At 43.2% G+C, this 144179-nt stretch overlaps 1 protein-coding gene across 1 annotated transcript; it reads right to left on the bottom strand.

Annotated features, from left to right (window-relative positions):
- Positions 1 to 59619: 59619 nt before the first annotated feature.
- LOC310770972 (uncharacterized protein) lies at positions 59620 to 137879 on the bottom strand (the record flags this gene model as incomplete). The annotated part of the gene is made up of 15 exons (XM_083663661.1): positions 137765 to 137879; positions 137482 to 137588; positions 134460 to 134562; positions 133290 to 133366; positions 133013 to 133119; positions 132430 to 132506; positions 132075 to 132222; positions 129078 to 129295; positions 127222 to 127424; positions 122613 to 122853; positions 122412 to 122455; positions 117301 to 117456; positions 116956 to 117098; positions 113590 to 113693; positions 59620 to 59780 (listed from the first exon to the last, which is right to left on the bottom strand). The coding sequence occupies exons 7-15, from the start codon at positions 132113 to 132115 to the stop codon at positions 59620 to 59622; spliced, it is 1311 nt and encodes a 436-aa protein (XP_083519787.1). The 5' UTR covers positions 132116 to 132222; positions 132430 to 132506; positions 133013 to 133119; positions 133290 to 133366; positions 134460 to 134562; positions 137482 to 137588; positions 137765 to 137879.
- Positions 137880 to 144179: the final 6300 nt, after the last annotated feature.

The following is a 144179-nucleotide window of genomic DNA, read 5'->3' as shown; positions in this document are numbered from 1 at the left end:
TCGTTGCAGCGTTATGTCTCGCCTCCTGCAGTGTTTCCCCTAGAAAGATTTTCAGGCCTGGAGGGATTTCGAAATGTACCTCGACCGCAACGGTGGGGCCCCTCGCTGGTGACGCTAAACTTTTAGCTAACCTGTTCGCATCTATGTTCGCAATGGCATCCCAAGTATCATCATACTATTATGGGATGCGATGCGAACATTTGTATTATGGGATGAGCGTTTCGCAGGCAACGACACGTTTACATGTTTTGGAACAGCGCCGCACTAAGCTTAAGTAGGGACACTCTGGAGTTAACGTGACGCCACTTACTGTACTTACTGACTGCTGTAGGCTACAGTAAGTACAGTGGCGTCATGTTATGGGGCTAGAGTTAACGTTACTCCTGCTGTTTTACTGGGGGTCGGAGCTCGCTCTCTTAACGCCAAACTCAATGCCAAAACCTGTCCGTTTACTGTTGTCTTGCTTGTCACTAAGACAAGTGCTATACGAGGGATCAGCCGAGCAGTATTTTGGTAAACAAACCGCGTCACTGGGTGGCAACGGCAATGGAACCTAGTTCCATTAGCGCCAAGTGGCGCGAGGCGTGAGTGTCTGACTCTAGCCCTGGTGTGACAGCCTAAGTTTATTTATTTGTTGGACAGGCACAGTGGAGATTAAAAGATGGTAAAAAAGCAAAGAAGGGTAGTTTTCATCCGCCGGAGACTTCAGTGTTTCATTGTGGAGTTGTTGAATATGCGGACAGAAGTGCACAACAGCTGCTGCAGGTAAACAACAATCACACGCACAGTAAACAACAATCACACGCACGCATATTGTATGGAGACAGGATAGTGGAGCGACCAGTTAGGCTGTCACACCGGCTAACTTTGTTTACTAGTAGGGAAATATGCATATTTGTAAATTGAAACAGAATCTGATAGATTCCTTTGCTATCGATTTAGCAGTTACTCTCCCTTCAGGTCTCATCCTGTATTATCCACAGATTTTTCACCTGCCTGTTGATCTTTTGTCGTTTATCATCCTCATTTCTATAATTGATCATTTGGTCGAAATCTGTGATGTCTGTGGTAGTCTGCGTCATGTCCGTTGTTGTAGAACTCATTAGCAAAACAACTGTACATCAACTTGTGAATTTCTTCCTATTGAAATGTTGCAATTGCAAGTGTGAGACACTGTGTGTGTGTGTGTGTGTGTGTGTGTGTCTGGGGGGGGGTTACACATTTTGTCGACATTTGTCGACTACAATACTTGGTGACAGATGTGCCAGGGACCTACGGTTTTAAGATATCAGTATGTTTTAATGAGAAAATTCATACGTACTCATCTCTCCTTATCCAGATTCATCTGCAGCCTGCCAGCTCGTCTGACAGCGAGGGCAGTAACGCTGGCGGAGGCAGCGAGGAGGAGGAGGAGCAAGAAGCTGTGGTGCCTCAGAAAGCTGACTCGGCGGAGCAGTGAAGCGGAAGCTGCCCCCTGCTAAGGTAACTGTAGTCTTTTAATTTCAGACAGTGTTTAACAGCCATCCACTGACAAGGATATCTCTTAACTCATTGAGTGCCAAGGACGAGTATGTTCGTCAATTCAAATACTAACGTAGAGTGCCAAGGACGAGTATGTTCGTCAATTGCGTTTTTTGACGGTGGGACGTGGATCAAAGCCTCTTACATCTCCTATAAAAATATGGGAGCTATTGAATGTGTATAACCTATTTTATAGAGCACTGGGGAACAGGAGCGATACATGGCTTCCTGATCAGACTAGCAGACCAACATGGCAGAGAGGGGGGGGGGGGGGCCTGCGCACCTGAAATGCCACGGATATAATCTCTAAGCCACTCCCACTTCCTGTTTGATCCTCTGATGCAAAGACGTAAATTGACATATTATAATTAAACAAGGGGGTCCCTGACAATCACATGTCAATCACATATCACTCTGTAACAATATATATATACTGTATATATAATGATAATAATAATCATAATTTCAGCCAGTAAGTACAGTTTGAACCAATACCTTTTAACTTGAAGAGCGCGGTGTTATTATTATTTTATTTTTGGGGGGGGGGCGGGGGTAATGAATTTACATTTTGGGCTCATGATCATTATGAACCCCCCCCCCCTATATATATTATAATAAGATACAGGCCCCCAGGGCAGAAATACAGTATGGAGAAAAGGGTAGGATTCTAAATGGGTGTTAAACACCTGTGACATCACTTGTTGCTGGACATTCTGCTGGGGCTGACATCACAGGTGTACAGGTTCCATTTCAGGAACAGTTTTTACACAAACAAGTCTTGATGCAGCTATGTGTAATTAAAGGAAGGCTTTGCCGATTTTCAACCCACTTTGCATCAGTTTACAATCTCCGTAATATAAGCAGATGGACAGTGTTTACCTTCTCTATATATTCTCTATATATTTTCTGCATTGAGAAATCCTCCCCCGCCTGCTGGCATGGGTCATTAACGCTTGTTAAGGTTTTCAATTCGATTCTCCCTGGATGTGTGCATATAGAAAAAATAAACAATCTGTAGTTGGAACAGCCGCCCTCAAGCACAACATCTGTTAATTTTGCTGAAATATTCTGGACTTACTCATTACTGCTTTGCAACAAACTTATAAATCAGTGGAGATGTTTAAAAAAACATTCCATGTCCTCATTAAGTTGATGTAAAATCGTGCATGAATTGTAAACCCACTCCAGTTTTAAGATATTCCTACTTCACCAGCTGATCTGAATCATTTTCTACTTCCTACCAGGTGTATTCTATTGAAGATGGCCTGAAAACCTTTGACTTCCTGTCACATGACTGTATGACACTAGTTGTCGGGCAATTTGGTGGAGATGTTGCCATTGTGGATAGGCGCACCCCAGGGTAACATACTGCCATCTTCTTCAACTGTTGTATTAATGATTTAAAAAATGCAGCACTTCTCTATTCTTTACCATCTCTCTTCATCATGTTGAATGTCAGTAAGCATGAAGAGTGCTAACCGCCTGCTCTCTTTTTTTATTAATCATAAACAACATTGTCAGAAACATGCATAATGTTTTCCAGACTGGTACAAAGCTGCTTCTAATCTCTTAATGTTTTTAATTTCTCTGCAGCAACTCCCATGAGTCCCTCCACACCCTCTACACCCTCAACCCCAAGAGCCTTCACTGTGTTAGCGTCCATCCACTAAACAAGCAGTACTTTGCAGTGGCCGAGAGCAGGTATGACTCATATCTTTGATTAATTTATATTTTCTCCAGAGCAGTAATCACTTTGATCATTTGTTTTCTAAAGTTGTTAAATTGGATTGCCTGCTTGTAGTCAGTTCAGCTGTAGTCTGTCCAGTCTATAAATAGTCCAAACTAATTTTCCTTCTTCTCTGCAGGCTTGTGAGTATTTACGATAGCCGCTGTCTGAAGAAGACCGAGAGCCAGGCGGTCTGCCAGCTGCACGGCCACTCTTTAAGCATAACCAGTGCTTATTTCTCCCCTAGTACAGGGAACAGAGTGCTCAGCTCCTGTATGGACAACACGATTAGGTGGGGCTGACACAGCTTAAAGCACTTGCAACTGCACTACTTGTTTTGGAATTACATCTCTAAATTGAATGTGCATTTTCTTTTCTTTTTCCATAGGATATATGACACCTCAGCAATGACCACCACAGCTCCTTTGCTGACTTCCATCGGGTACATCCACTCACTTGAACATAGCCTCTCAGTGTGGGAAAGTCATTATGTGACAGATGTCCCGGCACACACGGTTTAAGAAAAAATATCTTATTATACAAGCAAGGTGATGAACGTTTCGCCTAGAAGGCTTCTAGGCGAAACGTTCATCACCTTGCTTGCCCACAATAAATAAGATATTTTTTCTTAAACCGCGTGTGCCGGGACATCTGTCACCTACTAGTATCCTCCGACCCAGGCACCCGTATACTTTTTATATATCTTTATGGGAGTCGTGCTTGCTAACTGTTTTTCCAAAGTCATTATGTTACCTGATCAGGGGAGGGGAAATCAGGAAAGCTGTCTCAATCTATAGCCCCTTTAACACAGACTGTGAAAGCCGCGTTCGTTGCAGCGTTATGTCTCGCCTCCTGCAGTGTTTCCCCTAGAAAGATTTTCAGGCCTGGAGGGATTTCGAAATGTACCTCGACCGCAACGGTGGGGCCCCTCGCTGGTGACGCTAAACTTTTAGCTAACCTGTTCGCATCTATGTTCGCAATGGCATCCCAAGTATCATCATACTATTATGGGATGCGATGCGAACATTTGTATTATGGGATGAGCGTTTCGCAGGCAACGACACGTTTACATGTTTTGGAACAGCGCCGCACGCTGGCACAATGCTCCTAAAAGCAAAATGCTGATTGTTTTGAATGATTTGGCATCTTCTATTACTGTCAACACCATTATTGCTATATTGTAATTGTAATAATATGCCATAAAGGTATATTTAAATTTTGGGGAGAGCAGAAAAACAAAAAAACAAATTGCAATTCTTTTACTGGCCTGGCGGGGGCGCCGCCTGTAGAATGATGCCTCCTGTATAAAAGTCGCAAGAACGGAATGGCGTGTCATTTTGTTACGCCTTTCGTTCCCCCGGTAGAGGTAGTATCAGCGCAGAATTGACGTCTGTCTAAAAGGCTAAGCCGCGGGAAGACGGGAATCTCGGCTCATTCATAAAGAAATGACAGGAGGACTGAGGGAAAACAACCTCCAGATTGAAGTTCTCCGATCAGAAATAAGTTAACCGAAGCATATCTGCAGGCTGTCTCGCCTGTTGTGCGTTCCCTTACGAAAAACAACTAATGTTAGCATTCAGACTGTGCTCCTACTATAGCCCGAGTCACTTGAGCAGGTGTGTGCCTTGCGTTGCCCACTGTGCCTGAGATTCGCTCTGTTCTTCTGAAAGTGACATAACCAGAAGTAGAAACCAAGTGGTCTATAATGACCCCGTCGATAACGTTATTAAAATCAGACTGCAGCTGTTTCACACTTTTTTTCTTCCAGTCAACACGCTTTCAGAACGGACTTAATTAGGCTACTTCACAACATGGGTATATGCTTTATAAAAAAACTGGAACCAAAGGTAAGAAAGCCTTCCGTTACGTGTAGCTTGTAATACATGATGCTGCCTCTGTGATCCATAAAGTCGATCAGACGAATATTGAAAGTTGCTCGTTAAATTCAGGTCGCACTGATTTACCTGTTTATATAAAGGCAAAATAAAATTAAATAAATAGACTCCTCGGACATAATAAGCTTAACGCCCATGGTTCATGCCTAATTTCAATCCGGGAGGGGTGGATGCTATCTAAAGCACACTCCTGTATGGCAGGGCTGCTTGGTTCTGTGTGAAAGTGCAGAGAGGGCCTAATGGCGGATCTTCATCAGTGCCACAGTGATTGATACATTTGAGTTTTGGGTAGTAGAAGGTTTATCTCAGGTCATCATAATACTTATCACTGTTTCTATTTTTATTACAGTTTTATTATAAGCCAGTATCACAGCGACAACAAGCCTTTCCAACTCGGCACTTAAATTACGGTACATAAAAAAAATGTCAAACCAAAATTAACAATCGTGTGTCTTTGGTAGAAATATGCAGAAGAGTAGAGTGCACGCACATCCAAGATTATTTCAACAGGTGCTGGAAAAAATACGCGTATAGAAAAAGAAAAGGAAATCCGCACACTGTTTTTTAAGCTCCCACGGTTAGTTTTTTAATTACAAAAAAGCAACATTTTGACCCTCACGGGTCTTCATCAGGCAGTACAGAGAACAAGCTCTCTGTGCATGGGCATATATATAACCTCACATGGGGTGGTGGTGCCCCAATCAGGTGATGACAGACACCTGTGATCATTACAAAATACATAATTGTTGAAAGAGTAGGTCTTTCCACAAGAATACAACTTTTTTAAAGATAAAATGTCCTTGTGGATTAGCTTATGTGGGGAAAATGTCTAGAGCCCTCCGCACTAGGATTAGCGAGCATTGCAGCAACATCAGATGCGGTGATGAATGTAACCCTGTTGCAGTCCACTTCAAACAAGCAGGACACAGCATCTCCTCACTCCGGTACATGGGGATAGAGAAGGTTGAAAAGCCCCCTAGAGGAGGTGACCACGAACAATGACTTTTACAACGTGTGGCTTTTCACATATATACACTCAACACGTTGGCACCGTATGGCCTCAATGAAGAACTAGACGTCAAGCCATTGCTGTGATGTTTTAACTTTATTATATTCTGTTGTTATATGTATACACCTTGGCCATTGTAGACATGTGCCTGGCTCTTCGGTCATGTGGGTAGCACGTACGACTCTCACCTGGGAGTCCTGGGTTCAAACCCTGCCTGAACCTACCTTGGCCTACCGTACTATACTTTTACATTTCTTTGGTTTCTTATTGGTATAGATAGGGATAATAATATTCACCTGCATGTTTTACTTCTTGTATTTCTTTTGTATCGGGTATTTTAGAATTTGTTTACCTCTGTTATTATATGATCTTTAAAAAAAGTTGTATTCTTGTGGACTCTTTCAACAATTATGTATTTTGTAATGATCACAGGTGTCTGTCGTCACCTGATTGGGGCACCACCACCCCATGTGAGGTTATATATATGCCCATGCACAGAGAGCTTGTTCTCTGTACTGCCTGATGAAGACCCGTTGCTTTTTTGTAATTAAAAAACTCACGTGGGAGCTTAAAAAACAGTGCGGATTTCCTTTTCTTTTTCTTTGGTAGAAAAAACCACATGAAAAGGCAATGCAATTGTTTACATGCCATTACTCCTGCTACAGTGAGTCCAGTCAGATTTTTACTAGAAGTGGGTAACACATTCTTCATCAGACTATACTGTATGCTAAGTTGTCTGAAATTTATTTTCAGACATAACCTGAACACAGGCCGATGGCTGACGAAGCTATCAGCAGTGTGGGACCCTAAACAAGAGGACTGCTTTGTGGTGGGAAGCATGGAGCGGCCTCGCCAGGTGCAGGTCTTCCACGAAAGCGGCCAGCTGCAGCACTCCTTCAGAGACGACCACCACCTCAGCACGGTGCTGTCCATCACAGCCTTCCATCCTACAAGGAATGCTTTGCTGGGCGGCAACAACTCAGGACGCCTGCATGTCTTCACCAACTGAGACCAGGACCAAAACGTGCACGAACAACGCCACCATTTATAAATGCCTACATATGTCTATTATGAAGTCCCACAAATTGGATTTGTTTCAGGATAATGTAGACTAGGCTACTAAATCATTGTTTTTAGGGGGCATCCTGTTTCAAATTTGACCAGCAGATGTCCCCAGGTTCACAATTGGTTCAAAGCTTCAGAAAACCTAGTTTCTCCCTTTACTATTTGTCTCACTTTCAGGACTATTTCCAACATCCTGATACTCCAACTGCTCTTTCAAAAATAGACAGCTGTCAATAGCTGCTTGTTTTAGACGTTTTAGCTATCTGCCAGGCTGTTTGCCTTGGGCAACATCGCCATCTTCTGGCTGTTTTGCGTAATGCACCGTATGGCGAAGAATTTAGACTGTTCATTCTTGGAGTCACAATTGATTGAGTTTTATACTGTTCTCTTAATGGCAGGCCAAACCTTGGAATATTGTCTATATGTTTTTTTTCTTGTTTCTTTTGACTGCTGTTTGCATTTAATACATTAAGCCTTTACTGTACGTCCATCAATTACTGCGACGTGGCCTTTGTAGAAAGCCACCTTACCCAGCGATCTGGCTTGCTTGATTTTCGGCCACAGCTGTTCCCTTGCCTGTCGATCCTCCCAGGTGAAGTCCTGCACGAATGCACAAAAAATAATAAAAAAAAAATCCCTGGAGTCATACGCCTTCAACGTGAAGGGCAAGATTAGCGAGGAGGACGAGAGGAAGGTGCGGAGAGGTGCCACCAGGCCATCGCCTGGCTGGATAACAACCAGCTGGCTGATAAAGAACAGTACCAGCACCCGTAGAAAGAGCTGGAGATTGTGTGTTGTACCAGAGAGCAACACCTGCACAGGGCTGCAGAGAGCAGGCGGGAGCCGGCTCACAGTCCCACCGTTGAGGAAGTCGACTAGAGACTTCAGACTATGATAACTACAGTGGCTTCAAACAACTTTACCTCATGACTCCTGTTTGTCACTTTGTGTCCTGACTGTTTATGATGTTTAAGTCTGAATATTTAGACATCTGACATTTGTAAAAAAAAAAAAATGTTGATGCATCGCTGGGCGTTTAAATAGAATTGACTATACAATATATTTTTGTGTGGTCTTTTACAGTTCATCTTTGTGGTTTCATTATATTTGATAGAATTTGGAGTTGGAAAAATGTACACCCAATGGGTCAGGGAAGATAAAACAGAAAAGCTGGGGAACACCATGGGGAACCAAAGCGAGACTCACCAGTCATTCTTCATCTCGGATGCAAGTATAGTTTAATCAGCAGCATTTTGCAGTATTAAAATTCTGCTACCGGTACATGCAATGAAAACTACCTTAACCATGAGAAAAACAACAACTAGGGCAACAGTCTAGCATCGGTCACCCGAATGAGGTTGGGTTCAAATGAATAACATGTTGTGGTAAACCTGTGTGGGGGGGGGGTTATGTGCCAGGACTGATTGGGGACTGATTGGGGTGATTGCCTCCAGCCGTGGGGTGGGGGTGAGGCTCTGGGTTAAAGAGCAGAGCCTGCCAGTGATTCGGGGTTGCTGGAGAGTTTCGTGCTTGTGTGTCCCGTGCCCATGAGAGGAGGACAGCTGCCTCCCTCTCAGCAGATATAGGGCCGGGGAGTCCGTACAGTCCACTTCGGTCACCACCCGCTCTCCAGCCAAGACCAGCGTCCGGCCCGCCGTCGTACGCTGCCAGCACCACCGACCAGCCGTTTATCCCCAGTCGGACGGTGCCTAGCTCAGACCCCGGGGGGGGGTCTCGCCGACGGGCGAGTTAAGTTTTAAGTCTTATCTTGTTTATGTTTGTTTGTTTATTTGGTTTATTTGTTTATTCTTCTTGTAGCCACAGATGATCCGGGGGGTCCTAGTAGGCGGCCAATTGTTCCAAGGGGGTCAGTGTCATATTTGTTTGCTCTTTGCTTGCTGTGCATAACCCGGGCGGTTTGGGGTAGCCCTGTGTGGAATGTTTGCTCTTTGCTTGCTGTGCATAACCCGGGCGGTTTGGGGTAGCCCTGTGTGGAAATGTAGCCTAATTGCTGTGTAGCTACTGCATCTATTGCACGCTAACCGTGCCTTTGGAGTTTCTCACGTGTGCTGTGTGTGCATAATCATTGGCCTGTTGTGGCCCAGTTTGCAGTGATTTCATCTTCATGTGTGTAGTGGTGTTGTCTTATGATAGACCCCAGGGACCGTTGGGAAGCGTATTTGATACTCACCTGTGATCACCTCTGTGTTTTACTCTGTTGCCAATAGCCTGTAATAATAAAGCTATCTATTTTTATATACTCCTGAGATTTGTGTTGCTTGCCTCCGTCAGAGCCCTTTCCGGGCTGGTTTATTACACTGGTGGCAGTGGTGGGATTTAATTTGAACCAGTCCCACTATGACGGAGGGCGACGCACAAATCCCAGCGAGCTCATCAGCTGAGCTGAACCACACACCTGCGTTAAATCAGCACCCTTCCTCCACTATGAATACCGCACGCCCTGTGTTTATGCCCGAGACTTTTACTGGCATTGGGCGAGAGTGGTCGGATTGGGTAGGTCAATTTGAAATAGCTGCGGAGGTGAATCACTGGAATGAGGATTTGAGGCTCAAATTTATGTCTCTGTTATTGGCCGGCCGGGCTCGAGATATCTATAATGGTCTCTCTCCAGAGTCCCGCGCGGATTATGCACAGCTGAAAGACGCATTGGGGAGATGCTTAGAGCCCTGTGACAGTGCTGATTGGAACAGGGCGAGTTTTCTCGCCCGGCGGCGCTTGCACAATGAGAGCGCACGAGAATTTGGTAATGCATTACGCAGATTGATAATTAAATCATACCCCAATGCAGACACCGATACTCGCGATCTTTTTGCTAGAGACCACTTCATTGAGCATGTTGGCAGTGGGGAGTTGCGTGTGAACCTTCGTAGCGCCAAGCCCCTCACTTTAGAGACTGCAATTAATCTCGCATCAGAACTTGAGCTTATAAGGAGCCTGGAACACACCCGCCTTGACCCTGATGCAAAAGTACGCGGGGTTATAGAAAAATCCCCAAGTGACAAACAGATGGAGCTGCTTTTGGGAGTAGTTGAGGGACTGCGCCAAGAAGTTAAAACATTACAGAGCACTGTGCAGTCCATTAAAACACCTGTTGATAGGGCCACAGTCACTACTTCTGTACGTCCTGGCGCGTCAGCTCCCCGTACACAGAGCAGCTGGGGGCCCAATCGGGGGGAGGTGTGTTGGGAGTGCGGCTGTAATAGACATCTGCGGCAAGACTGTCCCTATCTGCCGGGAAACTAGAGGGGGCGTGCACAGCAGGCCAAATGCCCGCCCCCTTTCCTTCTGCTGTCAAGATGGCCTTGTCGAACCAGAATGAGTCTGCCATGTATCTCCGTGCTAAAATAGGTGGGTTAGATTCTTATGTGTTAGTAGACACGGGGGCTAACGCCTCCATTATCCCCAAATCAATATGGTTGAAACTGACTAATGGGGGGGAGTTAATGGAGTATGCTGGTGATGCATCTGCCGCCAATGGGGGTCCCATGTGTGTAGTGGGGCGGTGGCAGACTATTTGCCAATTTGAGTCCTTGGCCCTGGTCACAGAGTTTTTGGTGGCTGATGTTCCAACACCAGACATATTACTGGGTTTCGATTTTTTGTCCAAATTTGGGGCTGTTGTTGATATGGGTAAACAATGCTGCCATCTGCTGGGGAAAAAGTTTCCACTAGTCTCTGCCCCTGATGTAGTTACACCACAGGTGGTGACTGTTCACACAGACACCATTGTGCCCGCCCGTAGTGAATTTATAATTTCAGGGGCTGTTGAAGGGCTCCCCGGGGCATGTACTACTGGTATGATGGAGCCTTTGGCCTCTATATCTAAACACTGTGATATCTTCGTAGCCAGAGTCATTTGTAGTGTGAAGCAGGGTTTAGTGCCTGTCAGAGTAATTAATGTCATAGACGACCCCCTCACCTTAAAACAGGGCATGAAAATTGGCAAATTGTTCTCTGATATAACCATTATGGATGGTGCAGTCGACAGTGGGCAAGGGGTTTCCACCACATGCCCTTGGTCAGGTGATTCCTTGCTCAGGGAGTTTGGTTTGGACGAGAAGGGCCTCACTCCTGTCCAAGTGCAGTCTGTTCGTGACCTCCTGCACAGGCATGTTTCGGTCTTCAGCACTGGCGACACTGACCTAGGGAGAACTCATCTTACAACACACCAAATTGACACTGGCGATGCAAGACCTATTAAGATGGGGCCCCGAAGAGTTCCCCTGCATATCCAACAGGAGGTTTCAGACCATATAAAACAGATGCAGGGAAATGGGATCATACGGCCCTCATGTAGCCCCTGGGCCGCACCAATTGTGCCAGTGCGAAAGAAGGGAGGTGCCCTTAGATTCTGTGTGGATTATAGGAAACTCAATGATGTCACTGCAAAAGATGCTTACCCCCTCCCCAGAATTGACGATGCTCTGGATAGCCTAGCCAATGCCACCCTGTTTTCCACCCTCGACCTTGCCAGTGGTTACTGGCAGGTCGAGGTTGATCCTAAGGACAGGCCCAAAACAGCCTTTGCCACTAGACAGGGACTGTTTGAGTTTAATGTCCTGAGCTTTGGCTTGTGTAACGCGCCTAGCACGTTTCAAAGGCTTATGGACTTGGTATTAGCAGATCTACAATGGACCACATGTTTAGTCTATTTAGATGACATTATCGTTTTTGGCCGCACTTTTACAGAGCATCTCACTCGTTTGGATGAGGTTCTGTCAAAGCTGTGTGCCGCTAATTTAAAAGTCAAGCCGTCCAAATGCAACCTTTTCTCCACCCAAGTAAAGTATCTAGGTCATATAATCTCTGCACAGGGGATCAGGGCAGACCCTGCTAAAGTGGAGAGTGTGCGGGAGTGGCCAGTACCAAGAACTCAGACGGAGGTAAAAAGCTTTGTGGGGTTAGCGTCTTATTACCGGCGGTTTGTAAAGGGGTTTGCAGACATAGCCCGCCCCTTGCACCGGCTGACGGAAATGGGAAAGCGATTTAGGTGGGGGGATGACTGCCAGCAGGCCTTCATACAGTTAAAGTCCAGCTTGAGTACAGCCCCAGTGCTGGCATACCCCGACCCCCAAAAGAGCTTTATCCTAGATACAGACGCTAGCGATGCTGGGATAGGGGCAGTACTGTCACAGGAGGAGGGTGGCGTAGAACGCGTAGTGGCGTATGCCAGCAGGGCATTAACTAAGGAAGAGCGCCGCTATGCCACCACTAAGAAGGAGCTTTTAGCCATGGTAGCGTTTACAAAGTATTTTAAACATTACTTACTGGGGAAGGAGTTTGTTTTGCGCACCGACCATGGCTCCTTACGGTGGTTGCATAATTTCCAGGGTTTAGAGGGGCAGCTAGCTCGGTGGGTGGAGCAGCTGGCTAATTTTAATTATAAAATTGTCCATCGCCCTGGAAAACAACATATTAATGCAGACGCTTTGTCTCGGCTGCCAGCCTTCCTGGAGGGGGCTCGTGCCCTGCCGGTAGCTGCTGAGTTTCCACCCATACAGCAGGTGCCAACCACGTCAGTACGTGCAGTCAGAGCGAGGGAGCGAGGGTCCCCTGAGTTAGATTTAGGGGATGAATTGGCTCAAGCTCAGCAGGAGGATGAAGACATTAGGCAAATCCTTCAACTTAAAGGGGGTGTTGGAGCGGGGCAGGTAGACCTGCAGGGCAAGCCAGGTCTGAGGAAATACGCCCCTGTATGGGACCAACTTCACATACCGCCGGTTGGTTCGTGTCCCACCCCCCAATTCTGATGCAGCCTCTAGGGTTCAAGTTGTGTTGCCTAGGTCAATGGTGTCAGCTGTTTTGGCCATGTTACATAATGCCATCACCGGGGGGCATTTGGGGATTCAGAAATTGCAGGCGAAAGTAAAGGATCGCTTTTATTGGGTCGGTTGGTTTGGGGATGTGAAGAAGTGGTGCAGGGAGTGTGTCGACTGTGCATCCCGTAAAGATCAGGGGCGGCCCCCTTGTGCTCCTCTGGTTCCTTCATCAGTCCCATCCCGGCCTTATGAGCGTATTGCACTGGATGTGCTGGGTCCCCTACCAGAAACCCCAAAAGGGAGCAAGTATGTTCTGGTTATTGGTGATTATTTTTCTAAGTGGACGGAAGCTTTCCCCATGCCCAACCAGGAGGCTCGCACCATTGCCCGTATTTTGGCAGAGGAATGGGTGTGTCGGTTCGGTGCCCCTCGTAGTATTCACTCCGACCAGGGAAGAAATTTTGAGTCCAATTTGTTTAAGGAGCTGTGTGGGTTATTGGATATTAACAAAACCCGCACATCCCCTTACCATGCTCAGTCTGACGGTATGGTCGAGAGATTTAATCGCACCTTGTTGTCCATGTTGTCCCTGTTCGTAAATGATAATCAATTGAATTGGGATGCTTTGCTGCCGTATGTCATGATGGCTTATCGGAGTAGTGTTCACACTAGCACCGGCTTCACACCCTATAAGGTTCTGTTTGGTCGAGAGATCATCTTGCCTGTTGATGTGATGCTAGGAGTGGCCGCTCAAGACAAGTTCACTTCGGTTAGTGATTATGTAAACAGAACTGCAGATACCCTCTCTACTGTGGTGGAGGCAGTGAAACGACATCAGGCTAAGGCCTCAAAACACCCGCTCTCCAGCCAAGACCAGCGTCCGGCCCGCCGCCGTACGCTGCCAGCACCACCGACCAGCCGTTTATCCCCAGTCGGACGGTGCCTAGCTCAGACCCCGGGGGGGGGGGGGGGGGGGGGGTCTCGCCGACGGGCGAGTTAAGTTTTAAGTCTTATCTTGTTTATGTTTGTTTGTTTATTTGGTTTGTTTATTTGGTTTATTTGTTTATTCTTCTTGTAGCCACAGATGATCCGGGGGGTCCTAGTAGGCGGCCAATTGTTCCAAGGGGGTCAGTGTCATATTTGTTTGCTCTTTGCTTGCTGTGCATAACCCGGGCGGTTTGGGGTAGCCCTGTGTGGAATGTTTGCTCTTTGCTTGCTGTGCATAACCCGGGCGGTTTGGGGTAGCCCTGTGTGGAAATGTAGCCTAATTGCTGTGTAGCTACTGCATCTATTGCACGCTAACCGTGCCTTTGGAGTTTCTCACGTGTGCTGTGTGTGCATAATCATTGGCCTGTTGTGGCCCAGTTTGCAGTGATTTCATCTTCATGTGTGTAGTGGTGTTGCCTTATGATAGACCCCAGGGACCGTTGGGAAGCGTATTTGATACTCACCTGTGATCACCTCTGTGTTTTACTCTGTTGCCAATAGCCTGTAATAATAAAGCTATCTATTTTTATATACTCCTGAGATTTGTGTTGCTTGCCTCCGTCAGAGCCCTTTCCGGGCTGGTTTATTACAATGTAATAGGCCTATATGCTACAGAAAATGTGTTAATAGGTGGTGATTGGAACATGGTTTTGGATGAATGGGGTGACGGAGCCCGCAGTAAATTTACAGACCCTCATCCTAACACTGTAGCCTAATGGTTAACTTTTGTAACACCATGTGCCTTCATGACGTCATGAATTAAGATGATTCCTTAATATCATATACTCAGAAGCGGGAATTTTTTAAATATAAAATCCGCCAATATTCAATCTCCTTCAGTAAACGTATCAAGAATATAATTATATTCTTGATACGTTTACTGAAGGAGATTGAATATTGGCGGATTTTATATTTAAAAAATTCCCGCTTCTGAATTATGATATTAAGGAATCATCTTGTAGGACTTCTTGAATAAGGTCTTTAGTGCCGTTACAGTAATCGTCATATTTCAAGAGACTGGCATTGAACTTCCAGTATCCTTTATTCTTGGTTGACTGCATTAGAGGTGTTACTGACAGATCAATACTGCAGTGATCAGTTAGTGGAGCAGGGGAGATTTCAACACTTGATATCTGGCTAAGCATTGTATCTGCCACTAGCCAGTAATCTATTCTAGATTTAATTGAGGCATCTGGTTTGAACCAGGAGAACTGTCTATGATTTGGGTATTTTTCTCTCCAGGGTAGCCTCTCTGGTCTCAACACTCTGTCTGATTTTTTTTTTTTTTTTTTTTTTTTCCAAAATCAGACTTGACACCAGAGAGGCTGAATACCGCACTGAGTCAATGCGGTCTTAGCCTCTCTGGTGTCAACACTCTGTCTGATTTTGGATTTTTTTTTTTTTTCCAAAATCAGACTTGACACCAGAGAGGCTGAATACCGCACTGAGTCAATGCGGTCCTAGCCTCTCTGGTGTCAACACTCTGTCTGATTTTGGATTTTTTTTTTTTTTTTTTTTTCCAAAATCAGACTTGACACCAGAGAGGCTGAATACCGCACTGAGTCAATGCGGTCTTAGCCTCTCTGGTCTCAACACTCTGTCTGATTTTGGATTTTTTTTTTTTTTTTTTCCAAAATCAGACTTGACACCAGAGAGGCTGAATACCGCACTGAGTCAATGCGGTCTTAGCCTCTCTGGTCTCAACACTCTGTCTGATTTTGGATTTTTTTTTTTTTTTTTTTCAAAAATCAGACTTGACACCAGAGAGGCTGAATACCGCACTGAGTCAATGCGGTCTTAGCCTCTCTGGTCTCAACACTCTGTCTGATTTTGGATTTTTTTTTTTTTCAAAATGAGACTTGACACCAGAGAGGCTGAATACCGCACTGAGTCAATGCGGTCTTAGCCTCTCTGGTCTCAACACTCTGTCTGATTTTGGATTTTTTTTTTTTTTTTCCAAAATCAGACTTGACACCAGAGAGGCTGAATACCGCACTGAGTCAATGCGGTCCTAGCCTCTCTGGTGTCAACACTCTGTCTGATTTTGGATTTTTTTTTTTTTTTTTTTTTTCCAAAATCAGACTTGACACCAGAGAGGCTGAATACCGCACTGAGTCAATGCGGTCTTAGCCTCTCTGGTCTCAACACTCTGTCTGATTTTGGATTTTTTTTTTTTTTTTTTTTTCCAAAATCAGACTTGACACCAGAGAGGCTGAATACCGCACTGAGTCAATGCGGTCTTAGCCTCTCTGGTCTCAACACTCTGTCTGATTTTGGATTTTTTTTTTTTTTTTTCCAAAATCAGACTTGACACCAGAGAGGCTGAATACGCACTGAGTCAATGCGGTCTTAGCCTCTCTGGTCTCAACACTCTGTCTGATTTTGGATTTTTTTTTTTTTTTTTTTCCAAAATCAGACTTGACACCAGAGAGGCTGAATACTGCACTGAGTCAATGCGGTCTTAGCCTCTCTGGTCTCAACACTCTGTCTGATTTTGGATTTTTTTTTTTTTTTTTTTTCCAAAATCAGACTTGACACCAGAGAGGCTGAATACCACACTGAGTCAATGCGGTCTTAGCCTCTCTGGTCTCAACACTCTGTCTGATTTTGGATTTTTTTTTTTTTTTCCAAAATCAGACTTGACACCAGAGAGGCTGAATACTGCACTGAGTCAATGCGGTCTTAGCCTCTCTGGTCTCAACACTCTGTCTGATTTTGGATTTTTTTTTTTTTTTTCCAAAATCAGACTTGACACCAGAGAGGCTGAATACCACACTGAGTCAATGCGGTCTTAGCCTCTCTGGTCTCAACACTCTGTCTGATTTTGGATTTTTTTTTTTTTTTCCAAAATCAGACTTGACACCAGAGAGGCTGAAAACCGCACTGAGTCAATGCGGTCTTAGCCTCTCTGGTCTCAACACTCTGTCTGATTTTGGATTTTTTTTTTTTTTTTTCCAAAATCAGACTTGACACCAGAGAGGCTGAATACCGCACTGAGTCAATGCGGTCTTAGCCTCTCTGGTCTCAACACTCTGTCTGATTTTGGATTTTTTTTTTTTTTTTCCAAAATCAGACTTGACACCAGAGAGGCTGAATACTGCACTGAGTCAATGCGGTCTTAGCCTCTCTGGTGTCAACACTCTGTCTGATTTTGGATTTTTTTTTTTTTTTTTTTTTCAAAAATCAGACTTGACACCAGAGAGGCTGAATACCGCACTGAGTCAATGCGGTCTTAGCCTCTCTGGTGTCAACGCTCTGTCTGATTTTGGATTTTTTTTTTTTTTTTTCCAAAATCAGACTTGACACCAGAGAGGCTGAATACCGCACTGAGTCAATGCGGTCTATGCCTCTCTGGTGTCAACACTCTGTCTGATTTTGGATTTTTTTTTTCCAAAATCAGACTTGACACCAGAGAGGCTGAATACTGCACTGAGTCAATGCGGTCTTAGCCTCTCTGGTCTCAACACTCTGTCTGATTTTGGGTTTTTTTTTTTTTTTTTTCAAAATCAGACTTGACACCAGAGAGGCTGAATACCGCACTGAGTCAATGCGGTCTTAGCCTCTCTGGTCTCAACACTCTGTCTGATTTTGGATTTTTTTTTTTTTTTCCAAAATCACACTTGACACCAGAGAGGCTGAATACCGCACTGAGTCAATGCGGTCTTAGCCTCTCTGGTCTCAACACTCTGTCTGATTTTGGATTTCTTTTTTTTTTTTTTTTCCAAAATCAGACTTGACACCAGAGAGGCTGAAAACCGCACTGAGTCAATGCGGTCTTAGCCTCTCTGGTCTCAACACTCTGTCTGATTTTGGATTTTTTTTTTTTTTTTCCAAAATCAGACTTGACACCAGAGAGGCTGAATACCGCACTGAGTCAATGCGGTCTTAGCCTCTCTGGTCTCAACACTCTGTCTGATTTTGGATTTCTTTTTTTTTTTTTTTTTTCCAAAATCAGACTTGACACCAGAGAGGCTGAATACCACACTGAGTCATGCGGTCTTAGCCTCTCTGGTCTCAACACTCTGTCTGATTTTGGATTTTTTTTTTTTTTTTTTTTTTTTTCCAAAATCAGACTTGACACCAGAGAGGCTGAATACCGCACTGAGTCAATGCGGTCTTAGCCTCTCTGGTGTCAACACTCTGTCTGATTTTGGATTTTTTTTCTCCAAAATCAGACTTGACACCAGAGAGGCTGAATACTGCACTGAGTCAATGCGGTCTTAGCCTCTCTGGTCTCAACACTCTGTCTGATTTTGGATTTTTTTTTTTTTTTTTTTTCAAAATCAGACTTGACACCAGAGAGGCTGAATACCACACTGAGTCAATGCGGTCTTAGCCTCTCTGGTGTCAACACTCTGTCTGATTTTGGATTTTTTTTTTTTTTCAAAAATCAGACTTGACACCAGAGAGGCTGAATACCGCACTGAGTCAATGCGGTCTTAGCCTCTCTGGTCTCAACACTCTGTCTGATTTTGGATTTTTTTTTTTTTTTCCAAAATCAGACTTGACACCAGAGAGGCTGAATACCGCACTGAGTCAATGCGGTCTTAGCCTCTCTGGTCTCAACACTCTGTCTGATTTTGGATTTTTTTTTTTTTTTTCCAAAATCAGACTTGACACCAGAGAGGCTGAATACCGCACTGAGTCAATGCGGTCTTAGCCTCTCTGGTGTCAACACTCTGTCTGATTTTGGATTTTTTTTTTTTTTTTTCCAAAATCAGACTTGACACCAGAGAGGCTGAATACCGCACTGAGTCAATGCGGTCTTAGCCTCTCTGGTGTCAACACTCTGTCTGATTTTGGATTTTTTTTCTCCAAAATCAGACTTGACACCAGAGAGGCTGAATACTGCACTGAGTCAATGCGGTCTTAGCCTCTCTGGTCTCAACACTCTGTCTGATTTTGGATTTTTTTTTTTTTTTTTTTTCAAAATCAGACTTGACACCAGAGAGGCTGAATACCACACTGAGTCAATGCGGTCTTAGCCTCTCTGGTCTCAACACTCTGTCTGATTTTGGATTTTTTTTTTTTTTTTTTTCCAAAATCAGACTTGACACCAGAGAGGCTGAATACCGCACTGAGTCAATGCGGTCTTAGCCTCTCTGGTCTCAACACTCTGTCTGATTTTGGATTTTTTTTTTCTTTTTTTTTTCCAAAATCAGACTTGACACCAGAGAGGCTGAATACCGCACTGAGTCAATGCGGTCTTAGCCTCTCTGGTCTCAACACTCTGTCTGATTTTGGATTTTTTTTTTTTTTTTTCAAAATCAGACTTGACACCAGAGAGGCTGAATACTGCACTGTGTCAATGCGGTCTTAGCCTCTCTGGTCTCAACACTCTGTCTGATTTTTGATTTTTTTTTTTTCTTTTCAAAATCAGACTTGACACCAGAGAGGCTGAACACTGCACTGTGTCAATGCGGTCTTAGCCTCTCTGGTCTCAACACTCTGTCTGATTTTGGATTTTTTTTTTTTCTTTTCAAAATCAGACTTGACACCAGAGAGGCTGAATACTGCACTGAGTCAATGCGGTCTTAGCCTCTCTGGTGTCAACACTCTGTCTGATTTTGGATTTTTTTTTTTTTCAAAAATCAGACTTGACACCAGAGAGGCTGAATACCGCACTGAGTCAATGCGGTCTTAGCCTCTCTGGTCTCAACACTCTGTCTGATTTTGGATTTTTTTTTTTTTTTCCAAAATCAGACTTGACACCAGAGAGGCTGAATACCGCACTGAGTCAATGCGGTCTTAGCCTCTCTGGTCTCAACACTCTGTCTGATTTTGGATTTTTTTTTTTCTTTTTTTTTTTCCAAAATCAGACTTGACACCAGAGAGGCTGAATACCGCACTGAGTCAATGCGGTCTTAGCCTCTCTGGTCTCAACACTCTGTCTGATTTTGGATTTTTTTTTTTTTTTTTTTTTTCCAAAATCAGACTTGACACCAGAGAGGCTGAATATCGCACTGAGTCAATGCGGTCTTAGCCTCTCTGGTCTCAACACTCTGTCTGATTTTGGATTTTTTTTTTCCAAAATCAGACTTGACACCAGAGAGGCTGAATACCGCACTGAGTCAATGCGGTCTTAGCCTCTCTGGTCTCAACACTCTGTCTGATTTTGGATTTCTTTTTTTTTTTTTTTCCAAAATCAGACTTGACACCAGAGAGGCTGAATACCACACTGAGTCATGCGGTCTTAGCCTCTCTGGTCTCAACACTCTGTCTGATTTTGGATTTTTTTTTTTTTTTTTTTTTTTTTTTTCCAAAATCAGACTTGACACCAGAGAGGCTGAATACTGCACTGAGTCAATGCGGTCTTAGCCTCTCTGGTCTCAACACTCTGTCTGATTTTGGATTTTTTTTTTTTTTTTTTTCAAAATCAGACTTGACACCAGAGAGGCTGAATACCACACTGAGTCAATGCGGTCTTAGCCTCTCTGGTCTCAACACTCTGTCTGATTTTGGATTTTTTTTTTTTTTTCAGACTTGACACCAGAGAGGCTGAATACCGCACTGAGTCAATGCGGTCTTAGCCTCTCTGGTCTCAACACTCTGTCTGATTTTGGATTTTTTCTTTCTTTTTTTTTTTCCAAAATCAGACTTGACACCAGAGAGGCTGAATACCACACTGAGTCAATGCGGTCTTAGCCTCTCTGGTCTCAACACTCTGTCTGATTTTGGATTTTTTTTTTTTTTTTTTTTTTTCCAAAATCAGACTTGACACCAGAGAGGCTGAATACCGCACTGAGTCAATGCGGTCTTAGCCTCTCTGGTCTCAACACTCTGTCTGATTTTGGATTTTTTTTTTCCAAAATCAGACTTGACACCAGAGAGGCTGAATACCGCACTGAGTCAATGCGGTCTTAGCCTCTCTGGTCTCAACACTCTGTCTGATTTTGGATTTTTTTTTTTTTCAAAATGAGACTTGACACCAGAGAGGCTGAATACCGCACTGAGTCAATGCGGTCTTAGCCTCTCTGGTCTCAACACTCTGTCTGATTTTGGATTTTTTTTTTTTTTTTTCAAAATCAGACTTGACACCAGAGAGGCTGAATACTGCACTGTGTCAATGCGGTCTTAGCCTCTCTGGTCTCAACACTCTGTCTGATTTTGGATTTTTTTTTTTTCTTTTCAAAATCAGACTTGACACCAGAGAGGCTGAATACTGCACTGAGTCAATGCGGTCTTAGCCTCTCTGGTGTCAACACTCTGTCTGATTTTGGATTTTTTTTTTTTTTTTTTTTCAAAAATCAGACTTGACACCAGAGAGGCTGAATACCGCACTGAGTCAATGCGGTCTTAGCCTCTCTGGTGTCAACGCTCTGTCTGATTTTGGATTTTTTTTTTTTTTTTCCAAAATCAGACTTGACACCAGAGAGGCTGAATACCGCACTGAGTCAATGCGGTCTATGCCTCTCTGGTGTCAACACTCTGTCTGATTTTGGATTTTTTTTTTCCAAAATCAGACTTGACACCAGAGAGGCTGAATACTGCACTGAGTCAATGCGGTCTTAGCCTCTCTGGTCTCAACACTCTGTCTGATTTTGGGTTTTTTTTTTTTTTTTTTTTCAAAATCAGACTTGACACCAGAGAGGCTGAATACCGCACTGAGTCAATGCGGTCTTAGCCTCTCTGGTCTCAACACTCTGTCTGATTTTGGATTTTTTTTTTTTTTTTTCAAAATCAGACTTGACACCAGAGAGGCTGAATACTGCACTGTGTCAATGCGGTCTTAGCCTCTCTGGTCTCAACACTCTGTCTGATTTTTGATTTTTTTTTTTTCTTTTCAAAATCAGACTTGACACCAGAGAGGCTGAACACTGCACTGTGTCAATGCGGTCTTAGCCTCTCTGGTCTCAACACTCTGTCTGATTTTGGATTTTTTTTTTTTCTTTTCAAAATCAGACTTGACACCAGAGAGGCTGAATACTGCACTGAGTCAATGCGGTCTTAGCGTCTCTGGTGTCAACACTCTGTCTGATTTTGGATTTTTTTTTTTTTCAAAAATCAGACTTGACACCAGAGAGGCTGAATACCGCACTGAGTCAATGCGGTCTTAGCCTCTCTGGTCTCAACACTCTGTCTGATTTTGGATTTTTTTTTTTTTTTCCAAAATCAGACTTGACACCAGAGAGGCTGAATACCGCACTGAGTCAATGCGGTCTTAGCCTCTCTGGTCTCAACACTCTGTCTGATTTTGGATTTTTTTTTTCTTTTTTTTTTTCCAAAATCAGACTTGACACCAGAGAGGCTGAATACCGCACTGAGTCAATGCGGTCTTAGCCTCTCTGGTCTCAACACTCTGTCTGATTTTGGATTTTTTTTTTTTTTTTTTTTTTCCAAAATCAGACTTGACACCAGAGAGGCTGAATATCGCACTGAGTCAATGCGGTCTTAGCCTCTCTGGTCTCAACACTCTGTCTGATTTTGGATTTTTTTTTTCCAAAATCAGACTTGACACCAGAGAGGCTGAATACCGCACTGAGTCAATGCGGTCTTAGCCTCTCTGGTCTCAACACTCTGTCTGATTTTGGATTTCTTTTTTTTTTTTTTTCCAAAATCAGACTTGACACCAGAGAGGCTGAATACCACACTGAGTCATGCGGTCTTAGCCTCTCTGGTCTCAACACTCTGTCTGATTTTGGATTTTTTTTTTTTTTTTTTTTTTTTTTTTTCCAAAATCAGACTTGACACCAGAGAGGCTGAATACTGCACTGAGTCAATGCGGTCTTAGCCTCTCTGGTCTCAACACTCTGTCTGATTTTGGATTTTTTTTTTTTTTTTTTTCAAAATCAGACTTGACACCAGAGAGGCTGAATACCACACTGAGTCAATGCGGTCTTAGCCTCTCTGGTCTCAACACTCTGTCTGATTTTGGATTTTTTTTTTTTTTTCAGACTTGACACCAGAGAGGCTGAATACCGCACTGAGTCAATGCGGTCTTAGCCTCTCTGGTCTCAACACTCTGTCTGATTTTGGATTTTTTCTTTCTTTTTTTTTTTCCAAAATCAGACTTGACACCAGAGAGGCTGAATACCACACTGAGTCAATGCGGTCTTAGCCTCTCTGGTCTCAACACTCTGTCTGATTTTGGATTTTTTTTTTTTTTTTTTTTTTCCAAAATCAGACTTGACACCAGAGAGGCTGAATACCGCACTGAGTCAATGCGGTCTTAGCCTCTCTGGTCTCAACACTCTGTCTGATTTTGGATTTTTTTTTTCCAAAATCAGACTTGACACCAGAGAGGCTGAATACCGCACTGAGTCAATGCGGTCTTAGCCTCTCTGGTCTCAACACTCTGTCTGATTTTGGATTTTTTTTTTTTTCAAAATGAGACTTGACACCAGAGAGGCTGAATACCGCACTGAGTCAATGCGGTCTTAGCCTCTCTGGTCTCAACACTCTGTCTGATTTTGGATTTTTTTTTTTTTTTTTCAAAATCAGACTTGACACCAGAGAGGCTGAATACTGCACTGTGTCAATGCGGTCTTAGCCTCTCTGGTCTCAACACTCTGTCTGATTTTGGATTTTTTTTTTTTCTTTTCAAAATCAGACTTGACACCAGAGAGGCTGAATACTGCACTGAGTCAATGCGGTCTTAGCCTCTCTGGTGTCAACACTCTGTCTGATTTTGGATTTTTTTTTTTTTTTTTTTTCAAAAATCAGACTTGACACCAGAGAGGCTGAATACCGCACTGAGTCAATGCGGTCTTAGCCTCTCTGGTGTCAACGCTCTGTCTGATTTTGGATTTTTTTTTTTTTTTTCCAAAATCAGACTTGACACCAGAGAGGCTGAATACCGCACTGAGTCAATGCGGTCTATGCCTCTCTGGTGTCAACACTCTGTCTGATTTTGGATTTTTTTTTTCCAAAATCAGACTTGACACCAGAGAGGCTGAATACTGCACTGAGTCAATGCGGTCTTAGCCTCTCTGGTCTCAACACTCTGTCTGATTTTGGGTTTTTTTTTTTTTTTTTTTTCAAAATCAGACTTGACACCAGAGAGGCTGAATACCGCACTGAGTCAATGCGGTCTTAGCCTCTCTGGTCTCAACACTCTGTCTGATTTTGGATTTTTTTTTTTTTTTTTCAAAATCAGACTTGACACCAGAGAGGCTGAATACTGCACTGTGTCAATGCGGTCTTAGCCTCTCTGGTCTCAACACTCTGTCTGATTTTTGATTTTTTTTTTTTCTTTTCAAAATCAGACTTGACACCAGAGAGGCTGAACACTGCACTGTGTCAATGCGGTCTTAGCCTCTCTGGTCTCAACACTCTGTCTGATTTTGGATTTTTTTTTTTTCTTTTCAAAATCAGACTTGACACCAGAGAGGCTGAATACTGCACTGAGTCAATGCGGTCTTAGCCTCTCTGGTGTCAACACTCTGTCTGATTTTGGATTTTTTTTTTTTTCAAAAATCAGACTTGACACCAGAGAGGCTGAATACCGCACTGAGTCAATGCGGTCTTAGCCTCTCTGGTCTCAACACTCTGTCTGATTTTGGATTTTTTTTTTTTTTTCCAAAATCAGACTTGACACCAGAGAGGCTGAATACCGCACTGAGTCAATGCGGTCTTAGCCTCTCTGGTCTCAACACTCTGTCTGATTTTGGATTTCTTTTTTTTTTTTTCCAAAATCAGACTTGACACCAGAGAGGCTGAATACCACACTGAGTCATGCGGTCTTAGCCTCTCTGGTCTCAACACTCTGTCTGATTTTGGATTTTTTTTTTTTTTTTTTTTTTTTTCCAAAATCAGACTTGACACCAGAGAGGCTGAATACTGCACTGAGTCAATGCGGTCTTAGCCTCTCTGGTCTCAACACTCTGTCTGATTTTGGATTTTTTTTTTTTTTTTTTTTTTCCAAAATCAGACTTGACACCAGAGAGGCTGAATACCGCACTGAGTCAATACGGTCTTAGCCTCTCTGGTCTCAACACTCTGTCTGATTTTGGATTTTTTTTTTTTTCAAAATGAGACTTGACACCAGAGAGGCTGAATACCGCACTGAGTCAATGCGGTCTTAGCCTCTCTGGTGTCAACACTCTGTTTTTGTTTTTTTTTTCCAAAATCAGACTTGACACCAGAGAGGCTGAATACCGCACTGAGTCAATGCGGTCTTAGCCTCTCTGGTCTCAACACTCTGTCTGATTTTGGATTTTTTTTTTTATTTTTTTTTTTCCAAAATCAGACTTGACACCAGAGAGGCTGAATACCGCACTGAGTCAATGCGGTCTTAGCCTCTCTGGTCTCAACACTCTGTCTGATTTTGGATTTTTTTTTTTTTTTTTTTTTTCCAAAATCAGACTTGACACCAGAGAGGCTGAATATCGCACTGAGTCAATGCGGTCTTAGCCTCTCTGGTCTCAACACTCTGTCTGATTTTGGATTTTTTTTTTCCAAAATCAGACTTGACACCAGAGAGGCTGAATACCGCACTGAGTCAATGCGGTCTTAGCCTCTCTGGTCTCAACACTCTGTCTGATTTTGGATTTCTTTTTTTTTTTTTCCAAAATCAGACTTGACACCAGAGAGGCTGAATACCACACTGAGTCATGCGGTCTTAGCCTCTCTGGTCTCAACACTCTGTCTGATTTTGGATTTTTTTTTTTTTTTTTTTTTTTTTTCCCAAAATCAGACTTGACACCAGAGAGGCTGAATACTGCACTGAGTCAATGCGGTCTTAGCCTCTCTGGTCTCAACACTCTGTCTGATTTTGGATTTTTTTTTTTTTTTTTTTTCAAAATCAGACTTGACACCAGAGAGGCTGAATACCACACTGAGTCAATGCGGTCTTAGCCTCTCTGGTCTCAACACTCTGTCTGATTTTGGATTTTTTTTTTTTTTTCAGACTTGACACCAGAGAGGCTGAATACCGCACTGAGTCAATGCGGTCTTAGCCTCTCTGGTCTCAACACTCTGTCTGATTTTGGATTTTTTCTTTCTTTTTTTTTTTCCAAAATCAGACTTGACACCAGAGAGGCTGAATACCACACTGAGTCAATGCGGTCTTAGCCTCTCTGGTCTCAACACTCTGTCTGATTTTGGATTTTTTTTTTTTTTTTTTTTTTTTCCAAAAATCAGACTTGACACCAGAGAGGCTGAATACCGCACTGAGTCAATGCGGTCTTAGCCTCTCTGGTCTCAACACTCTGTCTGATTTTGGATTTTTTTTTTCCAAAATCAGACTTGACACCAGAGAGGCTGAATACCGCACTGAGTCAATGCGGTCTTAGCCTCTCTGGTCTCAACACTCTGTCTGATTTTGGATTTTTTTTTTTTTCAAAATGAGACTTGACACCAGAGAGGCTGAATACCGCACTGAGTCAATGCGGTCTTAGCCTCTCTGGTCTCAACACTCTGTCTGATTTTGGATTTTTTTTTTTTTTTTTCAAAATCAGACTTGACACCAGAGAGGCTGAATACTGCACTGTGTCAATGCGGTCTTAGCCTCTCTGGTCTCAACACTCTGTCTGATTTTGGATTTTTTTTTTTTCTTTTCAAAATCAGACTTGACACCAGAGAGGCTGAATACTGCACTGAGTCAATGCGGTCTTAGCCTCTCTGGTGTCAACACTCTGTCTGATTTTGGATTTTTTTTTTTTTTTTTTTTCAAAAATCAGACTTGACACCAGAGAGGCTGAATACCGCACTGAGTCAATGCGGTCTTAGCCTCTCTGGTGTCAACGCTCTGTCTGATTTTGGATTTTTTTTTTTTTTTTCCAAAATCAGACTTGACACCAGAGAGGCTGAATACCGCACTGAGTCAATGCGGTCTATGCCTCTCTGGTGTCAACACTCTGTCTGATTTTGGATTTTTTTTTTCCAAAATCAGACTTGACACCAGAGAGGCTGAATACTGCACTGAGTCAATGCGGTCTTAGCCTCTCTGGTCTCAACACTCTGTCTGATTTTGGGTTTTTTTTTTTTTTTTTTTCAAAATCAGACTTGACACCAGAGAGGCTGAATACCGCACTGAGTCAATGCGGTCTTAGCCTCTCTGGTCTCAACACTCTGTCTGATTTTGGATTTTTTTTTTTTTTTTCCAAAATCACACTTGACACCAGAGAGGCTGAATACCGCACTGAGTCAATGCGGTCTTAGCCTCTCTGGTCTCAACACTCTGTCTGATTTTGGATTTCTTTTTTTTTTTTTTTTCCAAAATCAGACTTGACACCAGAGAGGCTGAATACCACACTGAGTCATGCGGTCTTAGCCTCTCTGGTCTCAACACTCTGTCTGATTTTGGATTTTTTTTTTTTTTTTTTTTTTTTCCAAAATCAGACTTGACACCAGAGAGGCTGAATACCGCACTGAGTCAATGCGGTCTTAGCCTCTCTGGTGTCAACACTCTGTCTGATTTTGGATTTTTTTTCTCCAAAATCAGACTTGACACCAGAGAGGCTGAATACTGCACTGAGTCAATGCGGTCTTAGCCTCTCTGGTCTCAACACTCTGTCTGATTTTGGATTTTTTTTTTTTTTTTTTTTCAAAATCAGACTTGACACCAGAGAGGCTGAATACCACACTGAGTCAATGCGGTCTTAGCCTCTCTGGTCTCAACACTCTGTCTGATTTTGGATTTTTTTTTTTTTTTTTTTCCAAAATCAGACTTGACACCAGAGAGGCTGAATACCGCACTGAGTCAATGCGGTCTTAGCCTCTCTGGTCTCAACACTCTGTCTGATTTTGGATTTTTTTTTTCTTTTTTTTTTCCAAAATCAGACTTGACACCAGAGAGGCTGAATACCGCACTGAGTCAATGCGGTCTTAGCCTCTCTGGTCTCAACACTCTGTCTGATTTTGGATTTTTTCTTTCTTTTTTTTTTTCCAAAATCAGACTTGACACCAGAGAGGCTGAATACCACACTGAGTCAATGCGGTCTTAGCCTCTCTGGTCTCAACACTCTGTCTGATTTTTGATTTTTTTTTTTTTCTTTTCAAAATCAGACTTGACACCAGAGAGGCTGAACACTGCACTGTGTCAATGCGGTCTTAGCCTCTCTGGTCTCAACACTCTGTCTGATTTTGGATTTTTTTTTTTTCTTTTCAAAATCAGACTTGACACCAGAGAGGCTGAATACTGCACTGAGTCAATGCGGTCTTAGCCTCTCTGGTGTCAACACTCTGTCTGATTTTGGATTTTTTTTTTTTTCAAAAATCAGACTTGACACCAGAGAGGCTGAATACCGCACTGAGTCAATGCGGTCTTAGCCTCTCTGGTCTCAACACTCTGTCTGATTTTGGATTTTTTTTTTTTTTTCCAAAATCAGACTTGACACCAGAGAGGCTGAATACTGCACTGAGTCAATGCGGTCTTAGCCTCTCTGGTGTCAACACTCTGTCTGATTTTGGATTTTTTTTTTTTTCAAAAATCAGACTTGACACCAGAGAGGCTGAATACCGCACTGAGTCAATGCGGTCTTAGCCTCTCTGGTCTCAACACTCTGTCTGATTTTGGATTTTTTTTTTCTTTTTTTTTTTTCAAAATCAGACTTGACACCAGAGAGGCTGAATACCGCACTGAGTCAATGCGGTCTTAGCCTCTCTGGTCTCAACACTCTGTCTGATTTTGGATTTTTTTTTTTTTTTTTCCAAAATCACACTTGACACCAGAGAGGCTGAATACCGCACTGAGTCAATGCGGTCTTAGCCTCTCTGGTCTCAACACTCTGTCTGATTTTGGATTTCTTTTTTTTTTTTTTTTCCAAAATCAGACTTGACACCAGAGAGGCTGAATACCACACTGAGTCATGCGGTCTTAGCCTCTCTGGTCTCAACACTCTGTCTGATTTTGGATTTTTTTTTTTTTTTTTTTTTTCCAAAATCAGACTGGACACCAGAGAGGCTGAATACCGCACTGAGTCAATGCGGTCTTAGCCTCTCTGGTGTCAACACTCTGTCTGATTTTGGATTTTTTTTCTCCAAAATCAGACTTGACACCAGAGAGGCTGAATACTGCACTGAGTCAATGCGGTCTTAGCCTCTCTGGTCTCAACACTCTGTCTGATTTTGGATTTTTTTTTTTTTTTTTTTTCAAAATCAGACTTGACACCAGAGAGGCTGAATACCACACTGAGTCAATGCGGTCTTAGCCTCTCTGGTCTCAACACTCTGTCTGATTTTGGATTTTTTTTTTTTTTTTTTTTTTCCAAAATCAGACTTGACACCAGAGAGGCTGAATACCGCACTGAGTCAATGCGGTCTTAGCCTCTCTGGTCTCAACACTCTGTCTGATTTTGGATTTTTTTTTTCTTTTTTTTTTCCAAAATCAGACTTGACACCAGAGAGGCTGAATACCGCACTGAGTCAATGCGGTCTTAGCCTCTCTGGTGTCAACACTCTGTTTTTTTTTTTTTTTCCCAAAATCAGACTTGACACCAGAGAGGCTGAATACCGCACTGAGTCAATGCGGTCTTAGCCTCTCTGGTCTCAACACTCTGTCTGATTTTGGATTTTTTTTTTCTTTTTTTTTTTCCAAAATCAGACTTGACACCAGAGAGGCTGAATACCGCACTGAGTCAATGCGGTCTTAGCCTCTCTGGTCTCAACACTCTGTCTGATTTTGGATTTTTTTTTTTTTTTTTCAAAATCAGACTTGACACCAGAGAGGCTGAATACTGCACTGTGTCAATGCGGTCTTAGCCTCTCTGGTCTCAACACTCTGTCTGATTTTGGATTTTTTTTTTTTCTTTTCAAAATCAGACTTGACACCAGAGAGGCTGAATACTGCACTGAGTCAATGCGGTCTTAGCCTCTCTGGTGTCAACACTCTGTCTGATTTTGGATTTTTTTTTTTTTTTTTTTTCAAAAATCAGACTTGACACCAGAGAGGCTGAATACCGCACTGAGTCAATGCGGTCTTAGCCTCTCTGGTGTCAACGCTCTGTCTGATTTTGGATTTTTTTTTTTTTTTTCCAAAATCAGACTTGACACCAGAGAGGCTGAATACCGCACTGAGTCAATGCGGTCTATGCCTCTCTGGTGTCAACACTCTGTCTGATTTTGGATTTTTTTTTTCCAAAATCAGACTTGACACCAGAGAGGCTGAATACTGCACTGAGTCAATGCGGTCTTAGCCTCTCTGGTCTCAACACTCTGTCTGATTTTGGGTTTTTTTTTTTTTTTTTTTCAAAATCAGACTTGACACCAGAGAGGCTGAATACCGCACTGAGTCAATGCGGTCTTAGCCTCTCTGGTCTCAACACTCTGTCTGATTTTGGATTTTTTTTTTTTTTTTCCAAAATCACACTTGACACCAGAGAGGCTGAATACCGCACTGAGTCAATGCGGTCTTAGCCTCTCTGGTCTCAACACTCTGTCTGATTTTGGATTTCTTTTTTTTTTTTTTTTCCAAAATCAGACTTGACACCAGAGAGGCTGAATACCACACTGAGTCATGCGGTCTTAGCCTCTCTGGTCTCAACACTCTGTCTGATTTTGGATTTTTTTTTTTTTTTTTTTTTTTTCAAAAATCAGACTTGACACCAGAGAGGCTGAATACCGCACTGAGTCAATGCGGTCTTAGCCTCTCTGGTGTCAACGCTCTGTCTGATTTTGGATTTTTTTTTTTTTTTTCCAAAATCAGACTTGACACCAGAGAGGCTGAATACCGCACTGAGTCAATGCGGTCTATGCCTCTCTGGTGTCAACACTCTGTCTGATTTTGGATTTTTTTTTTCCAAAATCAGACTTGACACCAGAGAGGCTGAATACTGCACTGAGTCAATGCGGTCTTAGCCTCTCTGGTCTCAACACTCTGTCTGATTTTGGGTTTTTTTTTTTTTTTTTTTCAAAATCAGACTTGACACCAGAGAGGCTGAATACCGCACTGAGTCAATGCGGTCTTAGCCTCTCTGGTCTCAACACTCTGTCTGATTTTGGATTTTTTTTTTTTTTTTCCAAAATCACACTTGACACCAGAGAGGCTGAATACCGCACTGAGTCAATGCGGTCTTAGCCTCTCTGGTCTCAACACTCTGTCTGATTTTGGATTTCTTTTTTTTTTTTTTTTCCAAAATCAGACTTGACACCAGAGAGGCTGAATACCACACTGAGTCATGCGGTCTTAGCCTCTCTGGTCTCAACACTCTGTCTGATTTTGGATTTTTTTTTTTTTTTTTTTTTTTTCCAAAATCAGACTTGACACCAGAGAGGCTGAATACCGCACTGAGTCAATGCGGTCTTAGCCTCTCTGGTGTCAACACTCTGTCTGATTTTGGATTTTTTTTCTCCAAAATCAGACTTGACACCAGAGAGGCTGAATACTGCACTGAGTCAATGCGGTCTTAGCCTCTCTGGTCTCAACACTCTGTCTGATTTTGGATTTTTTTTTTTTTTTTTTTTCAAAATCAGACTTGACACCAGAGAGGCTGAATACCACACTGAGTCAATGCGGTCTTAGCCTCTCTGGTCTCAACACTCTGTCTGATTTTGGATTTTTTTTTTTTTTTTTTTTCCAAAATCAGACTTGACACCAGAGAGGCTGAATACCGCACTGAGTCAATGCGGTCTTAGCCTCTCTGGTCTCAACACTCTGTCTGATTTTGGATTTTTTTTTTCTTTTTTTTTTCCAAAATCAGACTTGACACCAGAGAGGCTGAATACCGCACTGAGTCAATGCGGTCTTAGCCTCTCTGGTCTCAACACTCTGTCTGATTTTGGATTTTTTTTTTTTTTTTTCAAAATCAGACTTGACACCAGAGAGGCTGAATACTGCACTGTGTCAATGCGGTCTTAGCCTCTCTGGTCTCAACACTCTGTCTGATTTTGGATTTTTTTTTTTTCTTTTCAAAATCAGACTTGACACCAGAGAGGCTGAACACTGCACTGTGTCAATGCGGTCTTAGCCTCTCTGGTCTCAACACTCTGTCTGATTTTGGATTTTTTTTTTTTCTTTTCAAAATCAGACTTGACACCAGAGAGGCTGAATACTGCACTGAGTCAATGCGGTCTTAGCCTCTCTGGTGTCAACACTCTGTCTGATTTTGGATTTTTTTTTTTTTTCAAAAATCAGACTTGACACCAGAGAGGCTGAATACCGCACTGAGTCAATGCGGTCTTAGCCTCTCTGGTCTCAACACTCTGTCTGATTTTGGATTTCTTTTTTTTTCTTTTCCAAAATCAGACTTGACACCAGAGAGGCTGAATACTGCACTGAGTCAATGCGGTCTTAGCCTCTCTGGTGTCAACACTCTGTCTGATTTTGGATTTTTTTTTTTTTCAAAAATCAGACTTGACACCAGAGAGGCTGAATACCGCACTGAGTCAATGCGGTCTTAGCCTCTCTGGTCTCAACACTCTGTCTGATTTTGGATTTTTTTTTTCTTTTTTTTTTTTCAAAATCAGACTTGACACCAGAGAGGCTGAATACCGCACTGAGTCAATGCGGTCTTAGCCTCTCTGGTCTCAACACTCTGTCTGATTTTGGATTTTTTTTTTTTTTTTCCAAAATCACACTTGACACCAGAGAGGCTGAATACCGCACTGAGTCAATGCGGTCTTAGCCTCTCTGGTCTCAACACTCTGTCTGATTTTGGATTTCTTTTTTTTTTTTTTTTCCAAAATCAGACTTGACACCAGAGAGGCTGAATACCACACTGAGTCATGCGGTCTTAGCCTCTCTGGTCTCAACACTCTGTCTGATTTTGGATTTTTTTTTTTTTTTTTTTTTTCCAAAATCAGACTTGACACCAGAGAGGCTGAATACCGCACTGAGTCAATGCGGTCTTAGCCTCTCTGGTGTCAACACTCTGTCTGATTTTGGATTTTTTTTCTCCAAAATCAGACTTGACACCAGAGAGGCTGAATACTGCACTGAGTCAATGCGGTCTTAGCCTCTCTGGTCTCAACACTCTGTCTGATTTTGGATTTTTTTTTTTTTTTTTTTTCAAAATCAGACTTGACACCAGAGAGGCTGAATACCACACTGAGTCAATGCGGTCTTAGCCTCTCTGGTCTCAACACTCTGTCTGATTTTGGATTTTTTTTTTTTTTTTTTTTCCAAAATCAGACTTGACACCAGAGAGGCTGAATACCGCACTGAGTCAATGCGGTCTTAGCCTCTCTGGTGTCAACACTCTGTTTTTTTTTTTTTTTCCCAAAATCAGACTTGACACCAGAGAGGCTGAATACCGCACTGAGTCAATGCGGTCTTAGCCTCTCTGGTCTCAACACTCTGTCTGATTTTGGATTTTTTTTTTCTTTTTTTTTTTCCAAAATCAGACTTGACACCAGAGAGGCTGAATACCGCACTGAGTCAATGCGGTCTTAGCCTCTCTGGTCTCAACACTCTGTCTGATTTTGGATTTTTTTTTTTTTTTTTCAAAATCAGACTTGACACCAGAGAGGCTGAATACTGCACTGTGTCAATGCGGTCTTAGCCTCTCTGGTCTCAACACTCTGTCTGATTTTGGATTTTTTTTTTTTCTTTTCAAAATCAGACTTGACACCAGAGAGGCTGAATACTGCACTGAGTCAATGCGGTCTTAGCCTCTCTGGTGTCAACACTCTGTCTGATTTTGGATTTTTTTTTTTTTTTTTTTTCAAAAATCAGACTTGACACCAGAGAGGCTGAATACCGCACTGAGTCAATGCGGTCTTAGCCTCTCTGGTGTCAACGCTCTGTCTGATTTTGGATTTTTTTTTTTTTTTTCCAAAATCAGACTTGACACCAGAGAGGCTGAATACCGCACTGAGTCAATGCGGTCTATGCCTCTCTGGTGTCAACACTCTGTCTGATTTTGGATTTTTTTTTTCCAAAATCAGACTTGACACCAGAGAGGCTGAATACTGCACTGAGTCAATGCGGTCTTAGCCTCTCTGGTCTCAACACTCTGTCTGATTTTGGGTTTTTTTTTTTTTTTTTTTCAAAATCAGACTTGACACCAGAGAGGCTGAATACCGCACTGAGTCAATGCGGTCTTAGCCTCTCTGGTCTCAACACTCTGTCTGATTTTGGATTTTTTTTTTTTTTTTCCAAAATCACACTTGACACCAGAGAGGCTGAATACCGCACTGAGTCAATGCGGTCTTAGCCTCTCTGGTCTCAACACTCTGTCTGATTTTGGATTTCTTTTTTTTTTTTTTTTCCAAAATCAGACTTGACACCAGAGAGGCTGAATACCACACTGAGTCATGCGGTCTTAGCCTCTCTGGTCTCAACACTCTGTCTGATTTTGGATTTTTTTTTTTTTTTTTTTTTTTTCCAAAATCAGACTTGACACCAGAGAGGCTGAATACCGCACTGAGTCAATGCGGTCTTAGCCTCTCTGGTGTCAACACTCTGTCTGATTTTGGATTTTTTTTCTCCAAAATCAGACTTGACACCAGAGAGGCTGAATACTGCACTGAGTCAATGCGGTCTTAGCCTCTCTGGTCTCAACACTCTGTCTGATTTTGGATTTTTTTTTTTTTTTTTTTTCAAAATCAGACTTGACACCAGAGAGGCTGAATACCACACTGAGTCAATGCGGTCTTAGCCTCTCTGGTCTCAACACTCTGTCTGATTTTGGATTTTTTTTTTTTTTTTTTTTCCAAAATCAGACTTGACACCAGAGAGGCTGAATACCGCACTGAGTCAATGCGGTCTTAGCCTCTCTGGTCTCAACACTCTGTCTGATTTTGGATTTTTTTTTTCTTTTTTTTTTCCAAAATCAGACTTGACACCAGAGAGGCTGAATACCGCACTGAGTCAATGCGGTCTTAGCCTCTCTGGTCTCAACACTCTGTCTGATTTTGGATTTTTTTTTTTTTTTTTTCAAAATCAGACTTGACACCAGAGAGGCTGAATACTGCACTGTGTCAATGCGGTCTTAGCCTCTCTGGTCTCAACACTCTGTCTGATTTTGGATTTTTTTTTTTTCTTTTCAAAATCAGACTTGACACCAGAGAGGCTGAACACTGCACTGTGTCAATGCGGTCTTAGCCTCTCTGGTCTCAACACTCTGTCTGATTTTGGATTTTTTTTTTTTCTTTTCAAAATCAGACTTGACACCAGAGAGGCTGAATACTGCACTGAGTCAATGCGGTCTTAGCCTCTCTGGTGTCAACACTCTGTCTGATTTTGGATTTTTTTTTTTTTTCAAAAATCAGACTTGACACCAGAGAGGCTGAATACCGCACTGAGTCAATGCGGTCTTAGCCTCTCTGGTCTCAACACTCTGTCTGATTTTGGATTTCTTTTTTTTTCTTTTCCAAAATCAGACTTGACACCAGAGAGGCTGAATACCACACTGAGTCATGCGGTCTTAGCCTCTCTGGTCTCAACACTCTGTCTGATTTTGGATTTTTTTTTTTTTTTTTTTTTTTTTTTTTTCCAAAATCAGACTTGACACCAGAGAGGCTGAATACTGCACTGAGTCAATGCGGTCTTAGCCTCTCTGGTCTCAACACTCTGTCTGATTTTGGATTTTTTTTTTTTTTTTTTCAAAATCAGACTTGACACCAGAGAGGCTGAATACCACACTGAGTCAATGCGGTCTTAGCCTCTCTGGTCTCAACACTCTGTCTGATTTTGGATTTTTTTTTTTTTTTCAGACTTGACACCAGAGAGGCTGAATACCGCACTGAGTCAATGCGGTCTTAGCCTCTCTGGTGTCAACACTCTGTCTGATTTTGGATTTTTTTTTTTTTTTTCCAAAATCAGACTTGACACCAGAGAGGCTGAATACCGCACTGAGTCAATGCGGTCTTAGCCTCTCTGGTGTCAACACTCTGTCTGATTTTGGATTTTTTTTTTCCAAAATCAGACTTGACACCAGAGAGGCTGAATACCGCACTGAGTCAATGCGGTCTTAGCCTCTCTGGTCTCAACACTCTGTCTGATTTTGGATTTTTTTTTTTTTTTTTCCAAAATCAGACTTGACACCAGAGAGGCTGAATACCACACTGAGTCAATGCGGTCTTAGCCTCTCTGGTCTCAACACTCTGTCTGATTTTGGATTTTTTTTTTTTTTTTTTCCAAAATCAGACTTGACACCAGAGAGGCTGAATACCGCACTGAGTCAATGCGGTCTTAGCCTCTCTGGTCTCAACACTCTGTCTGATTTTGGATTTCTTTTTTTTTTTTTCCAAAATCAGACTTGACACCAGAGAGGCTGAATACCACACTGAGTCATGCGGTCTTAGCCTCTCTGGTCTCAACACTCTGTCTGATTTTGGATTTTTTTTTTTTTTTTTTTTTTTTTCCAAAATCAGACTTGACACCAGAGAGGCTGAATACTGCACTGAGTCAATGCGGTCTTAGCCTCTCTGGTCTCAACACTCTGTCTGATTTTGGATTTTTTTTTTTTTTTTTTTCAAAATCAGACTTGACACCAGAGAGGCTGAATACCACACTGAGTCAATGCGGTCTTAGCCTCTCTGGTCTCAACACTCTGTCTGATTTTGGATTTTTTTTTTTTTTTCAGACTTGACACCAGAGAGGCTGAATACCGCACTGAGTCAATGCGGTCTTAGCCTCTCTGGTCTCAACACTCTGTCTGATTTTGGATTTTTTCTTTCTTTTTTTTTTTCCAAAATCAGACTTGACACCAGAGAGGCTGAATACCACACTGAGTCAATGCGGTCTTAGCCTCTCTGGTCTCAACACTCTGTCTGATTTTGGATTTTTTTTTTTTTTTTTTTTTTCCAAAATCAGACTTGACACCAGAGAGGCTGAATACCGCACTGAGTCAATGCGGTCTTAGCCTCTCTGGTCTCAACACTCTGTCTGATTTTTGATTTTTTTTTTCCAAAATCAGACTTGACACCAGAGAGGCTGAATACCGCACTGAGTCAATGCGGTCTTAGCCTCTCTGGTCTCAACACTCTGTCTGATTTTGGATTTTTTTTTTTTTCAAAATGAGACTTGACACCAGAGAGGCTGAATACCGCACTGAGTCAATGCGGTCTTAGCCTCTCTGGTGTCAACACTCTGTTTTTTTTTTTTTTTTTCCAAAATCAGACTTGACACCAGAGAGGCTGAATACCGCACTGAGTCAATGCGGTCTTAGCCTCTCTGGTCTCAACACTCTGTCTGATTTTGGATTTTTTTTTTTTTTTTCCAAAATCAGACTTGACACCAGAGAGGCTGAATACCGCACTGAGTCAATGCGGTCCTAGCCTCTCTGGTGTCAACACTCTGTCTGATTTTGGATTTTTTTTTTTTTTTTTTTCAAAATCAGACTTGACACCAGAGAGGCTGAATACCACACTGAGTCAATGCGGTCTTAGCCTCTCTGGTCTCAATACTCTGTCTGATTTTGGATTTTTTTTTTTTTTTCAGACTTGACACCAGAGAGGCTGAATACCGCACTGAGTCAATGCGGTCTTAGCCTCTCTGGTCTCAACACTCTGTCTGATTTTGGATTTTTTCTTTCTTTTTTTTTTTCCAAAATCAGACTTGACACCAGAGAGGCTGAATACCACACTGAGTCAATGCGGTCTTAGCCTCTCTGGTCTCAACACTCTGTCTGATTTTGGATTTTTTTTTTTTTTTTTTTTTTCCAAAATCAGACTTGACACCAGAGAGGCTGAATACCGCACTGAGTCAATGCGGTCTTAGCCTCTCTGGTCTCAACACTCTGTCTGATTTTTGATTTTTTTTTTCCAAAATCAGACTTGACACCAGAGAGGCTGAATACCGCACTGAGTCAATGCGGTCTTAGCCTCTCTGGTCTCAACACTCTGTCTGATTTTGGATTTTTTTTTTTTTCAAAATGAGACTTGACACCAGAGAGGCTGAATACCGCACTGAGTCAATGCGGTCTTAGCCTCTCTGGTGTCAACACTCTGTTTTTTTTTTTTTTTTTTCCAAAATCAGACTTGACACCAGAGAGGCTGAATACCGCACTGAGTCAATGCGGTCTTAGCCTCTCTGGTCTCAACACTCTGTCTGATTTTGGATTTTTTTTTTTTTTTTTTTTCAAAAATCAGACTTGACACCAGAGAGGCTGAATACCGCACTGAGTCAATGCGGTCTTAGCCTCTCTGGTCTCAACACTCTGTCTGATTTTGGATTTTTTTTTTTTTTTTTTTCAAAAATCAGACTTGACACCAGAGAGGCTGAATACCGCACTGAGTCAATGCGGTCTTAGCCTCTCTGGTCTCAACACTCTGTCTGATTTTGGATTTTTTTTTTTTTTTTTTCCAAAATCAGACTTGACACCAGAGAGGCTGAATACCGCACTGAGTCAATGCGGTCTTAGCCTCTCTGGTCTCAACACTCTGTCTGATTTTGGATTTCTTTTTTTTTTTTTCCAAAATCAGACTTGACACCAGAGAGGCTGAATACCACACTGAGTCATGCGGTCTTAGCCTCTCTGGTCTCAACACTCTGTCTGATTTTGGATTTTTTTTTTTTTTTTTTTTTTTTTCCAAAATCAGACTTGACACCAGAGAGGCTGAATACTGCACTGAGTCAATGCGGTCTTAGCCTCTCTGGTCTCAACACTCTGTCTGATTTTGGATTTTTTTTTTTTTTTTTTTCAAAATCAGACTTGACACCAGAGAGGCTGAATACCACACTGAGTCAATGCGGTCTTAGCCTCTCTGGTCTCAATACTCTGTCTGATTTTGGATTTTTTTTTTTTTTTCAGACTTGACACCAGAGAGGCTGAATACCGCACTGAGTCAATGCGGTCTTAGCCTCTCTGGTCTCAACACTCTGTCTGATTTTGGATTTTTTCTTTCTTTTTTTTTTTCCAAAATCAGACTTGACACCAGAGAGGCTGAATACCACACTGAGTCAATGCGGTCTTAGCCTCTCTGGTCTCAACACTCTGTCTGATTTTGGATTTTTTTTTTTTTTTTTTTTTTTCCAAAATCAGACTTGACACCAGAGAGGCTGAATACCGCACTGAGTCAATGCGGTCTTAGCCTCTCTGGTCTCAACACTCTGTCTGATTTTTGATTTTTTTTTTCCAAAATCAGACTTGACACCAGAGAGGCTGAATACCGCACTGAGTCAATGCGGTCTTAGCCTCTCTGGTCTCAACACTCTGTCTGATTTTGGATTTTTTTTTTTTTCAAAATGAGACTTGACACCAGAGAGGCTGAATACCGCACTGAGTCAATGCGGTCTTAGCCTCTCTGGTGTCAACACTCTGTTTTTTTTTTTTTTTTTCCAAAATCAGACTTGACACCAGAGAGGCTGAATACCGCACTGAGTCAATGCGGTCTTAGCCTCTCTGGTCTCAACACTCTGTCTGATTTTGGATTTTTTTTTTTTTTTTCCAAAATCAGACTTGACACCAGAGAGGCTGAATACCACACTGAGTCATGCGGTCTTAGCCTCTCTGGTCTCAACACTCTGTCTGATTTTGGATTTTTTTTTTTTTTTTTTTTTTTTTCCAAAATCAGACTTGACACCAGAGAGGCTGAATACTGCACTGAGTCAATGCGGTCTTAGCCTCTCTGGTCTCAACACTCTGTCTGATTTTGGATTTTTTTTTTTTTCAAAATGAGACTTGACACCAGAGAGGCTGAATACCGCACTGAGTCAATGCGGTCTTAGCCTCTCTGGTGTCAACACTCTGTTTTTTTTTTTTTTTTTCCAAAATCAGACTTGACACCAGAGAGGCTGAATACCGCACTGAGTCAATGCGGTCTTAGCCTCTCTGGTCTCAACACTCTGTCTGATTTTGGATTTTTTTTTTTTTTTTCCAAAATCAGACTTGACACCAGAGAGGCTGAATACCGCACTGAGTCAATGCGGTCCTAGCCTCTCTGGTGTCAACACTCTGTCTGATTTTGGATTTTTTTTTTTTTTTTTTTTTCCAAAATCAGACTTGACACCAGAGAGGCTGAATACCGCACTGAGTCAATGCGGTCTTAGCCTCTCTGGTCTCAACACTCTGTCTGATTTTGGATTTCTTTTTTTTTTTTTCCAAAATCAGACTTGACACCAGAGAGGCTGAATACCACACTGAGTCATGCGGTCTTAGCCTCTCTGGTCTCAACACTCTGTCTGATTTTGGATTTTTTTTTTTTTTTTTTTTTTTTTCCAAAATCAGACTTGACACCAGAGAGGCTGAATACTGCACTGAGTCAATGCGGTCTTAGCCTCTCTGGTCTCAACACTCTGTCTGATTTTGGATTTTTTTTTTTTTTTTTCTCAAAATCAGACTTGACACCAGAGAGGCTGAATACCACACTGAGTCAATGCGGTCTTAGCCTCTCTGGTCTCAACACTCTGTCTGATTTTGGATTTTTTTTTTTTTTTCAGACTTGACACCAGAGAGGCTGAATACCGCACTGAGTCAATGCGGTCTTAGCCTCTCTGGTTATCACACTCTGTCTGATTTTGGATTTTTTTTTTCTTTTTTTTTTTCCAAAATCAGACTTGACACCAGAGAGGCTGAATACCACACTGAGTGAATGCGGTCTTAGCCTCTCTGGTCTCAACACTCTGTCTGATTTTGGATTTTTTTTTTTTTTTTTTTTTTCCAAAATCAGACTTGACACCAGAGAGGCTGAATACCGCACTGAGTCAATGCGGTCTTAGCCTCTCTGGTCTCAACACTCTGTCTGATTTTGGATTTTTTTTTTCCAAAATCAGACTTGACACCAGAGAGGCTGAATACCGCACTGAGTCAATGCGGTCTTAGCCTCTCTGGTCTCAACACTCTGTCTGATTTTGGATTTTTTTTTTTTCAAAATGAGACGACACCAGAGAGGCTGAATACCGCACTGAGTCAATGCGGTCTTAGCCTCTCTGGTGTCAACACTCTGTTTTTTTTTTTTTTTTTTTCCAAAATCAGCCTTGACACCAGAGAGGCTGAATACCGCACTGAGTCAATGCGGTCTTAGCCTCTCTGGTCTCAACACTCTGTCGGATTTTGGATTTTTTTTTTTTTTTTTCCAAAATCAGACTTGACACCAGAGAGGCTGAATACCGCACTGAGTCAATGCGGTCTTAGCCTCTCTGGTGTCAACACTCTGTTTTTTTTTTTTTTTTTCCAAAATCAGCCTTGACACCAGAGAGGCTGAATACCGCACTGAGTCAATGCGGTCCTAGCCTCTCTGGTGTCAACACTCTGTCTGATTTTGGATTTTTTTTTTTTTTTTTTTTTTTTCCAAAATCAGACTTGACACCAGAGAGGCTGAATACCGCACTGAGTCAATGCCGTCTTAGCCTCTCTGGTCTCAACACTCTGTCTGATTTTGGATTTTTTTTTTTTTTTTTTTTTCAAAAATCAGACTTGACACCAGAGAGGCTGAATACCGCACTGAGTCAATGCGGTCTTAGCCTCTCTGGTCTCAACACTCTGTCTGATTTTGGATTTTTTTTTTTTTTTTTTTTTTCCAAAATCAGACTTGACACCAGAGAGGCTGAATACCGCACTGAGTCAATGCGGTCTTAGCCTCTCTGGTCTCAACACTCTGTCTGATTTTGGATTTTTTTTTTCCAAAATCAGACTTGACACCAGAGAGGCTGAATACCGCACTGAGTCAATGCGGTCTTAGCCTCTCTGGTCTCAACACTCTGTCTGATTTTGGATTTTTTTTTTTTTTTTTCCAAAATCAGACTTGACACCAGAGAGGCTGAATACCACACTGAGTCAATGCGGTCTTAGCCTCTCTGGTCTCAACACTCTGTCTGATTTTGGATTTTTTTTTTTTTTTTTTTTTTTTTTCCAAAATCAGACTTGACACCAGAGCGGCTGAATACCGCACTGAGTCAATGCGGTCTTAGCCTCTCTGGTCTCAACACTCTGTCTGATTTTGGATTTTTTTTTTTTTCAAAATGAGACTTGACACCAGAGAGGCTGAATACCGCACTGAGTCAATGCGGTCTTAGCCTCTCTGGTCTCAACACTCTGTCTGATTTTGGATTTTTTTTTTCCAAAATCAGACTTGACACCAGAGAGGCTGAATACCGCACTGAGTCAATGCGGTCTTAGCCTCTCTGGTCTCAACACTCTGTCTGATTTTGGATTTTTTTTTTTTTCAAAATGAGACTTGACACCAGAGAGGCTGAATACCGCACTGAGTCAATGCGGTCTTAGCCTCTCTGGTGTCAACACTCTGTTTTTTTTTTTTTTTTCCAAAATCAGACTTGACACCAGAGAGGCTAAGACCGCATTGACTCAGTGCGGTATTCAGCCTCTCTGGTGTCAAGTCTGATTTTGAAAAAAAAAAAAAAAAAAAAAAAAAATCAGACAGAGTGTTGAGACCAGAGAGGCTAAGACCGCATTGACTCAGTGCAGTATTCAGCCTCTCTGGTGTCAAGTCTGATTTTGGAAAAAAAAAAAAAATACAAAATCAGACAGAGTGTTGAGACCAGAGAGGCTAAGACCGCATTGACTCAGTGCGGTATTCAGCCTCTCTGGTGTCAAGTCTGATTTTGGAAAAAAAAAAAAAAAATCCAAAATCAGACAGAGTGTTGACACCAGAGAGGCTAAGACCGCATTGACTCAGTGCGGTATTCAGCCTCTCTGGTGTCAAGTCTGATTTTGGAAAAAAAAAAAAATCCAAAATCAGACAGAGTGTTGACACCAGAGAGGCTAAGACCGCATTGACTCAGTGCGGTATTCAGCCTCTCTGGTGTGAAGTCTGATTTTGGAAAAAAAAAAAAAAAAAAAAAATCCAAAATCAGACAGAGTGTTGAGACCAGAGAGGCTAAGACCGCATTGACTCAGTGTGGTATTCAGCCTCTCTGGTGTCAAATCTGATTTTGGAAAAAAAAAAAAAAAATCCAAAATCAGACAGAGTGTTGAGACCAGAGAGGCTAAGACCGCATTGACTCAGTGCGGTATTCAGCCTCTCTGGTGTCAAGTCTGATTTTGGAAAAAAAAAAAAAATCCAAAATCAGACAGAGTGTTGAGACCAGAGAGGCTAAGACCGCATTGACTCAGTGCGGTATTCAGCCTCTCTGGTGTCAAGTCTGATTTTGGAAAAAAAAAAAAAAAAAAATCCAAAATCAGACAGAGTGTTGACACCAGAGAGGCTAAGACCGCATTGACTCAGTGCGGTATTCAGCCTCTCTGGTGTCGTCTGATTTTGGAAAAAAAAAAAAAAAAAAATCCAAAATCAGACAGAGTGTTGAGACCAGAGAGGCTAAGACCGCATTGACTCAGTGCGGTATTCAGCCTCTCTGGTGTCGTCTGATTTTGGAAAAAAAATCAGACAGAGTGTTGAGACCAGAGAGGCTAAGACCGCATTGACTCAGTGCGGTATTCAGCCTCTCTGGTGTCAAGTCTGATTTTGGAAAAAAAAAAAAAAATCCAAAATCAGACAGAGTGTTGAGACCAGAGAGGCTAAGACCGCATTGACTCAGTGCGGTATTCAGCCTCTCTGGTGTCAAGTCTGATTTTGGAAAAAAAAAAAAAAAAAAATCCAAAATCAGACAGAGTGTTGAGACCAGAGAGGCTAAGACCGCATTGACTCAGTGCAGTATTCAGCTTCTCTGGTGTCAAGTCTGATTTAAAAAGAAAAAAAAAATCCAAAATCAGACAGAGTGTTGACACCAGAGAGGCTAAGACCGCAATCTAAGACCGCATTGACTCAGTGATGTCAAGTGGTGTCAAGTCAGTGGTGTCAAGTCTGATTTTGGAAAAAAAAAAAAAAATCCAAAATCAGACAGAGTGTTGACACCAGAGAGGCTAAGACCGCATTGACTCAGTGATGTCAAGTGATGTCAAGTGATGTCAAGTCAGTGGTGTCAAGTCTGATTTTGGAAAAAAAAAAAAAATCCAAAATCAGACAGAGTGTTGAGACCAGAGAGGCTAAGACCGCATTGACTCAGTGTGGTATTCAGCCTCTCTGGTGTCAAGTCTGATTTTGGAAAAAAAAAAAATCCAAAATCAGACAGAGTGTTGAGACCAGAGAGGCTAAGACCGCATTGACTCAGTGCGGTATTCAGCTTCTCTGGTGTCAAGTCTGATTTAAAAAGAAAAAAAAAATCCAAAATCAGACAGAGTGTTGAGACCAGAGAGGCTAAGACCGCATTGACTCAGTGATGTCAAGTGATGTCAAGTGATGTCAAGTCAGTGGTGTCAAGTCTGATTTTGGAAAAAAAAAAAAATCCAAAATCAGACAGAGTGTTGACACCAGAGAGGCTAAGACCGCATTGACTCAGTGCGGTATTCAGCCTCTCTGGTGTCAACACTCTGTCTGATTTTGGATTTTTTTTTTTTTTTTTTTTTCCAAAATCAGACTTGACACCAGAGAGGCTGAATACCGCACTGAGTCAATGCGGTCTTAGCCTCTCTGGTGTCAAGTCTGATTTTGGAAAAAAAAAAAAAAAATCCAAAATCAGACAGAGTGTTGAGACCAGAGAGGCTAAGACCGCATTGACTCAGTGCGGTATTCAGCCTCTCTGGTGTCAAGTCTGATTTTGGAAAAAAAAAATTTTTTTAAATCAGACAGAGTGTTGAGACCAGAGAGGCTAAGACCGCATTGACTCAGTGCGGTATTCAGCCTCTCTGGTGTCAAGTCTGATTTTGGAAAAAAAAAAAAAATCCAAAATCAGACAGAGTGTTGAGACCAGAGAGGCTAAGACCGCATTGACTCAGTGCGGTATTCAGCCTCTCTGGTGTCAAGTCTGATTTTGGGGGAAAAAAAAAAAAAAAAATCCAAAATCAGACAGAGTGTTGACACCAGAGAGGCTAAGACCGCATTGACTCAGTGCGGTATTCAGCCTCTCTGGTGTCAAGTCTGATTTTGGAAAAAAAAAAAAAAAAAAAATCCAAAATCAGACAGAGTGTTGAGACCAGAGAGGCTAAGACCGCATTGACTCAGTGCGGTATTCAGCCTCTCTGGTGTCGTCTGATTTTGGAAAAAAAATCAGACAGAGTGTTGAGACCAGAGAGGCTAAGACCGCATTGACTCAGTGCGGTATTCAGCCTCTCTGGTGTCAAGTCTGATTTTGGAAAAAAAAAAAAAAATCCAAAATCAGACAGAGTGTTGAGACCAGAGAGGCTAAGACCGCATTGACTCAGTGCGGTATTCAGCCTCTCTGGTGTCAAGTCTGATTTTGGAAAAAAAAAAAAAAAAAAATCCAAAATCAGACAGAGTGTTGAGACCAGAGAGGCTAAGACCGCATTGACTCAGTGCAGTATTCAGCTTCTCTGGTGTCAAGTCTGATTTAAAAAGAAAAAAAAAAATCCAAAATCAGACAGAGTGTTGACACCAGAGAGGCTAAGACCGCAATCTAAGACCGCATTGACTCAGTGATGTCAAGTGGTGTCAAGTCAGTGGTGTCAAGTCTGATTTTGGAAAAAAAAAAAAAATCCAAAATCAGACAGAGTGTTGACACCAGAGAGGCTAAGACCGCATTGACTCAGTGATGTCAAGTGATGTCAAGTGATGTCAAGTCAGTGGTGTCAAGTCTGATTTTGGAAAAAAAAAAAAAATCCAAAATCAGACAGAGTGTTGAGACCAGAGAGGCTAAGACCGCATTGACTCAGTGCGGTATTCAGCTTCTCTGGTGTCAAGTCTGATTTAAAAAGAAAAAAAAAAATCCAAAATCAGACAGAGTGTTGACACCAGAGAGGCTAAGACCGCATTGACTCAGTGCGGTATTCAGCCTCTCTGGTGTCAAGTCTGATTTTGGAAAAAAAAAAAAAAAATCCAAAATCAGACAGAGTGTTGAGACCAGAGAGGCTAAGACCGCATTGACTCAGTGATGTCAAGTGATGTCAAGTCAGTGGTGTCAAGTCTGATTTTGGAAAAAAAAAAAAATCCAAAATCAGACAGAGTGTTGACACCAGAGAGGCTAAGACCGCATTGACTCAGTGCGGTATTCAGCCTCTCTGGTGTCAACACTCTGTCTGATTTTGGATTTTTTTTTTTTTTTTTTTTTCCAAAATCAGACTTGACACCAGAGAGGCTGAATACCGCACTGAGTCAATGCGGTCTTAGCCTCTCTGGTGTCAAGTCTGATTTTGGAAAAAAAAAAAAAATCCAAAATCAGACAGAGTGTTGAGACCAGAGAGGCTAAGACCGCATTGACTCAGTGCGGTATTCAGCCTCTCTGGTGTCAAGTCTGATTTTGGAAAAAAAAAAAATTTTTAAATCAGACAGAGTGTTGAGACCAGAGAGGCTAAGACCGCATTGACTCAGTGCGGTATTCAGCCTCTCTGGTGTCAAGTCTGATTTTGGAAAAAAAAAAAAAATCCAAAATCAGACAGAGTGTTGAGACCAGAGAGGCTAAGACCGCATTGACTCAGTGCGGTATTCAGCCTCTCTGGTGTCAAGTCTGATTTTGGAAAAAAAAAAAAAAAAAAATCCAAAATCAGACAGAGTGTTGACACCAGAGAGGCTAAGACCGCATTGACTCAGTGCGGTATTCAGCCTCTCTGGTGTCAAGTCTGATTTTGGAAAAAAAAAAAAAAAAAAATCCAAAATCAGACAGAGTGTTGAGACCAGAGAGGCTAAGACCGCATTGACTCAGTGCGGTATTCAGCCTCTCTGGTGTCAAGTCTGATTTTGGAAAAAAAAAAAAAAATCCAAAATCAGACAGAGTGTTGAGACCAGAGAGGCTAAGACCGCATTGACTCAGTGCGGTATTCAGCCTCTCTGGTGTCAAGTCTGATTTAAAAAGAAAAAAAAAATCCAAAATCAGACAGAGTGTTGACACCAGAGAGGCTAAGACCGCATTGACTCAGTGCGGTATTCAGCCTCTCTGGTGTCAAGTCTGATTTTGGAAAAAAAAAAAAAAAAAATCCAAAATCAGACAGAGTGTTGAGACCAGAGAGGCTAAGACCGCATTGACTCAGTGTGGTATTCAGCCTCTCTGGTGTCAAGTCTGATTTTGGAAAAAAAAAAAAAAAAAATCCAAAATCAGACAGAGTGTTGAGACCAGAGAGGCTAAGACCGCATTGACTCAGTGCGGTATTCAGCCTCTCTGGTGTCAAGTCTGATTTTGGAAAAAAAAATCCAAAATCCAAAATCAGACAGAGTGTTGAGACCAGAGAGGCTAAGACCGCATTGACTCAGTGCGGTATTCAGCCTCTCTGGTGTCAAGTCTGATTTTGGAAAAAAAAAATCCAAAATCAGGCAGAGTGTTGACACCAGAGAGGCTAAGACCGCATTGACTCAGTGCGGTATTCAGCCTCTCTGGTGTCAAGTCTGATTTTTGAAAAAAAAAAAAAAAAAAAAATCCAAAATCAGACAGAGTGTTGACACCAGAGAGGCTAAGACCGCATTGACTCAGTGCAGTATTCAGCCTCTCTGGTGTCAAGTCTGATTTTGAAAAGAAAAAAAAAAATCCAAAATCAGACAGAGTGTTGAGACCAGAGAGGCTAAGACCGCATTGACACAGTGCAGTATTCAGCCTCTCTGGTGTCAAGTCTGATTTTGAAAAAAAAAAAAAAAAAATCCAAAATCAGACAGAGTGTTGAGACCAGAGAGGCTAAGACCGCATTGACTCAGTGCGGTATTCAGCCTCTCTGGTGTCAAGTCTGATTTTGGAAAAAAAAAAAAAAAAAATCCAAAATCAGGCAGAGTGTTGAGACCAGAGAGGCTAAGACCGCATTGACTCAGTGCAGTATTCAGCTTCTCTGGTGTCAAGTCTGATTTAAAAAGAAAAAAAAAAAATCCAAAATCAGACAGAGTGTTGACACCAGAGAGGCTAAGACCGCAATCTAAGACCGCATTGACTCAGTGATGTCAAGTGGTGTCAAGTCAGTGGTGTCAAGTCTGATTTTGGAAAAAAAAAAAAAAATCCAAAATCAGACAGAGTGTTGACACCAGAGAGGCTAAGACCGCATTGACTCAGTGATGTCAAGTGATGTCAAGTGATGTCAAGTCAGTGGTGTCAAGTCTGATTTTGGAAAAAAAAAAAAATCCAAAATCAGACAGAGTGTTGAGACCAGAGAGGCTAAGACCGCATTGACTCAGTGTGGTATTCAGCCTCTCTGGTGTCAAGTCTGATTTTGGAAAAAAAAAAAAATCCAAAATCAGACAGAGTGTTGAGACCAGAGAGGCTAAGACCGCATTGACTCAGTGTGGTATTCAGCCTCTCTGGTGTCAAGTCTGATTTTGGAAAAAAAAAAAAAAAAAATCCAAAATCAGACAGAGTGTTGAGACCAGAGAGGCTAAGACCGCATTGACTCAGTGCGGTATTCAGCCTCTCTGGTGTCAAGTCTGATTTTGGAAAAAAAAATCCAAAATCCAAAATCAGACAGAGTGTTGAGACCAGAGAGGCTAAGACCGCATTGACTCAGTGCGGTATTCAGCCTCTCTGGTGTCAAGTCTGATTTTGGAAAAAAAAAATCCAAAATCAGGCAGAGTGTTGACACCAGAGAGGCTAAGACCGCATTGACTCAGTGCGGTATTCAGCCTCTCTGGTGTCAAGTCTGATTTTTGAAAAAAAAAAAAAAAAAAAAATCCAAAATCAGACAGAGTGTTGACACCAGAGAGGCTAAGACCGCATTGACTCAGTGCAGTATTCAGCCTCTCTGGTGTCAAGTCTGATTTTGAAAAGAAAAAAAAAAATCCAAAATCAGACAGAGTGTTGAGACCAGAGAGGCTAAGACCGCATTGACACAGTGCAGTATTCAGCCTCTCTGGTGTCAAGTCTGATTTTGAAAAAAAAAAAAAAAAAATCCAAAATCAGACAGAGTGTTGAGACCAGAGAGGCTAAGACCGCATTGACTCAGTGCGGTATTCAGCCTCTCTGGTGTCAAGTCTGATTTTGGAAAAAAAAAAAAAAAAAATCCAAAATCAGGCAGAGTGTTGAGACCAGAGAGGCTAAGACCGCATTGACTCAGTGCAGTATTCAGCTTCTCTGGTGTCAAGTCTGATTTAAAAAGAAAAAAAAAAAATCCAAAATCAGACAGAGTGTTGACACCAGAGAGGCTAAGACCGCAATCTAAGACCGCATTGACTCAGTGATGTCAAGTGGTGTCAAGTCAGTGGTGTCAAGTCTGATTTTGGAAAAAAAAAAAAAATCCAAAATCAGACAGAGTGTTGACACCAGAGAGGCTAAGACCGCATTGACTCAGTGATGTCAAGTGATGTCAAGTGATGTCAAGTCAGTGGTGTCAAGTCTGATTTTGGAAAAAAAAAAAAATCCAAAATCAGACAGAGTGTTGAGACCAGAGAGGCTAAGACCGCATTGACTCAGTGTGGTATTCAGCCTCTCTGGTGTCAAGTCTGATTTTGGAAAAAAAAAAAATCCAAAATCAGACAGAGTGTTGAGACCAGAGAGGCTAAGACCGCATTGACTCAGTGCGGTATTCAGCTTCTCTGGTGTCAAGTCTGATTTAAAAAGAAAAAAAAAATCCAAAATCAGACAGAGTGTTGAGACCAGAGAGGCTAAGACCGCATTGACTCAGTGATGTCAAGTGATGTCAAGTGATGTCAAGTCAGTGGTGTCAAGTCTGATTTTGGAAAAAAAAAAAAATCCAAAATCAGACAGAGTGTTGACACCAGAGAGGCTAAGACCGCATTGACTCAGTGCGGTATTCAGCCTCTCTGGTGTCAACACTCTGTCTGATTTTGGATTTTTTTTTTTTTTTTTTTTTCCAAAATCAGACTTGACACCAGAGAGGCTGAATACCGCACTGAGTCAATGCGGTCTTAGCCTCTCTGGTGTCAAGTCTGATTTTGGAAAAAAAAAAAAAAAATCCAAAATCAGACAGAGTGTTGAGACCAGAGAGGCTAAGACCGCATTGACTCAGTGCGGTATTCAGCCTCTCTGGTGTCAAGTCTGATTTTGGAAAAAAAAAATTTTTTTAAATCAGACAGAGTGTTGAGACCAGAGAGGCTAAGACCGCATTGACTCAGTGCGGTATTCAGCCTCTCTGGTGTCAAGTCTGATTTTGGAAAAAAAAAAAAAATCCAAAATCAGACAGAGTGTTGAGACCAGAGAGGCTAAGACCGCATTGACTCAGTGCGGTATTCAGCCTCTCTGGTGTCAAGTCTGATTTTGGGGAAAAAAAAAAAAAAAAAATCCAAAATCAGACAGAGTGTTGACACCAGAGAGGCTAAGACCGCATTGACTCAGTGCGGTATTCAGCCTCTCTGGTGTCAAGTCTGATTTTGGAAAAAAAAAAAAAAAAAAATCCAAAATCAGACAGAGTGTTGAGACCAGAGAGGCTAAGACCGCATTGACTCAGTGCGGTATTCAGCCTCTCTGGTGTCGTCTGATTTTGGAAAAAAAATCAGACAGAGTGTTGAGACCAGAGAGGCTAAGACCGCATTGACTCAGTGCGGTATTCAGCCTCTCTGGTGTCAAGTCTGATTTTGGAAAAAAAAAAAAAAATCCAAAATCAGACAGAGTGTTGAGACCAGAGAGGCTAAGACCGCATTGACTCAGTGCGGTATTCAGCCTCTCTGGTGTCAAGTCTGATTTTGGAAAAAAAAAAAAAAAAAAATCCGAAATCAGACAGAGTGTTGAGACCAGAGAGGCTAAGACCGCATTGACTCAGTGCAGTATTCAGCTTCTCTGGTGTCAAGTCTGATTTAAAAAGAAAAAAAAAAATCCAAAATCAGACAGAGTGTTGACACCAGAGAGGCTAAGACCGCAATCTAAGACCGCATTGACTCAGTGATGTCAAGTGGTGTCAAGTCAGTGGTGTCAAGTCTGATTTTGGAAAAAAAAAAAAAATCCAAAATCAGACAGAGTGTTGACACCAGAGAGGCTAAGACCGCATTGACTCAGTGATGTCAAGTGATGTCAAGTGATGTCAAGTCAGTGGTGTCAAGTCTGATTTTGGAAAAAAAAAAAAAAATCCAAAATCAGACAGAGTGTTGAGACCAGAGAGGCTAAGACCGCATTGACTCAGTGCGGTATTCAGCTTCTCTGGTGTCAAGTCTGATTTAAAAAGAAAAAAAAAAATCCAAAATCAGACAGAGTGTTGACACCAGAGAGGCTAAGACCGCATTGACTCAGTGCGGTATTCAGCCTCTCTGGTGTCAAGTCTGATTTTGGAAAAAAAAAAAAAAAATCCAAAATCAGACAGAGTGTTGAGACCAGAGAGGCTAAGACCGCATTGACTCAGTGCGGTATTCAGCTTCTCTGGTGTCAAGTCTGATTTTGGAAAAAAAAAAAAAAAATCCAAAATCAGACAGAGTGTTGAGACCAGAGAGGCTAAGACCGCATTGACTCAGTGCGGTATTCAGCCTCTCTGGTGTCAAGTCTGATTTTGGAAAAAAAAAAAAAAAAAAATCCAAAATCAGACAGAGTGTTGAGACCAGAGAGGCTAAGACCGCATTGACTCAGTGCGGTATTCAGCCTCTCTGGTGTCAAGTCTGATTTTGGAAAAAAAAAAAAAAAATCCAAAATCAGACAGAGTGTTGAGACCAGAGAGGCTAAGACCGCATTGACTCAGTGCGGTTTTCAGCCTCTCTGGTGTCAAGTCTGATTTTGGAAAAAAAAAAAAAAATCCAAAATCAGACAGAGTGTTGAGACCAGAGAGGCTAAGACCGCATTGACTCAGTGTGGTATTCAGCCTCTCTGGTGTCAAGTCTGATTTTGGAAAAAAAAAAAAAAAAAATCCAAAATCAGACAGAGTGTTGAGACCAGAGAGGCTAAGACCGCATTGACTCAGTGCAGAATTCAGCCTCTCTGGTGTCAAGTCTGATTTTGGAAAAAAAAAAAAAATCCAAAATCAGACAGAGTGTTGAGACCAGAGAGGCTAAGACCGCATTGACTCAGTGTGGTATTCAGCCTCTCTGGTGTCAAGTCTGATTTTGGAAAAAAAAAAAAAAATCCAAAATCAGACAGAGTGTTGAGACCAGAGAGGCTAAGACCGCATTGACTCAGTGCGGTATTCAGCCTCTCTGGTGTCAAGTCTGATTTTGGAAAAAAAAAAAAAAAAAAATCCAAAATCAGACAGAGTGTTGAGACCAGAGAGGCTAAGACCGCATTGACTCAGTGCGTATTCAGCCTCTCTGGTGTCAAGTCTGATTTTGGAAAAAAAAAAAAAAAAATCCAAAATCAGACAGAGTGTTGAGACCAGAGAGGCTAAGACCGCATTGACTCAGTGCGGTTTTCAGCCTCTCTGGTGTCAAGTCTGATTTTTGAAAAAAAAAAAAAAAATCCAAAATCAGACAGAGTGTTGAGACCAGAGAGGCTAAGACCGCATTGACTCAGTGCGGTATTCAGCCTCTCTGGTGTCAAGTCTGATTTTTGAAAAAAAAAAAAAAAAAAAATCCAAAATCAGACAGAGTGTTGAGACCAGAGAGGCTAAGACCGCATTGACTCAGTGCGGTATTCAGCCTCTCTGGTGTCAAGTCTGATTTTGGAAAAAAAAAAAAAAAAAATCCAAAATCAGACAGAGTGTTGAGACCAGAGAGGCTAAGACCGCATTGACTCAGTGCGGTTTTCAGCCTCTCTGGTGTCAAGTCTGATTTTGGAAAAAAAAAAAAAAATCCAAAATCAGACAGAGTGTTGAGACCAGAGAGGCTAAGACCGCATTGACTCAGTGCGGTATTCAGCCTCTCTGGTGTCAAGTCTGATTTTTGAAAAAAAAAAAAAAAAAAAAATCCAAAATCAGACAGAGTGTTGAGACCAGAGAGGCTAAGACCGCATTGACTCAGTGCGGTATTCAGCCTCTCTGGTGTCAAGTCTGATTTTGGAAAAAAAAAAAAAAAAAAAAAAATCCAAAATCAGACAGAGTGTTGACACCAGAGAGGCTAGGACCGCATTGACTCAGTGCGGTATTCAGCCTCTCTGGTGTCAAGTCTGATTTTGGAAAAAAAAAAAAAAAATCCAAAATCAGACAGAGTGTTGAGACCAGAGAGGCTAAGACCGCATTGACTCAGTGCGGTATTCAGCCTCTCTGGTGTCAAGTCTCATTTTGAAAAAAAAAAAAATCCAAAATCAGACAGAGTGTTGAGACCAGAGAGGCTAAGACCGCATTGACTCAGTGCGGTATTCAGCCTCTCTGGTGTCAAGTCTGATTTTTGAAAAAAAAAAAAAAAAAAAATCCAAAATCAGACAGAGTGTTGAGACCAGAGAGGCTAAGACCGCATTGACTCAGTGCGGTATTCAGCCTCTCTGGTGTCAAGTCTGTTTTTTGAAAAAAAAAAAAAAAAAAATCCAAAATCAGACAGAGTGTTGAGACCAGAGAGGCTAAGACCGCATTGACTCAGTGCGGTATTCAGCCTCTCTGGTGTCAAGTCTGATTTTGGAAAAAAAAAAAAAAAAAAAAATCCAAAATCAGACAGAGTGTTGACACCAGAGAGGCTAGGACCGCATTGACTCAGTGCGGTATTCAGCCTCTCTGGTGTCAAGTCTGATTTTGGAAAAAAAAAAAAAATCCAAAATCAGACAGAGTGTTGACACCAGAGAGGCTAAGACCGCATTGACTCAGTGCGGTATTCAGCCTCTCTGGTGTCAAGTCTGATTTTGGAAAAAAAAAAAAAAAAAAAAAAAATCAGACAGAGTGTTGAGACCAGAGAGGCTACCCTGGAGAGAAAAATACCCAAATCATAGACAGTTCTCCTGGTTCAAACCAGATGCCTCAATTAAATCTAGAATAGATTACTGGCTAGTGGCAGATACAATGCTTAGCCAGATATCAAGTGTTGAAATCTCCCCTGCTCCACTAACTGATCACTGCAGTATTGATCTGTCAGTAACACCTCTAATGCAGTCAACCAAGAATAAAGGATACTGGAAGTTCAATGCCAGTCTCTTGAAATATGACGATTACTGTAACGGCACTAAAGACCTTATTCAAGAAGTCCTACAAGATGATTCCTTAATATCATAATTCAGAAGCGGGAATTTTTTAAATATAAAATCCGCCAATATTCAATCTCCTTCAGTAAACGTATCAAGAATATAATTATATTCTTGATACGTTTACTGAAGGAGATTGAATATTGGCGGATTTTATATTTAAAAAATTCCCGCTTCTGAGTATATGATATTAAGGAATCATCTTAATTCATGACGTCATGAAGGCACATGGTGTTACAAAAGTTAACCATTAGGCTACAGTGTTAGGATGAGGGTCTGTAAATTTACTGCGGGCTCCGTCACCCCATTCATCCAAAACCATGTTCCAATCACCACCTATTAACACATTTTCTGTAGCATATAGGCCTATTACATTGTAATAAACCAGCCCGGAAAGGGCTCTGACGGAGGCAAGCAACACAAATCTCAGGAGTATATAAAAATAGATAGCTTTATTATTACAGGCTATTGGCAACAGAGTAAAACACAGAGGTGATCACAGGTGAGTATCAAATACGCTTCCCAACGGTCCCTGGGGTCTATCATAAGGCAACACCACTACACACATGAAGATGAAATCACTGCAAACTGGGCCACAACAGGCCAATGATTATGCACACACAGCACACGTGAGAAACTCCAAAGGCACGGTTAGCGTGCAATAGATGCAGTAGCTACACAGCAATTAGGCTACATTTCCACACAGGGCTACCCCAAACCGCCCGGGTTATGCACAGCAAGCAAAGAGCAAACATTCCACACAGGGCTACCCCAAACCGCCCGGGTTATGCACAGCAAGCAAAGAGCAAACAAATATGACACTGACCCCCTTGGAACAATTGGCCGCCTACTAGGACCCCCCGGATCATCTGTGGCTACAAGAAGAATAAACAAATAAACCAAATAAACAAACCAAATAAACAAACAAACATAAACAAGATAAGACTTAAAACTTAACTCGCCCGTCGGCGAGACCCCCCCCCCCCCCCCCCCCCCGGGGTCTGAGCTAGGCACCGTCCGACTGGGGATAAACGGCTGGTCGGTGGTGCTGGCAGCGTACGGCGGCGGGCCGGACGCTGGTCTTGGCTGGAGAGCGGGTGTTTTGAGGCCTTAGCCTGATGTCGTTTCACTGCCTCCACCACAGTAGAGAGGGTATCTGCAGTTCTGTTTACATAATCACTAACCGAAGTGAACTTGTCTTGAGCGGCCACTCCTAGCATCACATCAACAGGCAAGATGATCTCTCGACCAAACAGAACCTTATAGGGTGTGAAGCCGGTGCTAGTGTGAACACTACTCCGATAAGCCATCATGACATACGGCAGCAAAGCATCCCAATTCAATTGATTATCATTTACGAACAGGGACAACATGGACAACAAGGTGCGATTAAATCTCTCGACCATACCGTCAGACTGAGCATGGTAAGGGGATGTGCGGGTTTTGTTAATATCCAATAACCCACACAGCTCCTTAAACAAATTGGACTCAAAATTTCTTCCCTGGTCGGAGTGAATACTACGAGGGGCACCGAACCGACACACCCATTCCTCTGCCAAAATACAGGCAATGGTGCGAGCCTCCTGGTTGGGCATGGGGAAAGCTTCCGTCCACTTAGAAAAATAATCACCAATAACCAGAACATACTTGCTCCCTTTTGGGGTTTCTGGTAGGGGACCCAGCACATCCAGTGCAATACGCTCATAAGGCCGGGATGGGACTGATGAAGGAACCAGAGGAGCACAAGGGGGCCGCCCCTGATCTTTACGGGATGCACAGTCGACACACTCCCTGCACCACTTCTTCACATCCCCAAACCAACCGACCCAATAAAAGCGATCCTTTACTTTCGCCTGCAATTTCTGAATCCCCAAATGCCCCCCGGTGATGGCATTATGTAACATGGCCAAAACAGCTGACACCATTGACCTAGGCAACACAACTTGAACCCTAGAGGCTGCATCAGAATTGGGGGGTGGGACACGAACCAACCGGCGGTATGTGAAGTTGGTCCCATACAGGGGCGTATTTCCTCAGACCTGGCTTGCCCTGCAGGTCTACCTGCCCCGCTCCAACACCCCCTTTAAGTTGAAGGATTTGCCTAATGTCTTCATCCTCCTGCTGAGCTTGAGCCAATTCATCCCCTAAATCTAACTCAGGGGACCCTCGCTCCCTCGCTCTGACTGCACGTACTGACGTGGTTGGCACCTGCTGTATGGGTGGAAACTCAGCAGCTACCGGCAGGGCACGAGCCCCCTCCAGGAAGGCTGGCAGCCGAGACAAAGCGTCTGCATTAATATGTTGTTTTCCAGGGCGATGGACAATTTTATAATTAAAATTAGCCAGCTGCTCCACCCACCGAGCTAGCTGCCCCTCTAAACCCTGGAAATTATGCAACCACCGTAAGGAGCCATGGTCGGTGCGCAAAACAAACTCCTTCCCCAGTAAGTAATGTTTAAAATACTTTGTAAACGCTACCATGGCTAAAAGCTCCTTCTTAGTGGTGGCATAGCGGCGCTCTTCCTTAGTTAATGCCCTGCTGGCATACGCCACTACGCGTTCTACGCCACCCTCCTCCTGTGACAGTACTGCCCCTATCCCAGCATCGCTAGCGTCTGTATCTAGGATAAAGCTCTTTTGGGGGTCGGGGTATGCCAGCACTGGGGCTGTACTCAAGCTGGACTTTAACTGTATGAAGGCCTGCTGGCAGTCATCCCCCCACCTAAATCGCTTTCCCATTTCCGTCAGCCGGTGCAAGGGGCGGGCTATGTCTGCAAACCCCTTTACAAACCGCCGGTAATAAGACGCTAACCCCACAAAGCTTTTTACCTCCGTCTGAGTTCTTGGTACTGGCCACTCCCGCACACTCTCCACTTTAGCAGGGTCTGCCCTGATCCCCTGTGCAGAGATTATATGACCTAGATACTTTACTTGGGTGGAGAAAAGGTTGCATTTGGACGGCTTGACTTTTAAATTAGCGGCACACAGCTTTGACAGAACCTCATCCAAACGAGTGAGATGCGCTGTAAAAGTGCGGCCAAAAACGATAATGTCATCTAAATAGACTAAACATGTGGTCCATTGTAGATCTGCTAATACCAAGTCCATAAGCCTTTGAAACGTGCTAGGCGCGTTACACAAGCCAAAGCTCAGGACATTAAACTCAAACAGTCCCTGTCTAGTGGCAAAGGCTGTTTTGGGCCTGTCCTTAGGATCAACCTCGACCTGCCAGTAACCACTGGCAAGGTCGAGGGTGGAAAACAGGGTGGCATTGGCTAGGCTATCCAGAGCATCGTCAATTCTGGGGAGGGGGTAAGCATCTTTTGCAGTGACATCATTGAGTTTCCTATAATCCACACAGAATCTAAGGGCACCTCCCTTCTTTCGCACTGGCACAATTGGTGCGGCCCAGGGGCTACATGAGGGCCGTATGATCCCATTTCCCTGCATCTGTTTTATATGGTCTGAAACCTCCTGTTGGATATGCAGGGGAACTCTTCGGGGCCCCATCTTAATAGGTCTTGCATCGCCAGTGTCAATTTGGTGTGTTGTAAGATGAGTTCTCCCTAGGTCAGTGTCGCCAGTGCTGAAGACCGAAACATGCCTGTGCAGGAGGTCACGAACAGACTGCACTTGGACAGGAGTGAGGCCCTTCTCGTCCAAACCAAACTCCCTGAGCAAGGAATCACCTGACCAAGGGCATGTGGTGGAAACCCCTTGCCCACTGTCGACTGCACCATCCATAATGGTTATATCAGAGAACAATTTGCCAATTTTCATGCCCTGTTTTAAGGTGAGGGGGTCGTCTGTGACATTAATTACTCTGACAGGCACTAAACCCTGCTTCACACTACAAATGACTCTGGCTACGAAGATATCACAGTGTTTAGATATAGAGGCCAAAGGCTCCATCATACCAGTAGTACATGCCCCGGGGAGCCCTTCAACAGCCCCTGAAATTATAAATTCACTACGGGCGGGCACAATGGTGTCTGTGTGAACAGTCACCACCTGTGGTGTAACTACATCAGGGGCAGAGACTAGTGGAAACTTTTTCCCCAGCAGATGGCAGCATTGTTTACCCATATCAACAACAGCCCCAAATTTGGACAAAAAATCGAAACCCAGTAATATGTCTGGTGTTGGAACATCAGCCACCAAAAACTCTGTGACCAGGGCCAAGGACTCAAATTGGCAAATAGTCTGCCACCGCCCCACTACACACATGGGACCCCCATTGGCGGCAGATGCATCACCAGCATACTCCATTAACTCCCCCCCATTAGTCAGTTTCAACCATATTGATTTGGGGATAATGGAGGCGTTAGCCCCCGTGTCTACTAACACATAAGAATCTAACCCACCTATTTTAGCACGGAGATACATGGCAGACTCATTCTGGTTCGACAAGGCCATCTTGACAGCAGAAGGAAAGGGGGCGGGCATTTGGCCTGCTGTGCACGCCCCCTCTAGTTTCCCGGCAGATAGGGACAGTCTTGCCGCAGATGTCTATTACAGCCGCACTCCCAACACACCTCCCCCCGATTGGGCCCCCAGCTGCTCTGTGTACGGGGAGCTGACGCGCCAGGACGTACAGAAGTAGTGACTGTGGCCCTATCAACAGGTGTTTTAATGGACTGCACAGTGCTCTGTAATGTTTTAACTTCTTGGCGCAGTCCCTCAACTACTCCCAAAAGCAGCTCCATCTGTTTGTCACTTGGGGATTTTTCTATAACCCCGCGTACTTTTGCATCAGGGTCAAGGCGGGTGTGTTCCAGGCTCCTTATAAGCTCAAGTTCTGATGCGAGATTAATTGCAGTCTCTAAAGTGAGGGGCTTGGCGCTACGAAGGTTCACACGCAACTCCCCACTGCCAACATGCTCAATGAAGTGGTCTCTAGCAAAAAGATCGCGAGTATCGGTGTCTGCATTGGGGTATGATTTAATTATCAATCTGCGTAATGCATTACCAAATTCTCGTGCGCTCTCATTGTGCAAGCGCCGCCGGGCGAGAAAACTCGCCCTGTTCCAATCAGCACTGTCACAGGGCTCTAAGCATCTCCCCAATGCGTCTTTCAGCTGTGCATAATCCGCGCGGGACTCTGGAGAGAGACCATTATAGATATCTCGAGCCCGGCCGGCCAATAACAGAGACATAAATTTGAGCCTCAAATCCTCATTCCAGTGATTCACCTCCGCAGCTATTTCAAATTGACCTACCCAATCCGACCACTCTCGCCCAATGCCAGTAAAAGTCTCGGGCATAAACACAGGGCGTGCGGTATTCATAGTGGAGGAAGGGTGCTGATTTAACGCAGGTGTGTGGTTCAGCTCAGCTGATGAGCTCGCTGGGATTTGTGCGTCGCCCTCCGTCATAGTGGGACTGGTTCAAATTAAATCCCACCACTGCCACCAGTGTAATAAACCAGCCCGGAAAGGGCTCTGACGGAGGCAAGCAACACAAATCTCAGGAGTATATAAAAATAGATAGCTTTATTATTACAGGCTATTGGCAACAGAGTAAAACACAGAGGTGATCACAGGTGAGTATCAAATACGCTTCCCAACGGTCCCTGGGGTCTATCATAAGGCAACACCACTACACACATGAAGATGAAATCACTGCAAACTGGGCCACAACAGGCCAATGATTATGCACACACAGCACACGTGAGAAACTCCAAAGGCACGGTTAGCGTGCAATAGATGCAGTAGCTACACAGCAATTAGGCTACATTTCCACACAGGGCTACCCCAAACCGCCCGGGTTATGCACAGCAAGCAAAGAGCAAACATTCCACACAGGGCTACCCCAAACCGCCCGGGTTATGCACAGCAAGCAAAGAGCAAACAAATATGACACTGACCCCCTTGGAACAATTGGCCGCCTACTAGGACCCCCCGGATCATCTGTGGCTACAAGAAGAATAAACAAATAAACCAAATAAACAAACAAACATAAACAAGATAAGACTTAAAACTTAACTCGCCCGTCGGCGAGACCCCCCCCCGGGGTCTGAGCTAGGCACCGTCCGACTGGGGATAAACGGCTGGTCGGTGGTGCTGGCAGCGTACGACGGCGGGCCGGACGCTGGTCTTGGCTGGAGAGCGGGTGGTGACCGAAGTGGACTGTACGGACTCCCCGGCCCTATATCTGCTGAGAGGGAGGCAGCTGTCCTCCTCTCATGGGCACGGGACACACAAGCACGAAACTCTCCAGCAACCCCGAATCACTGGCAGGCTCTGCTCTTTAACCCAGAGCCTCACCCCCACCCCACGGCTGGAGGCAATCACCCCAATCAGTCCCCAATCAGTCCTGGCACATAACCCCCCCCCCACACAGGTTTACCACAACATGTTATTCATTTGAACCCAACCTCATTCGGGTGACCGATGCTAGACTGTTGCCCTAGTTGTTGTTTTTCTCATGGTTAAGGTAGTTTTCATTGCATGTACCGGTAGCAGAATTTTAATACTGCAAAATGCTGCTGATTAAACTATACTTGCATCCGAGATGAAGAATGACTGGTGAGTCTCGCTTTGGTTCCCCATGGTGTTCCCCAGCTTTTCTGTTTTATCTTCCCTGACCCATTGGGTGTACATTTTTCCAACTCCAAATTCTATCAAATATAATGAAACCACAAAGATGAACTGTAAAAGACCACACAAAAATATATTGTATAGTCAATTCTATTTAAACGCCCAGCGATGCATCAACATTTTTTTTTTTTTACAAATGTCAGATGTCTAAATATTCAGACTTAAACATCATAAACAGTCAGGACACAAAGTGACAAACAGGAGTCATGAGGTAAAGTTGTTTGAAGCCACTGTAGTTATCATAGTCTGAAGTCTCTAGTCGACTTCCTCAACGGTGGGACTGTGAGCCGGCTCCCGCCTGCTCTCTGCAGCCCTGTGCAGGTGTTGCTCTCTGGTACAACACACAATCTCCAGCTCTTTCTACGGGTGCTGGTACTGTTCTTTATCAGCCAGCTGGTTGTTATCCAGCCAGGCGATGGCCTGGTGGCACCTCTCCGCACCTTCCTCTCGTCCTCCTCGCTAATCTTGCCCTTCACGTTGAAGGCGTATGACTCCAGGGATTTTTTTTTATTATTTTTTGTGCATTCGTGCAGGACTTCACCTGGGAGGATCGACAGGCAAGGGAACAGCTGTGGCCGAAAATCAAGCAAGCCAGATCGCTGGGTAAGGTGGCTTTCTACAAAGGCCACGTCGCAGTAATTGATGGACGTACAGTAAATGCTTAATGTATTAAATGCAAACAGCAGTCAAAAGAAACAAGAAAAAAAACATATAGACAATATTCCAAGGTTTGGCCTGCCATTAAGAGAACAGTATAAAACTCAATCAATTGTGACTCCAAGAATGAACAGTCTAAATTCTTCGCCATACGGTGCATTACGCAAAACAGCCAGAAGATGGCGATGTTGCCCAAGGCAAACAGCCTGGCAGATAGCTAAAACGTCTAAAACAAGCAGCTATTGACAGCTGTCTATTTTTGAAAGAGCAGTTGGAGTATCAGGATGTTGGAAATAGTCCTGAAAGTGAGACAAATAGTAAAGGGAGAAACTAGGTTTTCTGAAGCTTTGAACCAATTGTGAACCTGGGGACATCTGCTGGTCAAATTTGAAACAGGATGCCCCCTAAAAACAATGATTTAGTAGCCTAGTCTACATTATCCTGAAACAAATCCAATTTGTGGGACTTCATAATAGACATATGTAGGCATTTATAAATGGTGGCGTTGTTCGTGCACGTTTTGGTCCTGGTCTCAGTTGGTGAAGACATGCAGGCGTCCTGAGTTGTTGCCGCCCAGCAAAGCATTCCTTGTAGGATGGAAGGCTGTGATGGACAGCACCGTGCTGAGGTGGTGGTCGTCTCTGAAGGAGTGCTGCAGCTGGCCGCTTTCGTGGAAGACCTGCACCTGGCGAGGCCGCTCCATGCTTCCCACCACAAAGCAGTCCTCTTGTTTAGGGTCCCACACTGCTGATAGCTTCGTCAGCCATCGGCCTGTGTTCAGGTTATGTCTGAAAATAAATTTCAGACAACTTAGCATACAGTATAGTCTGATGAAGAATGTGTTACCCACTTCTAGTAAAAATCTGACTGGACTCACTGTAGCAGGAGTAATGGCATGTAAACAATTGCATTGCCTTTTCATGTGGTTTTTTCTACCAAAGAAAAAGAAAAGGAAATCCGCACTGTTTTTTAAGCTCCCACGTGAGTTTTTTAATTACAAAAAAGCAACGGGTCTTCATCAGGCAGTACAGAGAACAAGCTCTCTGTGCATGGGCATATATATAACCTCACATGGGGTGGTGGTGCCCCAATCAGGTGACGACAGACACCTGTGATCATTACAAAATACATAATTGTTGAAAGAGTCCACAAGAATACAACTTTTTTTAAAGATCATATAATAACAGAGGTAAACAAATTCTAAAATACCCGATACAAAAGAAATACAAGAAGTAAAACATGCAGGTGAATATTATTATCCCTATCTATACCAATAAGAAACCAAAGAAATGTAAAAGTATAGTACGGTAGGCCAAGGTAGGTTCAGGCAGGGTTTGAACCCAGGACTCCCAGGTGAGAGTCGTACGTGCTACCCACATGACCGAAGAGCCAGGCACATGTCTACAATGGCCAAGGTGTATACATATAACAACAGAATATAATAAAGTTAAAACATCACAGCAATGGCTTGACGTCTAGTTCTTCATTGAGGCCATACGGTGCCAACGTGTTGAGTGTATATATGTGAAAAGCCACACGTTGTAAAAGTCATTGTTCGTGGTCACCTCCTCTAGGGGGCTTTTCAACCTTCTCTATCCCCATGTACCGGAGTGAGGAGATGCTGTGTCCTGCTTGTTTGAAGTGGACTGCAACAGGGTTACATTCATCACCGCATCTGATGTTGCTGCAATGCTCGCTAATCCTAGTGCGGAGGGCTCTAGACATTTTCCCCACATAAGCTAATCCACAAGGACATTTTATCTTTAAAAAAGTTGTATTCTTGTGGAAAGACCTACTCTTTCAACAATTATGTATTTTGTAATGATCACAGGTGTCTGTCATCACCTGATTGGGGCACCACCACCCCATGTGAGGTTATATATATGCCCATGCACAGAGAGCTTGTTCTCTGTACTGCCTGATGAAGACCCGTGAGGGTCAAAATGTTGCTTTTTTGTAATTAAAAAACTAACCGTGGGAGCTTAAAAAACAGTGTGCGGATTTCCTTTTCTTTTTCTATACGCGTATTTTTTCCAGCACCTGTTGAAATAATCTTGGATGTGCGTGCACTCTACTCTTCTGCATATTTCTACCAAAGACACACGATTGTTAATTTTGGTTTGACATTTTTTTTATGTACCGTAATTTAAGTGCCGAGTTGGAAAGGCTTGTTGTCGCTGTGATACTGGCTTATAATAAAACTGTAATAAAAATAGAAACAGTGATAAGTATTATGATGACCTGAGATAAACCTTCTACTACCCAAAACTCAAATGTATCAATCACTGTGGCACTGATGAAGATCCGCCATTAGGCCCTCTCTGCACTTTCACACAGAACCAAGCAGCCCTGCCATACAGGAGTGTGCTTTAGATAGCATCCACCCCTCCCGGATTGAAATTAGGCATGAACCATGGGCGTTAAGCTTATTATGTCCGAGGAGTCTATTTATTTAATTTTATTTTGCCTTTATATAAACAGGTAAATCAGTGCGACCTGAATTTAACGAGCAACTTTCAATATTCGTCTGATCGACTTTATGGATCACAGAGGCAGCATCATGTATTACAAGCTACACGTAACGGAAGGCTTTCTTACCTTTGGTTCCAGTTTTTTTATAAAGCATATACCCATGTTGTGAAGTAGCCTAATTAAGTCCGTTCTGAAAGCGTGTTGACTGGAAGAAAAAAAGTGTGAAACAGCTGCAGTCTGATTTTAATAACGTTATCGACGGGGTCATTATAGACCACTTGGTTTCTACTTCTGGTTATGTCACTTTCAGAAGAACAGAGCGAATCTCAGGCACAGTGGGCAACGCAAGGCACACACCTGCTCAAGTGACTCGGGCTATAGTAGGAGCACAGTCTGAATGCTAACATTAGTTGTTTTTCGTAAGGGAACGCACAACAGGCGAGACAGCCTGCAGATATGCTTCGGTTAACTTATTTCTGATCGGAGAACTTCAATCTGGAGGTTGTTTTCCCTCAGTCCTCCTGTCATTTCTTTATGAATGAGCCGAGATTCCCGTCTTCCCGCGGCTTAGCCTTTTAGACAGACGTCAATTCTGCGCTGATACTACCTCTACCGGGGGAACGAAAGGCGTAACAAAATGACACGCCATTCCGTTCTTGCGACTTTTATACAGGAGGCATCATTCTACAGGCGGCGCCCCCGCCAGGCCAGTAAAAGAATTGCAATTTGTTTTTTTGTTTTTCTGCTCTCCCCAAAATTTAAATATACCTTTATGGCATATTATTACAATTACAATATAGCAATAATGGTGTTGACAGTAATAGAAGATGCCAAATCATTCAAAACAATCAGCATTTTGCTTTTAGGAGCATTGTGCCAGCGTGCGGCGCTGTTCCAAAACATGTAAACGTGTCGTTGCCTGCGAAACGCTCATCCCATAATACAAATGTTCGCATCGCATCCCATAATAGTATGATGATACTTGGGATGCCATTGCGAACATAGATGCGAACAGGTTAGCTAAAAGTTTAGCGTCACCAGCGAGGGGCCCCACCGTTGCGGTCGAGGTACATTTCGAAATCCCTCCAGGCCTGAAAATCTTTCTAGGGGAAACACTGCAGGAGGCGAGACATAACGCTGCAACGAACGCGGCTTTCACAGTCTGTGTTAAAGGGGCTATAGATTGAGACAGCTTTCCTGATTTCCCCTCCCCTGATCAGGTAACATAATGACTTTGGAAAAACAGTTAGCAAGCACGACTCCCATAAAGATATATAAAAAGTATACGGGTGCCTGGGTCGGAGGATACTAGTAGGTGACAGATGTCCCGGCACACGCGGTTTAAGAAAAAATATCTTATTTATTGTGGGCAAGCAAGGTGATGAACGTTTCGCCTAGAAGCCTTCTAGGCGAAACGTTCATCACCTTGCTTGTATAATAAGATATTTTTTCTTAAACCGTGTGTGCCGGGACATCTGTCACATAATGACTTTCCCACACTGAGAGGCTATGTTCAAGTGAGTGGATGTACCCGATGGAAGTCAGCAAAGGAGCTGTGGTGGTCATTGCTGAGGTGTCATATATCCTATGGAAAAAGAAAAGAAAATGCACATTCAATTTAGAGATGTAATTCCAAAACAAGTAGTGCAGTGCAAGTGCTTTAAGCTGTGTCAGCCCCACCTAATCGTGTTGTCCATACAGGAGCTGAGCACTCTGTTCCCTGTACTAGGGGAGAAATAAGCACTGGTTATGCTTAAAGAGTGGCCGTGCAGCTGGCAGACCGCCTGGCTCTCGGTCTTCTTCAGACAGCGGCTATCGTAAATACTCACAAGCCTGCAGAGAAGAAGGAAAATTAGTTTGGACTATTTATAGACTGGACAGACTACAGCTGAACTGACTACAAGCAGGCAATCCAATTTAACAACTTTAGAAAACAAATGATCAAAGTGATTACTGCTCTGGAGAAAATATAAATTAATCAAAGATATGAGTCATACCTGCTCTCGGCCACTGCAAAGTACTGCTTGTTTAGTGGATGGACGCTAACACAGTGAAGGCTCTTGGGGTTGAGGGTGTAGAGGGTGTGGAGGGACTCATGGGAGTTGCTGCAGAGAAATTAAAAACATTAAGAGATTAGAAGCAGCTTTGTACCAGTCTGGAAAACATTATGCATGTTTCTGACAATGTTGTTTATGATTAATAAAAAAAGAGAGCAGGCGGTTAGCACTCTTCATGCTTACTGACATTCAACATGATGAAGAGAGATGGTAAAGAATAGAGAAGTGCTGCATTTTTTAAATCATTAATACAACAGTTGAAGAAGATGGCAGTATGTTACCCTGGGGTGCGCCTATCCACAATGGCAACATCTCCACCAAATTGCCCGACAACTAGTGTCATACAGTCATGTGACAGGAAGTCAAAGGTTTTCAGGCCATCTTCAATAGAATACACCTGGTAGGAAGTAGAAAATGATTCAGATCAGCTGGTGAAGTAGGAATATCTTAAAACTGGAGTGGGTTTACAATTCATGCACGATTTTACATCAACTTAATGAGGACATGGAATGTTTTTTTAAACATCTCCACTGATTTATAAGTTTGTTGCAAAGCAGTAATGAGTAAGTCCAGAATATTTCAGCAAAATTAACAGATGTTGTGCTTGAGGGCGGCTGTTCCAACTACAGATTGTTTATTTTTTCTATATGCACACATCCAGGGAGAATCGAATTGAAAACCTTAACAAGCGTTAATGACCCATGCCAGCAGGCGGGGGAGGATTTCTCAATGCAGAAAATATATAGAGAATATATAGAGAAGGTAAACACTGTCCATCTGCTTATATTACGGAGATTGTAAACTGATGCAAAGTGGGTTGAAAATCGGCAAAGCCTTCCTTTAATTACACATAGCTGCATCAAGACTTGTTTGTGTAAAAACTGTTCCTGAAATGGAACCTGTACACCTGTGATGTCAGCCCCAGCAGAATGTCCAGCAACAAGTGATGTCACAGGTGTTTAACACCCATTTAGAATCCTACCCTTTTCTCCATACTGTATTTCTGCCCTGGGGGCCTGTATCTTATTATAATATATATAGGGGGGGGGGGTTCATAATGATCATGAGCCCAAAATGTAAATTCATTACCCCCGCCCCCCCCCCCAAAAATAAAATAATAATAACACCGCGCTCTTCAAGTTAAAAGGTATTGGTTCAAACTGTACTTACTGGCTGAAATTATGATTATTATTATCATTATATATACAGTATATATATATTGTTACAGAGTGATATGTGATTGACATGTGATTGTCAGGGACCCCCTTGTTTAATTATAATATGTCAATTTACGTCTTTGCATCAGAGGATCAAACAGGAAGTGGGAGTGGCTTAGAGATTATATCCGTGGCATTTCAGGTGCGCAGGCCCCCCCCCCCCCCTCTCTGCCATGTTGGTCTGCTAGTCTGATCAGGAAGCCATGTATCGCTCCTGTTCCCCAGTGCTCTATAAAATAGGTTATACACATTCAATAGCTCCCATATTTTTATAGGAGATGTAAGAGGCTTTGATCCACGTCCCACCGTCAAAAAACGCAATTGACGAACATACTCGTCCTTGGCACTCTACGTTAGTATTTGAATTGACGAACATACTCGTCCTTGGCACTCAATGAGTTAAGAGATATCCTTGTCAGTGGATGGCTGTTAAACACTGTCTGAAATTAAAAGACTACAGTTACCTTAGCAGGGGGCAGCTTCCGCTTCACTGCTCCGCCGAGTCAGCTTTCTGAGGCACCACAGCTTCTTGCTCCTCCTCCTCCTCGCTGCCTCCGCCAGCGTTACTGCCCTCGCTGTCAGACGAGCTGGCAGGCTGCAGATGAATCTGGATAAGGAGAGATGAGTACGTATGAATTTTCTCATTAAAACATACTGATATCTTAAAACCGTAGGTCCCTGGCACATCTGTCACCAAGTATTGTAGTCGACAAATGTCGACAAAATGTGTAACCCCCCCCCAGACACACACACACACACACACACACACACAGTGTCTCACACTTGCAATTGCAACATTTCAATAGGAAGAAATTCACAAGTTGATGTACAGTTGTTTTGCTAATGAGTTCTACAACAACGGACATGACGCAGACTACCACAGACATCACAGATTTCGACCAAATGATCAATTATAGAAATGAGGATGATAAACGACAAAAGATCAACAGGCAGGTGAAAAATCTGTGGATAATACAGGATGAGACCTGAAGGGAGAGTAACTGCTAAATCGATAGCAAAGGAATCTATCAGATTCTGTTTCAATTTACAAATATGCATATTTCCCTACTAGTAAACAAAGTTAGCCGGTGTGACAGCCTAACTGGTCGCTCCACTATCCTGTCTCCATACAATATGCGTGCGTGTGATTGTTGTTTACTGTGCGTGTGATTGTTGTTTACTTCCTGCAGCAGCTGTTGTGCACTTCTGTCCGCATATTCAACAACTCCACAATGAAACACTGAAGTCTCCGGCGGATGAAAACTACCCTTCTTTGCTTTTTTACCATCTTTTAATCTCCACTGTGCCTGTCCAACAAATAAATAAACTTAGGCTGTCACACCAGGGCTAGAGTCAGACACTCACGCCTCGCGCCACTTGGCGCTAATGGAACTAGGTTCCATTGCCGTTGCCACCCAGTGACGCGGTTTGTTTACCAAAATACTGCTCGGCTGATCCCTCGTATAGCACTTGTCTTAGTGACAAGCAAGACAACAGTAAACGGACAGGTTTTGGCATTGAGTTTGGCGTTAAGAGAGCGAGCTCCGACCCCCAGTAAAACAGCAGGAGTAACGTTAACTCTAGCCCCATAACATGACGCCACTGTACTTACTGTAGCCTACAGCAGTCAGTAAGTACAGTAAGTGGCGTCACGTTAACTCCAGAGTGTCCCTACTTAAGCTTAAGCTTAGTTTTCATTACATGTAGCAGCATTTAAATACAGTACTGCGAAACGCTCATCCCATAATACAAATGTTCGCATCGCATCCCATAATAGTATGATGATACTTGGGATGCCATTGCGAACATAGATGCGAACAGGTTAGCTAAAAGTTTAGCGTCACCAGCGAGGGGCCCCACCGTTGCGGTCGAGGTACATTTCGAAATCCCTCCAGGCCTGAAAATCTTTCTAGGGGAAACACTGCAGGAGGCGAGACATAACGCTGCAACGAACGCGGCTTTCACAGTCTGTGTTAAAGGGGCTATAGATTGAGACAGCTTTCCTGATTTCCCCTCCCCTGATCAGGTAACATAATGACTTTGGAAAAACAGTTAGCAAGCACGACTCCCATAAAGATATATAAAAAGTATACGGGTGCCTGGGTCGGAGGATACTAGTAGGTGACAGATGTCCCGGCACACGCGGTTTAAGAAAAAATATCTTATTTATTGTGGGCAAGCAAGGTGATGAACGTTTCGCCTAGAAGCCTTCTAGGCGAAACGTTCATCACCTTGCTTGTATAATAAGATATTTTTTCTTAAACCGTGTGTGCCGGGACATCTGTCACATAATGACTTTCCCACACTGAGAGGCTATGTTCAAGTGAGTGGATGTACCCGATGGAAGTCAGCAAAGGAGCTGTGGTGGTCATTGCTGAGGTGTCATATATCCTATGGAAAAAGAAAAGAAAATGCACATTCAATTTAGAGATGTAATTCCAAAACAAGTAGTGCAGTGCAAGTGCTTTAAGCTGTGTCAGCCCCACCTAATCGTGTTGTCCATACAGGAGCTGAGCACTCTGTTCCCTGTACTAGGGGAGAAATAAGCACTGGTTATGCTTAAAGAGTGGCCGTGCAGCTGGCAGACCGCCTGGCTCTCGGTCTTCTTCAGACAGCGGCTATCGTAAATACTCACAAGCCTGCAGAGAAGAAGGAAAATTAGTTTGGACTATTTATAGACTGGACAGACTACAGCTGAACTGACTACAAGCAGGCAATCCAATTTAACAACTTTAGAAAACAAATGATCAAAGTGATTACTGCTCTGGAGAAAATATAAATTAATCAAAGATATGAGTCATACCTGCTCTCGGCCACTGCAAAGTACTGCTTGTTTAGTGGATGGACGCTAACACAGTGAAGGCTCTTGGGGTTGAGGGTGTAGAGGGTGTGGAGGGACTCATGGGAGTTGCTGCAGAGAAATTAAAAACATTAAGAGATTAGAAGCAGCTTTGTACCAGTCTGGAAAACATTATGCATGTTTCTGACAATGTTGTTTATGATTAATAAAAAAAGAGAGCAGGCGGTTAGCACTCTTCATGCTTACTGACATTCAACATGATGAAGAGAGATGGTAAAGAATAGAGAAGTGCTGCATTTTTTAAATCATTAATACAACAGTTGAAGAAGATGGCAGTATGTTACCCTGGGGTGCGCCTATCCACAATGGCAACATCTCCACCAAATTGCCCGACAACTAGTGTCATACAGTCATGTGACAGGAAGTCAAAGGTTTTCAGGCCATCTTCAATAGAATACACCTGGTAGGAAGTAGAAAATGATTCAGATCAGCTGGTGAAGTAGGAATATCTTAAAACTGGAGTGGGTTTACAATTCATGCACGATTTTACATCAACTTAATGAGGACATGGAATGTTTTTTTAAACATCTCCACTGATTTATAAGTTTGTTGCAAAGCAGTAATGAGTAAGTCCAGAATATTTCAGCAAAATTAACAGATGTTGTGCTTGAGGGCGGCTGTTCCAACTACAGATTGTTTATTTTTTCTATATGCACACATCCAGGGAGAATCGAATTGAAAACCTTAACAAGCGTTAATGACCCATGCCAGCAGGCGGGGGAGGATTTCTCAATGCAGAAAATATATAGAGAATATATAGAGAAGGTAAACACTGTCCATCTGCTTATATTACGGAGATTGTAAACTGATGCAAAGTGGGTTGAAAATCGGCAAAGCCTTCCTTTAATTACACATAGCTGCATCAAGACTTGTTTGTGTAAAAACTGTTCCTGAAATGGAACCTGTACACCTGTGATGTCAGCCCCAGCAGAATGTCCAGCAACAAGTGATGTCACAGGTGTTTAACACCCATTTAGAATCCTACCCTTTTCTCCATACTGTATTTCTGCCCTGGGGGCCTGTATCTTATTATAATATATATAGGGGGGGGGGGTTCATAATGATCATGAGCCCAAAATGTAAATTCATTACCCCCGCCCCCCCCCCCAAAAATAAAATAATAATAACACCGCGCTCTTCAAGTTAAAAGGTATTGGTTCAAACTGTACTTACTGGCTGAAATTATGATTATTATTATCATTATATATACAGTATATATATATTGTTACAGAGTGATATGTGATTGACATGTGATTGTCAGGGACCCCCTTGTTTAATTATAATATGTCAATTTACGTCTTTGCATCAGAGGATCAAACAGGAAGTGGGAGTGGCTTAGAGATTATATCCGTGGCATTTCAGGTGCGCAGGCCCCCCCCCCCCCCTCTCTGCCATGTTGGTCTGCTAGTCTGATCAGGAAGCCATGTATCGCTCCTGTTCCCCAGTGCTCTATAAAATAGGTTATACACATTCAATAGCTCCCATATTTTTATAGGAGATGTAAGAGGCTTTGATCCACGTCCCACCGTCAAAAAACGCAATTGACGAACATACTCGTCCTTGGCACTCTACGTTAGTATTTGAATTGACGAACATACTCGTCCTTGGCACTCAATGAGTTAAGAGATATCCTTGTCAGTGGATGGCTGTTAAACACTGTCTGAAATTAAAAGACTACAGTTACCTTAGCAGGGGGCAGCTTCCGCTTCACTGCTCCGCCGAGTCAGCTTTCTGAGGCACCACAGCTTCTTGCTCCTCCTCCTCCTCGCTGCCTCCGCCAGCGTTACTGCCCTCGCTGTCAGACGAGCTGGCAGGCTGCAGATGAATCTGGATAAGGAGAGATGAGTACGTATGAATTTTCTCATTAAAACATACTGATATCTTAAAACCGTAGGTCCCTGGCACATCTGTCACCAAGTATTGTAGTCGACAAATGTCGACAAAATGTGTAACCCCCCCCCAGACACACACACACACACACACACACACACAGTGTCTCACACTTGCAATTGCAACATTTCAATAGGAAGAAATTCACAAGTTGATGTACAGTTGTTTTGCTAATGAGTTCTACAACAACGGACATGACGCAGACTACCACAGACATCACAGATTTCGACCAAATGATCAATTATAGAAATGAGGATGATAAACGACAAAAGATCAACAGGCAGGTGAAAAATCTGTGGATAATACAGGATGAGACCTGAAGGGAGAGTAACTGCTAAATCGATAGCAAAGGAATCTATCAGATTCTGTTTCAATTTACAAATATGCATATTTCCCTACTAGTAAACAAAGTTAGCCGGTGTGACAGCCTAACTGGTCGCTCCACTATCCTGTCTCCATACAATATGCGTGCGTGTGATTGTTGTTTACTGTGCGTGTGATTGTTGTTTACTTCCTGCAGCAGCTGTTGTGCACTTCTGTCCGCATATTCAACAACTCCACAATGAAACACTGAAGTCTCCGGCGGATGAAAACTACCCTTCTTTGCTTTTTTACCATCTTTTAATCTCCACTGTGCCTGTCCAACAAATAAATAAACTTAGGCTGTCACACCAGGGCTAGAGTCAGACACTCACGCCTCGCGCCACTTGGCGCTAATGGAACTAGGTTCCATTGCCGTTGCCACCCAGTGACGCGGTTTGTTTACCAAAATACTGCTCGGCTGATCCCTCGTATAGCACTTGTCTTAGTGACAAGCAAGACAACAGTAAACGGACAGGTTTTGGCATTGAGTTTGGCGTTAAGAGAGCGAGCTCCGACCCCCAGTAAAACAGCAGGAGTAACGTTAACTCTAGCCCCATAACATGACGCCACTGTACTTACTGTAGCCTACAGCAGTCAGTAAGTACAGTAAGTGGCGTCACGTTAACTCCAGAGTGTCCCTACTTAAGCTTAAGCTTAGTTTTCATTACATGTAGCAGCATTTAAATACAGTACTGCGAAACGCTCATCCCATAATACAAATGTTCGCATCGCATCCCATAATAGTATGATGATACTTGGGATGCCATTGCGAACATAGATGCGAACAGGTTAGCTAAAAGTTTAGCGTCACCAGCGAGGGGCCCCACCGTTGCGGTCGAGGTACATTTCGAAATCCCTCCAGGCCTGAAAATCTTTCTAGGGGAAACACTGCAGGAGGCGAGACATAACGCTGCAACGAACGCGGCTTTCACAGTCTGTGTTAAAGGGGCTATAGATTGAGACAGCTTTCCTGATTTCCCCTCCCCTGATCAGGTAACATAATGACTTTGGAAAAACAGTTAGCAAGCACGACTCCCATAAAGATATATAAAAAGTATACGGGTGCCTGGGTCGGAGGATACTAGTAGGTGACAGATGTCCCGGCACACGCGGTTTAAGAAAAAATATCTTATTTATTGTGGGCAAGCAAGGTGATGAACGTTTCGCCTAGAAGCCTTCTAGGCGAAACGTTCATCACCTTGCTTGTATAATAAGATATTTTTTCTTAAACCGTGTGTGCCGGGACATCTGTCACATAATGACTTTCCCACACTGAGAGGCTATGTTCAAGTGAGTGGATGTACCCGATGGAAGTCAGCAAAGGAGCTGTGGTGGTCATTGCTGAGGTGTCATATATCCTATGGAAAAAGAAAAGAAAATGCACATTCAATTTAGAGATGTAATTCCAAAACAAGTAGTGCAGTGCAAGTGCTTTAAGCTGTGTCAGCCCCACCTAATCGTGTTGTCCATACAGGAGCTGAGCACTCTGTTCCCTGTACTAGGGGAGAAATAAGCACTGGTTATGCTTAAAGAGTGGCCGTGCAGCTGGCAGACCGCCTGGCTCTCGGTCTTCTTCAGACAGCGGCTATCGTAAATACTCACAAGCCTGCAGAGAAGAAGGAAAATTAGTTTGGACTATTTATAGACTGGACAGACTACAGCTGAACTGACTACAAGCAGGCAATCCAATTTAACAACTTTAGAAAACAAATGATCAAAGTGATTACTGCTCTGGAGAAAATATAAATTAATCAAAGATATGAGTCATACCTGCTCTCGGCCACTGCAAAGTACTGCTTGTTTAGTGGATGGACGCTAACACAGTGAAGGCTCTTGGGGTTGAGGGTGTAGAGGGTGTGAGGGACTCATGGGAGTTGCTGCAGAGAAATTAAAAACATTAAGAGATTAGAAGCAGCTTTGTACCAGTCTGGAAAACATTATGCATGTTTCTGACAATGTTGTTTATGATTAATAAAAAAAGAGAGCAGGCGGTTAGCACTCTTCATGCTTACTGACATTCAACATGATGAAGAGAGATGGTAAAGAATAGAGAAGTGCTGCATTTTTTAAATCATTAATACAACAGTTGAAGAAGATGGCAGTATGTTACCCTGGGGTGCGCCTATCCACAATGGCAACATCTCCACCAAATTGCCCGACAACTAGTGTCATACAGTCATGTGACAGGAAGTCAAAGGTTTTCAGGCCATCTTCAATAGAATACACCTGGTAGGAAGTAGAAAATGATTCAGATCAGCTGGTGAAGTAGGAATATCTTAAAACTGGAGTGGGTTTACAATTCATGCACGATTTTACATCAACTTAATGAGGACATGGAATGTTTTTTTAAACATCTCCACTGATTTATAAGTTTGTTGCAAAGCAGTAATGAGTAAGTCCAGAATATTTCAGCAAAATTAACAGATGTTGTGCTTGAGGGCGGCTGTTCCAACTACAGATTGTTTATTTTTTCTATATGCACACATCCAGGGAGAATCGAATTGAAAACCTTAACAAGCGTTAATGACCCATGCCAGCAGGCGGGGGAGGATTTCTCAATGCAGAAAATATATAGAGAATATATAGAGAAGGTAAACACTGTCCATCTGCTTATATTACGGAGATTGTAAACTGATGCAAAGTGGGTTGAAAATCGGCAAAGCCTTCCTTTAATTACACATAGCTGCATCAAGACTTGTTTGTGTAAAAACTGTTCCTGAAATGGAACCTGTACACCTGTGATGTCAGCCCCAGCAGAATGTCCAGCAACAAGTGATGTCACAGGTGTTTAACACCCATTTAGAAGAATCCTACCCTTTTCTCCATACTGTATTTCTGCCCTGGGGGCCTGTATCTTATTATAATATATATAGGGGGGGGGGGTTCATAATGATCATGAGCCCAAAATGTAAATTCATTACCCCCGCCCCCCCCCCCAAAAATAAAATAATAATAACACCGCGCTCTTCAAGTTAAAAGGTATTGGTTCAAACTGTACTTACTGGCTGAAATTATGATTATTATTATCATTATATATACAGTATATATATATTGTTACAGAGTGATATGTGATTGACATGTGATTGTCAGGGACCCCCTTGTTTAATTATAATATGTCAATTTACGTCTTTGCATCAGAGGATCAAACAGGAAGTGGGAGTGGCTTAGAGATTATATCCGTGGCATTTCAGGTGCGCAGGCCCCCCCCCCCCCCTCTCTGCCATGTTGGTCTGCTAGTCTGATCAGGAAGCCATGTATCGCTCCTGTTCCCCAGTGCTCTATAAAATAGGTTATACACATTCAATAGCTCCCATATTTTTATAGGAGATGTAAGAGGCTTTGATCCACGTCCCACCGTCAAAAAACGCAATTGACGAACATACTCGTCCTTGGCACTCTACGTTAGTATTTGAATTGACGAACATACTCGTCCTTGGCACTCAATGAGTTAAGAGATATCCTTGTCAGTGGATGGCTGTTAAACACTGTCTGAAATTAAAAGACTACAGTTACCTTAGCAGGGGGCAGCTTCCGCTTCACTGCTCCGCCGAGTCAGCTTTCTGAGGCACCACAGCTTCTTGCTCCTCCTCCTCCTCGCTGCCTCCGCCAGCGTTACTGCCCTCGCTGTCAGACGAGCTGGCAGGCTGCAGATGAATCTGGATAAGGAGAGATGAGTACGTATGAATTTTCTCATTAAAACATACTGATATCTTAAAACCGTAGGTCCCTGGCACATCTGTCACCAAGTATTGTAGTCGACAAATGTCGACAAAATGTGTAACCCCCCCCCAGACACACACACACACACACACACACACACAGTGTCTCACACTTGCAATTGCAACATTTCAATAGGAAGAAATTCACAAGTTGATGTACAGTTGTTTTGCTAATGAGTTCTACAACAACGGACATGACGCAGACTACCACAGACATCACAGATTTCGACCAAATGATCAATTATAGAAATGAGGATGATAAACGACAAAAGATCAACAGGCAGGTGAAAAATCTGTGGATAATACAGGATGAGACCTGAAGGGAGAGTAACTGCTAAATCGATAGCAAAGGAATCTATCAGATTCTGTTTCAATTTACAAATATGCATATTTCCCTACTAGTAAACAAAGTTAGCCGGTGTGACAGCCTAACTGGTCGCTCCACTATCCTGTCTCCATACAATATGCGTGCGTGTGATTGTTGTTTACTGTGCGTGTGATTGTTGTTTACTTCCTGCAGCAGCTGTTGTGCACTTCTGTCCGCATATTCAACAACTCCACAATGAAACACTGAAGTCTCCGGCGGATGAAAACTACCCTTCTTTGCTTTTTTACCATCTTTTAATCTCCACTGTGCCTGTCCAACAAATAAATAAACTTAGGCTGTCACACCAGGGCTAGAGTCAGACACTCACGCCTCGCGCCACTTGGCGCTAATGGAACTAGGTTCCATTGCCGTTGCCACCCAGTGACGCGGTTTGTTTACCAAAATACTGCTCGGCTGATCCCTCGTATAGCACTTGTCTTAGTGACAAGCAAGACAACAGTAAACGGACAGGTTTTGGCATTGAGTTTGGCGTTAAGAGAGCGAGCTCCGACCCCCAGTAAAACAGCAGGAGTAACGTTAACTCTAGCCCCATAACATGACGCCACTGTACTTACTGTAGCCTACAGCAGTCAGTAAGTACAGTAAGTGGCGTCACGTTAACTCCAGAGTGTCCCTACTTAAGCTTAAGCTTAGTTTTCATTACATGTAGCAGCATTTAAATACAGTACTGCGAAACGCTCATCCCATAATACAAATGTTCGCATCGCATCCCATAATAGTATGATGATACTTGGGATGCCATTGCGAACATAGATGCGAACAGGTTAGCTAAAAGTTTAGCGTCACCAGCGAGGGGCCCCACCGTTGCGGTCGAGGTACATTTCGAAATCCCTCCAGGCCTGAAAATCTTTCTAGGGGAAACACTGCAGGAGGCGAGACATAACGCTGCAACGAACGCGGCTTTCACAGTCTGTGTTAAAGGGGCTATAGATTGAGACAGCTTTCCTGATTTCCCCTCCCCTGATCAGGTAACATAATGACTTTGGAAAAACAGTTAGCAAGCACGACTCCCATAAAGATATATAAAAAGTATACGGGTGCCTGGGTCGGAGGATACTAGTAGGTGACAGATGTCCCGGCACACGCGGTTTAAGAAAAAATATCTTATTTATTGTGGGCAAGCAAGGTGATGAACGTTTCGCCTAGAAGCCTTCTAGGCGAAACGTTCATCACCTTGCTTGTATAATAAGATATTTTTTCTTAAACCGTGTGTGCCGGGACATCTGTCACATAATGACTTTCCCACACTGAGAGGCTATGTTCAAGTGAGTGGATGTACCCGATGGAAGTCAGCAAAGGAGCTGTGGTGGTCATTGCTGAGGTGTCATATATCCTATGGAAAAAGAAAAGAAAATGCACATTCAATTTAGAGATGTAATTCCAAAACAAGTAGTGCAGTGCAAGTGCTTTAAGCTGTGTCAGCCCCACCTAATCGTGTTGTCCATACAGGAGCTGAGCACTCTGTTCCCTGTACTAGGGGAGAAATAAGCACTGGTTATGCTTAAAGAGTGGCCGTGCAGCTGGCAGACCGCCTGGCTCTCGGTCTTCTTCAGACAGCGGCTATCGTAAATACTCACAAGCCTGCAGAGAAGAAGGAAAATTAGTTTGGACTATTTATAGACTGGACAGACTACAGCTGAACTGACTACAAGCAGGCAATCCAATTTAACAACTTTAGAAAACAAATGATCAAAGTGATTACTGCTCTGGAGAAAATATAAATTAATCAAAGATATGAGTCATACCTGCTCTCGGCCACTGCAAAGTACTGCTTGTTTAGTGGATGGACGCTAACACAGTGAAGGCTCTTGGGGTTGAGGGTGTAGAGGGTGTGGAGGGACTCATGGGAGTTGCTGCAGAGAAATTAAAAACATTAAGAGATTAGAAGCAGCTTTGTACCAGTCTGGAAAACATTATGCATGTTTCTGACAATGTTGTTTATGATTAATAAAAAAAGAGAGCAGGCGGTTAGCACTCTTCATGCTTACTGACATTCAACATGATGAAGAGAGATGGTAAAGAATAGAGAAGTGCTGCATTTTTTAAATCATTAATACAACAGTTGAAGAAGATGGCAGTATGTTACCCTGGGGTGCGCCTATCCACAATGGCAACATCTCCACCAAATTGCCCGACAACTAGTGTCATACAGTCATGTGACAGGAAGTCAAAGGTTTTCAGGCCATCTTCAATAGAATACACCTGGTAGGAAGTAGAAAATGATTCAGATCAGCTGGTGAAGTAGGAATATCTTAAAACTGGAGTGGGTTTACAATTCATGCACGATTTTACATCAACTTAATGAGGACATGGAATGTTTTTTTAAACATCTCCACTGATTTATAAGTTTGTTGCAAAGCAGTAATGAGTAAGTCCAGAATATTTCAGCAAAATTAACAGATGTTGTGCTTGAGGGCGGCTGTTCCAACTACAGATTGTTTATTTTTTCTATATGCACACATCCAGGGAGAATCGAATTGAAAACCTTAACAAGCGTTAATGACCCATGCCAGCAGGCGGGGGAGGATTTCTCAATGCAGAAAATATATAGAGAATATATAGAGAAGGTAAACACTGTCCATCTGCTTATATTACGGAGATTGTAAACTGATGCAAAGTGGGTTGAAAATCGGCAAAGCCTTCCTTTAATTACACATAGCTGCATCAAGACTTGTTTGTGTAAAAACTGTTCCTGAAATGGAACCTGTACACCTGTGATGTCAGCCCCAGCAGAATGTCCAGCAACAAGTGATGTCACAGGTGTTTAACACCCATTTAGAATCCTACCCTTTTCTCCATACTGTATTTCTGCCCTGGGGGCCTGTATCTTATTATAATATATATAGGGGGGGGGGGTTCATAATGATCATGAGCCCAAAATGTAAATTCATTACCCCCGCCCCCCCCCCCCAAAAATAAAATAATAATAACACCGCGCTCTTCAAGTTAAAAGGTATTGGTTCAAACTGTACTTACTGGCTGAAATTATGATTATTATTATCATTATATATACAGTATATATATATTGTTACAGAGTGATATGTGATTGACATGTGATTGTCAGGGACCCCCTTGTTTAATTATAATATGTCAATTTACGTCTTTGCATCAGAGGATCAAACAGGAAGTGGGAGTGGCTTAGAGATTATATCCGTGGCATTTCAGGTGCGCAGGCCCCCCCCCCCCCCTCTCTGCCATGTTGGTCTGCTAGTCTGATCAGGAAGCCATGTATCGCTCCTGTTCCCCAGTGCTCTATAAAATAGGTTATACACATTCAATAGCTCCCATATTTTTATAGGAGATGTAAGAGGCTTTGATCCACGTCCCACCGTCAAAAAACGCAATTGACGAACATACTCGTCCTTGGCACTCTACGTTAGTATTTGAATTGACGAACATACTCGTCCTTGGCACTCAATGAGTTAAGAGATATCCTTGTCAGTGGATGGCTGTTAAACACTGTCTGAAATTAAAAGACTACAGTTACCTTAGCAGGGGGCAGCTTCCGCTTCACTGCTCCGCCGAGTCAGCTTTCTGAGGCACCACAGCTTCTTGCTCCTCCTCCTCCTCGCTGCCTCCGCCAGCGTTACTGCCCTCGCTGTCAGACGAGCTGGCAGGCTGCAGATGAATCTGGATAAGGAGAGATGAGTACGTATGAATTTTCTCATTAAAACATACTGATATCTTAAAACCGTAGGTCCCTGGCACATCTGTCACCAAGTATTGTAGTCGACAAATGTCGACAAAATGTGTAACCCCCCCCCAGACACACACACACACACACACACACACACAGTGTCTCACACTTGCAATTGCAACATTTCAATAGGAAGAAATTCACAAGTTGATGTACAGTTGTTTTGCTAATGAGTTCTACAACAACGGACATGACGCAGACTACCACAGACATCACAGATTTCGACCAAATGATCAATTATAGAAATGAGGATGATAAACGACAAAAGATCAACAGGCAGGTGAAAAATCTGTGGATAATACAGGATGAGACCTGAAGGGAGAGTAACTGCTAAATCGATAGCAAAGGAATCTATCAGATTCTGTTTCAATTTACAAATATGCATATTTCCCTACTAGTAAACAAAGTTAGCCGGTGTGACAGCCTAACTGGTCGCTCCACTATCCTGTCTCCATACAATATGCGTGCGTGTGATTGTTGTTTACTGTGCGTGTGATTGTTGTTTACTTCCTGCAGCAGCTGTTGTGCACTTCTGTCCGCATATTCAACAACTCCACAATGAAACACTGAAGTCTCCGGCGGATGAAAACTACCCTTCTTTGCTTTTTTACCATCTTTTAATCTCCACTGTGCCTGTCCAACAAATAAATAAACTTAGGCTGTCACACCAGGGCTAGAGTCAGACACTCACGCCTCGCGCCACTTGGCGCTAATGGAACTAGGTTCCATTGCCGTTGCCACCCAGTGACGCGGTGTGTTTACCAAAATACTGCTCGGCTGATCCCTCGTATAGCACTTGTCTTAGTGACAAGCAAGACAACAGTAAACGGACAGGTTTTGGCATTGAGTTTGGCGTTAAGAGAGCGAGCTCCGACCCCCAGTAAAACAGCAGGAGTAACGTTAACTCTAGCCCCATAACATGACGCCACTGTACTTACTGTAGCCTACAGCAGTCAGTAAGTACAGTAAGTGGCGTCACGTTAACTCCAGAGTGTCCCTACTTAAGCTTAAGCTTAGTTTTCATTACATGTAGCAGCATTTAAATACAGTACTGCGAAACGCTCATCCCATAATACAAATGTTCGCATCGCATCCCATAATAGTATGATGATACTTGGGATGCCATTGCGAACATAGATGCGAACAGGTTAGCTAAAAGTTTAGCGTCACCAGCGAGGGGCCCCACCGTTGCGGTCGAGGTACATTTCGAAATCCCTCCAGGCCTGAAAATCTTTCTAGGGGAAACACTGCAGGAGGCGAGACATAACGCTGCAACGAACGCGGCTTTCACAGTCTGTGTTAAAGGGGCTATAGATTGAGACAGCTTTCCTGATTTCCCCTCCCCTGATCAGGTAACATAATGACTTTGGAAAAACAGTTAGCAAGCACGACTCCCATAAAGATATATAAAAAGTATACGGGTGCCTGGGTCGGAGGATACTAGTAGGTGACAGATGTCCCGGCACACGCGGTTTAAGAAAAAATATCTTATTTATTGTGGGCAAGCAAGGTGATGAACGTTTCGCCTAGAAGCCTTCTAGGCGAAACGTTCATCACCTTGCTTGTATAATAAGATATTTTTTCTTAAACCGTGTGTGCCGGGACATCTGTCACATAATGACTTTCCCACACTGAGAGGCTATGTTCAAGTGAGTGGATGTACCCGATGGAAGTCAGCAAAGGAGCTGTGGTGGTCATTGCTGAGGTGTCATATATCCTATGGAAAAAGAAAAGAAAATGCACATTCAATTTAGAGATGTAATTCCAAAACAAGTAGTGCAGTGCAAGTGCTTTAAGCTGTGTCAGCCCCACCTAATCGTGTTGTCCATACAGGAGCTGAGCACTCTGTTCCCTGTACTAGGGGAGAAATAAGCACTGGTTATGCTTAAAGAGTGGCCGTGCAGCTGGCAGACCGCCTGGCTCTCGGTCTTCTTCAGACAGCGGCTATCGTAAATACTCACAAGCCTGCAGAGAAGAAGGAAAATTAGTTTGGACTATTTATAGACTGGACAGACTACAGCTGAACTGACTACAAGCAGGCAATCCAATTTAACAACTTTAGAAAACAAATGATCAAAGTGATTACTGCTCTGGAGAAAATATAAATTAATCAAAGATATGAGTCATACCTGCTCTCGGCCACTGCAAAGTACTGCTTGTTTAGTGGATGGACGCTAACACAGTGAAGGCTCTTGGGGTTGAGGGTGTAGAGGGTGTGGAGGGACTCATGGGAGTTGCTGCAGAGAAATTAAAAACATTAAGAGATTAGAAGCAGCTTTGTACCAGTCTGGAAAACATTATGCATGTTTCTGACAATGTTGTTTATGATTAATAAAAAAAGAGAGCAGGCGGTTAGCACTCTTCATGCTTACTGACATTCAACATGATGAAGAGAGATGGTAAAGAATAGAGAAGTGCTGCATTTTTTAAATCATTAATACAACAGTTGAAGAAGATGGCAGTATGTTACCCTGGGGTGCGCCTATCCACAATGGCAACATCTCCACCAAATTGCCCGACAACTAGTGTCATACAGTCATGTGACAGGAAGTCAAAGGTTTTCAGGCCATCTTCAATAGAATACACCTGGTAGGAAGTAGAAAATGATTCAGATCAGCTGGTGAAGTAGGAATATCTTAAAACTGGAGTGGGTTTACAATTCATGCACGATTTTACATCAACTTAATGAGGACATGGAATGTTTTTTTAAACATCTCCACTGATTTATAAGTTTGTTGCAAAGCAGTAATGAGTAAGTCCAGAATATTTCAGCAAAATTAACAGATGTTGTGCTTGAGGGCGGCTGTTCCAACTACAGATTGTTTATTTTTTCTATATGCACACATCCAGGGAGAATCGAATTGAAAACCTTAACAAGCGTTAATGACCCATGCCAGCAGGCGGGGGAGGATTTCTCAATGCAGAAAATATATAGAGAATATATAGAGAAGGTAAACACTGTCCATCTGCTTATATTACGGAGATTGTAAACTGATGCAAAGTGGGTTGAAAATCGGCAAAGCCTTCCTTTAATTACACATAGCTGCATCAAGACTTGTTTGTGTAAAAACTGTTCCTGAAATGGAACCTGTACACCTGTGATGTCAGCCCCAGCAGAATGTCCAGCAACAAGTGATGTCACAGGTGTTTAACACCCATTTAGAATCCTACCCTTTTCTCCATACTGTATTTCTGCCCTGGGGGCCTGTATCTTATTATAATATATATAGGGGGGGGGGGTTCATAATGATCATGAGCCCAAAATGTAAATTCATTACCCCCGCCCCCCCCCCAAAAAATAAAATAATAATAACACCGCGCTCTTCAAGTTAAAAGGTATTGGTTCAAACTGTACTTACTGGCTGAAATTATGATTATTATTATCATTATATATACAGTATATATATATTGTTACAGAGTGATATGTGATTGACATGTGATTGTCAGGGACCCCCTTGTTTAATTATAATATGTCAATTTACGTCTTTGCATCAGAGGATCAAACAGGAAGTGGGAGTGGCTTAGAGATTATATCCGTGGCATTTCAGGTGCGCAGGCCCCCCCCCCCCCCCTCTCTGCCATGTTGGTCTGCTAGTCTGATCAGGAAGCCATGTATCGCTCCTGTTCCCCAGTGCTCTATAAAATAGGTTATACACATTCAATAGCTCCCATATTTTTATAGGAGATGTAAGAGGCTTTGATCCACGTCCCACCGTCAAAAAACGCAATTGACGAACATACTCGTCCTTGGCACTCTACGTTAGTATTTGAATTGACGAACATACTCGTCCTTGGCACTCAATGAGTTAAGAGATATCCTTGTCAGTGGATGGCTGTTAAACACTGTCTGAAATTAAAAGACTACAGTTACCTTAGCAGGGGGCAGCTTCCGCTTCACTGCTCCGCCGAGTCAGCTTTCTGAGGCACCACAGCTTCTTGCTCCTCCTCCTCCTCGCTGCCTCCGCCAGCGTTACTGCCCTCGCTGTCAGACGAGCTGGCAGGCTGCAGATGAATCTGGATAAGGAGAGATGAGTACGTATGAATTTTCTCATTAAAACATACTGATATCTTAAAACCGTAGGTCCCTGGCACATCTGTCACCAAGTATTGTAGTCGACAAATGTCGACAAAATGTGTAACCCCCCCCCAGACACACACACACACACACACACACACACAGTGTCTCACACTTGCAATTGCAACATTTCAATAGGAAGAAATTCACAAGTTGATGTACAGTTGTTTTGCTAATGAGTTCTACAACAACGGACATGACGCAGACTACCACAGACATCACAGATTTCGACCAAATGATCAATTATAGAAATGAGGATGATAAACGACAAAAGATCAACAGGCAGGTGAAAAATCTGTGGATAATACAGGATGAGACCTGAAGGGAGAGTAACTGCTAAATCGATAGCAAAGGAATCTATCAGATTCTGTTTCAATTTACAAATATGCATATTTCCCTACTAGTAAACAAAGTTAGCCGGTGTGACAGCCTAACTGGTCGCTCCACTATCCTGTCTCCATACAATATGCGTGCGTGTGATTGTTGTTTACTGTGCGTGTGATTGTTGTTTACTTCCTGCAGCAGCTGTTGTGCACTTCTGTCCGCATATTCAACAACTCCACAATGAAACACTGAAGTCTCCGGCGGATGAAAACTACCCTTCTTTGCTTTTTTACCATCTTTTAATCTCCACTGTGCCTGTCCAACAAATAAATAAACTTAGGCTGTCACACCAGGGCTAGAGTCAGACACTCACGCCTCGCGCCACTTGGCGCTAATGGAACTAGGTTCCATTGCCGTTGCCACCCAGTGACGCGGTGTGTTTACCAAAATACTGCTCGGCTGATCCCTCGTATAGCACTTGTCTTAGTGACAAGCAAGACAACAGTAAACGGACAGGTTTTGGCATTGAGTTTGGCGTTAAGAGAGCGAGCTCCGACCCCCAGTAAAACAGCAGGAGTAACGTTAACTCTAGCCCCATAACATGACGCCACTGTACTTACTGTAGCCTACAGCAGTCAGTAAGTACAGTAAGTGGCGTCACGTTAACTCCAGAGTGTCCCTACTTAAGCTTAAGCTTAGTTTTCATTACATGTAGCAGCATTTAAATACAGTACTGCGAAACGCTCATCCCATAATACAAATGTTCGCATCGCATCCCATAATAGTATGATGATACTTGGGATGCCATTGCGAACATAGATGCGAACAGGTTAGCTAAAAGTTTAGCGTCACCAGCGAGGGGCCCCACCGTTGCGGTCGAGGTACATTTCGAAATCCCTCCAGGCCTGAAAATCTTTCTAGGGGAAACACTGCAGGAGGCGAGACATAACGCTGCAACGAACGCGGCTTTCACAGTCTGTGTTAAAGGGGCTATAGATTGAGACAGCTTTCCTGATTTCCCCTCCCCTGATCAGGTAACATAATGACTTTGGAAAAACAGTTAGCAAGCACGACTCCCATAAAGATATATAAAAAGTATACGGGTGCCTGGGTCGGAGGATACTAGTAGGTGACAGATGTCCCGGCACACGCGGTTTAAGAAAAAATATCTTATTTATTGTGGGCAAGCAAGGTGATGAACGTTTCGCCTAGAAGCCTTCTAGGCGAAACGTTCATCACCTTGCTTGTATAATAAGATATTTTTTCTTAAACCGTGTGTGCCGGGACATCTGTCACATAATGACTTTCCCACACTGAGAGGCTATGTTCAAGTGAGTGGATGTACCCGATGGAAGTCAGCAAAGGAGCTGTGGTGGTCATTGCTGAGGTGTCATATATCCTATGGAAAAAGAAAAGAAAATGCACATTCAATTTAGAGATGTAATTCCAAAACAAGTAGTGCAGTGCAAGTGCTTTAAGCTGTGTCAGCCCCACCTAATCGTGTTGTCCATACAGGAGCTGAGCACTCTGTTCCCTGTACTAGGGGAGAAATAAGCACTGGTTATGCTTAAAGAGTGGCCGTGCAGCTGGCAGACCGCCTGGCTCTCGGTCTTCTTCAGACAGCGGCTATCGTAAATACTCACAAGCCTGCAGAGAAGAAGGAAAATTAGTTTGGACTATTTATAGACTGGACAGACTACAGCTGAACTGACTACAAGCAGGCAATCCAATTTAACAACTTTAGAAAACAAATGATCAAAGTGATTACTGCTCTGGAGAAAATATAAATTAATCAAAGATATGAGTCATACCTGCTCTCGGCCACTGCAAAGTACTGCTTGTTTAGTGGATGGACGCTAACACAGTGAAGGCTCTTGGGGTTGAGGGTGTAGAGGGTGTGGAGGGACTCATGGGAGTTGCTGCAGAGAAATTAAAAACATTAAGAGATTAGAAGCAGCTTTGTACCAGTCTGGAAAACATTATGCATGTTTCTGACAATGTTGTTTATGATTAATAAAAAAAGAGAGCAGGCGGTTAGCACTCTTCATGCTTACTGACATTCAACATGATGAAGAGAGATGGTAAAGAATAGAGAAGTGCTGCATTTTTTAAATCATTAATACAACAGTTGAAGAAGATGGCAGTATGTTACCCTGGGGTGCGCCTATCCACAATGGCAACATCTCCACCAAATTGCCCGACAACTAGTGTCATACAGTCATGTGACAGGAAGTCAAAGGTTTTCAGGCCATCTTCAATAGAATACACCTGGTAGGAAGTAGAAAATGATTCAGATCAGCTGGTGAAGTAGGAATATCTTAAAACTGGAGTGGGTTTACAATTCATGCACGATTTTACATCAACTTAATGAGGACATGGAATGTTTTTTTAAACATCTCCACTGATTTATAAGTTTGTTGCAAAGCAGTAATGAGTAAGTCCAGAATATTTCAGCAAAATTAACAGATGTTGTGCTTGAGGGCGGCTGTTCCAACTACAGATTGTTTATTTTTTCTATATGCACACATCCAGGGAGAATCGAATTGAAAACCTTAACAAGCGTTAATGACCCATGCCAGCAGGCGGGGGAGGATTTCTCAATGCAGAAAATATATAGAGAATATATAGAGAAGGTAAACACTGTCCATCTGCTTATATTACGGAGATTGTAAACTGATGCAAAGTGGGTTGAAAATCGGCAAAGCCTTCCTTTAATTACACATAGCTGCATCAAGACTTGTTTGTGTAAAAACTGTTCCTGAAATGGAACCTGTACACCTGTGATGTCAGCCCCAGCAGAATGTCCAGCAACAAGTGATGTCACAGGTGTTTAACACCCATTTAGAATCCTACCCTTTTCTCCATACTGTATTTCTGCCCTGGGGGCCTGTATCTTATTATAATATATATAGGGGGGGGGGGTTCATAATGATCATGAGCCCAAAATGTAAATTCATTACCCCCGCCCCCCCCCCCAAAAATAAAATAATAATAACACCGCGCTCTTCAAGTTAAAAGGTATTGGTTCAAACTGTACTTACTGGCTGAAATTATGATTATTATTATCATTATATATACAGTATATATATATTGTTACAGAGTGATATGTGATTGACATGTGATTGTCAGGGACCCCCTTGTTTAATTATAATATGTCAATTTACGTCTTTGCATCAGAGGATCAAACAGGAAGTGGGAGTGGCTTAGAGATTATATCCGTGGCATTTCAGGTGCGCAGGCCCCCCCCCCCCCCCTCTCTGCCATGTTGGTCTGCTAGTCTGATCAGGAAGCCATGTATCGCTCCTGTTCCCCAGTGCTCTATAAAATAGGTTATACACATTCAATAGCTCCCATATTTTTATAGGAGATGTAAGAGGCTTTGATCCACGTCCCACCGTCAAAAAACGCAATTGACGAACATACTCGTCCTTGGCACTCTACGTTAGTATTTGAATTGACGAACATACTCGTCCTTGGCACTCAATGAGTTAAGAGATATCCTTGTCAGTGGATGGCTGTTAAACACTGTCTGAAATTAAAAGACTACAGTTACCTTAGCAGGGGGCAGCTTCCGCTTCACTGCTCCGCCGAGTCAGCTTTCTGAGGCACCACAGCTTCTTGCTCCTCCTCCTCCTCGCTGCCTCCGCCAGCGTTACTGCCCTCGCTGTCAGACGAGCTGGCAGGCTGCAGATGAATCTGGATAAGGAGAGATGAGTACGTATGAATTTTCTCATTAAAACATACTGATATCTTAAAACCGTAGGTCCCTGGCACATCTGTCACCAAGTATTGTAGTCGACAAATGTCGACAAAATGTGTAACCCCCCCCCAGACACACACACACACACACACACACACACAGTGTCTCACACTTGCAATTGCAACATTTCAATAGGAAGAAATTCACAAGTTGATGTACAGTTGTTTTGCTAATGAGTTCTACAACAACGGACATGACGCAGACTACCACAGACATCACAGATTTCGACCAAATGATCAATTATAGAAATGAGGATGATAAACGACAAAAGATCAACAGGCAGGTGAAAAATCTGTGGATAATACAGGATGAGACCTGAAGGGAGAGTAACTGCTAAATCGATAGCAAAGGAATCTATCAGATTCTGTTTCAATTTACAAATATGCATATTTCCCTACTAGTAAACAAAGTTAGCCGGTGTGACAGCCTAACTGGTCGCTCCACTATCCTGTCTCCATACAATATGCGTGCGTGTGATTGTTGTTTACTGTGCGTGTGATTGTTGTTTACTTCCTGCAGCAGCTGTTGTGCACTTCTGTCCGCATATTCAACAACTCCACAATGAAACACTGAAGTCTCCGGCGGATGAAAACTACCCTTCTTTGCTTTTTTACCATCTTTTAATCTCCACTGTGCCTGTCCAACAAATAAATAAACTTAGGCTGTCACACCAGGGCTAGAGTCAGACACTCACGCCTCGCGCCACTTGGCGCTAATGGAACTAGGTTCCATTGCCGTTGCCACCCAGTGACGCGGTTTGTTTACCAAAATACTGCTCGGCTGATCCCTCGTATAGCACTTGTCTTAGTGACAAGCAAGACAACAGTAAACGGACAGGTTTTGGCATTGAGTTTGGCGTTAAGAGAGCGAGCTCCGACCCCCAGTAAAACAGCAGGAGTAACGTTAACTCTAGCCCCATAACATGACGCCACTGTACTTACTGTAGCCTACAGCAGTCAGTAAGTACAGTAAGTGGCGTCACGTTAACTCCAGAGTGTCCCTACTTAAGCTTAAGCTTAGTTTTCATTACATGTAGCAGCATTTAAATACAGTACTGCGAAACGCTCATCCCATAATACAAATGTTCGCATCGCATCCCATAATAGTATGATGATACTTGGGATGCCATTGCGAACATAGATGCGAACAGGTTAGCTAAAAGTTTAGCGTCACCAGCGAGGGGCCCCACCGTTGCGGTCGAGGTACATTTCGAAATCCCTCCAGGCCTGAAAATCTTTCTAGGGGAAACACTGCAGGAGGCGAGACATAACGCTGCAACGAACGCGGCTTTCACAGTCTGTGTTAAAGGGGCTATAGATTGAGACAGCTTTCCTGATTTCCCCTCCCCTGATCAGGTAACATAATGACTTTGGAAAAACAGTTAGCAAGCACGACTCCCATAAAGATATATAAAAAGTATACGGGTGCCTGGGTCGGAGGATACTAGTAGGTGACAGATGTCCCGGCACACGCGGTTTAAGAAAAAATATCTTATTTATTGTGGGCAAGCAAGGTGATGAACGTTTCGCCTAGAAGCCTTCTAGGCGAAACGTTCATCACCTTGCTTGTATAATAAGATATTTTTTCTTAAACCGTGTGTGCCGGGACATCTGTCACATAATGACTTTCCCACACTGAGAGGCTATGTTCAAGTGAGTGGATGTACCCGATGGAAGTCAGCAAAGGAGCTGTGGTGGTCATTGCTGAGGTGTCATATATCCTATGGAAAAAGAAAAGAAAATGCACATTCAATTTAGAGATGTAATTCCAAAACAAGTAGTGCAGTGCAAGTGCTTTAAGCTGTGTCAGCCCCACCTAATCGTGTTGTCCATACAGGAGCTGAGCACTCTGTTCCCTGTACTAGGGGAGAAATAAGCACTGGTTATGCTTAAAGAGTGGCCGTGCAGCTGGCAGACCGCCTGGCTCTCGGTCTTCTTCAGACAGCGGCTATCGTAAATACTCACAAGCCTGCAGAGAAGAAGGAAAATTAGTTTGGACTATTTATAGACTGGACAGACTACAGCTGAACTGACTACAAGCAGGCAATCCAATTTAACAACTTTAGAAAACAAATGATCAAAGTGATTACTGCTCTGGAGAAAATATAAATTAATCAAAGATATGAGTCATACCTGCTCTCGGCCACTGCAAAGTACTGCTTGTTTAGTGGATGGACGCTAACACAGTGAAGGCTCTTGGGGTTGAGGGTGTAGAGGGTGTGGAGGGACTCATGGGAGTTGCTGCAGAGAAATTAAAAACATTAAGAGATTAGAAGCAGCTTTGTACCAGTCTGGAAAACATTATGCATGTTTCTGACAATGTTGTTTATGATTAATAAAAAAAGAGAGCAGGCGGTTAGCACTCTTCATGCTTACTGACATTCAACATGATGAAGAGAGATGGTAAAGAATAGAGAAGTGCTGCATTTTTTAAATCATTAATACAACAGTTGAAGAAGATGGCAGTATGTTACCCTGGGGTGCGCCTATCCACAATGGCAACATCTCCACCAAATTGCCCGACAACTAGTGTCATACAGTCATGTGACAGGAAGTCAAAGGTTTTCAGGCCATCTTCAATAGAATACACCTGGTAGGAAGTAGAAAATGATTCAGATCAGCTGGTGAAGTAGGAATATCTTAAAACTGGAGTGGGTTTACAATTCATGCACGATTTTACATCAACTTAATGAGGACATGGAATGTTTTTTTAAACATCTCCACTGATTTATAAGTTTGTTGCAAAGCAGTAATGAGTAAGTCCAGAATATTTCAGCAAAATTAACAGATGTTGTGCTTGAGGGCGGCTGTTCCAACTACAGATTGTTTATTTTTTCTATATGCACACATCCAGGGAGAATCGAATTGAAAACCTTAACAAGCGTTAATGACCCATGCCAGCAGGCGGGGGAGGATTTCTCAATGCAGAAAATATATAGAGAATATATAGAGAAGGTAAACACTGTCCATCTGCTTATATTACGGAGATTGTAAACTGATGCAAAGTGGGTTGAAAATCGGCAAAGCCTTCCTTTAATTACACATAGCTGCATCAAGACTTGTTTGTGTAAAAACTGTTCCTGAAATGGAACCTGTACACCTGTGATGTCAGCCCCAGCAGAATGTCCAGCAACAAGTGATGTCACAGGTGTTTAACACCCATTTAGAATCCTACCCTTTTCTCCATACTGTATTTCTGCCCTGGGGGCCTGTATCTTATTATAATATATATAGGGGGGGGGGGTTCATAATGATCATGAGCCCAAAATGTAAATTCATTACCCCCGCCCCCCCCCCAAAAATAAAATAATAATAACACCGCGCTCTTCAAGTTAAAAGGTATTGGTTCAAACTGTACTTACTGGCTGAAATTATGATTATTATTATCATTATATATACAGTATATATATATTGTTACAGAGTGATATGTGATTGACATGTGATTGTCAGGGACCCCCTTGTTTAATTATAATATGTCAATTTACGTCTTTGCATCAGAGGATCAAACAGGAAGTGGGAGTGGCTTAGAGATTATATCCGTGGCATTTCAGGTGCGCAGGCCCCCCCCCCCCCTCTCTGCCATGTTGGTCTGCTAGTCTGATCAGGAAGCCATGTATCGCTCCTGTTCCCCACCAGTGCTCTATAAAATAGGTTATACACATTCAATAGCTCCCATATTTTTATAGGAGATGTAAGAGGCTTTGATCCACGTCCCACCGTCAAAAAACGCAATTGACGAACATACTCGTCCTTGGCACTCTACGTTAGTATTTGAATTGACGAACATACTCGTCCTTGGCACTCAATGAGTTAAGAGATATCCTTGTCAGTGGATGGCTGTTAAACACTGTCTGAAATTAAAAGACTACAGTTACCTTAGCAGGGGGCAGCTTCCGCTTCACTGCTCCGCCGAGTCAGCTTTCTGAGGCACCACAGCTTCTTGCTCCTCCTCCTCCTCGCTGCCTCCGCCAGCGTTACTGCCCTCGCTGTCAGACGAGCTGGCAGGCTGCAGATGAATCTGGATAAGGAGAGATGAGTACGTATGAATTTTCTCATTAAAACATACTGATATCTTAAAACCGTAGGTCCCTGGCACATCTGTCACCAAGTATTGTAGTCGACAAATGTCGACAAAATGTGTAACCCCCCCCCAGACACACACACACACACACACACACACACAGTGTCTCACACTTGCAATTGCAACATTTCAATAGGAAGAAATTCACAAGTTGATGTACAGTTGTTTTGCTAATGAGTTCTACAACAACGGACATGACGCAGACTACCACAGACATCACAGATTTCGACCAAATGATCAATTATAGAAATGAGGATGATAAACGACAAAAGATCAACAGGCAGGTGAAAAATCTGTGGATAATACAGGATGAGACCTGAAGGGAGAGTAACTGCTAAATCGATAGCAAAGGAATCTATCAGATTCTGTTTCAATTTACAAATATGCATATTTCCCTACTAGTAAACAAAGTTAGCCGGTGTGACAGCCTAACTGGTCGCTCCACTATCCTGTCTCCATACAATATGCGTGCGTGTGATTGTTGTTTACTGTGCGTGTGATTGTTGTTTACTTCCTGCAGCAGCTGTTGTGCACTTCTGTCCGCATATTCAACAACTCCACAATGAAACACTGAAGTCTCCGGCGGATGAAAACTACCCTTCTTTGCTTTTTTACCATCTTTTAATCTCCACTGTGCCTGTCCAACAAATAAATAAACTTAGGCTGTCACACCAGGGCTAGAGTCAGACACTCACGCCTCGCGCCACTTGGCGCTAATGGAACTAGGTTCCATTGCCGTTGCCACCCAGTGACGCGGTTTGTTTACCAAAATACTGCTCGGCTGATCCCTCGTATAGCACTTGTCTTAGTGACAAGCAAGACAACAGTAAACGGACAGGTTTTGGCATTGAGTTTGGCGTTAAGAGAGCGAGCTCCGACCCCCAGTAAAACAGCAGGAGTAACGTTAACTCTAGCCCCATAACATGACGCCACTGTACTTACTGTAGCCTACAGCAGTCAGTAAGTACAGTAAGTGGCGTCACGTTAACTCCAGAGTGTCCCTACTTAAGCTTAAGCTTAGTTTTCATTACATGTAGCAGCATTTAAATACAGTACTGCGAAACGCTCATCCCATAATACAAATGTTCGCATCGCATCCCATAATAGTATGATGATACTTGGGATGCCATTGCGAACATAGATGCGAACAGGTTAGCTAAAAGTTTAGCGTCACCAGCGAGGGGCCCCACCGTTGCGGTCGAGGTACATTTCGAAATCCCTCCAGGCCTGAAAATCTTTCTAGGGGAAACACTGCAGGAGGCGAGACATAACGCTGCAACGAACGCGGCTTTCACAGTCTGTGTTAAAGGGGCTATAGATTGAGACAGCTTTCCTGATTTCCCCTCCCCTGATCAGGTAACATAATGACTTTGGAAAAACAGTTAGCAAGCACGACTCCCATAAAGATATATAAAAAGTATACGGGTGCCTGGGTCGGAGGATACTAGTAGGTGACAGATGTCCCGGCACACGCGGTTTAAGAAAAAATATCTTATTTATTGTGGGCAAGCAAGGTGATGAACGTTTCGCCTAGAAGCCTTCTAGGCGAAACGTTCATCACCTTGCTTGTATAATAAGATATTTTTTCTTAAACCGTGTGTGCCGGGACATCTGTCACATAATGACTTTCCCACACTGAGAGGCTATGTTCAAGTGAGTGGATGTACCCGATGGAAGTCAGCAAAGGAGCTGTGGTGGTCATTGCTGAGGTGTCATATATCCTATGGAAAAAGAAAAGAAAATGCACATTCAATTTAGAGATGTAATTCCAAAACAAGTAGTGCAGTGCAAGTGCTTTAAGCTGTGTCAGCCCCACCTAATCGTGTTGTCCATACAGGAGCTGAGCACTCTGTTCCCTGTACTAGGGGAGAAATAAGCACTGGTTATGCTTAAAGAGTGGCCGTGCAGCTGGCAGACCGCCTGGCTCTCGGTCTTCTTCAGACAGCGGCTATCGTAAATACTCACAAGCCTGCAGAGAAGAAGGAAAATTAGTTTGGACTATTTATAGACTGGACAGACTACAGCTGAACTGACTACAAGCAGGCAATCCAATTTAACAACTTTAGAAAACAAATGATCAAAGTGATTACTGCTCTGGAGAAAATATAAATTAATCAAAGATATGAGTCATACCTGCTCTCGGCCACTGCAAAGTACTGCTTGTTTAGTGGATGGACGCTAACACAGTGAAGGCTCTTGGGGTTGAGGGTGTAGAGGGTGTGGAGGGACTCATGGGAGTTGCTGCAGAGAAATTAAAAACATTAAGAGATTAGAAGCAGCTTTGTACCAGTCTGGAAAACATTATGCATGTTTCTGACAATGTTGTTTATGATTAATAAAAAAAGAGAGCAGGCGGTTAGCACTCTTCATGCTTACTGACATTCAACATGATGAAGAGAGATGGTAAAGAATAGAGAAGTGCTGCATTTTTTAAATCATTAATACAACAGTTGAAGAAGATGGCAGTATGTTACCCTGGGGTGCGCCTATCCACAATGGCAACATCTCCACCAAATTGCCCGACAACTAGTGTCATACAGTCATGTGACAGGAAGTCAAAGGTTTTCAGGCCATCTTCAATAGAATACACCTGGTAGGAAGTAGAAAATGATTCAGATCAGCTGGTGAAGTAGGAATATCTTAAAACTGGAGTGGGTTTACAATTCATGCACGATTTTACATCAACTTAATGAGGACATGGAATGTTTTTTTAAACATCTCCACTGATTTATAAGTTTGTTGCAAAGCAGTAATGAGTAAGTCCAGAATATTTCAGCAAAATTAACAGATGTTGTGCTTGAGGGCGGCTGTTCCAACTACAGATTGTTTATTTTTTCTATATGCACACATCCAGGGAGAATCGAATTGAAAACCTTAACAAGCGTTAATGACCCATGCCAGCAGGCGGGGGAGGATTTCTCAATGCAGAAAATATATAGAGAATATATAGAGAAGGTAAACACTGTCCATCTGCTTATATTACGGAGATTGTAAACTGATGCAAAGTGGGTTGAAAATCGGCAAAGCCTTCCTTTAATTACACATAGCTGCATCAAGACTTGTTTGTGTAAAAACTGTTCCTGAAATGGAACCTGTACACCTGTGATGTCAGCCCCAGCAGAATGTCCAGCAACAAGTGATGTCACAGGTGTTTAACACCCATTTAGAATCCTACCCTTTTCTCCATACTGTATTTCTGCCCTGGGGGCCTGTATCTTATTATAATATATATAGGGGGGGGGGGTTCATAATGATCATGAGCCCAAAATGTAAATTCATTACCCCCGCCCCCCCCCCCAAAAATAAAATAATAATAACACCGCGCTCTTCAAGTTAAAAGGTATTGGTTCAAACTGTACTTACTGGCTGAAATTATGATTATTATTATCATTATATATACAGTATATATATATTGTTACAGAGTGATATGTGATTGACATGTGATTGTCAGGGACCCCCTTGTTTAATTATAATATGTCAATTTACGTCTTTGCATCAGAGGATCAAACAGGAAGTGGGAGTGGCTTAGAGATTATATCCGTGGCATTTCAGGTGCGCAGGCCCCCCCCCCCCCCTCTCTGCCATGTTGGTCTGCTAGTCTGATCAGGAAGCCATGTATCGCTCCTGTTCCCCAGTGCTCTATAAAATAGGTTATACACATTCAATAGCTCCCATATTTTTATAGGAGATGTAAGAGGCTTTGATCCACGTCCCACCGTCAAAAAACGCAATTGACGAACATACTCGTCCTTGGCACTCTACGTTAGTATTTGAATTGACGAACATACTCGTCCTTGGCACTCAATGAGTTAAGAGATATCCTTGTCAGTGGATGGCTGTTAAACACTGTCTGAAATTAAAAGACTACAGTTACCTTAGCAGGGGGCAGCTTCCGCTTCACTGCTCCGCCGAGTCAGCTTTCTGAGGCACCACAGCTTCTTGCTCCTCCTCCTCCTCGCTGCCTCCGCCAGCGTTACTGCCCTCGCTGTCAGACGAGCTGGCAGGCTGCAGATGAATCTGGATAAGGAGAGATGAGTACGTATGAATTTTCTCATTAAAACATACTGATATCTTAAAACCGTAGGTCCCTGGCACATCTGTCACCAAGTATTGTAGTCGACAAATGTCGACAAAATGTGTAACCCCCCCCCAGACACACACACACACACACACACACACACAGTGTCTCACACTTGCAATTGCAACATTTCAATAGGAAGAAATTCACAAGTTGATGTACAGTTGTTTTGCTAATGAGTTCTACAACAACGGACATGACGCAGACTACCACAGACATCACAGATTTCGACCAAATGATCAATTATAGAAATGAGGATGATAAACGACAAAAGATCAACAGGCAGGTGAAAAATCTGTGGATAATACAGGATGAGACCTGAAGGGAGAGTAACTGCTAAATCGATAGCAAAGGAATCTATCAGATTCTGTTTCAATTTACAAATATGCATATTTCCCTACTAGTAAACAAAGTTAGCCGGTGTGACAGCCTAACTGGTCGCTCCACTATCCTGTCTCCATACAATATGCGTGCGTGTGATTGTTGTTTACTGTGCGTGTGATTGTTGTTTATCCTGCAGCAGCTGTTGTGCACTTCTGTCCGCATATTCAACAACTCCACAATGAAACACTGAAGTCTCCGGCGGATGAAAACTACCCTTCTTTGCTTTTTTACCATCTTTTAATCTCCACTGTGCCTGTCCAACAAATAAATAAACTTAGGCTGTCACACCAGGGCTAGAGTCAGACACTCACGCCTCGCGCCACTTGGCGCTAATGGAACTAGGTTCCATTGCCGTTGCCACCCAGTGACGCGGTTTGTTTACCAAAATACTGCTCGGCTGATCCCTCGTATAGCACTTGTCTTAGTGACAAGCAAGACAACAGTAAACGGACAGGTTTTGGCATTGAGTTTGGCGTTAAGAGAGCGAGCTCCGACCCCCAGTAAAACAGCAGGAGTAACGTTAACTCTAGCCCCATAACATGACGCCACTGTACTTACTGTAGCCTACAGCAGTCAGTAAGTACAGTAAGTGGCGTCACGTTAACTCCAGAGTGTCCCTACTTAAGCTTAAGCTTAGTTTTCATTACATGTAGCAGCATTTAAATACAGTACTGCAAAATGCTGCTGATTAAACTGGTAGCTTGTTGGCTACCCCGCTAGCCGGGCGCTTCAGTATGAGTGAGAAACGCTCAGACTCGATAACCTTACCTTTAGTAATTGTATCTTCACTATGGCTCGTTTCATAACTTCTGTCGCCATTTCAGGACAATGCTTTGCCCCTTTCGGAACTGCTAACATAGCTTACGCTACTACGCAGTCCCTTATTAGTACACCGCCGATGTAGCCTAAACAGGTCGCTCCGTCTGCAAAATTGTTCTAACTACTCGATAAAGTTTCGCAAATGAAATTTCAAATGTACTTACGGGTACTTAAGGGTTGTGTGAACCTCCGCGGATGATGTAGAAACACTAGCGCCACTAATAAACATGTTTAATCCCTCACTGAACCCCAGGTCTAATTTCTTCAAAATGAATCAGCTAGAAACACTCGTCTTCTTCTGCGCTGCTGTCATGGGTGGTGCGCAAAGCAACCATAGCGCTCGCTATCACTTCCGGCCCCTGGCGGCCGGAAGTGGCACTTTTGTAGTCTTTTGTAGTTTTTTGTAAGGTATCGGACTAGTGCCATGGCACCGGAAAATAGGGGAAGCTATTAACAGAATTACTGTAATAATCACATGGCTGGCTGTATGTTACTTTTTTTTTATAGCTAAATTATCGCTGGAAGATAAACAATGGAAAATAGGGGAAGCTATTAACAAAATTACTGTAATAATCACATGGCTGGCTGTATGTTCCTTTTTTTTTAATAGCTGAATTGGAGACATGTACTACCGGCCCCACAATATTTTTAAAATACATTAATAGAAACACATGACATTAAAAACATTGGCAAAGTCATGACAGATTGTAGAGTTTAGTTACTTTACAACAATATTATTCAAGTAGTACTTCAAAGTAATCATCAGTAGGGAAATAGTAGTAAAAATCAGGCTTATTACCTTGTCCATTAAATTTCCAAAAAGACCAAAGCAGGCACTTTTCCCATATCCAGTTGGCAGGACAGCAAATACATTTTTGCGGTATACCAATGCTTTTAAAATTGCCTTTTGTTCCACTTTTAATGGAAAAGGTGACACCTCTTCAATTAACCTGTCGACATCCATTCTCACGTGGTGAGGGCTTCTGACTTCATGTGTAATGTGATTGATATAGCGGTTCCGACCGCCAGGGGCCGGAAGTGATAGCGACCGCTATGTTTTTTTTTTTTTTTTTTTTTTTTTAACCATTGACTTTTAATTTACAACTGTAAGGCAATCATCACAAGTGTATACAACTTCGACAAGCATGAACAGACACAAGGCAGCACATTCACACATAATACAGGACAGACGGGGGGAAACACGAAAAAAAATAAAAACAATTTAAAATAAATAAAACATAAGATGGCTAGAGACTTGTTAAAGATAAATAGAGGTCTTTGGTAAAATTCGATTTAATAAATTTCAGGGACTTCATGTAGAGTTGGGTTTCATTAAAGTAGCAGGTAAAGATGGGTGGAGTTTTGATATATTTGCCCTTATGAATAAAGAATTTAGCTAAGATTAGTAACACATTGATCATTAGGTCCAATTTTTTGTCTTCTAATATTACACCAAAAACAATACTATTATAATCAAGAACAGGCATTACTGTGTTTTTTCCATGTAACCAATCGATGAATTATTTCCAGAACAGTTGGGTGTGAGAACATGAAACAAAAAGATGCTCAGTTGTTTCAATATCACCTTTACAGAATATACACTCATTGCTCTCAAATCCAAATCTTAATCTTCAAAATTCACTGGAAGGGTAGAAGTCATTCATTATTTTGTAGTGAATTTCTTTTGTTTTGGGTGGAACTGGATATTTGAAGAATTTTGTTCTCAATCTACATACTGCTGGTTTGTCAAAAATATTCAAAATATTATTTCTACAAGAACGGGCAGTGTATAAATCATTTGTTAGAATAGACCTTGTGAATTGGTTTGAGCACCTTTTATCAAGAAAATGTATTCCATTGATAAAAAGAGTGCTGAGATGAGAACACAACAGAATCTAGCTGTGGCCGGACTGGATAATGATTTAAGCGATGTTCTGTTGAATCCTTTCGTTTTTATTTTAATTTGTTCTTTGCAATTGCTGCATGTATGCTCCGACATCGCGAACACGAAGCCTGCCTGCGCTTCCAAAACTCTTCTGCGCGCATCTTACAAAAAACTACAAAAGACTACAAAAGTGCCACTTCCGGCCGCCAGGGGCCGGAAGTGATAGCGAGCGCTATGGTTGCTTTGCGCACCACCCATGACAGCAGCGCAGAAGAAGACGAGTGTTTCTAGCTGATTCATTTTGAAGAAATTAGACCTGGGGTTCAGTGAGGGATTAAACATGTTTATTAGTGGCGCTAGTGTTTCTACATCATCCGCGGAGGTTCACACAACCCTTAAGTACCCGTAAGTACATTTGAAATTTCATTTGCGAAACTTTATCGAGTAGTTAGAACAATTTTGCAGACGGAGCGACCTGTTTAGGCTACATCGGCGGTGTACTAATAAGGGACTGCGTAGTAGCGTAAGCTATGTTAGCAGTTCCGAAAGGGGCAAGACAATGCTAAGTTACCAACGAAAATACATAAATAAAGTAAAAAGTTGCCAACGCCTGCAGCCTGTCCACGCCAAGCAAACACTAGCAGTGCACTCCCACAACAAGAAACCTCGCGCCAAGCGCCACACGGCTTGTTTTGTAACTAGCTACTCCCCTCTGCGTTGTAACAAAATTCTAACAGCTCATTGGTTGATATTTCCATGTGACACACTTTAGGTCATGCGGAAGCAGTTGCGGAAACCATAGATATGGCGGAAACCAGTTCGAGGCATGGCCGCTCTGTCCTGCGTAGCGTACCTGATCTCTCCTTTGACAGAGGAGAGCCCATGCGGAGCCCATGGGGGAGATGCGTTACTGAGGCAGGAAGTCAGAAGAAGACCCGCCCCCGTCTTCCGGTGGCCTGTGCTGCAGTGTTTTCGTTCCCCCACAGAAATGCAACAGTAGGCAGTCGCTACGATTTAGAGAAAAAATAAGAAGCATGGCCATACCAAACGAAGTTTTTTTTTTTTAGCTAACGTTACCCAGCAAACATCGTCTTGACCGCGACGTCACCAGACGATATAATTGTGGTTTGGCATCTTACTCGCGTCGCCCATGTTTTCTAAACGGAACACAAAATTGAGCGGAATATTTTTCCTGGAGCACAGCACGGTCTTCCGCCCATAGCCGGAAAACTCGGAGTCGGAGCAAGGTTTTTCCATCCAGGCTACGTGAAACAGAAAGCAGTGGGTAACCGTGCATTCCTTTGCACTTGGAATTTTGAAACAAGACCTACGACAGGGAGAAGTGCAATTCAAGACGGAATTCCGAGTGGGAAACTTGGGCAGCAACACTCTGACGTCACAATCAACATGGCGGCGCACAAAGAGACACACACGGTGATAAGTAAGCAGTTACTTTTTCACAAATGTTTCACTTTGTGTTATGAAACAACTTAGTTGCCATTTCGATTCCCATATAGTTGATTTGTGCTTGATCGAAGCATGCACAGCGGTAGCCTTCTAGCGTCCATGTTTGTAGGCATCCACGCAGTTGGAACGCAGAGCGGAACATGGATATTCCGACTCCCGACTTTGAATGGAAGGCAGCAGCATGTGACCATGACGTCCTGTGCCAATACAGGAAGTAGCCGAGCAGCTGCTAGCCCGCTACCGCTACTAGTCATAACAATAATGATTATGATGAGTAACATTAAGTTAATCAACGAGGTGAATTAAACGATTTTGCGTGTCATAAACGTGGATTATTGTTGATGCTGCGCGAATCGGTAAAAAAACGAATGTTACCATTATGGCAAAAGCTGTCATGATCATCATTTTATCAGTCATTTTCTTGTCATCGAAGGTAAGTTGAAAGAGGAATAACGTCAAGTCAAACTCGGTCGACAGGCCTAACGCCTGAGAGTACTAATAGCTAGCTACTGTTAGCTGGTTAACTAGACTTTAAATCCAAATGTTCTGCCTGTTGTCATTTTTGTTTATGTTGTATGCATGGTTTTTTGAGTACGGTTAGTGAAACGTTAGGGTTTCCTGGAAACCTGAAAAAAATCATGGCATTTCAAAATCTTTGTTTTCCAGGCACTTTAAAAGTCATGGAATTAGTCAAATCCTTGAACCCGTAGGGAAAGTAATGGGATTTTGTTGCGACTGCACATGAGTGCTTCTTGTATTTTATGCTATTTTTTTAATGGAAAAATTCACGTTTTGTTTGAATAGCGTCCAGGTGAGGCAGTGACTCTAAGCACTAAAATCCAATATTAAGAGACCGGGGTGAAATTGGTTTTATATTCGATATTCGCCTGTTTTACCCGTTTCTAACTGTAATAGCTTCATGAAAACGGCACCAATTAATTCCAGATTAGTCTTATTTTGTACAGATACGCGAGGCCGACATTTCACAGCTTTGATCAACTCCCCAACCGCAGCGGTTATCGCGCAATTGCCGAGGAACGACTCTGAATATCCTTCTGAGTGCGTGCGGCAAGCTGAATATCTAGGGACCGTCGTCAAAGAGCAATATCCGTAGTTTCACCTTTGTAACAACGGTTGTATTTCCTAAAAAAATAAAAGAGTAGAAATACAAATAAAAGAGTAGAAATACAACTGTTATGGCCATTCTGTTTCTCCACAGTCTAGTCACAGCGCCACCTACTGGCAACACAAAAAGCAGTTTATTCTGAAGACCGTTTGCCCGATTGACCTCAAATTTGGCGTGTGTGCTGCTATGAACCAGATGTAGTCTGGCACTGAATTTCGGACATGTGGATGGTCATAGCGAATATGGTTCTGTGACATATTGATTGTCTAGCAAAGTCCCAAATGTTTTTTTCTGCTAAACAAAGGCTGTGGAACCTTAGCAGTGCGCTTAGCAAAAGATGAGAGGTGGTTTGGTGTCGATCGCTTGACTAACGGCAGAGCTATTTCAAAATAAAAGCCGCGAATATGGTTCTGTGACATATTGATTGTCTAGCAAAGTCCCAAATGTTTTTTTCTGCTAAACAAAGGCTGTGGAACTTTAGCAGTGGGCTTAGCAAAAGATGAGAGGTGGCTCCACGAAAATATTGTATGCTTTAAATCTAAAATGGTTCATGGATTACATTCTAATCTAACAAACCTATCAATTTAAAAGTCAAGCACGTTACCGTGGAAACAATTAAGCTTAGCCCAAAATCACAAATCAGAATGAGGTATATTTTCTATCTTGTAAGGGCTCCTTGGCTGAAAAACATTTGAGAACCTCTGTGTTAAACGTACACAATGATAAAATGTCAAAATTGTCATCTTCAAGAGTAGCATTCATACATTATCATCAACTATCAACTCATTATCATAAACTATTTAAATAACAACACAGAGACATTTTATTAGCTAATGACTTTATTGGGAAACATTGTGCAAAACGTGTGTTTTCTCACCTCTTCTCAGTTCTCAGTGTCCTGGTCTGGACTGAGGAGGCGAAACGGAGGCAGATGGGTCCAACCCATGGTCCAACCTCACTTGTAGACGGGGAGCAGTGGAACATGCCAAGTGTGGTTGAGTAGGGGGGGGGGGGTTAATTGATTACAGTTTTTCACAATTGCTTAAACACATTTCCTGATAGACTACCTCACTACCCATCTCAAAACTCACACACAAAATGCAAAATCCTACACTTCTCTTGCAAAAGCACACTTTGCCCTCAAAACGGTGTTAACTGTTCACATGACAAACACATACATCATATGAGTAGACATTTCTAAGCACCCATTGAACACTGGTGTGCAGAATGGAAAACACTATGAATAGACTACCTCACTACCCATCTCAAAACTCACACACAAAATGCTAAATCCTACACTTCTCTTGCAAAAGCACACTTTGCCCTCAAAACGGTGTTAACTGTTCACTAAATGGTATTTTCTTTTCAAATGACAAACACATACATCATATGAGTAGACATTTCTAAGCACCCATTGAACACTGGTGTGCAGAATGGAAAACACTATGAATAGACTACCTCACTACCCATCTCAAAACTCACACACAAAATGCAAAATCCTACACTTCTCTTGCAAAAGCACACTTTGCCCTCAAAACGGTGTTAACTGTTCACTAAATGGTATTTTCTTTTCAAATGACAAACACATACATCATATGAGTAGACATTTCTAAGCACCCATTGAACACTGGTGTGCAGAATGGAAAACACTATATGAATGCTTTATCAGTAGAATTATGCCTTTGCATGTTCAGTTTCAGGTTGTGCACATTGTGTCTAATGTGTTTAAACAATTGTGAAAATCTGTAAAACCAATTTTTGAGGGGTTAAACTACTTGGAGTCATTATAAATGATTAGGTTTGATGTATGGGAAAGTCAATGTACCGGTAATAATAGTTGTGTTGAAGGGGACTCTTGTTGTATTGTGTGGTTAATTGAAAACTAATTATGTTTGTCTCTGCATAGGAGGGGCTGCATCCTTCAATGGGGGATTCATGTCCCTGCTTCTGACAGGGGAAGGCACCAGGACTGCTGCCTACATACTGTAACTGGACCCATTTGCAGGGGCTTAGCCTACTGGTTTAGTTCAGTTTTGTCTTGTCAAGTTTTGAATAGTGATCTGTTGAATTTATAAAGTACAATAAAACCTTTGTGGGGAAAGCCATAACAAAACTGCCTAGAGATCCATTGTAAGTTACCCAGGCTGTAGGGGTTAAGGCGGAGGACCTCTCCTCTGCAGGCGCAATCCCTGCAGCGATGGTAGAGTGAACAGGGTGAGAGGAAGGAGGCGGGGAGATAGATGGCAGAGGAGGGAGAGGAGGTAGGGAGGCTAGAGAGAGGACAGAGGCAGGAGGGAGGCTAGAGAGAGGAGGCAGGAGAGAGGACAGGAGGGAGGAGAGGACAGACAGGAGGTAGGGAGGCTAGAGAGAGGAGGCAGGAGAGGACAGGAGGGAGGAGAGGACAGACAGGAGGTAGGGAGCTAGAGAGAGGAGGCAGGAGAGGACAGGAGGAGAGAGAGAGAGGACAGACAGGAGGTAGGGAGGCTAGAGAGAGGACATGAGGGAGGAGAGGACAGAGAGGACAAAGACAATGCAGGAGGTTGCACCTGCGTAGAGAATAGCAAGAGAGGCACCTCCCCCCCCAACCTCCTCCCTTCACTCCCACCTGTCTCCCTCCCCTTCAATCCCTCCTGTCTCCCTCACCCCTCCAACCTGTCCACCACCATTTCCCCCCCCCCCATCTCCTCCTCCCGTCTCCAACAAAATCCCCTCCTCTGCCATCTATCTATGTATCTCCCGGCTTCCTTCCTCTCACCCTGTTCGCACTCAACCACTCTACCATCTCCGCAGGGACTGAGCCTGCAGAGAGAGGGGAGCAGGCACAGTCCCTGCAGAGATGGTAGAGTGGTTGAGTGAGAACACGGTGAAGGAAGGAGGCCGGGAGATGGCAGAGGAGGGAGGGAGGGGGGGGGGGGGGAGAGAGGGATGGGGAGGAGGGAGTAGGGGATGGGGAGGAGGGGTGGGGGATGGGGGGGGGAGGATGGGGAGGAGGAGGGAGGGGTGGGGAGAGGAGGAGGGAGGGAGGGGTGGGGAGACGACTTCAAATCCCCTGCAGGAATCAAACCTGCACTTCTCCGCATACAATGCGGCTGTTAAGGTGATCGCCTTAACCCCTAGACCATCAGCTAGGTAACTTACAATGGATCTCTAGGCAGTTTTGTTATGGCTTTCCCAATGAAAGACTTGAAAAGGTTTTAGTGTCCGTACCGGGATTCAAACCACAAACCTTTGGGTTGGAAGGCATGGTCTTTCACCACTGGACTACAGCCCAGCTCAAACACACAGCACATGCAGCAAGTCAAATAGATGTGGTTAAGATCAGGGTTTTCTTAACCACGACCATACCCTAACCCAATTGATATGGTGGTCGTGGTTAAGAAAACCCTGATCTTAACCACATCTATTTGACTTGCTGCATGTGCTGTGTGTTTGAGCTGGGCTGTAGTCCAGTGGTGAAAGACCATGCCTTCCAACCCAAAGGTTTGTGGTTTGAATCCCGGTACGGACACTAAAACCTTTCAAGTCTTTTTTGAATATTTTGTTTTCAATTATTAATATTATTTTCACATTTACTAATCATTAACCACTCTATTCAGGAATTGACCGACTAATCAGCAACTATCTAATGATTAACTAATATATTCACGAACTGACATGTATTAAAACAGTTAACTACTCTGAGTCTGCACTGAGTGCTCATAAGTGTCAAAATAGAAAACCAGATTCAAACATAGGCAGAATGGTTCCAGGTCCATGTTTATCATACCAGAATGTTAGCACAACAATACAAAACTCACAGCAACAAGTAGACCAGTGGTTTATTGATAGTATTCTGTGACATCACCACACAGACATCTTGGTCTGCTTGTAATCAATTAACAGGTGATTAACCACACAGCCAATGAGCTGTGTGTAGTGTAAAGTGCCATATTGGTCGGAAATGCATGTGACATCATGGGAATACTATGAATAGACAAGTCCAAGTGAATCAGTTGTTATTAAGCTTTATGAAGGCTACTTAAACAAGATAATTTAGGATAGATATAAATGTACCAAATGTTATAGCTATGTTATAGCAGACGTTTTGTCATTTCTAAAAAAATAGATTTTTCAGGTTCGCACAACATAGTATTGCATAAGGAGTTGCTCATAATAACTCTTTTTAAATCTTTAAAGTATTTTAGTTGCTGTTCTGGGTATGGCATTGCATCCCTGAGAAGGCTACATCGGTACAGCTGGGTTTCATTCAGGTTCATGTGTAAGGATACTCATTCTACAGCGGGTGTTTATATGATATACTGTGCAAATCTATATTTTTTAATCTCTTAAATTACATAATATTCCTTTGGTTTCTTCAGTGCGGTTTGCTGATATGTCAAAGAGATAGTTACACAAATAAATGACAAAACTCATAAGCAAACAGAAATGGTGAAGTGCTGCTCATTTCAGAGAGATACCGTATTGCACAGACAGATGAGATCATCTTCACGGTGGAAGAGGTTTCTCCTGCTGGAGCAGGAGTGAGCTCATCTGCCAGGGTTAAACAAGGTCGTGAGCCAGGGGTGAGTGAGGTCGTCTGCCAGGGGTGAGCGAGGTCGTCTGCCAGGGGTGAGTGAGGTCGTCTGCCAGGGGTGAGCGAGGTCATCTGCCAGGGGTGAGCGAGGTCGTCTGCCAGGGGTGAGCGAGGTCATCTGCCAGGGGTGAGTGAGGTCATCTGCCAGGGGTGAGTGAGGTCATGAGCCAGGGGTGAGCGAGGTCGTCTGCCAGGGGTGAGTGGGGGTGAGCGAGGTCATCTGCCAGGGGTGAGTGGGGGTGAGCGAGGTCATCTGCCAGGGGTGAGTGAGGTCATCTGCCAGGGGTGAGCGAGGTCATGAGCCAGGGGTGAGCGAGGTCATGAGCCAGGGGTGAGCGAGGTCATCTGCCAGGGGTGAGCGAGGTCATCTGCCAGGGGTGAGTGAGGTCATGAGCCAGGGGTGAGCGAGGTCATCTGCCAGGGGTGAGCGAGGTCATCTGCCAGGGGTGAGTGAGGTCATCTGCCAGGGGTGAGCGAGGTCGTCTGCCAGGGGTGAGCGAGGTCATCTGCCAGGGGTGAGTGAGGTCGTCTGCCAGGGGTGAGTGAGGTCATGAGCCAGGGTGGATGGGGGCAGATCAGGGCATGGTGGGGCAGGGCAGCAGCATCAGCATGAGACACAGAGGACTGGGGCTCAGTGCCAGCCCCGATGAGTCTCTCCCTACACACACACACACACACACACACACACACACACACACACACACACACACAGGGGTCAAACCAATAGAACTGGAAAATAGAATGCCCATTCTGCCCTACAAAGGAGAAAGGCAGTAACTCATTTTTTGTCAAAAATGAGTTATTATCATTTTTGTGACATTAAAGACATCCTTTGTCATGTGGAAAAATATCTTGTCTCAAATGTGTTGTGTTTTGGAGAAAATAGGGGGTCGTATTTGCAGTAACTCAAAAAAGCCTTAGTGAAACCAAGGCCAATCACTGTAACTTGAGTTACTGTACTCCTCTTTTGTTTAGCTGTGCTGAAATTGAGTTACTGTCCCATGCCCTTTGTTTTGCATCACTCTATTTTTCGCACCTCAAAGTTACTGTGATTGTCATTGGTGGCAAAGGTGACAAATATTTCAAATGAGTAACATTTGAAATGTATTTGTCTTTTACTCATATCATATCAATCAATCGTATCAATGTCACTTATCTGAATGTAACTGTTTAACTATATTGAAGCATTAAAATTAAGCAATCAGTGTGATATTATTTTATTAGAATATAATTATTAGTTGCTTCAAATGTTCAAAAATATCGAAAAACAATTGAAATAATTTGATTTAAAAAGATACTTGGAATATCACAAACATACTTGCATACAAATATGATAACAAATGTTATTATATAATAATATTAATGTAATGAATAAGAGTAAAAAGTGCAATTTCATCTTATATCATCATCAGACTAAGGATGTTATTATATTTGTCATTATACTGCTTTTTAAAACTAAAAAGATTAGATCAAATTTGACTTACTGCCCTTCACTTTGGTATAACCCCATGCTTTTTTGGAAGGCATGCAAAGGAGGAATACAGTAACTCCCAAATGAAGGTCAAAGGTCAAGAGTTAGCTAAATATTTTTATATGGATAAATAACTTGACTAAAAAAACAAAGAATTGCCACATATTTAATGATCTGCGTGCAACTATTTTGTCTGGACGACAAGAAAACTTTAAAGTCATTTTTCTCAGCTCTGCACTCTGGTGAGTTACTGGCTTTCTCCTTTGTAGGGCAGCATTGGTCACACTGTATTTGGGCGTGTCACAAACAAAAGGCAAAGTAAACAGAGTTCCAGTTTAGATGATGCCGTCACACTTAGTTTCTGTTGCTCCATTAAGACTGAATGGGAGGAGCTGCTTTGTAAGTGTGGCAACACCTGATTCCAGCAATTCTGGGTACATGTTGTGTTTCAGAGCTGTTAGCTACATGTTGTGTTTCAGAGCTGTTAGCTACATGTTGTGTTTCAGAGCTGTTAGGTACATGTTGTGTTTCAGAGCTGTTAGCTACATGTTGTGTTTCAGAGCTGTTAGCTACATGTTGTGTTTCAGACCTGGCTACACGTTGTGTTTCAGAGCTGTTAGCTACATGTTGTGTTTCAGAGCTGTTAGCTACATGTTGTGTTTCAGAGCTGTTAGCTACATGTTGTGTTTCAGAGCTGTTAGCTACATGTTGTGTTTCAGAGCTGTTAGCTACATGTTGTGTTTCAGAGCTGTTAGCTACATGTTGTGTTTCAGAGCTGTTAGCTACATGTTGTGTTTCAGAGCTGTTAGCTACATGTTGTGTTTCAGAGCTGTTAGCTACATGTTTGTTAGCTACATGTTGTGTTTCAGAGCTGTTAGCTACATGTGTTCAGAGCTGTTAGCTACATGTTGTGTTTCAGGCCTCTTTTGGTATGGTATGGTGTTTATTCTTAATCCCCGAGGGGAAACATGGTTTGCCACCAGAGCGAGAACAGATACAAACAAGAAACAGTAACATACAGCACAATAACAATAATACAGTGGAGAGAGAGAGAGCCTCACAAAGCAAGGCTAGCAGTGTTCATTAAAGAATTTTACAGAAGCAGGAACAAAAGATCTTCTAAATCGCTCAGTAGAGCACCGAGGCATCAAAAGCCTATTACTAAACGAACTGCGCAGGGCATTAAATACATTAAACAAAGGATGGCCTTCATAAGAAAGAATAGAATTCAATTTTCTCCTTGTTCTCTTGGCTATAATCATCTCCAAAGAATCAGGGGGAAGGCCAATCACTGAGCCTGCCTTTTTAATCATTTTGTTTATCCTATTTTTGTCCATGACAGTGAGGCTGCCCCCCCAGCAGAGCACAGCATAGAAAAGGACACTAGCTAGGATACCTTGGTAGAACACATGAAGAAGTGACCTGCTGATGTCAAATGATCTAAGCTTCCTCAAGTGGAAAAGTCCAGACTGGGCCTTCTTGAACACAGAATCTGTGTTCTTCTTCCAGTCCAGCTTACTGTCCAGGTGGACACCGAGATACTTATAAGACTGGACTATTTCTACCTCCAGCCCTTTAATAATGACAGGGGAGACTTCTGCCTTCTTCCTCCCAAAATCAATAACTAGCTCTTTGGTCTTTTCAACATTGAGCAGTAAAAAATTGTCATCGCACCAGGAAACAAATAAATCAATCTCCTTTTTATAGGCCCGATCGTCACCTTTGTTGATGAGACCAATAAGAGCAGTGTCATCAGAGAATTTCTGCATATGACACATGGCCTCACTATGTCTGCAGTCCGCAGTATAAAGAATAAAGAAAAAAGGAGCTAAAACTGTTCCTTGAGGGGCTCCAGTTTTTGTCCAGATGATATCTGATACAGTGTCGTCCAGCCTAACAAACTGAGGTTGAGGCACAAGATATCTCATGCACCAGGCGATGGTTGAATTATGCAATTTATATTGAATCAGTTTATTTGCTAGAATGTGTGGCTGGATAGTGTTGTTCAGGCTCCATCTGGGCCCTTCTTGATCTAACTTCGTTCTCTCTCTTTCTTAAAAAAAAAAAAAAACTAACCAACCTTGTACCACTAACCTAAACTTGTACCACTGTTCCTTCAGAAGTTGTAGTTGTCATAGACTGTGCTCCATAGTTGATTGCTCTATTGCTGACAAAAAATGTGTTATTGTAAGTCGCTTTGGATAAAAGCGTCTGCCAAATGACGTAATGTAATGTAATGTAATGAAGGCGCTCGAAAAATCAAAGAACATTTCCCTAACAGAGTTTAAATAAACGTCTTACAAATAAAGAAAAGCCACTGTCAAATCATGCGATTTAAGTGAATGTTTTGAGCTTTGAGAGGTTTGTTCATGTTTACCCATTTTGGTGGATTGTCCCAAGATCATACAAATGATGTGATTTTTGTGAACTTAAAGGCCCAATCCGTCAAAACTCACTATTACTGACGCCGGTGGCCGTTAGTGTAACTGCAGGCAGCGTGTGAACGAGCTGACGCGCGGGCACCATACTCGCACGCGCACAAGCAGTTGCCTGGCAACAGCAGAGCTGTTCGTTGCTTTGTAACGTTAACTCATAAAAGTCACTTGAAAACGGCAACCTGGGCAATTTATCGGTCAGATCAGCCTCGAGATGCCCAGGAAGGATTCTGGATGAATTAGGGGACGTTATTGTGGCATGTTTGGTCGTGTTTTGGCTTGCGTTGACTGCGGGCAAGTCGATACTCATGTTAGCAAAAGCCAGGAAATAGCCTTCTCCCCCTGTATGTATGGTAATGCCTGGAGTTGACCAAACTGAACAATCAAACAATGTTTCATAAGCATAACAGTAACGTTAGGCATATTTAGGACTGTTAAATTCATTATCCACACAAGACGGTAATGTTATTAGTGGGGCTGGTGGTAATTTCTATAAATGTAAATGAATATTAGTTAGCCGCGATTAGCATCAAGCTAATGCTACTAGTATGTGCAGTCCCACTGCAGTCAGAGCCTGCTGGCTGCGGGAAGTGGATACTCATGTTTGCACAAGCCAGGAAATAGCCTGCTCCCCCTGTGTGTACGGTACCGTCAAACAATGTACCGTAAGCATAACAGACAGTAGGCTAACGTTAGGCATATTTCCGACTGTTAGATTCATTCATTATCAACACAAGACAGTAACGTTATTAGTGGGGCTGGTGGTAATTTCTATAAATATAGCTAAATCTATTAGTTAGCATCAAGGGGAGCGTGCCTATGTTCCCACAGCCCTATGTTCCCACAGCCCTTTCTTGACTATTTTATAGAGCAGCAACGCGTTGAAAATAGAACAGTGGCGTAACATAGAGCAGCGCGTGTGCTGCGCGTTGCATGCTGACAAGCCACGGCCGGTGTGAGACTTTACATTAAATATAATTGAATCTAAAAGGCGCGGCGCGTTTTTTTGCGCGACATACATGTTCGGTGTATTTTGGCCTTAAGGAGCTAAGTTTAGCAAAGGACGTGTCAAAATTATGCCAGAGAACAGCACATGTCCACAAGCCAGGGCTACTAGCAAACAATCAAAATAAGATTAATTTTTTATTTATTTAAATAAATAAAAATATTGCACTATTTATGCAGTTAACTCAACCTTTATTGCACTATTTATGCAGTTCACTCAACATTTTTGTGCCAGGAACAGGCAATCTGCAAGTGCTGTCCTTTGAAGACTATTTCAAGATTTATATTTCTGGCGCCAGCAACGCCAATGGATCTTTTCTCCTCTCGTTTCATGACGGTGGAAACAGAAATTCTGAACAACTAAAACCTTTCCTCCACGGTTTCCAGGGATCAAGCTTCCATGAATAGCAGCCATCTGAGCAAACACTGTGGACCACTCAGCACCAATGGGGCATGGCCGCGAATTACGATCAAAATATAAGGGGGTCGTCGGAACTACACCTCTCCACCAAATATCGTGAAAATCCGTGCTGTAGTATTTACGAAATAGTGCATTTGGTTTTTCAAACTGTCGCAATAGAAACAACTATGGACGGATCGTGATCAACAAAAAAGTGTTCCACGCAACACGCCTTCACCAAATTTGGTGCAAATTGGAACATTCTGCATCGAAACGTTTAGATCACATTGTGTTTTGTTATTTTTTGTGGTTTTTTGTCTCTTTGACCTTACTCAGTCATTCGTAGTGATGCATTGTGTAAGTTGGATTGTGAATGCCTTTTTGATTCTTCATTAATACAATAAAATAAAATTAAAAATTAAAATGCACACAGACAAAGAGTAAGTAAATCTTAGTAAACGTGGGAACATTATGAGAACTAGTGCAAACCACTTCTTGTAGTTTAGGGGGCTGGGGCCAAATCTGATATGGATGAATTGCTAACTAGTGCTAGTCATATTGTGTATTTTTTCATGATCATGTGTATTCTTGCATGATCAAAGGCACACAAAACTTTGAGACTGGTGTGGTTGTGCAACAAGACTATTGTTGGGAAATGTGGGAACACAGGGCCTTATTTTGGAAGAAAAAAAAATCTAAGAAATGTGGGAACATAGGGCTGTGGGAACATAGGGCTGAAATCTTAGAAATGTGGGAACATAGGGCTGTGGGAACATTGGGCTGTGGGAACATAGGGGTGACCCCCGCATGAAGCTAACGACTCACCACCGCAGCTAAATGCAGTCAAACAATAATGTTCCATGACCATAAGCATAACGGTACTAACGTTAGGGTTGCATTACTTCACACAAGACGGTAATGTTAGCAGAGTTTCTGACCAGGTGGTCAGATACTTGTACTACGGAGTGACAGTAAAAATCTTGAAAATCCATTAGCAAGCAGCTAACGTTATCTGGTCAAAACCACATTACAGTAGCTACAAGCAGCAAGTTCCCTTCATGAACCGAAAACACAGTCCTGACTCTAGTTTCCCCCCCGATGTCGGTCACATTGCTGCTGTCTGGCCAGACGGGCTTCATTAGATAAATATTTATTTATTTAGTCTGGACTTTTTCTGGAGTCTGTGTTTGTTGTTTCCTTTAGCTAGCAGCTAGCGACGAGCGTAACGTTAAAAGCTACTTCAGCCATTTCCTGTTAGCGTCTAGACAAGAGACAAGCTCGACGTGAACGCGCGAGACGTCACATCCTCTAGCTGTGGCGGGAGATGCTATCCACTTCGAAACTGCGGTTTTCCATGTATCTTCTGAACGGCTGGTCGGAGAGAAACGCCCCTGGTCGCCATTTTTAAGTGACGTCAAGGCACATTCACTCAGTGCCAATAATAAACACTTTGTGCACATTTATTTCTCGCCAGAACCAACGGAATGGGCCTTTAAGTACATGTTTCTAATTTATCAATGGGCTTTTTAATTTATTTTTTTAATGATCCAAGTTGCAGTGGTTTACCTCTGAAGTCGGCAGGCCTGTCCTCCCAGGGTGACAGCACAATACCCAGGGCTTTCCACTGGTTACCTGACAGGGCTGCTTCCTGTTCAGCTGTTACTGCCACAGCCTGCTCATAGGAGAACATGCTGATCTGGTTCGGGTTAAACACCACCTGCAGAAGGTGACATGAGCCAAATGAGGGGAGGCACGAATTGTCAAGATGAACACACCAACATAGATAACAAGACATTTCGGGTCCCAGAACAAAAGCTGAATAGAACTCCATAGACTTGTTTTGTGGAAGTCAGGTCAGTGTACAGTAAACTAGTAATAATAGTCATTTAAGACTTACACTAAACTGCTCAGGTGGTATCATTGAGATAGCCAGAGGTGTGATTCCTTCAATTTGGTCCCTCACCAAAGCTGACATGGACATATCTGGAAGACCAGCTGCACAACGAGAAAGTGAAGTAGCATCAATGCTCCCAGAGCTAAACAGCCACCAACATAACTGAGTGAAAAATCACATTTAGCAGATGATCACAGAGAGGATTGTTCATATCAGGGTGCTCAACATGAGGAGAGTGGATGTGTCTTACCTGCCAGAACTCCAATCTCAATGAAGACATCAGTCTTCCAGTTACCTGTGGGTCCAAATGCAAGACTGTGTTGCAGAAGGTCGACGAGAGCCAGCAACTGGTCTGGTGAGCAGGACAGCCTCAGCTGACCCAGCCACAGCACAGCCTTACTGCAGCCACCAGGGGGAGACAGCAGGTCACACAGTAAGTAAAGGGGACATAAGTACCACAGGAATGAGTCCGGACCTGGATGTTAACACTTCCGCCTCTTATGTGTAAAAGTCAATGGGATTTATGTGTGAGGATTTTGGTTGAATGCTTGAAATAAGGTCTGTGGTTAACAAAAGTTTATGACTTTTATGATTTTCAGTACAGAAGCGTAGGCTACAGTGTAAATGAAGCTACAGTGTAAATGAAGCATACAGTGTAAATGCGTTTTTTTATGAGATTTTCAGAAAATGCTTCAACAGTCATAAAAGCGGTCCTCATATATCTACACACACACACACACATACAGTACATATAGTGTGTGTGTGTGTATATATATATATATATATATATATACACACACACATACAGTATATACATATATACACACTATATATAGATCTTTTTGTGAATGTACAGCCCATTTTTAAACCAGCAGTATTTATATATAATACTAGTATAATAATATTATACTAGTAAATAGATAATAATATTATAGTATAATAATATACAATATAATAGTATAATAATAATAGATATATATACACATACACTAGGGTATTCACGACTACTGAATTTTAGTAGTCATCGACTACTTCCAAATAATAGTTGACTAGTCGATTAATACCGCTGAAGATATATTTTTTTCACACAATAGAAATGATCAATTCTCATCAAAAGGGTCTCAAAAACAGCCAGTAAAGGGTTAACTTAATGTAGGCGGGACCAATGTGGAGATATGTGAAATAGCAGAGTCCTGATTGGCTCTGAGAGGCTGTTTACAAATGAGCCATTACACCCCAGCAGCTTGTCTGAGTTGGAGATAGCGACTGTTTGACTTCAGTAACAACATAGACGAGTCTTTCTGTCTATTCACCTTATTCACCACACCCACTTTTTCTCTCTTCCGCGTTCAACGCAAACGTATTTGTTCTTCCGGTTCAGCGCTAGTTGCCTACTGTGGCTAATATTAGCCGCTAGTTAGTTATGTTATATGGCAGTAAAATGCCACTGAATGACCAAATTGATATAACTTTTAACCATTTCGAGTAACACTGTTTCCATACGGATCACCAGCGTTAGTTTGTTTTTATAAACGTGGCTATATTCATAACGTTTCTATCTCGGATGCGTTATTTTGAATCCCACATAGGTTACGCCTGGCGCAACCTAGGTGGGTTTCAGGACAAAACAGTCTCGACTCCACTAACGTCATCTTTAGAGCACAATATTCCTGGAATGCAAGTTTAACTAAACAGTTACATGTCCTCTGCATTCTACATAAAATTAAGATATTACGGGTTGTTTTATTTTGTATGTTACATACTTATTGGCCAAGATATGTTAGTTTATGGGGGAGTAATTCTGCCAGTTTAGGAGGAGAGTGTGGGCGGCCATCTTGCCTGCGAGGTTTTTGGCAAGTCTAAAACGGAAATACTATTACGAAATGACGTAATGCGGAAGCGTCCATGTGTGGGCAAAGAATAAGGTGAATAAGTACCTTCAATTCTGTTGATTTAACATGGCGTCATGTGGAAAATGAGTGTTCAAACAAATCTATGTTCAATTTATGTATTTATTCTTCACCACAGATGAACGATTAGTTGATTATGATGCATAGTGTCGACTAGTGTTTTTTTGTTGACTGTGAAAGCCCTAATATACACGTATAAACACTAGGGCTGTGAATCTTCACTAGCCTCACGATTCGATTACGATTCAGAGGGCTACGATTCGATTCGATTCGATTATCGATGCATCTCGATACATCTTAAATCAATGCATCACTTTTTCCCCCCAATATTCCCCAATGATTTATTTTTTCTCACTTTCTTTTTTCTCACTGCGTGACTACTTTTAAAATAAAAGTGCATTTGGAATTGCATTGTATTATGATCCATAATTAAAATAAACAACTGCATGTACTTCCATTATATTTTATTTGATTATTAACACATTGACTGCCAGCCGTTTTTTTTTTGCTGTAGGTAGCTTCTGCCAGGCCGTTTTTTGAGGATTCTGGCTCATTTTACAAGAGCCGAGGATTCTTTTCTGCTTGGAGTTTGTGAACACGAAGTTCACAAAAGTACTAATAGAATGTGTGCTTTCTCTGTCTAAAAGAGTTAGTTTGTAGAGTTAGTAGTTATGTAGATATTAGCCGTTGAGTACAGCATGGTTTCAGCTGTCTGAGAGTGAAAGCTGAGATAATCGCAGTTTTGTGAAATTCAATCAAACAGGCAGAACAGTCACTTTAACCATTTATTTTTGGCATCAGTGAGAGATCAGACATCCAAACAATATAGTTCCGAACGCCCTCTCCTTCAACTCCTCCCTCCGTGGGCGTGTCTAGTGGCTTTCAGCCTGCGTTTGTCACAAGCGAGTGCTCTGCTGCTGCTGCTGCGAGTTTGAGCAGCCTCCCTCCCTGGCAGCGAGTTTGAGCAGCCTCCCTCCCTGGCAGCGAGTTTGAGCAGCCTCCCTCCCTGGCAGCGAGTGTGGATAGGGCTCACTCGTCTCTTGGGTTTGAGAGCCCCGATGAAGCCCCGTGCGACTCTAGGCTTTATGCTGCCCACCCAGTCCATTTCTGGAACCCCCCACCGCAGCAGCGCGAAAGCGTCCCCGCCTACAGTATGAGAATGAGGCTCGTTCGTTTCTGGGTTTTCGGAATGCGTGCGATTCTGGCCTTTCTGCGGGCGTTTCAAAGTGTGTTTCACCCATAATATATTATGCAAATTTGCAATCCCCCGTGTGCTGCTGCTGGCGCGGCCCGAGAGCGGCGAGTCTGGTGACTGATGACTGTAAAATCGGCAAGCCATTTCCTTGAGAATGGAGGAAGCAGCCGCGGGAGGCGGCTGCTTTTGGTTGACTTTCTCTCTGTCGGGAGGGCACCGTCGCCACCTAGCTGGTCGGTAAAATAGATTATACACATTCTCTTCCTCCAATTCTGGGATAGGAGACGTAAAAGGGGTTGATCGATGTCCCACCGTCAAAAAAAAAAAATGTTTATGTAAGCCGAGATATCTCGTCCTTGGCACTCAACGGTTGGATCATGTAAGCCGAGATATCTCGTCCTTGGCACTCAACGTGTTAAAAAAATAAATAAAAATAATAATAATCGATTCTTGACATTTGTGAATCGATGCAGAATCGTGCACGTCCGCATCGACGATGCATCTTATAATCGATTATTTTTGACACCCCTAATAAACACACACACACACGTCTCACCTGAACTCCACAGCATTGAAAAAACGCATCTCTGTTGTTTTAGCTCCACACACGATGTATCCCATCGCCACAAAAGTGCTGGAGTCCAGCTGTGAAGGTTTCTGCTTGGTGGCGTTTAACAAGCGGCTGAACAGCACAGCCAGCTAGGATGAAAGCCATGGAGAGAATGAGTGAGCGTAAAATAGCCTCAAACAGGATTGTAGGTGGATGTATTAGCAACGTACTTGTATCTTCACCCTGTATTGTATAGCATGCCAGTGCTACTTGTACAATTTGTTTCAGAAAGCGAGTGAACACACAACACAGTGGATGTAATATGTCTCCGGCTATGACCGAAGCTGATACCTGTCTGTCTGTCCAGGTGTTGACTGATCCCATGGCGTAGATACTCCTCAGCTCGGACAGACGGAGGGTGCCCAGCTCTGCTTCTGACATCTCCACCGCTAGTCCACCCAGCTGAGCGACCAGGGACGGAGACATGGAGCGGATGTGGCCATGCACCTTCATGCACGTGTTCACGCATACACACACGCATGCATGCACACACACACACACACACACACAAAATCCCAGAGAGACCCCAGTTAAAACATGGCAGACATTTTAGCAACATTTCACATCCATAAAACCATATTCACCAACTTAAAGTCTTTATTTATTGTTTTTGAAAAGCGTAGCAAACAATATACTAAAACAATATATTCTTCCAACAATAAGAAATCTATTAAATCACCTTTGTACATTTGTACTACATGTTTTGCAATTAAAAAAAGACAACCCTAACAACTGGATTTAGGAGGGGTTTCAAATGTAAACAGGAAGTATGGAAATGTCCCATAGGGAAGAAGCCTGGAATGAAATGCATGTGTGATGTGACGTGATGTGATGTTCTCACTGTGGTAGTTCCTGCATGATGGATGGCTGGAAGAGAGTCTCACCTCTTTGACTTTCTTGAGCAGCTGTTGGCGTTGGTAGGGTGTAAGGAACGGGTCGTGGCCCCCTCCCCCCCCTCCCCCCCCTCCGGCTCTGGCTGATGGCCCTCCAGGCTTATCACCTTCCCCTCCCCCTCATCCCCCAGGCTATAGACAAGTTTCCCAGCGCTGGCCTAGGGCGGCGCCATAGCAGCCTTATATGTCCCCGGCTTCCGGTTAAGTCCACATAGCGTCCACAGCAGCCTGATGTTGCCAATAAGCTACGACTTAAATAGAGACTTATTACATCATATGTTTTCCGCCCCCTGTATGTTGAGTGTTGGTGAAAAAGAAAAATATAGCAGACGCTTTCTTTACTGTAGAGCGCCGTTTAAAAGCTGCACAACAAGCAGCATCAGTCCCGCCGGCCAGCGCTGGACCCGCTGTGAGGAAACACACAGGAGGAAACCGAAATGTCAAAACAGACATCCCTTGCTAGGCCAGTCCTTTTTTTTAAATCGAGATCATGCAACAAGTAGCCTACTTCAGCCGAGGCCAGCAAGACGGCAGGAAAGAAACAGAAGCGTGCCTACCGCCGTCAAAAGCAAAAGAGACCCGACGTAGGCTGTCAATTTAGCGGAGGTAAAAAGCCTTTTTACCTACTCGGGCGAATCAATCAATCAATCAATCAATCAATGGCTCGCGCTTGTTGCCCGACGCTCGTATGATGAGGAGATGAATCAAAATGCTTACCACCAATAAAGCCACATGCGAGCCGAGAACGAGTGCAGGAGAGCTGACGCAGGTGCCAGGTGTGGAGTGGGAGAGATTAAGGTGCGTAGCCTATTGCTGGAGATTCAAGTTGTGCGCTGTCTGCACTCTGCACTGACACTGTCGCACTTATTACTTTTAGCTGCGTTGTTTTTTCATCAAGGCAATGTCCAGAAGATATGGGTTCATGAATGTCTGCAAATGCAGATAGATAGGCTACAGTAGGAGTGTGCATGCATGTTGTCTGTTTCAATAACGAAAGCGTCCTTACCGAGAACGACGTGCCGACCAATTAAATATTCTTGCTGCGAAATCGGCCTCTTAATGACAACACTGGAATAATAGCCGTAATATTCATTCACAACGGGCGTAATTTGATGAAATACATAGCGTTACAACATACCCGACTTACTTTGTTGCTGTGGAGATATTGGTACGCTTCGGAGCTTTTGAGATTGTTCATCGCGTTGCCATCCACCGCCATTGATTCCTCAAAATACGCTATAATCCTGCCTGTAGTTACGTTCGGCCATTTACACATATTATCTTCCCATGTGTCCAGTGTCAACGGGTGTGGGATAGACACTCTTTCATTAGATAGGAGACTCGCAGAATGATCCCAAGTTTGCATTTTTTCGGCGGTCGCTATGGCTACTACGGTAGTACGTTACGCTTCTCCGTATTCACAAACACCGGAACCGACAGACACGATCGCGGCCGAGTCCGGAAGCAAACCGGAAGTGCCCAGGAAACTTGTCTATACCCCGTCACCCAGAGACGAGGCTACACCGCCCCCCCCCCCCCCCAAAGGGCTTCAGAGCTGATGATGCCCCCCCCCCCCACCCACGCTGACCATCACAGCGGACCAGGTGAGGAATCAGCTTATGAGGCTACACACTAGGAAAGCAGCTGGCCCGGATGGCGTCAGCCCCATGCTGCTCAAAGCCTGTGCCCCCCAGCTTTGTGATGTGCTACAGCTGATCTTCAACAAGAGCCCGAGTCTCCAAAGGGTCCCCGTGATGTGGAAAATGTCCTGTATCGTCCCTATACCTAAAAAGCCAAGACCCTGGAGAAACTCGTCCTGGAGCAGCTCAGGCCTATGGTCAAACCATCCCTAGACCCCCTCCATTTCGCCTACCAGCCCCGACTGGGAGTGGGGGACGCTGTCATCTACCTGACCAACCGCGCCTACGCCCACCTTGACAACCCGGCCAGCACTGTGAGAGTCATGTTCTTCGACTTCTCCAGTGCTTTCAACACCATCAGGCCGGCTCTACTGGGTGAGAAGCTGGCGGCGATGCGGGTGGATGCCCCCCTGGTGGTCTGGATTGTGGACTACCTGTCTGGCAGACCACAGTATGTGCGCCTGCAGAACTGTGTGTCAGACAGAGTGGTCAGCAATACAGGAGCACCACAGGGGACGGCCTTCTCTCCCTTCTTCTTCACCATCTACACCACGGACTTCACCTACCAGACAGAGTCTTGCCACCTTCAGAAGTTCTCTCACGACTCTGCGATAGTGGGATGTATCAAAGATGGCGACGACGATGAGTATCGGGATGTGGTGGCCAACTTTGTCACATGGTGTGAGCAGAACCACCTGCAGCTCAATGTGTCAAAGACAAAGGAGCTGGTGGTGGACCTGAGGAGGGTCAAGGCTCCGGTGACCCCTGTTTCAATCGACGGGGTCAGTATTGACATAGTGGAGGATTACAAGTACCTTGGAGTGTACATTGACAATAAACTAGACTGGGCTAAGAACTCTGATGCACTCTACAAGAAGGGGCAAAGCCGTCTCTACTTTCTGAGATGGCTGAGGTCCTTCAACGTCTGCCGGACCATGCTGAGGATGTTCTGAGTCGGTAGTGGCTAGTGCCTTCCTGTATGCTATTGTGTGCTGGGGCAGCAGGCTGAAGGCAGCGGATTAGTGTTAATTTCGTCGACGAAAAATGTTAGTCGACTACCTTTTTCCCCAAGACTAAGACGAGACTAAAATGTTCAGACTTTTAGTTTCATTGACTAAGACAAGACTAAAATACTCAAACTTTTAGTCGACTAAAACTTGACTAAACAAAAAGACGATGAGGTTGAATAAATATGATAAAAACTAACAAGGACATTTGACACAGGACTAAGACTACGACTAAATTTAAAAATAGACAACAAAATTAACACTAATTATAGACTGTTTCCCCCCCTCAATGCAGCAGTTCAGTTTCCTGTGTTGCAGCATCATAGATCTAGCTGACATTTAGCTGTCTGAAAAACATTTGCAGTAGTTACAACAGAATCCACCCAGTCTTAGCTAAGGGTCTTATCTATATGTGTATGAGGCATTGTGTTCCCAAAATGTACAGCTACTTGCTTGTCTACATTATATCCAGAGAGGTCTGAGTGCTTTCCACACAGCACAGCCAGCCTCCCTCCATTCTCCCCTCAGCTGCGGGCTGAGCAGGGACTGTAAATATGCCGACACTGGCCCGGGTGGGCAGGGTCAGCATTAATTTCCCTGGGAAAGAGTTGCCAACACTGCTTCGAAATACCATTACTAGTGAAGCGCATCAGCAGATTCAACAGTTTTCATTGACTAAAACTAGACTAAAATGTGAACAGTTTTTGTTGACTAAGACTAGACTAATATACTTATGGTTTTATTTGACTAAGCTGAGACTAAAATGCTCAAACTTTTAGTCGACTAAAACTTGACTAAATAAAAACAGGATGAGGTTGACTAAATATGACAAAGACTAACAAGGACATTTAACACGGGACTAAGACTAAGACTAAATAAAAAAATAGCCGACAAAATTAACACTACAGCGGATGCCAACAGACTCAACAAACTGATCCGTAAGGCCAGGGACATTGTGGGGCTGGATCTGGGCTCTCTGACTGCGCGCACACACCTACACACACACACACACACACACACACACACACACACACGCACGCACACACCTAAACACACCCACACACACCCACACACACACACACACACACACACACACACACACGGTTGAATGCTCTCATTTAGGACACTTCATGCCCAAAAGAACATGTGGGACCAAGTAAAAGTTAGCTTTCCTGCTCAGGACTAGACAGGAAGTGGTGCGATTTTGCTGCGTCAAGTTAGCTACTGTATGAGTTAACCAGGGTGAGACAGGAAGTAGAGCGATTTTGCCTTCAGAGTAAAAGCTTAGATTGTGAAACTTTTTTCAGATTTCCCCTCCATTTGTACTTGGCCAATTTCCCCCTGCTCTGCTGCCCAGGGTCACTGCTCCACCCTCTGCCAATCTGGGGAGAGCTGTAGACTAGCACCATGCTTCCTCCAAGACATGCCAGCCGCTTCAGGACACATACCCTTAATCTGGCTTCCCACCCGCAGACCCATTGCCCGACACCCGACTAATCCGGGGGCGCGAACCTGCGACCCTCGTGTTGGTAGGCAGGGAATCTACCGCTACACTACCTGGACGGCCTAGATTGTGAAACTTTTGAGAAAAGTTGGAAAATAAAGCTGGGCTGTGCAGAGCAACAGAAATTGTTTGAGAGGTATAAAAGTATAATGTAATAATATAAACGCACCACACATTGTCCAGTCTTCAGAAAGTAATACAATTATTTATCTATTATGTATTAATTTAATTTAATTAATTAAAATGTATTTATCAATGTCCTTTGTTGCTCTGTAAAGCACTTTGCACAAGCACTGACAATTGTTTAAAGGGCTTTAGAGATGAATTTGACATAGTTTTCAAAGCTATCTGGTTTTACCTTTGGAGAAAATGAGGAGTTGGAAGATCTCTCTCTGGAGCATTCTGGGGAAATGAAAACACCAGCATGTACACTTTAACTTTGAAATAACCACTAAATAAAGATTGTGAAATAAACTCCTAAGTGTATTACTAATAAATGCCACTGGATGAATTAGAGTACCAGTAGTCATGTGTCAATAGAAGTTTAGAAGACACCTACCCCCTGCACCCAGGGGTGCTGGAGGACCTGAGCAGCACTGAGACGCAGAGTGGGTGCTGGAGGAGCTGAGCAGCACTGAGACGCAGAGTGGCTGCTGGAGGAGCTGAGCAGCACTGAGACGCAGAGTGGCATCCCAGAACAGCAGCTTGGATATGAGGTCCTTGGCTCCCTCTGAGATGTGAGCCCAGTCCTTGTCTGGAAACTCATACTTGCCCTCCTGGATGCTCTCAAACAGGTGACTCTGAGGAGAGATAATATCACAGAAAATTAGTTAATATTGTTCATATATCACAGTTTCGTAGTGTTACAGTCATCCCCCTTTCGCATGTAGATATGATCAATATTTATGTCTTTGTTGTGGCTGTTCATCTTTTGATCTTATGGTGTCTTTTTGTCCATACGGGGCTTAAAATGGCGTCTGCCTCGGCCCTCGAGAGGTCAGTCTGGTACGCACAGCCACATCACCTGTGGACAGTTGATATTAGTGTCTGTCTCATTTTGCTTTGCTTTGTCACTTTTGTCCTGTCTCGTGTTTATGGGACCCCTTTGATCACGTGAGGACGGTCCTGGATCGCCTCACGCAGGATGCTTCTGGAGGCCACATCAGCTAAAGCCTCCAACCTATAGTAGCAGACTCCAAACTAATTCAACCCTACTCCTCCTACTACATTAAGAATTTGATCGATCAATCTATGTTAACCGATTAATCGACAATGTAGGCAAAATGTAACTTTCACTGCTCATACAGAGGAAGAAGAAAGCCAAGCTAGCAGACACAAAGTCCAGGGTGGAGAATTACACCCAAAAAGACAACAGTCATCATTGTAAACATTGTAATACAATGTTGAAATATCTCACGCCCACAATAGTCCATGGGCCAAGGCTGAAATTTTGACATATCGGTACCACCTGAGGTGACCGCACAATTTTGTTATTTTTGTCTTCCTACATGTCTCTAGTTTATATTTTGGTATGATAACCCTTCCGATTTGGTAGCTTAAGGATAGTTATCACTCTGTAAACAAACCTACCCCCAAAAAATGACAAAACCCTGATTTCATCATATCTCTGAACCACACATGATAACGCAGAAAATGTGATGTCTACCCCTATGTTTTCATGGTCAGGGATTACAATGACACTCTATACAACATCATAAACTGTTCACATGAATAGTTAATGGTGAATTCAGTGATGTTTTGGTGAATTCAGTGGTGTTTTGAGAAAGATACAATGCAATTAGTCCATGGGCCAATGGTGAAATCGGTACCACCTAAGGGGACCGCGCACTTTTTGTATTTTTGTCTTCCTACATGTCTCTAGTTTATATTTTGGTATGATAACCCTGCCAATCTGGTAGCTTATTGATAGTTATCACTCTGTAAAAAACCTTCTCCATATAAATGACAAAACCCTGATTTCTGTGTATTAGTCCAGATGATATGTGAAAATCATGTTCACTTTTTCATAAAAGCATGAAACTTGGTACGCATATAGTTTGGGGCCCCGTAAATCTTCAGAAATTGAGCCATCACAAAAATGCTTCGTGGTGGCCATTTTAATTCCGCCATAAGTGAATTATGTAGTTTGCATCATATCTCCTGAATCACACATGATAACACAGAAAAGGTGATGGCTACCATATAGAACATCATAAACTGTTAAAGTAACTAATCAATGGTGAATTTAATGACGTGAGAAGGAAATCACAGTTTCTGATAACTGATGCTATAACCTCAATTCCATGACCACTCTCTGGCTAACATTTTTTGATGAGTAATTTGGGTCAGGGTTACTTCTATGGGCCTTTTGTTAAAATAGCCCCCAGGCCCCTCCCAAACATCCTGCGACTTTCTGCCAGACGGCAAAATCCAAGATGGGGTTTACCATTTTTAGAGTAAGGACGGAGATTAACAATGGTGAATTATAGCTATTTTAATTGCAAATTCATGCCTACCAAACATGGTTTAGTATTGACAATTATTGTGTTTTGAGGGTAATTTCATAATTATGTTAGTCTCGCTGGCCAGCCTCCCCTCCCTACCGGGAGAGGATAGCATCAGTTATCAGATACTGTCATTTCCTTCTCACAACGTCATCAAATTCACAATTGATTAGTCACTTTAACACTTTATGATGTTCTATGGTATCATTGTAATCCTTGACCATGAAAACGTTGGGATAGACATCTCCTTTTCAGTGTTAGCATGTGTGGTTCAGGAGATATGATGCAAACTATGCTTATGGCAGAATTAAAATGGCCGCCACAAGGCATTTTTGTGATGGCTCAATTTCTGAAACTGTACAGGGCCCCAAACTATAAGCGTACCAAGTTTCATGCTTTTACGAAAAAGGGAACATCATTTTCACATATCATCTGGACTAATACACAGAAATCAGGGTTTTGTCATTTATATGGGGGTAGGTTTGTTTACAGAGTGATAACTATCCTTAAGCTACCAAATGGGCAGGGTTATCATACCAAAATATAAACTACAGACATGTAGGAAGACAAAAATAACAAAATCGTGCGGTCACCTCAGGTGGTACCGATTTTTGCCTTGGCCCATGGACTATCTAGGACCAAATAGAAATGGAACTGTGTCACATGATCTTGCATGCAAGGTCAGTGTTTGTTACATGTATGCTAAAGACACGTCTGCTGCAATATCCCACTGATCCCTTCCTCATGTTGGTGTTCATCACACAAGCCAAGGTCACTGTGGGTTTCCTTTCTTACACTAGCAGCTTCAAATATATCTTGGTATAAACAGTGAAGTCTAAATGTAACAGAGGTATTCGTCATTGCAAAATGGCGCCATCTACTGCATACAGTAGATCTAACACCTATTTTCAGCATCCCAATGCTGCATCTGACCGTAATTGCCACGATGCAGTGGCATGGTGGTCTGCAACAGCATTGGGGTCAATTCAATCAATCAATCAATCAATTCCAATGAAACATTGGAAGTGAATTGGAATTTCAGGAAGTTTAGTGAAATTAATATTTTTTTTCTTGCCGGATATCTGAGATTATACTGAATATCATGCAATGTTAAAACATTTATCAAGTATTTAACAAGTATCAGCTAGTCAGATACACTAACTTAATTAGGTACAGTGTTCTTGAAGCGGGGCGCAGCGTCGAACGAGATCCGCACCCAGAGCAGCAGCATCACCAGCTTTTTCTCTCTAAGTCCTGGGGGTCAACAACTAAACAAAAAAACGTAATTTAGCCACCTAAAACAACGCCCACCTAAACAAATCGATATCCGTGTACATGCACGCTCTATTTTGACAATTTTCAGCGCTTTACTTTTCCGCAAAACAGCAGTTTCATTCGGCACTGCTTTTTCTCCCAACCGTACAACTACCGTATTCCTCCGCTAAAAGCCTGCACAGAGCACAGAGCCGCGGTTTACAAAACAGGAAGGCTTAGAAGAGAGATAAAACACTGACTTACTTTAGAGACAACAAGTCACCTGGCCTCTCTGGTCTGGGACGTTTTCCACAATTTATCCTGGGAATGGTGAAAAAGGTCTGCAGCCAGGGCACCCAGGCATTTAGACAGGAGGCGCATCTCTCTGCCTGTTCACTTCACTCTCTGCAAAAGTTCCTCTTCTGTATTCTCTCTGGTTCATAATTGTATCCTCTTGTCACCAAGGTGAATGGCATATCATCCTCGCTATCAAAATCACTCATAAGACAAGCTAGGAAGATCATTGCTGACCCCTCTCATGTCTTGTATTCAGAATACGAACTGCTTCCATCTGGCAGGCGTTACAGAGTCCCAATCAAGAACAAAAAAAGACACCTCAACAGATACAAATACTCTTTCATCCCCATATCAGTCAGTCTCCTAAACTCAGGTCATAGGTAATGTATTGTTGATTGTACTGTAAATTATTGATGTTTGCACTTTGGTTGTGTGTTTGCACATGTCGGCACTGGTGTGCTATGCACTATTGTTTTTTGTTGTTGTTTTTGTTATGGCACTGTGTACCTATGTGGCAGCCTGTATGTCCAAGACAAATTTCCCTCGGGACAAATTAAAATAATCTTGAAATCTTGAAATAATCTTGAATCTTATTAGGCAAATCCTTCAACTAGGCAACACCACGAGACAGACTGAACAGGACTCCCTCGTATGATATGAGATGATCTTTGCGGTTGGTGTAAACTTAGAGGCCATCTGATGAAGCGCATCACCTCACACCTCCTGACAGACTGAGCTGAATCAGTTGTACACCGGGGCAGATAACCCGCAAAGAAGTTGTGTAAACGGGTGAATCATGGAAGTTGGAAACCCTCATTAGTGTTATGCTTGCCCCTGTCTTTACCCTGCCTTTTTGACACAAAATGGCCCCCGTGAAAAGGGTGTATTGGAGCAAACGAGTCAGAGAGATAACATTAGCGTCCCTTACTTAGCCTCTCAGCTGTAATAAACCTTTGCGAGTGACTGTGTATGTAGCCTGCCTGCATGTATGTGTTTACGTCACGGGTGACGGGTCGGGCTCTTATATTAACGCGGCTAACAGCTAACGGCTAACGATGTGACAACACAGTCTGTTGAGTGGGGAACAGAACAGACAAGATGGTGTCCCAGTACCTGGACAAAGACAGTGAAGAAGATGACGGTGATGATGGCGGTGAGGAACATGTCTCTCATGGGGAAATGGTCCTTGTCCAGCAGGTAGCACAGGGAGAAGGCGATGGCTCCTCGCAGGCCACCGTAGGCTATAATGAACTGGTCCTTGGTGGTCAGCTTGACGATGTGGAACTTGTTGATAACGTAGACCAGAGCAACCACACCTGGGAAGGACAATGTCATGAGAAACTGGGTTTGAGTGTGTGTGTAACAGATTTGGGTCAAATACTGTAATATTTGCTATTTTTTTTGCCTATTTAGTTGCCAGAGTTGACCATTTAGGGCCATAGAATGGGGCTGTATCATAAAACTTACTGGCAGGTTTAGAGTAACGTTAGGGGCAGATACCGTCACGGTAGGGTGCTTCAAAATGCGAAATATTGGGAAGCGATTTGCAAATTTTGCATGACCCGTTTTCTCCATTCTTCCACCCATTTTGGTCACGGTCTATTGTAAAAATGAACGTTAACTAATGAAAATTATCATTTTGAAAAAGAGAAGATGACCATACACGTCACATAAACGTTTTAGCAGGTGCTGGAGTGTAGCAGAGATAAAGTAGCCTAAAGAGAAGGCTGCTGCCACCAATGCTCCTATATATTTATCTTACAGAGCATTGATAGGTCTTCATCAGGTGATGATCACCACTGACCAATTCATAATCTCAGTCAGTGACATCATAAACATTTGGTTTACCATGCCCAACATCATCTGCCATTCTAACATGTCTCTGCTGCCCATTGACAGATACAGACTCAGAGGCAGACTGTTGCATATGTCAAGCTTAATTAACATGTTGGTTGTGATTGGCTGTGATCACCTGTGTTGCAGCTGACTAATAACTAATGTGGATCCATCATGGTATTCACAATCATAATTCATAATTTTATGAATCGGGGTAAATTACCGTGGTGCAGATTTTGCGTGCTGCTGTTCTGTCACTGCAGAGTTTTATGAATTAGCCCTAATAAAAGTCAAATGACTTTTCTCTCTGATTGTGTGTTTTAATAAGCTACTCTATGTGAGATGGCTCCGTAGGCACTGAAGTGACCACAAACCCACTGACCGCTACAACTTAAAAACGGTTTTCCATCACAAGCTCTCCCATCACATGATGTGTGTGGCAGTATCTTGTGATGAGCTCGTGACTCTTGGCAACAACCAATGAAGTCACAGACAGACAGTATATCATCAAAAAAATCACTACAAGAGTGACGGTAGCAGCACGCCAAAAATTGAGATGCAAGACTTCAGATTTCCACTTTCTTTTTTTATTGAGGGTCAACGCGTTTCGGCACATGTGCCTTCATCAGAGCATGCTCTGCTCTGATGAAGGCACATATGCCGAAACGCGTTTAAATGCAAATTAAAACACCCTGGCCTTTTTATCTCTCTTATTCTTTTGAGCGGAGTGGAGCGGTGAGTGCGAGCGGGTGAAATCTGTATCGAGCGGGGAGCGGTCTGGAGCGGCCGTGAGCGCTGGAGCGGGTGGAAAGGACCACTCTGGGAGCGAGGAGCGGTAATTATCACCGCTCCGCTACCCTAACCCTCTGGTGTATATATATGTATATATATATATATATATATATATATATATGCTCTGCTCATTGCTTAACATATTATGTACAGTACTTGCTCTATAGTGAACTTTGTGACAAACGTGTTTCATAAGAAGCTATTCACTTGACTTGTGCATAGATTATCAACGGCAGTCCACCATGACATCATGTTTCCGTTTGAATGTATATCTTAACACACCCCCGCCTGCCATCACATATACGTTCAGAACGTTTGGAAAGCACTACAGTAGAGCTGACCTATGACCCGTGCCACCAGACACAGGATGACAGTGACCGTGACGAAGGTCCAGTTCCAGGAGTGCTGTCCGTCCACCGTGGCCACGCCCAGGAAGTTGAAGATGAGCGTCTCGCTGACGCTGCTCCACATCTTCAGGAAGTACTTGATGGTGGTGTGGGACTTGTGGGATATCTTGGCCTCCACGTAGGGTCGCATCACTGCCCCGCATGCTATCAACCTGTAAGGACAAGGGACAAGATGCTAATGCCTTTTGCATCAGTTGAATGGATAATAAAGTGAGTGAACATTTGATTGTTTTATGAGATTTGAATAGTTTCCTAACCCCTCAGAAAATGTTCGCTCTTCTTTCTGAATCTAGCTTTGATGGTCTTAGTATAAAAGCAAACATTATCAAATCACTGATTATTGCTTCTGAGAATAATATGGGAACAGCAGTGTTTCCCCTAGAAAAATTTCAGGCCTGGAGGGATTTCGAAATGTACCCCGACCGCAACGATGGGGGCCCTCACTGGCGACACTAAACTTTTAGCTAACCTGTTCGCATCCATGTACGCAATGGCATCCCAAGTATCATCATACTATTATGGGATGCGATGCGAACAGTTGTATTATGGGATGTGCGTTTCCCAGGCAACGACACACGTTGACACGTTTTGGAACAGCGCTGCACGCTGGCACAATGCTCCTAAAAGCAAAATGCTTATTGTTTTTAATGATTTGGCATCTTCTATTACTGTCAACACTGTCAACACCAGCATTGTTGTATTGTAATAATATGCCATAAAGGTTTATTGAAATTTTGGGGAAAGCAGGAAAAAAAATCAATCTTTTTTCTGGCCTGGCGGGGGCGCCGTTGGCCTGGAACACACTGGAACAGGCAATCTGAACAAAATAGCATTTTCAACTCTTCTCCAGCAACAAAGGGGAACAGTGATGTCAGAGGTTACTGCATAACAAATTGCTCCAATTTCCAGCCTAAGTTCCATTCTGATCAGAAAACACACACGACAGCCAGAGAGAGACGTCCCCATCCCAGTCTGGTAACCACTTCTACTATCATGTCAAAGATGCATTCTGATCAGGAAAACACACACGACAGCCAGAGAGAGACGTCCCCATCCCAGTCTGGTAACCACTTCTCCATCATGTCAAAGATGCATTCTGATCAGAAAACACACACGACAGCCAGAGAGAGACGTCCCCATCCCAGTCTGGTAACCACTTCTACTATCATGTCAAAGATGCATTCTGATCAGAAAACACACACGACAGCCAGAGAGAGACGTCCCCATCCCAGTCTGGTAACCACTTCTACTATCATGTCAAAGATGCATTCTGATCAGAAAACACACACGACAGCCAGAGAGAGACGTCCCCATCCCAGTCTGGTAACCACTTCTCCATCATGTCAAAGATGCATTCTGATCAGAAAACACACACGACAGCCAGAGAGAGACGTCCCCATCCCAGTCTGGTAACCACTTCTCCATCATGTCAAAGATGCATTCTGATCAGAAAACACACACGACAGCCAGAGAGAGACGTCCCCATCCCAGTCTGGTAACCACTTCTACTATCATGTCAAAGATGCATTCTGATCAGGAAAACACACACGACAGCCAGAGAGAGACGTCCCCATCCCAGTCTGGTAACCACTTCTACTATCATGTCAAAGATGCATTCTGATCAGGAAAACACACACGACAGCCAGAGAGAGATGTCCCCATCCCAGTCTGGTAACCACTTCTCCATCATGTCAAAGATACATTCTGATCAGGAAAACACACACGACAGCCAGAGAGAGATGTCCCCATCCCAGTCTGGTAACCACTTCTACTATCATGTCAAAGATACATTCTGATCAGGAAAACACACACGACAGCCAGAGAGAGATGTCCCCACCCCAGTCTGGTAACCACTTCTACTATCATGTCAAAGATGCAGAGGCCGAAAAACTAATGTCATCCAAGTTGCATAAGGCACTACAGCTGCTCATCATTCCACCTCTACAGCAATATTGGATTGCCTCAGGAGGTCCCTGAAGACCATCAAGGACACAAACCACCCCCACATGTGAACCACATGTTCTCCCTGTTACCCTCAGGGAGGAGATACACTGTCCCAAAAGCACGCACAAATCGCTTGAGGGACAGTTTCTTCCCGCAGGCCACGAGACTCCTTAACATACACAAATAAACTCCCAACAATCATGTAGTAGCTGTACTGCAGCTGCTACCATTACGTATGTTTAATTCTAATTAGGTCTATGCTATTTGCACCTGTGCAAACAGAATGTTTAATTATTAAACATTATTATAATTATGTTTAAATTATGTCTATACTATTTGCACCTATGTGCAGTGAATATGTCACTGTTTTTTGGCTTGTTTTATTGCTTGTTGTGTCTCTTGTTGTTTTTGCACTCATATGCCCTGCTATTTTGCACTATGTTGTAACGGAGTCTACAGCACAAGAATTTCACACGTGATACTTGTACTACGGACTGGAGTGACAATACAAATCTTGAATCTTGAATCTTGGATTGGCTATAAGGGCATGAGGGAGGGGTGAGAAAAGGAATTGACACTGGGAAGCTGTTTCATGACTCTTATATCAGGGGCTCAGGGGCTCCTGGCCTTTCAACAGACTGTCCTTGACTGAGCGTCTCCGAGGTGCTCTTTTAAGAGAGGCATTAAATAGACCAATGGCCACAGGCAGGAATGATTTCCTGTGCCTCTCCGTATTGCATCTAGGTGGAATCAGTCTCTCACTGAACGTACTCCTGTGTTTGACTAGCACGCCGTGGAGTGGGTGTGAGTCGTTGCTCATGATGGAGCGTAGCCTGGACAACGTTCTCTTCTCTGACACCGCAGTCAGAGAGCCCAGATCCAGCCCCACAATGTCCCTGGCCTTACGGATCAGTTTGTTGAGTCTGTTGGCGTCCGCTGCCTTCAGCCTGCTGCCCCAGCACACAATAGCATACAGTGCTTCCCCACCTGGTTCTACAAGTCCTGGATCTCCCGCTGATGTTTCTCATCCTTGATTTTGGAGATGAGCTCTTGGGTCAGCATCCACTCCTTCGCCCCCTGCTCACTGCAGAGGTCAAAGTAGTGGATTCTCTCCTCCTTCAGGCGTGTTGTCAACCTAAAAGAGACAGGCGAGCAGTGAAACTGTGGGTCAGGCAATTTATACATGAATGAATAAAAACAGCTTCATCAGAAGTCCTGTCGTTTTTTCTGAGTCACAAATGAGAAATGGTCTCTTGTCGTACAACCAGCACTCATGAAAAGAAATGAAAAAAGAAGAGAGACTCACATTCCCTTCAAGTGTTTTGAGTCCTTAGGTGCTTACCTGTTGATCTCTAGCTCCTGTTCCTCACGCTGTCCTTTCAGCTTCTCCAGACTGCGTTTCAACTGGATGTTCTCAGTCTGTATAGATAGATGGTTACAGAGTGAGATGAGAAACAGTAAATGTACAGTATGAAATAGGCCACGCCCATCACGGGGGAAAAGCACAGTTCATTTCCACACACCAGTGTCATTTTCCTTGAATTAAACATAGCTAAAAGCTGTTGTGTGGTGGGCTGCGCAGACAACAAATGTAAAAAAAAATCGCCAGTTAACATTTTTTTGTACTCCCAAGGAAAACAAGGAAGCCATTGAGAATTGGCAAGAAGAAAAATGTGGATGTTGCTGTCAATGAAGTAAGTTGGAGTGTTCATCTTCCGCATATACGATATTTTTGTGCAACACCCGACCATGCACGCGACATAGGAGGAATGCCAGGATTGGAGGGGAGATTGTGTTTTCCCCCGTTTTGGGCGTGGTTTCTGAATGATGGCACGCTCCGCAGTGTCTCTATGGGGGGGAGGTAGGTGGAGTTTAACAGTTTATGAAAACTCATTCAAATTCATGTGTGCTTCTTCATGCTCTACCTTGCTGTTCCAGCTGCTTGGTCAGCACGGCCACATCCTGCTCCATCCGCCAGTTGCTGCAGGCATCGGTCATGAGCAGAAGGTCATGGAGAGGAGACCAGCTGCCACTGGAATGAAGGCAAATTAAAGTATTACATTTTAATGCCAAATATTGTTCCAACTGTAGGGCTGTCCCAAATACTAATTTACCTCTGGATTCAAATGCTAGCCCTACATTACGCCCTTTGAAGACATTTGATAAATCACACAAGCTTTCAGATCAAGTCCAGAATTATACCTGGTTGAAGGAGAAGGCACTGTTTCACAGAACCATGTCGCTGGGCGGTGGGCTGGGAGCTCTGGCTTGTTTGTTAACTGTAAAAAGATTGAAACAAAGTCATGACATTTAGTCTAAAGACAGGTAGGTAATTTTTTATTTATTTATTTCAGGGACAGTGCAACATTAATGAACATTTGCATGTAAATGTGCCGGATTATAGCCTTAGCTAATTTCCATCCGTAGTCCCTCGACAGGTGAGGTACAAAAAAGTTTAAAAAGAAGAAATAGAAAAATTAGTGCATACATAGGGCAACTGACAGGGGTGCAATGTAGGTGACACATACATACACATAGGGTAAAAAGGAGAGGAGACATACATATACATGAAGGAGGCATTTAACTTTGCAATTCAAGTGGGCACATACAGACCTTCAATTCCGGTATGTAATACAAATAAAACAAAAACAGGAAACATTAGGGACATTGACCAAGGTAGACATAGGACTTACAAGGATATATATATACAAAAACAACACATGAAACAAAAGGGTTTAGATATGGTCGCAGTTTTGATTTGATCTGAGCCATGACTTTAACAGCCCCTTAAAGGTGTGAAAACTGCTACTCTCTCTGACTGACATTGGTAGGCTATTCCACAGTTTGCTACCCCTGTAGGACAAAACATTTTGTCCGACAGAGGACCGTCTCAGAGGTAGTTCACAGTCACCTCTCGACGAGCTTCGCGTGGTGTTCTGGGTAGCTCTCCGTTTGATAAAGCATTCTAAAGGAGGTGGTGCTAGCCCATGAAGGATTTTATAAATCATACAGGCAATTTTAAATTTTTTATAATTGTCAAAGCTGAGGAGCTTGTACTTTAGAAGTATATTGCAATGATGGTAAGATAGGTTTCTTATCTTAAATTTGCAGGGCCTTTTTATATAGAGACTCGACAGGCTTCAAGGTGGTTACTCCTGTGAAGGACCAGTGAGGCAGTAGTCTATATGTGCAAAAATCATTGAATGGAGAAAGGTTAGAGCCGCACTGTCAGTCAGAGATGCTCTAATCTGCCTAAAATTGCAGAGATTGAATTTTAGAGTGTTCGATACCTTTTTTATATGACTCTTGAAAGAGAGTCATATAATAATAGCTCGTAAAATAACAGGTTAGTGATGTGAGTGACCCACTTACCCAGCTGTGAAGTGACTTCAGGCCCATGGCCACGTTAATTAGCATGGCTGCCATTTTCCAGTTGAACTGATGAGTTGTAGGAGTTCACTTGTTGGTTTGCAACCTGGCAATGTAAAAAAATATTTAATTATAATTAATGTGAAAATCAACTTTTCTCCATCAGATATAGATCAACACATAAGCACAGTGAAACTATAAAAGGCACTTATAGGAACATGTCCACATATATGTGAGTCACAGCACTAAAACCAGGGTTAGTCAGCAGCATGATAATCGCATTCTGAGAAACATTCAGTCAACAAATGAACTACGGTAACTACATCAGATTTCTCAAGACAGCCTGACACGCCCACACAGTCCGCGGGAGAAAATACACTCTAAAAACTAATTGATTCTCATGACTTTTGCCATGACTGTCAAACCTAAATTTATATACTTTGCGACGTTCATCATCGTTCAAATTTGGCTGGTGGCTTATTAACATAGGGTCCTGTGATGTGATGAACTCAAAATGCTAAATAATAAAGAAATATTTCTGGTTTCCAGGGACTTTAAATATCAACAACTAGCCAACAGATATTATTAAAGCTGGTGGGCTTCATGGAAAGAGTGTGACTCGGTTGACCGTTATATCAAACTGGTAATTCAGTGTCGTTTTATTGCCACACAACTAACGTTATTAGCTCACAACTAACAACTATGTTCCAGGTCATCTCAAAAACAATGCAACGGACACAGCGTAGCGTTACATTAGGCCTTGGCCACACTGATCCGTGGTGTCTGTCCGTGTGCGTTCATTTCTCTGTTCACTTCCATTCATTTTCAATGACAGCTGTCCGACTGTCCGTGGAGTACTCAGAAGCGTACGTATCCAGAAGATTTGCATACGTTTTGATGGACAGAAAGTTGAAGAGGGATGAACTTTTTCTGGATAGACGTATCGGATGGTCGGATGGTCGGATAGTCACTGTCCGTTTAGCCAATCAGAGTCGAGGTCTCGAGAGGAGGCGTTCCGAGATTTGTTTCAACTTTTCAAAGAAGATGCCGGCCGAGGCGGTGAAGGAGGCTATAATTAATGCTGTGTACACCATCCCGCTGTTGTCCAACGTGCCACATTGCTCTTAAAGGGCTCGCGCCGCATTAACTACAGTAATAATCACATGGGGGGAAAAAACACATTTTCACATGAGTGGGGCACGCGCAAATACCACCGTGACGTCACGATGTACCAAATCGCCCATTCATTTGAGGGCACAAAAAAAAGCAGGTTTGAACCCATAGAGGGAACTTATGCTGCTGAAATGATAGGGGTTTGTACAATTTTAACAGATTGGTCACAGATGTGGAGATTTTGACCAGAATCCTTCACATACCACCCCAAAAGCCATATATATTGGTTAAAAGCTGAAAAAGGTGTTTGGGGGTTTAGTCCTGCTTTAACTATACTTACTAGTTTCAACTACATTTGCTGGGCAGTCATTATTGGTGTCTACAAAAACAACATTTTGATTGAGTTAAAGGCTACAATGTAACAATGAGAACAATTAGACTACCATAACCTGAACATTACTGAATTTAGTTCATTGATACACAAATTTCAAACCAACTCACTAAGTTAATTTGAACCCAAGTAGCTGCCAAAATAATGGAAGCATTCAAGTAATTGAGGGATGCATTATTATAGAAAGCAGGCTAAATTGGCACCCCCCAATGGGGGGAAAATCGACAGGATGTTTTATTTTATTATTCTCGTGAATTCCTGCCCAGCTTGATCTGCTCTGTGCTGCTTGATGTGACTCTTGAGAGAAGCTAAAATACACAGGCTGATTTGTGGAGCAGAGCGGAGAGCCGCTTCGGGGACACAAGTATTCACTAGACAGGCTACGTCCGCCTCATCTCGCCGTCGTAATGCAACGTTTCCTGGTGGAATCTCAATCTGCCCGGCTGCCCGGCAGAGACTTTAGTCCCAAAAGAGAAAAAAAACTTGAATGGATTTGCATCAAAGGAGATTTAGAAGTGAGTAGACGCAAATCCGTCTGAAGAATAAGTAAGTAGACGCGTCTACCTGCGTTTAACCAGACCGTTTAACGTCTCACATTCAAAGCACTTCATACTCCCAGAGCTGGCGTAAGCCATATAAAAACCCTCTGGCTTTACCCAAAATTAAAACGTCCAGAGTTTGTGTCTTTGAAAACAAACTGCTAAAGCTGCGTTCACACCGACCTATTAAAATTTTTCGCTGGCATCGAGTTTACATACAAAGTCAATGCAAACGAGCGATTGAGCGTATATTCGCCCGGGAGAAAAATCGCTGGGCGTCCGAGCGACAGAGACAGAACGATAGGGCGAAAATACGCCCGAGATGAAATATCCCAACTCGAGCGAAATTACGCTGGCATCAGTCGCTCGCTGTTCAACGCTGATTGGCTGCCGTGTGAGAGTGAGTCAAGGATCACACTGGCTTGGAACAAACCGCTGGTTTATTGTGTGGCAACAAACTGCATTGACAGCTGATTGACAGGCTGACAGCTGACATGAAGTGAAGTCTGTACTACCGGTATAGAGCTCGCATTAGGAGCACGCTGATAGGCTTAGCTTGTAAACAACTACGGTGGCTCGGCCTCGTAGTGGACAAACATCATGACATTGCGTAACGTTATAGCCCCCACATGTCCGTCAATTATTGTGCCTGTTGACGAGCGATTTAAACAGAGCGACAGAGCGATTCCAAAGGGTTGAATCGAGCGACAGAGAGAAAAATAAATATCTCGGTGTGAACACAGCTTAACCAAGGCCAAGACAATAAGCACGTTTCCTTCACAACAACTGGTCAGGTGGCACAATTTCATCTGTTTTCCTCTAGGAGGCAGCCAAACTTCATTTGTCTGAAACATCAAAGCGCTATAATGAAGAAAATGTGAGTTAAGGTTAAGTTCTGGTCCCACACCGGCCCGCCCAGTTGTTTAGTGGTGGAAAAAGCTGAGTGGACTTTCTAGCGGTCTGCAGAGGGAGTGTGTTTTACCCGCATTTCTTCTTCTGGGTGTGTCTTGCTTTGATGAGGGCCAGGATGGCTGCTTCATCATAGTGGTGGTTGCACTTCTTATTCTTCATGGGATTCACCATATCCACCTTGAGAAGCATAATAATGCAATTAGTAAGATAGAACCTAACGAGTGGTTGTCGACTCAACATGGGGTCTGGGGACCATCAGGGGGTCCCCAGTAAGCTGGTGATTTGTTAAAGTTAAACATTTCATTGACAGGGTGGGTCTGGGTAGTGTAGAGGTATAATAAGCACTCGCCTACCACCACGGAGACCCGGGTTCAATTCCCGGGCAGCGGTATTTTCGGCGTGCTCAAGACGTTCCTACAGACACAATTGCCCGTGTCTATCGGTGGGAAGCCAGCGGCGTATGAGTCCTGGTCGCTGCACTAGCACCTCCTCTGGTCAGTTGGGGCGCCTGTTCGGGGGGGAGGGGAACAAGCTAGTTCACACGACTTCATCATCTGTCAATAATGCCCCGACCCACCTCATCAGGTAGGACTATGTGAACATGGGTGAAAAGACGAGGGTAGTAAACATTATCCAGCTGTTTGGGTGTGTTATCGTCAAAAACCCAGTCTAGCATCATCTCTGTTGAAATTTTACTTCCAGGCAGGGGGGGGATATTTAGTGATTTGGGGGCAAGTGCAGCAGACAGATAGTGCCTTGCTTTATTTGTATTTTGCTTTCCCTAGCTGAATGTTGGTATTGGCAGTGGTAGGAGATTTAAATTCTTATATAATGCTGGATATTTAAATTAATAATAAAAACGCACCCATTAAGATTTTGCACCTTTTTTTCTTTCTCCAACTCTCTTTCTTATAGTATATAAATAATCTGATGCAAAAAACAATCGGGACACCCTCCACGTGAACATGCAAAACGGAGGGTTAAGGGCCAAGGGGTGACTTATCATTATGAGAACATGAAGTAGCTATGTAACGAACCTCCCGTGCTGCCGACAGCCTGCTCTGTTTGCTGTCCGAGTGTCCGTCACATAGATAACATCTCCCGCTTTATCTCCCGCTGCTGTTTGTAATCGATATATGGCCTTATTCCATACAAGCAGCAATTTAATTGAATCGTCCATAATCTTGAAATCAGATCATATCTCTATGCTAAGATAGGCTGCTACGCTACAAAACACAACAGACGGAGTGAACTCTGACCTGCCCCGGGTGTGCTTCATGAGAAGAAGCGAGAAGCGCTTCTGTTTGGTAACAGAATAAGAAGAGAAAACCACAGAAGAAGAACATAAGCACATCTGAGGTTCATTACATAGCTAATTCATGTTCCCATAATTATATAACAACCAACTGCGAGGTGACAGAAAATATGTTATTTACAGTGTGAACGACATATGCCCCATTTACGCCTGTTTTGGCCAGTTCCAGGACTCTACTTGGATCTGAATATCTTCTAGGGAGATCAGAATGAAACCAAAGTTATTTGGGCGAGTAAAACATATTTTAAGCTGGAAATAAGGTCTGGGGTGTAAAAAACAGGAATTCTCCTTTAAGAATGAACAATAGAGCGACTTGTCAGTGGGACGACAAAGACGGGAGGACGTTCACCCAAGCCTTAAGTGGGGGGTTGAGTCAGTCAGGGGGTGAGTTCCTCCATGGCTCCTCCTCGCAGGGCGCTGGACATGGCCCTACTGCGGGCCAGCCTGGAGTTGGAGGGAGGAGAGAGCCTCATGGAGCAGACCAGGGCTCCCACCTCCTCCTGCTTCTCGTCGTGCTGGAGCCTCATGGAGCAGACCAGGGCTTCCACCTCCTCCTGCTGCTCCTCGTGCTGGGACAGCTGCCGGTTGAAGGCGATAGCGTGCGCAGCGAACTGGGTCAAGTCTTTGGTGCTGCTGTTCCTGTCAGGAGAGAGAAGGGAGAAGAGCATCTGTAAGATCATGGATGCCTGTCTTTAACTAACTCTTCTGGTCCGAAAACGCCTACTGTCCGTTTGGAGTATGAAGACAAACAGTTTTGGGGACTCCAGAACGGGAGAACTCTCTCTCACACACACACACACACACACACACACACACACACACACACACACACACACACACACACACACACACACACACGGTTGAATGCTCTCATTTAGGACACTTCATGCCCAAAAGAACATGTGGGGCCAAGTAAAAGTTAGCTTTCCTGCTCAGGACTAGACAGGAAGTGGTGCGATTTTGCTGCGTCAAGTTACCTACTGTAGGAGTTAACCAGGGTGAGACAGGAAGTAGAGCGATTTTGCCTTCAGAGTAAAAGCTTAGATTGTGAAACTTTTTTTCAGATTTCCCCTCCATTTGTACTTGGCCAATTTCCCCCTGCTGCCCAGGGTCACTGCTCCACCCTCTGCCAATCTGGGGAGAGCCGTAGACTAGCTCCATGCTTCCTCCAAGACATGCCAGCCGCTTCAGGACACATACCCTTAATCTGGCTTCCCACCCGCAGACCCATTGCCCGACACCCGACGGTAACCCGGGGGCGCGAACCTGCGACCCTCATGTTGGTAGGCAGGGAATCTACCGCTACACTACCCGGACGGCCTAGATTGTGAAACTTTTGAGAAAAGTTGGAAAATAAAGCTGGGCTGTGCAGAGCAACAGAAAAGGTTTGAGAGGTATAAAAGTATAATGTAATAGTATAAACGCACCACACATTGTCCAGTCTTCAGAAAGTAATACAATTATTTATGTATTATGTATTAATTAATTTAATTTAATTAATTAAAATGTATTTATCAATGTCCTTTGTTGCTCTGTAAAGCACTTTGCACAAGCACTGACAATTGTTTAAAGGGCTTTAGAGATGAATTTGACAGTTTTCAAAGCTATCTGCTTTTACCTTTGGAGAAAATGAGGAGTTGGAAGATCTCTCTCTGGAGCATTCTGGGGAAATGAAAACACCAGCATGGGTTCTTCATGTACACTTTAACTTTTAAATAACCACAAAATAAAGACTGTGAAATAAACTCCTAATTGTATTACTAATAAATGCCACTGGATGAATTAGAGTACCAGTAGTCATGTGTAAATACAAGTTTAGAAGACACCTACCCCCTGCACCCAGGGGTGCTGGAGGACCTGAGCAGCACTGAGACGCAGAGTGGCATCCCGGACCAGCAGCTTGGATATGAGGTCTTTGGCTCCCTCTGAGATGTGAGCCCAGTCCTTGTCTGGAAACTCATACTTGGCCCTCCTGGATGCTCTCAAACAGGTGACTCTGAGGAGAGATAATATCCCAGAAAATTGGTTAAAGCCCCAATCAGTAAGATTTTTGACATTTTTTACTGAAATATAACAGCTTTTTATTCACAGGACATGGTAGATTGACTTTTAATAGGGAGACCCTCGTCTTTATTTATCCCACACCGCCCTCCATTGGCCAGCACTGGGACTAAGCAGTTTGTCTGTCACGTCCCGTAGCAAGAAAAAAGAAAAAAGAGAAGCATGCGCTGTACAGCGGAAGCGCTGTGCTCATGAAAACGAGGAAGTAACTCGATTCGGATTTGCTACGAAAATGATGTTTCACCCGATGTCACAACATGTACATAGAGCTTTCTGGCGCTGTGTTTTGTTGACTTTGAACAGCGATATCGTTATCGATACTAATGCACGCAGAGGGCGCAGTTGGAAACTTACTGAATGGGGCTTTAATATTGTTCATATATCACAGTTTCGTAGTGTTACAGTCATCCCCCTTTCGCATGTAGATATGATCAATATTTATGTCTATTTGTTGTGGCTGTTCATCTTTTGATCTGCTCTGCTCATTTAGAAGGATATAGAGGCACCCTTTATACCTCTATATCACCTCTTTGTCCGTATGGTGCCTTTTTGTCCATACGGGGCTGCCATAGGCGTACTTAAAATGGCGTCTGCCTCGGCCCTCGAGAGGTCAGTCTGGTACGCACAACCACATCACCTGTGGACAGTTAATATTAGTGTCTGTCTCATTTTGCTTTGCTTTGTCACGTCTGTCCGGTCTCGTGTTTATGGGACGTCTTTGATCACGTGAGGACGGTCCTGGATCCCCTCACGTAGGATGCTTCTGGAGGCCACATCAGCTAAAGCCTCCAACCTACAGTATAGCAGACTCCAAACTAATTCAACCCTACTCAACGCATGCCTACATTCACCCATTCACTAGGGCTGGCACGGATCACGGATAATCCGTGACCCGTACGGATCAGCCCCCACGGTTCGGAACGCGGTTCGGAACATCAATAGTCCGCGGACCCCCCCCCCCCCCCCCCCCCCCCCTTCGTTTCATTTAACGTTTAATGTTAGTGTATGAGAACGCCCAGCGCAGCCAGACACAGACAGGCATAATCATGGCAAGCACAATTGAGCTTCCTCATCCCTTGTCGCTGCTGTAAAGTATGTCTGAAGGCTGTGGCTAGTGGCTACTAAAGACAGAGTCACACAAACTTATTTCAACACCTCTGAAAAAGCACAGGAATGCGATCAGCGTGTTGCGCGCTGCACAAGATAACGAGAGCCACAACACACACACACACACACACACACACACACACACGCGCGCACACGTTTCACAAACACATTATCACCGGACGGTGAAATGTTGCCTTAGGACACATAACAACAAAACAACACGTGGGGCCACTGAGTAGCTTAACGTAGCATCAACGTTATATTTCCAGACTGACCTGGTCTGGTCTGTAGGTCTGTACCCGTGTCATGTGACTGGTGCAAGCAACAGCCACGAAGTTAGGCATAGCAGTGCCACCTAAAACAGGAAGTTGGGTCGTTCTGCCTTCAGAGTAAAAGCATACATTGTGTCACTTATGAGAAAAAAATATTTTTTGAGCTGTGCAGGGCAACAAATGGTTAGAGAATTATAATAGTATTAAAAAAATCTAATCGAAAATCTAATTTTGAGAGAAAAAATCTGATATATATATTTTTTTGCTGATCCGAAAAATCCGTGATCCGTGGCTCAAAATCCGTCACGCGATCCGATCCGTGGGTTTTCTGATCCGTGCCAGCCCTACCATTCACACACACATTCATACACCAGTGGCGGCAAGCTACCATGCAGGGTGCTGGCACAGCCATCGGGAGCAATTTGGGGTTCAGTGCCTTGCACAAGGACACTTCGACGTGTGGACTGGAGGAGCCGGGGATGGAACCACCAACCTTCTGATTAGTGGACGACCCGCTCTACCTCCTGAGCCACAGCTGCCTACATAATATGTTATCTAGACAGAAAGAAAAGTTTTCTGTCAATAGATGAGTTCTATTTAGAAAAGGTTCTATTTGGAAAGGAACATTTCCCCCCCACAAAGACACACTACCTTCTAACGGTGCAAACACACTGGAAATGGAAGCATGTGGATAGTTTAATTTCGGCGTCCTTGTTAACGGAGTAGACGGACCACACCGGCCGTGGCGTGGCACGGGGTGGGACCACACCGGCCGTGGCGTGGCACGGGGTGGGACCACACCGGCCGTGGCGTGGCACGGGGTGGGACCACACCGGCCGTGGCGTGGCACGGGGTGGGACCACACCGGCTGTGGCGTGGCACGGGGCGGGCGGCTCCTGCCCTGCAGCGAGCGTTTCTGCGTCTGGCCTATTTTTGACACGAGCGGTCACGTGCAGCCAGGCATGAAGTCAGTACAAGTTGTGACATTTATCATCGTTTTCAAAGACTCGACTCACGTATGCCCCTGGGTTTCTGTTGCAGTAGAGTGTGAGGGGGCTGTTACAGGAATAAGTGATTTATTTTTCATTGTAGCTATGTAGCTAGAAATATAACCATAAAGCAGTGGTTTATTTTGGCCTTGAAGGCAATAATAAGCTGAAACATAATTTAAATGTAATGTAACACCCATCTATGTTTTACTATCATTACCATCCATTTGCAGATTGTGGGTTTGAATACAACATTTCTAATTCTAACCAATAAAGACTTGTTTGGATTAACAAGAACTGTGATAGTTTAAAAAGCTGACCACCAAAGATCAAATGTATACCAACCACCTACTACTCTCCACCTCTTAAAATGTTATAGACTTGGGAATGTTGTTCCTGTTTTTAATTTAAGAGCAATTCTTATGCTTAGGAATAGGGATGCACCGATCCACATTTTTCACTTCCGATCCGATTCCGATACCTGAATTTGGATATCTGCCGATACCGATATTATTCCGATACCGATATTTTTCTTGAATATACAGCATAGGCAAAGATTTGGCCAATTAAAGATTTTTTTTTAAATATAGGCCTACCTTGCAAAAAGCAGACAAAATAAAGAAAATATACAAGGCAAAGAAGGATAGTATTATACATGGGCCCGTGCTGGAATTGCAAAAAAAAAAAATATATATATATATATATATATATACCGTAAATTCCGGACTATAAGCCGCGGCTTTTTTCCCGTTTTTTGGCCTTTTTTGGCCCCTGCGGCTTATATAACGGTGCGGCTTATCTATGGATTTTTTCCCAAAAAAAAAAAAAATCTCTCTTTTTTAGCACTCTTTCTAACTATAAATCCACTTCTGTTTTAATTTCCTCTCTTGCCCTCTTTTAACAACATAACATAACATAACATAACATAACACAACACAGGTAAGCAGAAAGAAAAAGACGAAAGAAAGAAAGAAGCAATCACCGCCATGAATGAGGAAATGACTCACCTGCTGGAGGCTGGAGA

The sequence above is a fragment of the Poromitra crassiceps genome (genome assembly GCF_964638095.1).
Source record: "Poromitra crassiceps genome assembly, contig: HAP1_SCAFFOLD_282, whole genome shotgun sequence".
In the NCBI taxonomy this organism is placed as follows: domain Eukaryota; kingdom Metazoa; phylum Chordata; class Actinopteri; order Beryciformes; family Melamphaidae; genus Poromitra; species Poromitra crassiceps.
Note: the sequence above shows the minus strand (reverse complement) of the source record. Positions and strands in the feature narration are given on the sequence as shown.